This window comes from Falco cherrug, chromosome 6 (assembly GCF_023634085.1).
Source record: "Falco cherrug isolate bFalChe1 chromosome 6, bFalChe1.pri, whole genome shotgun sequence".
Classification (NCBI taxonomy): Eukaryota; Metazoa; Chordata; class Aves; order Falconiformes; family Falconidae; genus Falco; species Falco cherrug.
The window spans coordinates 60,143,787-60,287,965 of record NC_073702.1 but is presented as its reverse complement, the minus strand read 5'-3'; the positions used below and the strand labels follow the sequence as shown (position 1 = coordinate 60,287,965).

Genomic DNA, 144,179 nt, shown 5'->3' with positions numbered 1-144,179 from the left:
TCAAGGATAGCTCTAAGCCAAATAGCAAAATTAGTTATTATTTTTCAGCTTTTCCTTGAAGTCAATGTGAATTTTGATACTTACATTTGGGATAATTGTTATCTGGTCATGTGTGAGGAAAGCTGCAGTACTATCCTGACAATATTAACTGGTGGCTGGAGATGTTTAACTTTTCATTTTACACAAACCTAATAAATCTAACTTATTCAGAAAAAACTGTTTATAAAGCAAACTTTTTAATCCTCATTTCCTCTTCCTATCTTTAATGAGTACAAGGTATCTTATAACAAATCTCTGTGACATCTACAAATTTAGTTCATGAAATTAACTAGTGAATAAACTGACTTTAAAATGTGTAAGCATTGATACTCAGCATCTTTATTAGTATTCCCTTGCAATTCTTAATCCATTTCTACTGAAGTCATGGAAAAAGAATTCCCTGAAGATAATCTAATATCTGTGAACTCCTATAGCTATTAACTGATGAAAAAGTACCCTACCATTCCAGAAACCCTTAACAGAATAAAAAAATGTGTAAAGCTTTCTATCTCAAAAAATATTAACAGAAGATTTCAGTCTGTGTTTGCAGAATGAACTTCTGAAATTCTCTTCCAGTCTTATTTAGCATGCTGTTACAGAATACATTGTAGTTGAGTAAAATTTTTAATGACTTCTACCTAGTCACTGTGAGCACATAGTTCTACATAGACTCAAGGCAACAGCACAGCACTATCTTGATTGAAAAACCCCTGTATCATATGGTATGAAAGCTGATCACTAGCATCACTAGAGTCTGGGTTTACATGATTGAAGCAGACCTAATATATCAAGAGTTTCTATTCAGAAACTGACAATCACAACTTATGCACTTGGCAAGTTCTTATTACCAAGCATGGGTTTTGTTCATGACCTCACTTCACTGTCACACCTGGAGTTTAAGTTAACTTGCTGCACTATGCTGCAGTATTCACCCCTGGCAAGGATTTCTGAAATGCAGCCTAAGCTCTAGTGGAAGACAGACTTCCCTTGTGGCCTTATCACATTTGCTGTCCTCATAATGTAACATGATAAGGAGCCTCATGTACAGACCAAGAAGAAAGTTAGGAGGTCTGTAATTGTCAAGAGGTCTGTAAGTTCCTCCTCAGCCTTCTGCTGCCTTGGGTCACTGCAGACCAGAGGACAACTATAAGAGGAGCTGAAGCAAGACCAGGAACACTGACCAGGCTTAAACAACCAAGATACTGACACCAAATGTCCAAGTTCCTTCCACTAAGCATGGAATACAGCTGCTTTTTTGTATGAGTATGGATTGATGAATGCTGTGCAGCATCACAGGTTGCTCAACAGATGTAGTTGTTTCTTTGCATGTCAGGCCAGCTGGGTTAAATATGGCAAGTGGAAACATCTAGAAAAGGAAATGAATGTGGGAAGAGTAAGCTGTTTAAATGCTAGAAATAAACACACAATTGTTGCTTAGATAATCCTCTCTTCTTTTGCATGCTAAGGTTCAGAAATCCAAATGCAGGAACTGAGTAGTAGGGGTGAATTTCCCTATACCTGAAAAAGGTAACCAGTTTGTATATGACCAAGCAAAATGCAAGTTTGAGTTAAAGGTTATACTAACATGTGGATATTCTAGGGAAAACCATGAGTTACCATCCTTACCCGAGATAATAAAACAGTTTAAAAATCTTAAAATTATTTCTATCTTGCTTTAGTTTTTCTTCTTACTGAATTAGATTTCAATAGGTACAATTTGCATATCTTAATATGGTAACAGTTTTGGTGGAAACTCAGAGCATCTTAATGATGCTTGAGAATATTTTTACCTTTGGGTGAGTAGGATTTAGTTTTATGTTCTTCCCAATCAACCTACAAAAACCAAGATCACTTTAATACTTTCATGACTTCCGTCAGAGAAAGAATCTCTTTGATGTGTAAACTTACTTTAGAGGTAATTTCCAAATATATGTCTAAGTGGTTGAAATCTTTCTTAAATATATAATTGGCCACTGAGAGATTCTCTTTAACTCCCCTGACTTCTTGCCCTTCTTACATCTACAGTATGCAGAGCAGACATCTTTGTTTTAGTATTTAAGGTACATCCTGTTAGGAAACAAAAAATTTTAGAAATTCTTCTATTCAGTAAAACAAACAAAAAAAAAAGTGAATGCATTCAACTTACAGAATCTGTTAGAAAAGTTATACAGTAGTACATCCTTTTATGTAAGCATGTAACAGCTGGAATATGTAATTCTGGGTATTTATAGTATTGCAACATTTTTCCAAATGTGTTTAACTTGTTGACCTGCTCACTGGGTAGCCAAGTGAAATGGTAGTAGAAAATGACAGTTACATTTAACCATTCTTGCATCTTTAATCCATTACCAGTAGAACAGAGTAATCAAGACTCTGGTTTTATATGTCACAGCTGAAAAGAAACACTGCTTCTGAGTGCATTTAACCGTAAAGAACTGTGTCTGAAGCATACAATAAACTTCCTGGCATGCTCATTCTGTTTGTGTTACATGTTCATTAATCTTATTGCTTTTGTATTGTCAGTTCTGAGTGTTCCTTAAATTGTCATTGAGAATGTGAACTCAATGAAATGTATGAGAAAGACAATATGGAAACGTACCTAACAGATAAAACAAATAATACAATGTATTTGGATATGTACAAAGTAAATATTAGTAAGCATGGCATTTGTAAATTCTATGTTAATATTTAAAATTATTTTAAAATAATTTAGAATAATTTCTATGATTCAATGATTAAAAATTATATTTAACGTGTAGAAGACTACACTTCCAACCTATGAGCAAGCCACTCCAAGCAGAGTTAGTGTGCTGAGACTTGTGACTACAGTGCTATTTTAAGGAACATTTCTGGAACACATACGTAGTCTGACTTTTCGAACAGCCATAATATAAAGTGATTAACTGGACTTGGTGCACATGTTACTTTACAGGGCATCTCTACATAAGAAAAATGGGGCTTCACTAGTGTAGTGGGTTAGACAATCAGAAATCATCTTAGTGGAGATACAGCCTATTAGCTAAGCAGATGAATATATTCCATAGCTATTTTGATTTGTTCTTATTCAGTTCTCAGTATTGACAAACTGGTTGAAGTATCCTGGAGCACATGGCACCTTTGGTTGCTTTTATGAATGTAGCTTGAATCTACAGACTCCTCTTAAGTAGGATAATTAGTTGCAGAAGAAAGACAGCTTTACGTAGAGCTGTATCCTCAAAACATTGAAGAGACTTTCTTGTCTCAAGAAGGACCAAGTGGCACAGCTGATATTACAGGGCAGTGTTTCTCCCTCTCTCTTGCTCTCTTTTCAGCACTCCCTAACTGTCACAAGAGGGTTTGGATAAAGCTGCTGGAATCTTTGCTCTTGTTAAACATTTCTCTTAATGTAAACTTAATCTTGTTCAGACTGGAAGCGTATGTTTGCTTTTTGAAGATGTGGAAAATAAATCACTTTTGAAAGTGAGTACTACAATTCTGATGTCTGTCAAATGAGCCATGTTCCATTGTCTGAAAGCTGCTATCACATATTCATGAAGGTCAAGAGTTGCATCTCTACCTTCATCAAATAGATTGTAATGTTCAACAAGTGCTAAAGTTAAGTAAAGTTCAGAAGTGTGAGTGACAAGCACATGGAACAGATGTAAAGCACAGAGGATTTGGAGGAACTGCACATTTTATGTGACCTTTTGAATCTGTGTGCAGAAGCATACAACTTCATTAATAACTAGGGAAGGGCTGTATAGAACAAAACAATGCCAGTAGGTCCTTGGCCCAATCTGAAGCCCTTCGGCAGGAACATCTATTATTTTGTTTTCCTTTTTAAAGTGTTTTACTAGTCAAGAACTGAACAGCCATATAAAAATAAAAATGTTTACATGCCTTTCAGTAATTTTAATAAACTACCAAATCTTTTGTATCTTGTAGATACAAATATCTTGTAGAAAACTCTGTATTGCTATTATCATAGATAAAGCTTTCAGTGAAGCTGAGTCTTTGTAAAATTTATTTTAAGAAATGCAAACTTTTGCCACTTTACCTTAATATTTGGAGTAGATTGAATCAGTGTTTTTAAAATCATTTATCAGGAAATCATAACATGTATTGAATTTTAAAGACTGGAATTATCTGAATCTAAACCACTGAATATTAAAACCTTTACTCTCCAAAGTATAATGTGCTTGAACTTAAGCAAGAACAGCATCTGGTGCAAAACTGTATTGTTCCTAGAATGCTTTCTTACTGGCTTCAAGTCTCTGCTTTTTTTCTAAACTTCAGTGCTTCCTGTAAACAATGAAGGGTAAGTTAGACTTTCAGAAAGTGCAACTGAATACAGCTGATATTTTTATAGATATAGAAAAAGTTTCAAACACGGACCCTGAAGGTAAGTCTTAAACCCATTTTTTTAGATATCCGAAGTTAGAACTTCAAACATAAGTAATAATGAGATTCATGGTGTGCAACATCAGACGAAAGGGTCCTGGTCCATTCATTCATGTATGACAGGTCACTGACTGACAGAAATTCACTCAGCTCAGTAGCCAGCATTTGATGGGCATGTCTGATCAAGAGGCATAAATTATTGATGTGAAGATGTTAAGAAATCAACATTTACTACTTCTTTGGTTAGCTTGTTTCAAGCGCTATCCATCTTGTGATTAAAAATATGCTTGCTTCTTAATTGTAATCCTTTGGTCTGTTCTTCCAGACTATAACAACACTGAATGCTCAGAGCACAGAGAAAGTAAAGGAAACCATTCTCAAAGTCTTCACTAGAAAAGAAAGAGTAGGATATTTAGATGGAGATAGGAAATCTTGAGATCTAGGTCTGCATGATGTAGCATATCTTTACAGTAGAACAGGGCATCAAAACTTGACCCTGAATTCTGAAAGTGAAACTAACTATGTGCAAGTATGTAATCATGTTGTTTTCTGCAGGAGTTTAGACATGGTCTTATGCAATGTTTGGAAGATACCACATTAGATATCCTTTTTCTTTTCACATAGATACACCTTTTTTTGTGTGGACTAAGAAATATCTTGCTTCTGCTTCTAACAGAATATTGCATGTCCTAATGTTTTAACCAGTTAATAAAGTGGGCCAGATTCTCAGTAAAATCAAGGCAACCTTAACAAAATCATTGGAACTGTCTGATCTCCCGAAGAGTTAACTGTTCTATTTGATAATCTGACTGAATTTAGCCTGCTTGGTTGTTTCTTTTTCTTCTTTTCAGACTTCCATTTTTATTAGATTATTAGATTATGGCTTCTGTCTATCTTGTCTTCTAACTGATGCAGAATGGCCTGGGGGGAGGGGGGAGAGGGGGTTGAAACAGGAACCCACAACACTGTTTGAAAATATTTTTTTGTTCAGATTGATTTTCCAGAATGAATTACTGTCCTTTACTTCTCATGATAATAATGTTTACATGGGAGAGGGGACAACTGATTTAAGTGTATCTGTATGAAATAATGCTATTTGAAAGGGAGGCACAAGTGCTCAACAAGTAAAGAAAAAAGAAATGTAGTTAATGCGTGTTGGAGCCAGGCTTCATTAAAATTTCTGAGCAGAAAAGGTCTTTTACTTTCATTGATGCTGTGGAAGTTAGATAGGAGAGGACTGAACTGTAACATGAAACAGCAGAGGAAAAAATCTTTACTAGAGTGAATCAATATTTGAAAGTGTGCAGCTGGTGTTACCATTTTTTTCCATGTGTTCTGCTATTGTCAGAAAATTCTTCCTTAATATTTTAGAAATTTGACAAATGATCTATTTGTAATCCACTGGAGATGGGAGAGAACCCTTGACAAGAAATTTAAAGCATTTTGTTTTATTTGATGAACAGTCAAATATGAAGTATTACAAGGTGGTTTATTTGTAGACCTAATACATATGCCATTACATACATAATTTTGTTGATACAAGAATCATGATTCAGGAAAACATAATGTTGCTTGTTTTCTATGACATATATTTCCTGTTCTAGATTTTCTACCTCCTGCACACAAACACTGACATATTTGTGTATACTAAATATATAGCCTGGAACAAGTTTCATTTGGGGCTGTGTGACTTTATTGACAACATTTTTGCTTTATTTATGTTAGATTTATAAAAAATTGTATATAACAATTGACAATGAGCTAATACTTCAAAGAAATTTAATTAGTAATGTAACTAGGGAAATACAAGGAGTTAAAAATTTCAAAATAATATTTATTTATAGTAGCGCTGGAAAGGTCCTTTGTTATATTGCCTTATTGCTTAGGCTAGCAAACGGTACACTGGAATTTTGTTGTGAAATAACAAGCTAGATGATTAATCCAGAATCAATTCTTCATAACTATTTCCCCCCACACACACACTAATATGAAGTTGAATATGTATGCCTCCAGGACATGGTCCTAAAGGATGCTTTTAATGCAGTGAATCAGGCAACCTTCCAAGAATATCCTATTCCCATTTTTAAGAGTCTGAGCATGCAGCCATTTTGGAGAAGTATCTGCAAATGGTCTTCATGTAGAGCTTCTCTTGTTTCCTAGAAAACTATGATCAAGAAAAGATCACAGAAGTTGTATAAGTCATTATTATACCTGATACAGTAAAGAACAAAGTAAAATAAAAGTAAATATAAGTAAAAGATAATAGTAAGTAATAATGTTTTAGCCTCTGTTAGAACTGAGTTTATTATTTGGTATTTACATTTTGTTATATGTGAATGTGTATATGCATCTGTATATCTCCATTTGTTTTACACTCAGTGTTTGAATCGAGGATGAGTTGTAGGCAGGATTCTTACAGTCTACTCCCCTATACAGAACCTTAACCTGCCCAGGTACTCAGGGCAGTCTGCAGTTCTGCTCCTATTTGTTTCCCAGCTGAGATGTATATCCTAGAAGTCCTTGTGGTGCCATGCTACTTAAGGTTTTCCAAAGGGACTAGGCAGGCATAGAAGGGTTAATCATTATGCTAATGCTGATAAGGCATTTAAATTTCTGAAGCCAACTTTGAAAAGGAAATTTGCCTCACCAATCTGAAAATCCAGGTGCTTGTTTCCACCAAGATGAATGGAGTGGTCTTTGAAACAAGACTGGAGAGAATGGTGTGATCTTGTGTCCAGATTAACATGTGAAGCACACTGTTATCAAGACTTCCTTTTTCACCAAAAATGAAAATTGTTGCTAAGCTCTCGGTGGGTAAAGGAGATAGGGTAGCTGTTTTGTAAAGTTGAGCACAGATGTAGTTCTGGCAAAGAGCAAGATTCTATCTCAAAATTTCTGCTTGTGTTTTTAAGAGTCCCTCTCAGAAATGAACAGATATTTGCCACCTATGAAGTATATGCAAATGAGAGAAGGGATTTACACCTGGACCTCAAAAAGTAAGCTATTCCCTGCCTAACTGTAGTTCCTAGGCTTGTATTACAGACGGCAGTGTTCTGCAAATAAGCAACTAAACCCTGACTGGCAAGTAAGACCACGTAAATCCTAACGGGTGCAACTGCAAAGCAAACCAGGTATTGAGTAGGGCAGTGGGTATCCCTTAGTAACAGCACCTCTGCCCAGCTTGTTTTGTGTGATTCTAGGCTAATAATTTTACCTCTCTGTCATTGCATCAGAATGAGAGTAATATGTGACTGACTTGCTTTCTTAATTATTTCTCCAAGCAACAATATTATCTGGAGTGTACACAGAGTTCTGGAAATGTAAAATCCTGTATGAAACCACAGATGGCATTTGATTCCTAATCTAGAGAGACAGCTGTGTTTCTTAGTATGCTATTTTGCTAATTGTTATCAACACCTCGACAACACAAGTAATAGAAAATGTTTAGATAATACCAAAGGGACTATGATAAGGAAGAAGGCAAAAATGACTGCTATATTAGCAGTCAGAAAAGACTTGACAATTTACTGCAAATACTATAAAAGGTTAATCTACAAATTACAAAAAATAAGGTAATATTGATCAGGTGCACTACATTTTTTAATTTGTCCTAATTTAGTGACACATTTTTGAGTCGAAGATGTTAGACAACTACACCTCCAGCTTTCATTCTTAAGAAACGGAACATTCTTCTCATGCATTCAAGCCGAAAAATTGCCCTTTGTATAGCATAGGTTAAGCTGATTCATGGTTTTGAAGGTTCCATAAATCTTAAAAGCCAAGGTGCTGATGAGTTAGTGTGCTTACATAATTGTTTTAAAGTGACTGCCTATTGCTAGCTGTAGTTCTTCCATTACACTGGGAATTAAAGATTAAGGAAGCCTCTTTAAAGAATGCCTACTGATGTCTTTTAGCACAGAGATTACTAATTTGCCATTCTTGAAATATTAAAAAGTACAGTGATTATTCATCTTCTCAGGCTCTGCAGTGAAATTAACTCTTATGAGAAAAGAAAGGGATTTGGGGACATTTCTAGGAGAGGTGTAAAAGCATTAAGTGGGTCATAAAGCAACAACCATGGCAGCTTTACAAGACTTACTGGGCACTGTAAACAACAACGGAAATAATCCGTTATTTTCACATGTAGCATTAGGAGTTATTAATAATGAAATGATACCTTAACTCTCCAAAGATGCATCAGTGAAAGAGAACAACTGGAAAAGAGGCCTGAGACATCTTGCTAGCTGAAGATCTAACAGCAAGCTTTTTCTAAGGTTATCTGGTTTTTTGCAGGCTGAGTATTTTCAGGCAAAGGAGCAATGTGTGCTCTCGCACTAGTTACTAGTTTCCCTGGGCAGCTACAACTTCTTGCTGAGAAATTACAGAGGACCCTTGTCAGCTTTTTGTCTAGATGTCTTTTCCCCAGCTCTGGTCTTTGCCAGAGTCTTAAAGCTGAGAAGGTCTCTATTTTCAAGTTCTGCTGTTCTCATATACCATTTTAGGACAAAGTTTAATGTTTTGTATTACTCTTCGGAGTAAGACAAGTAAAAACTTAATCTGCAGTTGTGATTATTATAGTTTCCAAAGCTTAAATCAAAGGCAGCAAATAAGGTGCATTTAGAACCATTTCAGAAATTTTAAAATTTTACTCCTGCATTTCCCATCCTTGAACCTTTACTGACAACATGATTTTGTCTTTCAGCTGCCTTCACCAAACAAGCTAGTCAAGCATACAGGAAGCTGTCATGTTACTCAGATAACTGATTCCTTAGATCAGGGCAGTTAAACTGCAGGAATTTTTCCTTTTTTTTTTTTTTTATGCTGGAATTTCTTGTTTTTCCTCTGAAACAGCTTAGTTTCTAACAAATTAAGCAGAATTCTAATGCTCTTTTTTGTCTCTACTTTGTTTCTGTCAATTTTCACCATCTGTCGAACAGTTTCATCAGAAGGTGTTCTAAGAAATTTCTGTTTCTTTTTAAGCTTTCCTGAGCCAGTTGCAAATGAATTAAGTGGTGTAATTTCTTCTTCTTATCCCAATTCCTGATTATTTTGACAGTTTTTACAGAACCTATATTGTTCTCCAAATACCTTTGAAGAAAATCATAGAATAATTTTATAGTTAGACATACCAGGAAAGTTTCTCTAAAAGGAGAGGCAATAGGGTTTATGGACATCTTGCCTGTCTTTTTCTCTCAGAAGGCTTTTCTTTTTTTATTTAGCCCTAAGATGTGATTTAAGTTGGAAAGCTGAAATGCTTTAAACCAGCTGCCTCATTTAAATGCTATAGCCTAGAAATTCTGACAACATCCAAAAGACAGCTTTTTGAGGATGAAAGATAGCACATCATATTTTGTTGGCCCAGTAAAAGGTATTGCATTATCTACCTTGTCAGTAGATCTTGACATTCATAGTGCTTGGCCCTTACCCTGGGACACATAAAACCCTCTTGATAAATTACTTATGAAAAGGCTGAGTAGACAACAGGCACAATGACAGTAGTGTATCTCTCTTCCCTATCATTCAAACATGAGAGACAGTGTGCTTAGTTTTTCCAGTATGGGATGTTTGAGAACTATTCAATTAATATAATCTGGTAGTAGACACTTTTGTGGCTTTGCAGAACTACAGCAATATTGTAAAATAGCATTCATCATTTTCTAAGTTTAGCCTCCTGCAATGAACCCCCTCCTCTTCCCACTGAGAATACCGACTGAGGTAATAGCTTTTATATCTGTTAAGGAGTTAGCCCTTAAAGTGCATATCTCATCACCTTTTTTATGTGCATATTGGCTTCCCACAAAATGTCAAGACAAAGTCAGGGATGCAGCATCACCCAGACTGTTTTCAAAGCCATTCCTTGATGTCTGGAGTTTCAAGATGGAAACCTTGTCCTAAAAGTTTGCTCAAGTAAAACAGAGGTTTCTACAGGAAGAGTAGAGCTTGGCCATGAGGAAGACAGAGGTCCCTGGCTGCTGGATCAATGCAGGGCAGGAACATTCTGAACTGGTCATGGGCAGGGCTTAACGTTCAGCACCATTCACTAAGGAAAACCAAAACCAGGCCCTACTAAAATAAAACATCATAAAGCCATTCCTCTAGAAAGTGGATGAAAGAATGGACACTGTTTATGCAGCTAATGGTTTATTCATTCAGGGACTGTGAAAAATGCTTGGATACATCAATGAACTGTATTTCTAGAGGTCCATGGAGGAGATGTAGTTTTGATCTAGCTTAAGCATCTATTCAGATTCAAACTGATACATGAAACTACTCCATCCTCATCCCTGAAGATTTATAACCTAACCAACAAAGCCTGAGGGTATAGAATGATATGAAAGAAAATTCATTACTTGCTGAAAAACAATGCATTTCAATAGGTTACAGAGAATAGAATTCCTAGGGGGGGAAAAACTACCTTCTTAAATCTCTCAGCATTTTAAGGATAAGATAGGATGACAAACATGCTTTTCAGAAGTCACTAATATTCTAAGTGAAATATCTATGACCTCTTTTGTGGTTTGGTTTTGGTGGTTTGGTTTGGTTTTTTTCTGAAGAGGCTTTTGTTCATATTTTGCCCTCTGCATATTTTAATTAAAGTTAAAATGGTGTAGAACAACTTTAAAACTACTCTTGTGTCCACAGAGATTGCCTGAATAGGATTGTTGTAGGCTTTCTTGGGTTGGAAATGCAAAAAAAAAATTATTATTCTAGCACCCGAATGTTCATCTAAATGACGCAATTCAGTCTATAAAGTAAGACAAGAGCTGTGTAAATGACTCATATGTACTGAAGTTCTGGACTATTGAGTTTTAGGAAGAAGTTTTTATAAGGGATCTTGGGGTTGAACGAAATGGGAGTTAATGAAAAGTGGTACTCTGAAAACATGGCAGTGAATTCATATAACAATGATGTGAAATAGTCTGAGTCGTACACAAACCTTGATCACCTTTCAAAGAATCTCTGATCTAGTTCAGCTTCATAGGTTGGTAAGTGATGCTTCTTAAAAAGGGTACCTGTAAACTATGAGGAAAACCATTTGAGTACAAAAGAAAGGGTGTATTTAGATTTTGACTTTCCTTTTATTTTCTCTTTCTGGTCTTTCAGGCCTTGCACAATAATTGTGCAAGGATGCAGAATGAATCAGAACATAGTCTTTTATATTGGATTTGAATTAAGGTAGTATGTTTTGTACTAGAGCCTTGGACTTACCTCTTACAGTGGAAGATAACTTCAGGAGTACTGCACAGAAAGTCCAAGCCTGTGATGAGTAAAAATTATAAATTCTGCTTGCCTCTTATTTCTTCAGTGCAACTAGCTGACCCTCTTCTGATTGCTGTCTATTGATTCTCCACCTCTTGCAAATGGAGGGGAGGGTCTCAGCTGATCTTTAAGAGAGAAGTAAAATATTAACAATTACTCTTCTTTCCTTGGTGCAAGAAAAGTTCTAGTAAGAATTCCTACATGTTGTTTAATAGAGATCAAAACGTTAGGGAGGAATGTTTCTTGCAGAAAGCTTTTTCCGAAGAAAAGTCCTTAGCTGTACTATAAACTACTTCTTTCTGGTAAGATGCTAAGAAATATTTATTAACCAAAAAAAAAAAAAAGGCTGTTGTCTTGTTGTCTGCAACGTCAGATAAAAAGAATGGTTCATTTTTTTTTGCTCAGAGCTTTCTAATACCTCATTTTTCTCTAGAAACAATACCTTTGCAGTTATCTGAAAGGCCTTTACATTAATTTAGACTCGTAACTCTCTTACAAAACAGAAAAGTATTAGCCTTCTGTCATGGATAGGACAAATGGGATACAATGTGTTTTAGGTAACTTCTATCAGGTCATCATGGAGTCACTGAGAAGATGCCATGATGCAAGATTTCTGAATGTATTCTTTTCTCTTCATCTATTGTTCCTATTCTCACATAGAGACCATATTGCCCCCAGGAGCATGGAGACAGATAAATCAGTAGGAAGCTTTGTTTTCTAAGTGGCAAGTAAAATTTTGGAAGATATGTATTAAAATGGGGATTTTGTGTCGCTGTGAAGGATGTAAGGAGGAAGATGATATTTCTGCTCTTTAGAGCAACCAAACAAAATATTTGGCACAGCAGGAATCTTATGACTAATTAAAATCTGTGATCATTCATGTAAGACAGCTTTCTTTTCAAGAAAGAAAATTTGCCAAGGCCAACAGCATCCTAGCTTGTGTCTGAAGAACTGTGGCCAGCAGGACTAAGGAATGATTGTCCCCTTATACTTGGCACCGGTGAGGCTGCACCTTGAATACTGTGTTCAGTTTCGGGCCCCTCACTGCAAGATGGATGCAGAGGTGCTGGAGCTTTTCCAGAGAAGGGCAAAGAAGCTGGGGAAGGGTCTGGAGCACAAGTGTTATGAGGAGCAGCTGAGGGAACTGGGGTTGTTTAGCCCGCAAGAGACTCGGAAGAACTTACTGCTCTCTATAACTACCTGGAAGGAGGCTGTAAGCAGGTGGGGGTCTGTCTCTTCTCCCAGATAACAAGTGACAGGACACTAGGGAAGGTTTAGTTTGTGTATTAGAAAACATTTCTTCACAGAAAGGGTGGTCAAGCATTGGAACAGGCTGCCCAGGGAGGTGGTGGAATCACCATCCCTGGGTGGTTTAAAAAATGCATAGGTGTGGTGCTTAGTGGCATGGTTTAGTGATAGACTTGGCAGTCCTGGGTTAATAGTTGGGCTTGATGATCTCAAAGGTCTTTTCCAGCCTAAACGATTCTGTGATTCTATGAAAATAACAAAAGAATAGAAGAGTAAAAGACCAAACTTAGCAGCGTAGTCTGACCTTTCTGATACATGAGTAGGAACAAGAATAAGATATGCATAAAATGAGTGCTCTTCTCATGGAGAATTCCTGTTCGTGTTTGGGTTAAAAAAAGGGTTGCAGTGTGGGCACTTATTTCAAATTTATGCTATTACATTTAACAGTTACATGTTGAAGCTTTTTTCTTGCAAGTTCATGTATCTATAAATAAATTAAAAAACAAACAAACAAACAAACAGGTTACACCTGCAAAATGCACCTGGGGATGAGAATGAGTGATGGCAGATTATCATTTCACTGCAAACTAGTGGTTCCCTCCTGTGCTAGAACAGGTATGATCCATGGATGCAAGAGCAAGAATCTATCAATGAATATAGTGAGATGTCCACAACTAAGCACACTGAAAACTTGGAAAGGGTTTAATAAAAAAATCAGGCAGTTTTAGTTCTTGAAGAAATTAAAAAAAAAAAAAAAAAAAAAAAAAGGAAGAAAAGGAAAAAAAACCAGCAATAACAAAAAAACCACTGGAGAATCCACCTTAGTGAGAGATCTAAGAAACCCAGTCAACTTTGTGCTTAGTTTAAAGTAACTTAAAATGTGAATTGATTACAGTACAGAAGTGCCTAGCTATTGGGATGTCTGAAAGTGAGGATCTTATTAAAGTAGCAGAAAAATGCAAACCACTAAAGACTGGGTTCAACCAGATATGTTTCCATAACAAGGAACATAACTGCTATTTTCACTTTCCTTAAAGATGGCAATTAAATATGGCCATCAAGCAGCATGACAATCCTTTAATATTTTAACCTTTTGTCAGGATTTAGATATAGATCAAATGGAAATTATTGGTTGGGTGAGGTGTGTCCTATGTTATGGAGGATGTCAGTACTTGATCATAAATTATTTGTTTGGCCTGAAGACTTTTAACTTTTCTGTAAAAGCCGGGGGGGGGGGCGGGGGGGGGGGAGGGTATTAGTGATTAAATTCATATTTCCAAGGGAAACAGTTTTCCCCTTTAATCCTCAGTTTACCTACAGCTATGTTTGTTTACAGCATTTATATTTTCCTTTTTGGAATGCTCCCAACTGAACACTTACATCCTAATTCCCTCAAAATTACCTGGCTACCTCATCAGCACTGAAGGTAGAAGTGTATTCTGTGTATCACTAGATGGATCTAGGATGGAACGGGGATCAAGTTGCATGGCTCTTTGACTATGCAGAAGTTAGGTTTTTGGGGCAGACATGAAGAAAGGCCCCCACAGAGCAGTAACAAGACAAACAGCTGCCTGAATCTCCAGAACCAGTGTATTTTCCCTGACCAAATGTTTGCAGCCAGATATGTGGTGTCACATCTACAACTTTGATCTTGGGTAGCAGTAAGCAGATCTTTTCTTACTGTGCATATTAACTTTTTTAGCCAAACGTGGAAGAAAATATATCATAGTCCAGCTCTTTAATATCACTATGGAACAGAATAAGAACATTGTGGATGTTGGGACTGTGTAATCACTGTGCAGAACAATCCAAGCAATTATAGCACAGGAGCTGCTGTCCTTTTATTCTACATTTCATCCATACAGATGCACACACACAGATACAGATACGGATCTGTTTGTCAGTGACTAAACAGGACAAGACCGTATGCTTTGATTGATGTATTTATTATTCAACTTTGACAATAAAAATGGAGACCAGGTAACTGCAGACAGAAAGGTTTCTGTGGGTTTGCGTCATACCCAGTATCTAGGGGTTTGTCTTATCAAGGACATTGCCACTTTTCTATATGCAGCCAGTATGCGTCTGTCCATCAGTGGAGTCAATGGGGGCCTGGCAGTTCACAGATTAAGTGACAGCCAAAAGACGTGGTCTCTGTTATCATTTAATTTAGTTCCTTCCTGATTGATGAGATTTGGACAGTTTTGTTTTCATTCCAAGATGAAAATCTTTTAATGGCACTTCAAATAGAAGAAATCTACTCACTTTGTTTCTGACAGAAAACCCAGCAGGGAAGAGTAATTTTTGAAGTGGTAAGAGCAAAACAAACTGTGCCATTTTAACTCACCCTAGTAAGATTAATTTCTTGCAGATCAACGCATTATATATCCAGAGGCAGAGTATTGTTTCCGAAGGAAACCAGAATCAATGAGTAAGTCAGCTTCACTTCTTTACAATGGTAGCAACATTTGGGTTTATAGTGCCCTCATTAGCTAAATCAGAAATGCCACTTAAGTCTAAAGTTATAACAACTATCCTTTAAAAACAGGAGGAAATCACTTGCTGTTATAATGAAATATCATTTGCCGCATGGGCTGTGATTTCTAGGTGTGGCCTGAAACAATCTCCATAGAGGTTAAAATCTCCTGTATTTACTGAGTGTAAAGGAATTAGAGGCCAAATGCACTACATCTTTTCATCTGAATTCAATTTGTGATTCTAGAATGGAGACTAAGCTTTTACTAAGAAAGCTTGCAGTGAGGCTGAGAACAGACGAGATAAACTCTTTGCTCTTTTTGCTACTCATTTCTAGGACTGAAATATGAAGCCTGAACTTTTGCAAAGGTTCAGAACTGCACTTTAGGACTTCTTGAATAGCCTATTCTTCTTAATGGGCTTTAAAAAATCCTGTTCTGAGTATTTTTCAAATTGTAGCCTATTTCAGCTTTTATCTAGCACTTCTCCCTTTACTTCACATTAACTCTCATTGTGATAGCCAAAGACTGTCTGCATTATATATCTGTGTTTCAGGGGAAAGCAGATGGAATTTTGGTTTTGCTTTGTTTTTCACCTAAAGCTTCATATCTCTCATTAGAATACCAAGGCACTTGCTTCTGTATGTTCACTCTGCTTACTGCTAAAAAAAGCATTCAAGTTTAACCCTCATTGCAGTCCTAGGAGCAGATTCTGATATGGGTTAATTTTTGTAGTTAGAAATTTTCATAAAGCACTGATTACTTTATGTCAACAGAGCATTTTCTCTGCTCAGATTTAATGTTCCATCCATCTTGCTGAGAGTTTTGTCATCCCTTCTTGAAGGAAAAATGTAGTAACAGGAATGAGACAATATCCTCCATAACTGTAAATCATTGTAGGATTGATTTTAGAGGGAGGAGGAGATGTGGAGACAAAGATATAATGGTTTATAAGAGCTGAGATATCTGGCCATGGTAGGCAGACGATATAGGAATACATTACAGGGCATTACCGTATATTCTTTCTTTCAGAAAAAAACTTTTTCTCATGAAGATGGCATTTACATGAGTTGGTAATGTGCCCAGCCTGCATGTACTGCAATGGGTGAGGAAACTGAGGAGGAACTGCACTTAGCCCTACCTGCCACCTCTATCCTGCTTACAAATTTAGCGCTGTGAGGACAGTGAGAGTTCAGTGCACTAGAAAATGTCAGTCAGCTCAATTAAAGTCAGGAAAAGGTGATTTCTCATCAAAGTGTGCTAGCCTGAACAGAAAGGCATCAGTATTCATTGTGAGCTAACAGGTTAAAAAGATAGAGTATAACCACCAATGCCAGGAGGCAGCATAGGCAAATCATTCCTTGTCTGCTGCTGTAGAAGAGAAATTACATTGTCCCAAAAGGCTATATTGAAATAGAACTTGGTATCTGTGCTTTGTGCTTTTTGAAAAGTTGTGATAGTTGGAGACTGCTGAACCAAAAGTTTCTTTTTGTTTCTTTTTTTTTTTTTTTTAATATCTATCTGAGGAAGTGGGAGAAGTTTTAGTACCGCAATATTTGCTAACAGGAGTTGTTGAAGGTGTCAGCATACTGTAATGCCTAGAGCAGGAAGCAACAACTTAAACAGCCACAGGGAAGGCTTTTAAATGGGCTCCAGGATTCCCAATAGACTGCTTTGATGATTGTTCTTGATTTTACTGCAGTTAAAGAAAGAAGAGAATGAAAGGAAATATATCCCCAGTGAAGGTCTTTCTGAGTTGACTTTATAAATGTCTCACTCTCCAGTCTCTGCTGAATGAACAGTGAGGGGATCAACACTGTCAGCTGTGATGCATGCAGAAATCAATACTAAAATGTGAAAGAGAAACAGTTTTCTATAGTTTAGTTGAGAATCATGAAAAGCACAAAATTATGTGAGGCGTGTAGAAATCTGCTTAGTTTCTTGGAACGAGAAGCATAGACTGGGAGCCTATTTCATTAGGTTCATTTCTACCTCTGACTAGCTTTTAAGAGTACAACAACATAGTATTCAAAACCCACAGTCACCTCATAATGCTGTGCTACTATGGAATGTCACTTTTACATAGGCAATGTAAACTGAGCCAAGTATTGCTCACAGGCAAAAGTCAGGAAAGGTCTCAGCTATGTAATTTGGATCCTGAAATGGTGATTCATAAAGATTTTTAAATGTCTGGGAGTCTTTCTAGGTTTGCATAGAATCCGGTCTTATAATGAGATAAATAAACATGGAGTGGTAATTTAGCTTCAATTTTATTAGAAAAATAAATCAGAAATTACTTTAAAATAATGTAAAAAGTCATGGTTTCTTACTCTTTCTAAGATGCTAAAAATGTATAGATTTTCACTTTAAACTTGTTAATATTGAGGAGTAGGGGGATTTTTAAAATCTTTGAGATTGCATCCATGTATTGTAAAGGTTTCCACATGCACTGATGATGTTCAGAATCATAACTTTTATGTACACAAATGTAATCTTTCTATCTATTTGGTAAAGACCAGTTTGATTCTGCATGAGGATAAGGAGGGTTGATCTAATGAGAGTCAGTAATATTCACAGCAAATAACTGACAACTTGTAAATGAAAGCTCCCTGAAGAGTGGTATCAGTTCTTACAGGGACCAGGAAAACAATATGAACAGTTCCTCATTTTCCTCATCTGCTTTTTTAGCTGTTTGTGTTAGTTTTGCAATACTAAATCAATTCATTAGTAGTGACAGTCTGTAAGAAGAGTTTCATTGCCTATCAGTCATGCACTAAAAAAAAATATTGTTCAAGACCATGGTAAAATGGACATATTCTATTTTACTCCTATCTCAAAGGCTGAGCTTCTGATGATGACTGTTACTTTGTTAAAGGGGATTGTTTCAGATATTTCTGAGAACACAGAGGATCATCCTATGTACCTCGCAGAGACTAAGGCACCAAGTCACTATTACTTGAAGAATGATCAATTCTTGTAAACAACAAAAATGAAATGTCAGTTTTCCCTGACATACAGCACATCCAACATTGATTTATTGCTCATGAAGTCCCTCTTGTTTCTCCCTGCTGCTATTAGATTCCCAGGCATCCTCACAGAAAAGTGAACCATTTTACTCCAGACCATGGTGTGCAGTAAAGTCAGGTAGGATGACATTAAAAAGCCTGGGATGAACTAACCATCTGGGACCTTCAAAAATCCAACCCTTGGCAGAACTGACCTTGGTCTGGGTACAGGTATGGCATGCTAATATTTGATTCAGAGCATAGGACTGAATTAGAGATAATCATCGCAGGCAACATTGTAAGGCAGAGAGAACAAACAACATTTAAATAAAGTGAAAGAAATTCATGCTAAATAAGGAAAGACTGAATGACTAGCTCTTCCTTTTATTATTTGGTAATGAAAAATTTGAGTTTGTTACTGACCTATTGCTAAAGCCAGTACCATTAAAGTGGAACTGGAATGTTAATAACCTAAGTATTTCTTTCTGATGATTTAGGCTTAATGCACCTTTAATTAAATTCGTTGAAACAAGTGCTTTGCTTTTCTTGGAAAGGTGAAAAAATGTTGATAATGATCCATTGCTAATTTAGGGATTGCATTTTTGTAACAATCAATGCAATTAGTGAAGGTTGCTTGTGAAGGTTGCTTGGGTAGTCTGAAGCTTTGAAATGTTTTCTGTAATCTTTTTACATGTGTAACTCTTAGCAGGCTACTAAAATACGATGGTGATAACAGTAAGATAGTTATCCTTTTTTGTTAATTTTCTAAGTGCTTTCCCTACCGCAAGTTCTGCCAGGAGTATTTAAAGGGGGCGGGGGAAGGGGAAGAGTTGACAAAGGGAAACCAAAAGCATCTTTATTCTTTCCACTTTATAGCTCAGCATGTGAATGATGTGCCACTAAATCTTGCCTTTTACATACATATAAAGGTGGAAAAATAAAAAGTGAATTATCAGTGCTGTTGAAGTTGATGGGAAAACTACCGTGACTTTCTCAGAGGCCAGTGTGAACCCAGAATGAACTCTAAATGAAAGTTCAGTTCTGGCAGTAGATGCTGAAAGCACGGCTGGCTGCCTGATATACCTCAGCATCTCACTAGCACCTATTCACTTGCCTGTAACTTGCAATCATGCTTAGATAACAACGGTCTAGGGTAATGAGCTTAGGTAGGATCTGCTCCAGAGGTGGTATATGCCCTTTATTTGCTACTTCCATGAGGAAGCAGAATAAAAGAGGGAGGAATTGAAATTTTCTTTTGAATTTCTTTTTTCTAAGGGGGAAGAAGGTGTATAGTGCTTAATGGGTGATGGTAGACTCCTTATGAGATCTAACAGAAGAGTCTGTTTCTATTCAAGAATATAATTGGGAAGTTCTTCTATTGCTCTGGTATCTGTGGGAGAAAAGAAAAAAAATGCTATGAATATTGCTAACACAAAGGACTTATAATTGAAGTCCCCCCCATGCTGGCATGTAGTGCAGTTTGCTGCTACTCAGTGTTACATACCTGACACGATGCACCAGCAGGGAATGAATCCTCCTGAATCATAATCACTGGACTATGGCAATGGATGGCGGCAAGAGAGGAAGTCTGGAGAAAAGGAAGACTTTCCCCTGGTAGAAGGATAACATTAGAGATCATTTAGTAAATCTTGCACACACAAATCCATAGGCCCCAATGAGATTCACCCCTGAGTGCTAAGGGAGCTGGCAGATGTCAATGCTAAGGCACTCTCCATCATCTTTCAAAAGTCATGGAAAACGGAAGAGGTGTTTGAGGACTGGAGGGAAGCCAATGTCACTCCAGTCTTCAAAAGGACAAGAAGCAGGACCCAGGAAACTACAGGCCAGTCAGTCTCACCTTCATCCCCAGAAAAGGTGATGAAACAGTTCATCCTGGAGGTCATCTCTAAGTATGTAGAGGAAAAGGTTTCTGGGAATAGACAACATGGATTCACCAAGGGGAAATCATGTTTGACCAACCTGATAGCCTGATGGAATGACTGGCTGGATAGATGAGGGGGGAGTGGTGGATGTTGTCTACCTTAACCTCAGCAAGGCTTTTGATACTGTCTCCTATAACATCCTCATAGCTAATGTGGGTTAGATGAGGGGAGAGTGAGATGGGTTGAGAACTGGCTGAATGGCAGAGCTCAGGGGGCTGTGATCAATGATGCAGAGTCCAGCTGGAGTCCTGTAGCTAGTGGTGTTCCCAGGGGTCAGCACTGGTTCCAGTCCTGCTTTTTTTATTCATCCATGACCTGGATGAAGGGACAGGGTGTACTCTCAGCAAGGTTGCTGATAACACAAAACTGGGAGGAGTGGCTGACACCCCAGAAGGCTGCGCTGCCATTCAGTGAGACCTGGACAGGCTGGAGAGCTGGGCAGAGAGGAACCTCATGAAGTTCAACAAATGCAAGTGTAGGGTCCTGCACCTGGGGAAGAATAACCCCACACACCAGTACAGGCTGGGGCTGACCTACTGGAAGGAAGCTCTGTGGAGAAGGACCTGGGAGTCCTAGTGGACAGCAAGTTACCCTTGAGCCAGCAGTGTGCCCGCATGGCCAAGAAGGACAATGGGATCCTGGGGTGCATTAAGAGGACCATGGCCAGCAGGCCAAGGGGGATTTTTCTCCCCCTCTCCTCTGCCCTGGTGAGGCCACATCTGGAGTACTGTGTCCAGTCCTAGGCTCCCCAGTTCAAGAGAGAGTCTACCCTCAAATAAGAGGGTCCAGCAGAGGTCTATGAAGATGGTGAGAGGACTTCCCTATGAGGAAAGGCTGAGAGAGCTAGGCCTGTTTAGCCTGGGGAAGCCTGGAAGGGGATCTTATCAATGTCTACAAATATCTTAAGGGTAAGTGTCAAGAAGATGGTGTTGGGCTCTTTTCAGTAGTGCCCAGCGACAGGACAAGGGGCATTGGGCACAAACTGCAGCACAGGAAGCTCCACCTGAATAGGACAAAAACCTCCTTTACTCTGAGGGTGGCAAAGCCCTGGCACAGGCTGCCCAGAGAGGTGGTGGATTTTCCCTCTTTGGAGACATTCAAAACCCACCTGGACGTGATCCTGTGCAACCTGCTGCAGGTTAACCTGCTTTAGCAGGGGGTTGGACTAGATGATCTCCAGAGGTGCCTTCCAACCCTGACTATTCTGTAACTCTTAGATTCTGTAATGACGTCCCTGGGTCTGTGTTTCTAGACTGCATTAAAGTCTGTTGTGGTGTACCCAGTACTGCTTGACTTAAGACAGAAGAGTTTTTACCTCTAAGATACCTTTGAAACAGAAGAATTGGTATCCAATGAGATACCATTTGTAAGATACTTCTGTTTTTTTCCAGACAAGTGTGGTGGGTTGGCTTTGACTGGAAATAGGTGCTCCCTAAAGATGCTTTATCACTCCCCCTCCTCAACTGGACAGTGAAGAGAAAATATAACGAAAGGCTTATGGGTCAAAATCAGGACAGGGGGAGATCACCAATTACCATCATAGGCAAAACAGATTCAACTTGGGTAAACTAGTTTCATTTATTACCAAGTAAATCAGAGTAGGTTAATAAGAAATAAAACCAAATCTTAAAAACCTTCCCCCCACCCCTCCCTTTTTCCCAGGTTTAGTTTGCTTCTAATTTTCTGTACCTCCTCCCCTCAAGCAGCATACTGGGGAGGGGAATGAAGGTTGCCATCAGTTCATTGCATGTTATCTCTGCTGCTCCTTCTTCCACAGAGGGAGGACTCCTCACACTCTTCTGCTCCAGCGTGAGTTCCCTCCCATGGGATACAGTCCTCCACAAGCTTCTCCAACATGAGTTCTTCTTATGGGCTACAGTTCTTCATGAACTGCTCCAGATTGGATCCCTTCCACAGCATGCAGTCCTTCAGGCACAGACTGCTCCATTGTGGGTCCCCTGTGGGGTCACAAGTCCTGCCAGCAAACCTGCTCCGGTGTGGGTTTCCCACAGGATCCACAGCCTCCTTGGGGCATCCACCTGTCTTGGCATGGGGTCCTCCACAGGCTGCAGGTGGGTACCTGCTCCACTGTTAACCTTCATGGGCTGCGGGGGGACAGCCTGCCTCACCATGGGCTTCACCATGGGCTGCAGGGGAGTCTCTGCTCTGGCTTCTAGAGCACCTCCTCCTTTTCCTTTTTCACTGACCTTGGTGTCTGCAGAGTTGTTGCTCTCACATATTCTTACTCATCTCTCTGGCTGTAGTTGTGCAGGTGTTTTTTCCCGTCTTTATATACATTATCCCAGCAGTGCTACCACCACTGCTGATGAGCACCTTGACCAGTGGTGGGTCTGTCTTGGAGATGGCTGGTGTTGGCTCCATCGGACACAGGGAAAGCTTCTAGCAGCTCCTCACAGAAGCAACACCTTTAGCACACTCATACCTCCCCACCCCACCCCCAACCCCTCAACTCACCACCCTTCCAAGCTACCAAAACCTTGCCATGCAAAACCAATACAACCACATATTAGTGCCAACCAACCTCAGTGACAGGGTGGACCCACCTCTGAAATACCTGCTTGGATAAGATTAAACTTTGTTGCTTGCTGGGTGTTTTGTGAAACAGAAATATCAATGGCACATCTGCTATTAAGGTACTTTTTGGTCGGGGAAATCAAATGTTTCTGAATATCGTTAACAGCTCATGGGCTGGTAAAGTTTTTAGCTTTGGGAATATACATTCTTCCATGACAATATAAATGATAGTAAATACATGCTTAGTACTGATAGATGTTACAGTGAACTATTAATTTGTTTTTAAAAATGCATAAAGGAAAGCAACATCCAGAATGTGTGAAGAAACCATGTTAGTTCCCATTTACAGCCATGCATGGTGAGGAGAGGGCTTGGGCTGGAGGCAAAAGCACACTTAAATGTGTACTACTGATGTAACAACAAACATTGCTATCCAAAAAATCCCGAGCCTAGTTTTACTTGTTCAAACAGCGTAGTACACATATATGGATGGGTGTTTCAGGAAGAGAAGAATGTTATAACCCAAAAAGAACCAAATTCAAACACATACTAATAAAGTTGACATAGATATTTATAATGAGTAGTCAAGGAAATATTATGTATATAGATTCTTTTAATGAATCACTGCTATACAGAATGAATTTTCAGCTGCCCTGTAACAAGTGTATGTACCAGTCATCAATAATGTGTGTTGAAGTTGTCAGAAACCACCTCAGAAGAAACATAATTTAGAATCATTAAGGATGTCAAATAACCCTGGGGTGATAACAAAAGCCTTGAAAGTATAGGCACAGAACCACAAAGAGGCCCTCAGACTATAAACACAGATGACTACTTATTGATCAGCCTGGATGCAACCTGGAGAGAAACTGGTTTTAGATCATAACTTATTGTTTGGCTTACCTGTGCTGATTGAAGGCACTAGTGAGGCCAAGGTCTGTATCCTGAAGTGTTGAAAACAAGAATCTCCAGCTGGAAGAAACTGTATATTGTGGAAAATGGTGAGGCAAAACAGCACATTTCTGTTAAATCTTTTGCCAAGCACTGTATGCAATGTTCAGGTAGTTTAATCGTGAATAGAATTGTCTATCAGCCTGTGAATATTGTCTATGACTCATTATATAGGTGAAGGTCTCTTTAGCTTGTTTTTGCAAGTCTGCAAGACAAATCGGTGGGTTCACTGTTACCATACTTCAGAAATGAACATGCAGAAATGATCAGTCTGATATACTCTACTGTACTAATACACACACAAGTATCATCACCAAAGAAAAATCTGTCTGGGTATTTTTTTAAGGTTTGGTTGATTACATTTTGATCAATTAACTAGGTTATATGCTTTTGAGGACTGGGTATTAAATCTGAGTGCAACTGAACTTTGAGAAGGGCTTCAGGGTGCAAAATTTCAGTCTGTATGCACTGTCATAAGCATTCTTTTTTTCTACATTTGGAAATAATACCCTCTTAATATAGCCACTATGGCAAATCCTGACAGTTCAGCTGATCAAATATTACAATTTGGTTTTATCCTGTCAAGTTGGATAGAAAAGATGAGATTTTCCACAGCTGAATTCTTAAATTGTTGTAAGCTGAACATGGCTATAGCTTGCCCATTGATGGTGCCACAAAAATGGTGGAAGTTGCATCACACCATTCATCAGTATCCTGGGAAAGAAACCATTTGAAGAGATGGGAACGAGGTAGATGACGTCCATTTTTAAAAAACAGTTACATCATTTACTCCAGTGTTACAAAAATGGGGAACATATGAGAAATCATTGTTCATTTTCCTGGATGGAAGAAAAGCAAAGAAGCTGTAACAATTAAAGACAAACTTAGTATTTGATTTCCTCCTAACTTACAGGGAAACGGTGATTAGCAATATTGGGAAAAAACCACATTATAGTGGGTTGACCTTGGCCAGCTGCCAGACACTCCGCCAGCTGCTTTTTCACTTCCCCTCCTCAACAGGGCAGGGGGAGAAAACGCAATGAAAAAGCTCATGAGTGGAGATAAAGGCAGGGAGAACACTCACCAATTACTGCCATGGGCAAAGCAGACTTGACTTGAGGAAAATTATTTTAATTTATTGCCAGTTAAAAACAGAGTAGGATGGTGAGAAACTAAAACACAACTAAAACACATTTCCCTCTGCCCCCCTTCTTCCCCAGCTCAACTTCACACCTTCATTACTGGCTCCTCTGTCTCCTCACACCATGAGTGATGAGTTTTAACTCACTTCTCACTGCTGGGCAGTGTTTTGCCCTTCCTTACACCCTTCCAGAGACGCCACCATCTTGTCTGAGGGACTCAGCCATGCCCGGCGGGGCCGTTGGAGCTGGCTGGAACTGGCTGTGCCCAGCACAGGGTGGCCCCAGCCGCCCCTCACAGAGGCTGCCCTGCAGGCCCCAGTCAGTATCTATGCACCTGCCACAGGTACACACACAAAGGGGATGTTGGAAGGAACAAAAAAAAATGAAAACAAGGACTTTTAGCACATGCTGTAGAAGAGGGGAGGAAAAAGCAGGCAGAAAGGGGCTGGAAGGGGCAGCCAAAATGTTCTCATGGCTTTGTTCTTGGTGTGGTTTCCATGGCAGGCTGCTGGAGTGCCTTCCCTGCTGCTTTCCAATTTTTAAAATACTAGCTTTGAATGCAAAATGCTGAGTTCAGTTTTGGAAAAGGTTCAGAAAGACATTTTATAAAAAAAAAAAAAAAGGACTTTCATGTTTCAAATGATCTGCTGGAAGCTCAGCAGGGTTGAAACCACACTGGAAGCGGCATATGCCGTCATGGTGACCTTTGCGAACGGGGCCTCACAGAGCCTGCAGCCCTGCGCGCTCCCGCCTGGCTCCAGCGGGTTAGGCAGAAAAAGAATGAGTAAAAATGCTACTCAAATAAGTGCTTATCTAAGCGCTAATATAATTTTAAGTGGGTCATTAGTTATAAAGCTTACGTCAGAGAACTCCGGCCTGTAATGTATTAATAATCTCTACCACTTTAAAGTACAGGTATTCATGAACCTGCTGCTCCCCTGGCATTACGGGCAAATTGCACTTGAGGGAAATTGAAGCGATACAAACAAGGATCAGTGTCGTGCACAAGCAGTATGGAAAAAGAGGTAAAGTTGGAAAAGCAATCACAGCAAACGCAGGAAGAGTACTATCAGTGGCCTTAGGTAGTGAAAAAACCAGGTCCTTAGAGTTTCTTTAGAAATGTTATACATGTAATGGTAGTAGATGGTATAAATTTCTTTTTTTGACTTCTTTTGTGCATGCAGGCAAGCTGAGATTACACCTAAGAGTTAGGTATTATATGGTACAGATTTGAATTATGGAAGAGCCAGGTGTAAATTTTAGAGTTTTAGTAAATCTAAAAGGGTTGGATTTGGTTTGGAGATCTTCCTGTCTGAAATTTTACAGGCTGAAGTGTCTACAGGGTTAGATCAGAGATCAGGAGTGATTTTTACAATATCAAAGGCAAATTAACAAAAGATTCATAGGTGGCTGGTATTGTGGGAAATGGCATGTATTTTAATATCATCACAATCATAAAATATAAATATCTTTCTCCTATTGACACTAGACCGAGGTGCAGAACAAACTTGAAGTCGTATCAAAAGAGATTGAGAAAAAAATCACTATCACCATTTTTATTTATTCTTGATGGTTTAAGGGCCTTTTTGTTTATTTGTTTTCTTTCATTCCTTCTTTCTCTAATTAACTTTTGGTGTTTACTAGGAAATTTGAGAAACCAAGACAATTTATAATTAATTCCTCTTAAATTCCTTTTTTGCAAACATCTCATCTATATCAGGTTCTAAGACTGGTGTTTTGTTTTCAGTCTCATATACAGCAAGGAAAACGTTCCCTAACACATTGGGGCATGGGATTAATCCTTACTTTTCTGTGGGTGAGGTGGGTTAATTTTTTTCCAAGTCTGAAATCTTTCTTTTTGATGAATAGCTTATGCTGCTTAAGAGCTTTTGTACCTTTCATCTCTAGACCAGGTGGAATGCTGCATTGTTGCATTTCAGAACAGATTTTCTCTGACAGTGTCCCCTATTCACAAAGAAATAAATGGATATTGCAGAATCACAGCAAGGCAGAGTGGGGAGATAGGGTTAGTCACAATTTGAAAATAGAAAGAAATCAGTCTCCTGAATGAATGTTTTCCTACTGTATGTGACTAATTAAAATCCATTACTGCTTTCTGCTTTGGAAAAAGCAGTTGAGATAGATTCTTGGTAGCTTGTGGATCAAGCCTGAAGAAGATCGTATTGAAAAGCATTGAACTATGTGCAGCTAGATACTGAACAGTAATGTAACAAAGATATGTATCAGACTGAGTATGAATGATCAAAAGATCATATTTTAAAGAAAATGAGAAAATTCTTAGGAGATGTACCCATAGTTGGCAGTGGAACATCTATACATTGGTTTTAAAGCCTTAGACCCTTCTAAAAATGTGAAAAAACATCTTTAGAAGGTTCTAAGTACATATGGGACTTTGGATGCATATACAAAGAATTGGATGCGAAGTATTAAGTGCCCCAAACTTTGAAACAAGTATGTTTCTTTAAGCTAGTTTCCAGCATTTGTTATCTGTTGTAGTGCTGTTGGAATACTTTTATCTAAACAAATGCATAGAGCTGGGACTTCCAGTTGATTTTTTTTAATTGCTTTTTGATTAAAACCCCTGGAACTATTTAAGCACTTCAATATAATAAGATGTTTAGAGCTTGCAGTTTCTCAGTGAGATTGGAACAGGCTAGGCTGACATGGAGATGTGCAATTATGTGCTAACTCAAAGCTGATCACTTGCCTGGAAGTTGTATGGACGTAAGATGGGCACATGTGCATTCATGTCTCTAAAAGGCTTCCCAACCTGGACTGGGCTGTGCCTTACTAGCTTACAGCCTGGGCAAATTGTCTGGTGTTACGAGTACTTTCTTCTCTGCTCCTGATAAGGTTACCAGCACTTCCAGAGCAGCCAGGTTCGGAGGGTGGGAAAAGCTTGATCTCAGGTAAGGCAAGCAGGGCTTTTTAAATACCTGCCATGGGTTTATGGAAAATTCTTCACTGCAAGATGTTTCAAAAGAGCTGCCTGAGGCCAATACACTGGCCATTTTAACAAAAAGGTTCTGTTGAGGAATTGTCAGCCGCGTAAACTTTGGACAGCATTACAGACAGCATTACACAGAAAACACCATTCTACAGTAGGGTGAGAGCTCTGTTGCTTTCATATACTTCTTGGGGCTGATTTTTGTTACAAGCAGATGATCCTTTCTTATCCATTGGAACTGCATTTTTAAATTCAGATGGTCTCTGTTGTGCTCTGATTATTTTATGAAGGGCCTTCTTTCCAACTCCATGCTGGCATACTAATTTGATAGTTATTTCTTTTCTAATTTCTTAGTCTCAAACCTAATGTTTACACTCCTTCTAATGGTTTTTTATTATTACATTTACTGTTTTAAATTCTGGTTTCTCTCTGTACCTTAAGTAGCTTGCTGCCAGTGGAGCATCTTTGCCACACCACTGTGCACACAGTGTTCACTGTCTGCATTTGCATAATGAGCTAATCTTTGTTGGCTGGTTACTTTGTGGAAAAAATTGAACATTTAACTGTTAATAATTGCAATCTATCAAACTGCACAGTCACCTCACAAATGAGCACAGTATGTTTGCTGAAAGTACTGCTGAATTTTATAAGCTTTCACTCTCCATACTGACACCTGACTAGAAACTTTACCTAACATTCAGCTCTGTCAGAAGAAAGCCTGGGATCTTACCAGGTCTGTTGCTCTGGAATTAATAAAAGCAAGAGATTTAAAAAAAAAAAAACAAAACAACCACCAAAAAAAAAACAACCCCAAACCCACCTGTTCTTTGTTAAAGGTAATGATGTGTCTTAATATAATGCTAGTTTGAGGTAAACAGAGAAAAGTAGGTACTTTCCCAAGCTACTGTTTTAAATTGACTGCCTTGCCTTATTGTTCACTGAGTTTATACTCCTAAGATTTTCTTTGCAAGTAGAACACATAAACCATTAATATCTTTAGACAGATTAAATAACTCTACAGATAAATATTTAATTTAACCATCACATCTAGCCTAAATTCCTCAATCTACCTTTTTGCAGAAAAAAAATTAGCAAGTCTTAGCATGGTTTTCAGTAGTTACACATGAAACTTTTACAGGTGAATTTACAAATAGCTTAATTAATCTCAGTGGAATTATCACTGGGATTAAATAAAGATGTGTCAACATTGGCCTCTCATGTGGCAGAGTGGCATGTTTTTCAAAAGTGATAAAGTGCATCTAGGTCCCTTAGCCTTTGTGAGCAGCACATTTTTTGTGAGTTTGACTTTTTTATAAACATAAACCACAAGAATGTTACTGTAATTCAAGGAATTCTTCACACCCTGTCCTGAAATGTTTTGAAATTGCAATAGAAACTGCTAGTACAAATATTAAGGGCTAAGAAGGAGGCTCTTTCCTGAAGATCTTGCAGGAGCTAAGGTGGGGATGGACCAAGTATTATTCCTCATGTTGTACAGTTGTTTATCTGCAGCATGGAAAATGTGTGACTTGCATACCATTGCCCATGACAAAGGATGCAGAGTCAGGAACTAAATGTGACTCTATCTTGTGTGTCTTCTGACAAAAGACCTTTGAAGACATATATGTGGGCTTTCCCGTATTGCTCATACTTTTAAGTAAATAACACTCAGAGACTGTATTTAGAGCATCTACTTCAGCACAAGCTTCCAGAAAGATTTCTGTTAGGATCTATGACAACTTTTAAACAGTAGCAGGCTGAGCAATGCCTTGTGCAAGGAACCTGTGGCTGCAGTCAGGGAAACTGGAGAAAGGCTAAATCTGGCTGATCCACAACACACATGGTCAGAACCCAAAACCATCATGAGTTGACTGTATTGTCATTAACCTGGAACTTGCAAGTAATACTTCAAGCATCCCTTTACAGTTACTGGTTTAAGTGCACCCTTCCATTTGAAGATCACAAGCCCTTTAAAATGAATTCCTGAACTTACACTATTGCAGTCATTGTATAATTTTGCTATATTTAAAAAAAAAACAACCTGTAAGTGGTGGGTATACAAGGACCTTAGGGATAGATGCTGGCAACTGTGGTAGATACCAGAGGAAAAGGACAGTTCAATCAGCAAGCTGAGGTAAAAGCTATGTGCCAAAGAAAAATTACTGTGGGTCTCAGCCGGGATTTACCCAAAGGAAAACATTTGCTATGCTGTTGGTGCCAAGCTTGTTTTCTTGGTTAGAATAGGAGAGAACATTTGGCTTTTTCTAGTTTATTGCCCATTCGTATCTTCTGAAAGGCTCATTTGGAAGACCAGGTTCTGACATTTATCTTCTCTGCTCTTTAAAGTCAAGTCAAACTGGCTGCTTATAATCCAGACCATGCTATACCATAGAGTATGATAACATATTTCTTTAAATCTTTCAAGCTTCTTCTTCAGTAGCTGAAATTTATAGTAAGAATACGTTCATGTGGGGGGGAAAACAAACTATTCTTACATTGGAGTTTTGACAGTTTCATCTTCTCTGCTGTAACAAATGACAGTTTAACTGTTTGTGACGCAAGCGGAGGAGAGATTTTTCCATCTGTGCACTATTACTCACATTACAGGTTCAGCTTGCAACCCTGATGGGGCTTCCACTACCCATCCAAGCATCCAGAAAACAACCTGCACAAAATAAGATGTCCTTCTGCCGTTCTAATTGTACAAACCAGCTAGTGGAAGGATCTGGTAAGAATCAGAGTGGTGCAAGCAGTGGGAGTATTTAACATAGGGGCGAGGATTATAGAAGACAGCAGGTTATTAGGTTGTTTTAGCTGCATGTAAGAGAATGTCCTGGGAGTTCTTTATTACACTCTCCAAGGAGTATTCTATTTTAAATAATTCCTTGTTATTTTGGGGGACAGTTCTGAGAGAGGGGGGCTATTTTCATGGGAGACTCTTAAGAGAGTTTCCCTCTCTGAAAAGAATCACTGTGCTTTTGGAAAATATTTTGGAACTCTGGAAGTTCCAGAAAGCATTTGGAAATGCTTTTGGAACTCTGATGTCAAAATTTTGTTGCAGCAAACAATTCCATTATTATTCATAATAGAGAAAGAGCTGGCAGCTTGCAGGTGGAAGATCATACCTTTTTCCTCAGTATAGCATGTTAGTATTGTGTGATGCTGTCAATAGCTGTTTGAAACTGGCCTCACAATGAAAAGCAGCTGGCACTAAGAATAGCCATAGCACTAGTCTGCAGGAGCATTACAGAATAAACCCAGAACAGTGGTTGTTGAGCATTGCATTGAGATTCTCCCACTTCTGCAGTTCAGGATGCTTTGGAAGCTTCAAGCCTACTGTATGTTGAAGGTGAAGTCAAATATTTGGGATGTAAAATTAGTTTCTCTAAGGGAGAAAGCTATTTGGCTCCAAATGATTTGGCTGAAAATTGATTAAATTTACTTTTCATGGGAGTCTGAAAGGGTTGGGGTATCTAGAGGCCATCGTTTCTCCTCACCTCCAAGATCTGTACAAAATTAATTTCCTACAAGTATCTGAATGACTCCAAAGTGATTTAGACAGATGGTCTAACTGGCTTCGTGGGTCTATAATTTCCCTCAGAAGAAATTCCTTGCCAAAACTGTATTTGTTCCAAACCTTGGTTTCATATTTTCTAGCAGGAGGCCTTTCTTTTGTTGATTCAGAGCTGGAGAAAAATAACATTATAACTAAACACCATCTTGAATCAAAATCGGGAATAAGTTCTTTTGGACCTGAAAGCTTTACTTAGAAAGTCCATGACACAAATTGTGACAGTATATGGCATTGTTCACAACAATACTTGCAATTGAAAAAAATACTTGCAATTTGCTTTCTAAGTGAAAATTGTGCTGCAGGAGGTAAGTCTTGATAACTCCAAAAATGTACCTTATCTAACCATCAACCCATGACTCAATTTTTTTTAAAATGTTGCGTCCATTTTAAAAGCAGCTAATTCCCACATAATGGATGAATTTTATTCCATGACAGGCTTTGACTTAGGGTACAGGAAATACCAAGAGCAAATGAAATCCTTTGAGAGACTAAACATTGATTTCTTTCAAATGGTTAATTTCCCTTAGGGTTTTTATTTGTGTTGTGTTTGTTTCTTTAAAAAACTACCACAAAAAAGCCTGCTCTCCCCATTCATCATTCTAAGTGAATTTCATGTGTTCTCCTTGTCTTATTCTATTTCTGAGCAGGAAACAGACCTGATGAAATATTAGTCAAGTGTCAATTCCCAATTTAACCCCATCTAAACTAATTTTTCAAACCATGTTGATACCTCCCTATACCTCACTGCATTTGTATGTTAAGCTTTAAGACTTTTTTTTTTTTCTTTTTTGTTTTTTTGTGATTAAACGGAATCAAACAGCTTTATGCTCTGGAGCTTTGAGGTTTTTTTAATTTGCTGGCAGTTTGGTATCAGAGGAAAGGAACAGGGAATGTGTTTTTTACAAATATTCTGCTGAGTATACAAAACTTTGAACCAGTTCTTGTTAGGTGAAGTAATAAAGCTGGTACGTCATTCCTGATCTGAAATTAAAAGGTACATTCTGAACAAAAGTGAAATCTGAAAGGACATGGTCTGTGTATCTGGAAATAGCATTTTAAATGATCGGAAACCAGGCAGAATACTTTGAAGTAGAAGTCATACCTCTGTCTACTTACATGTGATCAGTTAGTAAACAAAATGCCAGAAGAGGCGTCATGAATACACTCCACTGATTTGCCAGAACAGTACAAACACTGCAGCTCTCCAAATGACTTCCTTACAGGAAATAAATGCTAGTTACTTTTTGTCACATAACTATAATGTAATGATTCAAATATTTTTTTATTTTCTATCTGCTCAAACTAATTAAAATTGTGTCTTCAGTTTTAGTCCTATGTGATATATAGGTATATATTATAATTTGAAAGGGAAAATGTGTGCTGTCATTACCATCTATTCTTAAATTCTTTATATACATTTTTTCCTGTTCTACCTCAGATTTGTCCATCTCTAAGGCCTTGTGCTGTTTTAGGGGGGATTTTTTTGTTACAATTTGCCTAGAAAGCATCAGAGAACTGGGGAAGATCATATCCCATTGATACTAATGAGATTTATTTTTTGTTAGATATATTTTAAGGACAGAAAGGTCAGATATCACAATTAAATCACTGTGTAGCTTGGGCTGTGGAACTTGGAATAGATTGCATGTTTTAGAATGGCATGTGTTCTACGATAGCTTGTATCTCAAAAAATAGATCATGACTAAAAATATCGATCTGATGATTTTTTATCTTAAAAGTAACTTTGTTCTACTGGATAATTATCTTCACTGTGACAACCTCTTCCGTCTGTTTCCATAGCTCCTCATGCCTAGATCTCACACACTCTTGTTGGCAATGTGCTTTTCTTGTTTGTGGGGTGGGGGCTGGGGAAAGACATTTGGCTAAGTTAAGAAGACGTTACCCGAAATCTATGCTCCATATAGACCATCACAGACAGTGAGAGAATAATCTAATACTCTAGCCTAACAGTCTTCTCTTGAATGGACTAATTACACTATGCCTCATAGGTCCTTAACTGTGTGACAATTATTTAGTATGACACTTACTGTAGCTTTTATCACAGCCTTCTAATTTTTGCACGATTCCTGGAAGTGCTGGGAATGGAATAGGATGTTATTTCTTTAATAGTCCCTGATGCTGCAAACAGAGGAAAATAGTATTTTCATTTACAAATTAGGATTTCTTTCTTAGCCACAACTCATAAATGTCTCTGTTGCAAAATGTCATGGTTTAACTCTATCCCTGACGAAACCAAAACACAACAGTCCTTGCCCTGGTGTGGGTAAGTGATGAACCTGCTCATTTCCTTAGGAAATGCAACCTGAAGTAATTGCTTTCAGTGGCTGGTTTTCAGTAACGCTGCCCAATAATGTACCTCTTTTCTCAAATGTTGAGACAGACTGCCAGTTTCCTTCTCTGGAAACCTGCTGCTGTAACTCACTAGTGAGGGACCTGCTGTATCCTGAAACTCCACTGGTGCTGACTCCATTCCTCTTGCCAAATCTCTTGCCATCCTTGAAGCATTATCCCTGTATCAAACAAAAATGCAAATGATCGAACCGAGTACATGTTCACTGGACAAGCAATAGAGGATGATTCCCATGCTGGAGGTGATGAAATGCAAAGAGGCTGGCAACGAAGCATTGTGTCACTACTGTGCATTATATGACACAACAACTTTGCCTATAGTCTCATATTTTCTAACTTCCTTCTGAATGTCAATTCACCAGTGCTGCTGCTTTCATTCTGTATTGTGATCCCTTGTCATTCAAGACACCATGTCAGCCTGTTTACTGGGATCTTTTAATGTTACTCAAACTTAGGTCCCTTTGAAATCTGTGGAATACTGCTACGGATTAGCTAGCAGTTACTTTGAGAAAACACAAAAAAAAAAAGTTTAAAGAAGCTGAGACTGTTTACCTGTTGACCTAGTGATTGTTTGAGCTGGACATCTTAGAACAGTGGAAAACAGAGTTTAAAGTGTAACTATTTAACTTTGATCTAATTTTTCCTACTGGATCTAAAAGTTGGGGGTTTTTAACTTTTTAGTTGCTTCCACTGCCAGGATTTCTCTTGTTGCATGAACACTATATGGTAATGAAGAATCTGTTTCCACTTGCAGAACTGTCATTTTTTACAAAGCAAGTAAGCGCTACTTGTATTTTTTTAGACAGGTACCCAAAGTTTCCAGAAGTAAAATAACTTGGCTAAAGGCAACACGGCAGACATGAACAGGTGACAAATATTTTTGTGTACTACTCATTTTATCCCCAAAGGCTGAGTCATGCTGCATAGGCTGCTGAAGGAGATGGCCTGGAAACTGCGTGTCTTTTAGGGATAACACAGACATTTCTATCCAGCATGGCATCCCAGCTGATGCTTAGGAGGGTGTGACAGCAGAGGCAGCAGTGCTTAGCTTCCTCCAGTAGGAGACTGGGTCAGGACTGCTGACAGCTTATGTGGGCAGTTATGTTGTCCTACAACTGGCTTCTCAGTTTTTCCAAACTGGGGTTTTATATAGTGGTTTGGGTTTGGTTTGGATGCTTTTGCCCCACTTTGACCCATGTTTAATTAAAATCATGTTTAGTTACACATTTTAGGTACAAGCAAGGAAGCACTTCTTACCCTTTAGTGCTTGGGCTGTCACTGGGGATTGGGAAGAATGAGACAGCTGAAAATAAGAGAGATAAAGACTGAGGGAGGTAAATACAATCAAGGTGGAAAGCAGGGAAAAGAAGCTGGAAGAGGCAACCATAAAAATACAAATACATTTAGAAATAGAAAATGTCTACATCTCAGTAGACTTTAGTTCCCTGAAAAAAAATGGGGACCTGTGCGAAGGAAGAAATTTACCTATAAGCCAGCAAAGCCAGATGAGGGAGTTTTCAAACTAGAGATAATATAGCATGTGGGTAGGTCTTCAGGTATCTGTTGCTAAAATGGTCATTTGTTTTCAGAATGGCTTTGATCCAAAGACCCCACTGTTTTCCCTGACTACCATCCCTTTAAGTTCTGTTTCAGTCTACTTGTAGCTTGTCATAAGGCACAATGGAAAATTATATTATTATCAGGTATCAAGATTTAGCATTTGCGTAGCATTTTCATGCAGTAAATGTTTTACAAATATTATTAATTAATCATCTCAGCACCTACATGGACTGTATAAAATTGTAACTGTTTTGCAGATGGGGAAACTGCAGCTGATTGAATTGCTGGAGGCAATGCAAAAAGTGCTTTTGTCAGTAGCAGCAGTTTGCTTTGTGTTTGTACTTACCTTCCCGATTATTGCATGCTGCACCTCTTTGCACTGATTTGATGCAATATTGATGAAAGTTGTTGATATTAAGGGTCAGCTCTGCAGTCCCTCTCTCTTCTTTGTTGGGGGATAAGGAATACAAAGTGGCAGCTATTTAGATGGCAAGAGTCCCTCAAATGTCTGGCACAAGAGCTAATTTTCCTGACAAATATCTGCTGCTGATACAGGAACTGACAACTTCCTAATTGGTAGCCTAATCAGCCACAGTCTCTTTAAAATGTTATAGAATTTCTAGAAACACATATATATTAGTGTTCTAGTGTTATTATCTGGATGTTTGTAATTTGGTTTCTTTGAAATATATGCCAAAAAAATACTTTTTAAAAAAGAGACTGTTATTAAAAAAACAGGTTTTATGGGAGTCTTGAGATTCTTTGGCCGTGTTGTCAGGCAAATACTTGGTTCCATCAGCTGTCATAATTTTTTCCTCATACTTGTCAGCCTCTTTTACTAAGTAGGTGAGCAAACGCAGTTCATGGAAGTCTAAAAATATTTAATTTTTTTTTCTAGACAGAAAAAAAACTAAATACATGAATTTATGAAATGCATAGTCAGGAAAACAGAAATTAGTGGCAAAACCTCCATCAGTGTTCACTCCTAGATTGTACATAATTACAGAAATACAGAAATTTTACTGTGGGTTCTAATGTATTTTATAATTTGAATTTGTGTATGCGCTCACACATTCATTTTATCTAGTGAATTTGTTTTTCAAGAACTTTACGGTAACCTTTAGTCTGTCTCACAGGAATGTGGCAATGATACTGGATAAATCTAAATTCAACATTCGTGGTTTCTGTTGGACTTCTAAAACTTTTATTATATCACAAATTCTAATAAAAAACATTTTGAGATTCCAGACATTCTGTAAAAAAAAAAAAAAAAGTTATTGCAGGTGTTGATAAAACATAATATTTTCCCTGCTTCTTTAACCAAACCAAGAACTACCTAATGCTTAACTTCCACTACCTAACATTATCTAGTAACGCTGCCTACATAACCAGGATGCATTTGGGGAAATTATGCTGCTTAGTTACTAAACTAACTACGGCAGGGACTTGACCAATTGTGCTGGCTACTTACAATTCACAGTATAAAGACTTCTTATAAGAGTACAGATGATAAGTAACTTTTTGCTGGAGAAACTGAATCTTGTTTTAATTGATAAAGATCAATGTCATTGGAAACACCAAGGTACTAAGGGTCTGATATTACAAGATACAAGGCAGTTTACCAACTTTCTATGCAATTTAATTACCAAGACCAAAAATCTCTTTAAAGGTAACTGCAGGAATAGGGTATTTCACTCTAAACTGAACTAGTGCAACTATTACTTTGGCTAAAACAAAACTGAAATCCTAAGAAAGGACAGATCTCCCAATAAAAAGATACACTCAGTATTTGCCTTTTAAAAACTGTGGGCAGTTTAAGGAGGAAGCACAAATTTCAAGGAACTTCATAATTATTGCTTCAAATTTACTCAGGGAAAATAAGTATCTCAGTGTTAGAATAGGTTTATAGTCCAAGACTAAGCCAAAAATAATCTTGTTTTCGAAAAGTTGTTTAGAAAACTTGATACTGATACCAGAGTACTTGATACTTGACACTAGAGAATCTTCTATACTCTCAAAGTAATAAACTAGTATTTGCTGTTTTCTGTGTAGCAGAACTTTTACTTCATCCAGTTGCAAAGCCTATTTAGACGCCATCACTGAGCATGCCAGTAGTGAGTGACACAGGATCTTAACACCTTAAATGAAAGTTAAGGCAGTTTTGTGGTAAGACTTCATAAATCCAAGTGCTGGATCAAGGCTTGGCTAGATAACAGCATGGTTGTGTTGTCTGAGTTTTTGAAAGTGTTTTTTTCAAAGAACATGGTTTGAAAATATGCATTAATAAAGGGCATGAGTAGGGAACAGAATGTCTGGAGATGAACCCTTCTAAGTAAAATCTGCACTAAAGCTATTACTTCCTTTCTTCCATTGTCAATTTTCACCTAAGAGTTGCTTACTGACTTCTGAAAACGGTCTGCTTCCCACCTCCTAAGACAGCAAGATGAAATGACAGTCACTGCCTGAGCTAGTAAGACAGCTCACAACACATGAGTAGGATTCCTTGGTGAGTTTCTTCATAGCACCCAAACAGACCTATGCGTCAGTTTTAGAACCTATCCAGAGGTCTCTGAGGCCTTTTAATGTAAATACTTTATCATGCACCATAAAATTCTTAATAATCTATAAATGACATCTGCGAAATAATTACAAAAAGACAAACCCAGTTTTCAGACCAAAGTCAGAGATCACCAGTCAAAAATACCTGTATGGATGAATATTAGAAAACAGTACTGTTACTCTGAGGGGAAGGCTGTGGGCCAGCAGGCAACAAATGCCAGTTCTGCACAGAAGAAAAAGCAGGCAAGTGTGTTTTACTTCATGGATGAATGCTACTGCTCTGAAATGCTCCCAAAAGTTTTGCTTCAAGCCAGTCTCTAAGCCCTGTAGGCTGAGCTAATCCCACTGTCTGAACTCTTTCAACCTTCCCAATACTCAGTGAACTTGGGCATCCCATGAGACAGCTTCAAACCACAGAGATCTATGGTGAGGTAGTGTATAAGAAACACTGTAATGTGTCTTGTAGCAGAGAACATAAAAACAGGGATAGAATAGAGATTGTGAGAAATGGAAATTAGTGCATCTACTGAGAAAATACCTTTAAGCAAAGATGAAAAGCCCTGAATAGAAGAGGCCAACAAAATACAGAAATGAGGGGAGAAAAAAAATCTTGCAAAATGAAAAGAACAAGCAATCTACAAATACGGGGGTGGGGGTGTGTTGTGTGAGTGGTAAGAGTGAGGGAGGCTGGAGAAGCAGCTTTGCTGGTGATGGGTAGAATGCACCAGACAAACCACACTTCTCCTTTTTCGTTTCAAAACATCTGTTACAAATTTGAGAATAAATTTTAATAACTTTCTAATTTTAGATTTTATTTCCATTTTATTTCTGCAGTTAGCCTGAAATGTCTAAGTAGACATCTTAAATATCTGAATGTCTACTTTTCATCTAGCCTCACGCAGGCATTGTAAAGATTACTTTTCAGCTGGATTCTTTTTTTTTTTTTTTTTTTTTTCCCAATTTTGATGCAGATCTGATTGTATGAAAAATATTAACTGGCCACAGGACAATATGTTGTATTCATCCATTTACATACTTCGATTACTTGCAAATATTGAAGGAGACCTCCTACTTGACAATAACTATTATTTTATTAGCCATAATTTTGATCAAATACAAAGGCATTTATTAATTCTTGACAAACCAACTCTATTATTCATTTTAGGAATATGCCATCTAAACGACATTTATTGACCCAACATCATGCCTAGTGCTTTGAAATTTGGATTTAAAAAAACAACTATTAATTGGTGCACAAATATGTATTTATTTCTTAACAGAGAACAGTGATATAATAGAATATGGAAAAGAAAGCTGCTAGAATGTTTCCTCTGCTGTCCACTGACTGTTACCTAAAATCTATCCTTAAAGCAAATGGGATGCAGCACTCCTCAATAAAACCATGTTTCTTCTGAAATTAGGAATTTTAATCAACAACGTTGAAATTTTAGCTACACTGCACTGGTGTTAGAAAATATTTAGCAGCTTTCATTCTTGCTTTTCATTGATGATAAAAAGCAAGCACAGATGAAGCTGCTTCTTAGTTTCCTGCCTGAATGAAACCAGAATCTTTAAAAGCAATGATTTTCCAGAAATACAAAGAGCAGACGAAGAATGTATGTTACAAATGCATGTTTTATGACATGAAATTATTTACTTTATTAAAAAAAAAAAAGGGGGGACAGGAATATCATTCTTTTCATTGCATGTATTGGAAAACCCCATTTTCTGAACCTTATCCACAAACTCAGAACAGCTGTGTATAGGGAATTTGTTTTTGATTTGTTGACTTTTCATGCACATTTTCTAAGAAAAATCACTTTGTCAGACCCTATCAAAATACAAAAGTTTTAGGACTGTGCTACAAGGAGATGACAATAATGCAACGAATTGCAAACAGGTTCAAGGCTTTATGAGGAAGACACTTCGGTACCCTACCAGTGAGTTCTGAAGCTGCCTTCTGTTAACTGAAAATGTGGCTGCACATACAGTCTGTCTGGAAAAATGTGGTATTTTAGGTCATGAAAATTAGATTAAGACCTTTTCCAAAAACTGGATTCTGATTTACAATATGTACAGCCTGACTTATCTTAGGTGAGTTTAATTTACCAATCAATCAGCATCCTTTTAAAGGATCTATCCACAACTGGAAATTAAAGTGCTTGTTTGCTTCATCTATGGATTCTGCACTCTGATGTTCCTCATGTCTTTCAGCAACATAGGTCTGTAGATTGCCTCCAAGCTTTCCATGTATTCTAAGTAATCACTCACTCGAAATCCATGGAGTGCTTCTTCCTGCAGAAATACACACAGAAAACATTTATTAGGTAGGAAAAAAAAGATGCACAACTGCAATTTAATGAACTCCAAGCTTCTAAAGATAGCTCATTTTGTTTTGCTTGTCACAGCCTGGGTGTTTAGAACACACACATTTTATTATCTTTCATTTAGAAATAAAGAATTGGTAATATCTGCTTCCAGACAGTTCTTTCTAATTACAGTCTTCGTAACAAATAGTTCTTTTCAGGTGGACATTGTTCATCTCATTTTTGGAGAACATGCCATATGAAGATTTTTAAGGAAAACAAAGTAAGCTATAAGAAGGCAAAGCCAGGTACTAAAATACTCCTCAAAAAAAAGACTTCTACACCAGCACATGACATGCTAGATGTTTATTAATATGGCTTTTATATCCAACTAGATTCTCAATAAAACCAGGAGAGTAACAGTAGATACTTATTTTTAAAATCAGCAATAAAGAAAGGTCTTTATGAAGTGATTAAATAAAAACATAATAAACACTTCTGCATGACCACAATTAATTCTTACTAATTCCAAAACACAGAAGTAAAAGAAGGTGCCCTCAGGAAAAAGAAATGAACAGGCCATGTTCCTTCTCATGGCTACCATATTAGAGGGAACGGGAGGATGCATGGCAGAGAGCAGGATCCTGAAGAACAGTGTAGATAAAATGGGTGAATTTGTTGCTGCTTTGAACTGGAACAACTTGCATGCGCACCATCTACTAAGCCGTATTACCACTGTTGGCAGCGTGTGCTGCAAAAAGCTCTCTGGAGCCAGACAGTCCTTGTGGACATATGTTGTATCTGCTGGTGTACTGACTGTGCACCTTGGCTAAGCAAAATTCTCCTGAGATCATCTATTCAGGCTTGGAAGGCACTTTGGCACCTGAACAGGAATTTAAGATGGTCTTTATATTTCTTCTTCCCTACTCACAAGTGAAAGCAAAGGCACGATTTTACCTTCCAAGTCGCTCTTCATGCACTGCGAGAAAGTTAACTACAGCACAACAGAAAACTGACTCCAATAAAGAACTGCAGTAGGTATTTAACTCTTTATTTTAAGCAGTCAAATCCTATATTGATTAAATATGCACATGTATTAAAGCATTGGTCAGCAACTTAGTTGTCAGTAATATGGCCTATACTCACAGAAAATAAAGTGAGGAGTAGCTAAATTACTCATAAGAGACTGACATACTGGCCTGCATGTGCTATTACCAGTCACAAACCCTGTAGCCTCAGTTTCTCTATTTTATCCAAATGAAACCGACGAAACCAAGATAGTCAAGATGATGAGGTGGCAGTTTACAGTATTCTTACTTCACATATGGAAATAGTAAAGCTATGCATCTTTATCCTTTGATGAAGAGATTAATAAAATACCAAGCAATAAATTTAAAGTTTAGTTAATGCTGAAACTTCAAGACACCTTGAAGGGATCATGTTAGTAACCCACCTCAACCAACAGAAACAATCAGAAAAAGGAAAAAAAATTTCATGGGTAACTTGTTTCTTCTACTTCCCTCTTGGCACAGAGGAAAGGCTAATTATAGAGTAATAGAAGATGATCTTTTTCACAGGTGGTCACCTGGTTTTTATCACTAGAAGGACGTAATGAAAGGCTGAACGTTTTACATATTTTAAGTGCTAGGCATAATGTCATCTGAATTGATAGCAAAGTTTTCTCCAATTTCTTCTTCAGCATGCAAATGAAAGTATATTTATATTTTAAGAAGAAAATATTTGCTTTAAATTTAATAGCTAGCTGGAACTATTTATTAGATAATACCAACAAAGGTGTATTGCTGTCAAATCATCTTTTCATTACAGATATAAAGCATGGTAGAAACTTGAAAACAGAAAGTACTATCGGTTCTTGGAAGGAAAATAGGCAGGCGGGACTTGTTTGTACAGCAAATGACCACTGCTAGTATGAAGCTCAAGATGTGACGTTGCATTAAAAAAGAAATATAAAATGAATATTCAAAGTTGTAGGTGTGTTGGGTTTTTTCTTAATTGGATTATGTTCTCAGACTAGTTTACACTTCCACTTTTAAGATCATTGCTCCACTACAGTAATCCAAATCTGTGAATATTGTGCTGAGAAATAGGCTAAAAATTGAAATTGAATGTGATTATTTCAATGAAAGGGCAGCTGACTTATGCCTTTGCAAGTATTAAATACAAGTAACCTCACAAGAAGCCCATAATATATCTGAAATCAAATTAATAGAATGACAGAATCTTTTTTTCTTTAGATTAATTAAGATTTATCAAAAGCAAGAGTACAGTTTAAATATGCTATTAACTCCTCCTTTTCCTGCAGTAGTCACTCAATGAATTGTAAATACTCTGGCAGTGCATTAACACACACAATTTCTCATTAATTTAACAGTACCGTGTCAAATCTTTGGCCTGTTTATACTGTAGGTGACAACATACAAATTTTCTCTTCTAAAATTTACATAAACTATCCCAATAATGCCATCAGGATTAAGTTGTTTTTAAGCCGCATTGACCAAGACCAGGTCAAACAAAACAATTCACCCATTAGAGAGTGTACCAAACATTTTCAAGGAAAACAACTGAGCTGACATATTCTTATTTAAGAATATGTAAGTTGGATGCAAACTAGTCTAGAAAACTATTGTTGTTAGGACAGACTAAGATGAAGATTAAAAAAAAAAGTCTTGCAAAAGACTTTTGACTGGAGAAAAAAAAAGAGCAGATAAAAAAGCAAGAATGTCTCTGGGAACAAGGGTCAAATATTTTATCTATTCATAACTGCATTTATAGCTAAGCAGTACTCTGCAAAAAGAATCTGATAACCAAATGTAATTTATAATATGGCAAAGAATATCCAGTTTTGAGGCTGGTTGTATAGCAATTGGCATCTGTTCAAATTCACAGCTCACTGAGCTTTGTGGCACATCCCTTCAAGCTTTAGTAGGAGACCACCGCATAAACCCACCTTTCTGGAGAACGTTTAGTTTAATGACATTGAGGCCATGTAGAGAGAACTGAATCAAATGCCCTCATGACTTCATGTGGCTATTTACTTGCTTACAAATGGAACTGATCGGGACAAAATGCAGGACAACTATACCCCACTTTCCTGCCAGAAGTAAAGTGTTATTTCACTCACTTAAAAAAAAAAAAATAAAAGGTCAATGTTAGTAACAGTTTCAGAGTCAGTAACACATATTTTCAGTATAGACAGTTTTGCTTCCCTTCAGCAATTGAAAAATTAAGAAAGAAATCCTTACTTTAAGAAAAACCTGGAGATCTTGGGCTTCAGTGTGCTTCAGGATGTCTTGCTGTAGGTGTCTGAACACAGAAACACACATATATACTTGATAATCGGGACCAAGGAAAATACATACAGCAATGTAGTGACAGATCTCACTCCAGTCCATGTAATTCCAGAAACACTGAGTTATCCATTGCAGACAAATCTAGATGAGAATGAAATTAATATATAATTAAATTGCTGCAGACATTCAGTCATAACTGATCAGATTTATCTCTTTTCTATACTACAGACCCTTTGTCCTGTAACATTACACTATTTATGAAAATAAAAGGGATAAAGTACAAAAGCCAAGAAACATAATTTTTTATATCACAGCCTATGAACACACTTCCAGAGGGTTCTGCTAACGTAACACCCTGCATCTGTATATCTTGCTTATCTGAGTATATTCCAGCAACTCCTGAGTTTGAAACATAAAGTCTAGTGAAAGCAAAGGTGATTTTTTACAAGGTTTTTTTTATGTGGCCTGAAGTGTAATGAGGGTGAAGGTGTGTTTAATGTGGATTTTCCTTTAAATTGAAGTAGTTCTTTGCCTTATAAATGAATGTTAGGCCCATCCCTAGGACATGTTTATTTAATGAAGTGGGTATGGAACACACTTAGCGAATCCTTTTTCCAGCTCTAAATCACAACGTATTAAGATGTGTACAGCACATTTCATTTAGTTCTAGGCCACAAATCTTCTGCTAATCAGTCCTCAAAGTGTTTAAAAATATGCAGCAGCAGAAGCACCAAGATTCTAATTAGATGACAGCAGCCATACTCTGGCATTAAATCTGTTTTCATGTATTTATTGATGCACACAAGCACTTAAATACATCAGAGTTGTTTTCACAGTTCAGAGCTTGTTTGTTTTTAATCCTGCAGCAGAACTGCAAAATCACATAGAAAATACAGTGGCACCCACCAGTGGCATTTCAGTAAGATGGTAAATAAATAAAAAAAAAATAATTCCCAAAGAAAAAACCTTGTCAGCAGCTTAGAACAATTAGTCTACTATTAATTGAGTACAAACAATTTAAAAAAGCACACAATGTTTTTAAAAAATTAAGTTTAAAAAACTTACATAAGAATAGTTGAAGGAGTGACTTTCCCCGTGTGTTTTTCCAGCCCAAAATAGGAAACTTATCATAAGCACCTCATTCCTATGCTGAGATAAAGTCCCTCATCTGCCAATCTTTTCTCCTCAAAGGCCAAATACCAAGCTGACTATTTTAAGCAGTATCTGTACCATACTGGCATCTGCCCCCATTAAGAAGCGTCTTAAGCTGCAAATCTTTTGGCAACAGGGAATTTTGAAGGCACAAGATGAAACACATTTTTCTTGCCTTGGAACAGCAATAAACTTTCTTATTGTGGTGACAGATCCTTGCATTGGCAATCTAACTCATTATTGCATGAAGCTGTTTACATTTCATCATGACTGTAGTCTACAAGTAATGCTCTATACGTAGCATTCCAGGTTACCAAAGAATTGTAGTAAGTAGGTATAAATGGAAGCTAACATCATGGATAAATATTCTTCTTTAGTAACATCTCTTTAATATAGAATAATAGTGTGTTACCCAATTGTAATAGTTATGGTAGCTCAAACAAAATTAATTTTGCTCTAATACCACCTGAACTGCTTCCTATTATATGCCTATCCTAAACTACTCATTTCCCTCCTATGGAAAGTTTAGAAAATCATTCCAGGAAATAAGATATTCTATTTATTTTAATGATAAATCTGATGGTTTAGATGATGTAGTAGGTTTTTATCAAGTTTTTTGCCCAGATATGTAATGGAAGCTCATCAGCTGCAGTACACTGTCATTATTCTACCAAAGTCAGTTCCTTTCTGTTTTCAGGCATTCTAAGTCATTACGTATTCAGTATAGCTCTTACCCCCAGATCCATAGCCACCACTCAAGTGCAGTATAGAAAAACCACAGTAGTTCCCGAACATCCTTGATTTTGTGGATTTGAGTCAAAAAGTTGATGATACTTTGATATGCTTTCATTACTTACCTGGGACGGAGTGAAACCAGACATGTGGAACGCTGAAAAGACAAGTGGCAATTCGGCTTTCAGCAACATTTCAATGTGGTGAGCACTGCAAAAATAGACTGGATGGATGCCAGATTCCACTGTGGTAATAGGCAGGTGCATCTGATTAACAACAACAACATCATCAACAAAATTGAGGAAAAAAGATTACAGACTACAAAAAGGTGTTATTTTAAAATACCTTGCTGAGAACAATACATAAAAATACATAAGTTCACTTGTAAGTCATCCCAGCTATTTTAAGAGACAGGAAATAGAACAAACAAAAAAGCTGGCACTACCATCAGGAAAAATATGTAGTTAAACTAAAGAAAATTAAAAGTTAGAAACTGTTATTAAATATATCCTGACTATTCCTTTGCATTAGCAATCTAGCTCTTTGTTGCATGCAAGCTCTAATTGCCAAAGCAGAGATGGAGAAACTGATGTTATGTTTTAAACAAAAGAACAGAAAGAAAAAAAAGACTACTTTCTGTTGGATTTTTTTTTCTCTCCCATTTACTGGCAGATACAGTGGAACTTCTATGGTGTTTGAAGTTGTTTTCTGTGTGCATGTTCTTTTGCAGTATGTGTGGCTGGTATGAGTGAAATTCTATTTTGTGCAGCAAAAGAAACAGAGGTTTTATCAGTATGGAAAGCTCTGAACACCAGTGCATGGTTTCTAGGTAGTGGAATCCTTGGCTTAGTGCTAGGTCAAGGTACATCCTTTGGAATCTTCCTCCTTCCTGAGGTAGGCAGCATCACAATCTAATGGCTGGATAATCCCTCATTCATGTTTTGACATTTTATTTTAGTTTACATTAAGGTAGTTATACAATAGGTTAATACTGAATTTTCTCGTTGTGTTTTCAAGATATATTATGAAAAATAATTCTTTTAAGTACTGAGAATGAACATTAGCACTGCAGCAACCTGCCTGCAGTGCTGGCTAGTTATTGTATGCAAGACGACACTGAAGTTCTGAGCACTGACAGTGTTCAGCACCACTATACTCATACAATGGAGCAAAATTTCATAGTGCTGGAACAACCTCAGGGTGAGACACTGCTGTGAGCGGACAAATACAGTCACTTCTGGTGACAAGACAGACTAATTCATATTAATACAGAAGCCTGCATGCAGAAGAGGTACAGAATCTAACCCGTGCTTCTTATTCCCCAGTTTTCTCATAAAGACTACAGTTATTTCATAGTTTATGTTCAAAACGTTCAAGACAATGTGACAATGTATAAAGTCAAACTGGAAGGTTTAAATAGTTAGAATAACCTCTAATGAAAGATGGAAATGATGTTTGCTACACTACAAACTTGATCCAAAATACTAATAATTTTAAGTTGTCAAGCATTCAGTATTTGGGCAGTAATAATTTTTAAAATTTACTAAATATATTCTAGTGTATTTAGTACATTTTAAACCTGATAAGTTTTACTAAAAAATAATCAAAAGGATGGACTTGCACACTGTAATAATAAAAAGAAGGTCATTCAACATTCAACAGTATTGCAGCCTTCAACACAGAATTTAATGCCATGAATAAAGTTTATTTTACTGCGAGCTTTAAAATTCAATAACACTGCCTTTACTATCAGTCCACCTGTTATTTCACTACTTTCAAATAGCCATTTACACAAATGTCAAATCTATATTTTTTCCAGGAGACTTTTTTGGTGTCACATATTCAGTTAGAGGGCTGTAATAAAAACTTAATGCACTAAAAAAATCCACCCAAAACTGAGAGAATTAACAAAGTCTTCTTTAGAAACTTCTAGAGTTGCTTTTCAGAAAGAAACAGCTTTTCAGTTCTTACAGATACATGCAGTCTTGGCAGCCAGAGAAATGCTGAAACAAGAAGATGTGAAAATTGCTGAAGAAACTTCAGTGTCTTTTCCCCATCCCCTGACATTATGAGGAACACAGAAGATGCAAACCAGTCGTATCCAGCATAGCGCTCCTGCAAGCAGCCTGTGGAGAAGGTTAAGGAACTCAGGCAGAGATCTCTGCTTCACCGTCCTGCAGGAACTCCAGCCCTCCTCCTCCCCAGGCCCTCGCACACAGAGGCAAAAGCTGGTTTGTTGGAGGTGGGACAAGGGGAATGCAGCTGCACAGAATGCAGCTTTTTGAGGCACTGCTGCCTCTCAAACTGAATTAAGAGAAACGATTTAAGCTACATTTTTTCCAGTCCATAAGTAGTCAAGCCCAATCAACAAAAGCAAACAAAACCCAAGTAAATGCAATAAACCCTGCACCAAAACAAATGTGCTTATAGTACAAGAAAGGAAAACAGTGGAGGAAGAGAACAGGAGTTGTGAAGATTATGGGGGGGGAAAAAAACAAAGTAAAAGAAAAGCTTTAAAGCAGAGATTAAACATATTCTGACTAATATAGCTGAAGTGTATTTTAATAGTGATACGTTAAGTCCAATACCTGAAGAATATAGCAAAGCTTGTTGGAAAGGGGTATCTGTTTTTTTTAAAAATAAGTTCCACAGTAGATCTAAAAGAGTCAGAAGTCAAAACATTCCTATTGATCAGATTACAGCCACACATTACATGGGCTATATCATTAACTGTTTGTATTGTTGGAGTATCACAAATACTCATTAATGCTCAAAAGTGCATTGCCGCAGACTCTATTACACACAGATAGATGCGAACCTACTCTAAAATGGTTTATTACAAAATTAATGAAACACAATATAAACAAAGTATGGGAACAAAAGGGTGAAGATTTTCTTGACTACATTGGGTGTACAGTTTAACTTAATAAAAAAGTGCTGTCTTATTTTTTGTTTTTATTTCAGTACATATTACGCATCTACACCACCATCAAAAGCCCGCAGCAAGAGGTCAAATTCCACTGCCATTTTTAGGCAATATAATTTATGCCATCAAGAAAGGATACAAAGTGAGGATATCACAGTCCTTTGCTGCTGTTTCAGAAATTTCTCACAATTCATTAACACGAAGTACAGCCCATTTTCAGCATGTTCTTTTAGCAAGTTTAGGTATTTTCCATATCTAGCACAAAAAAATTAAATCCAAAACTATGGTTAAATATTTTGGGTTTAATTCTTAAAAAGCAAGAACTCACTTTTAACAGGCCTGTGAAAGTTAAGTTGTCATGGTGTTGTTCATCACAAACACTATATTGTAGATATACACATAAACGGTTTACTAAACGCTGTTATGCTTTAACCTAGGAAGGATACTCACCAAACATCTGCTACTCAGTATTACAATTCCTCATCTAAATTCCTTTTACTTCAGTGTTAGAGACTGTGGTGGGAAGGAGCAAGTACTCTAACACACATGACTCATTTTCTTCACATACATTACTCAATTCCATCTAAGTATATTGTATGTGTAATTATTAACATTAGAGTTCAAATATTAATGCTGAAGATAACAATCTGTGGAAGTACAGGCATTAGCTTTTTCTTCATCACGGCTCCGCAAATTATAAGCCAAATAAACTGTTTAAATGGCAGATAACTAAGCTTAGCTAAACAGAACCATTTAGAGAAGTAATATGAGGAAAAAAGACACATAACTCAGGATAATGTAACTTTATGGTAAACATTACTAACAAGTTACAATTAGCCTTTACAACAATAAAGGATAATAATTAAATTATCTTTACAGATTATATAGGTTATGCACTAATGCCTTTTACATTTTCAAAGTTAGAACTCATTTTCTTAAAGATGATTTTTAGATTTAAACAGTATAAAGCACTGAGCTGATGGATTAAGTATCATTAAAGTCATCCCATGAAAATCAAACAAATCGCAGAAATACACTAGGGAAATACTTTAATACCAGGTACCTGACTGTCATTTCAACACCAAGCTGCTGCACAGATGAAAGGCTTGCTTTCTTCACAGCAGCATCCACGGCTAAAACAAAACAAAAAATGTAATAAGGTATTACGATAAAAAATATTTTACCTGAATACTAATGTAAAGCTTCTTTCATGTATGAATACCAATTCTGAACAACTGTTTCTTATTTGAAATGAGTTTAGTAGTGTTGGCAAAGGATGTATCAAGAACCTGCATTCTTCATATACTTTTTTTTTTATTAAAATCACCTTTATAAGGAAATCTTCACTGTTAGTATGGTTATCGTTATCTTTACAGCACGATGTAAACAAACAACATCTTTTTCAGTCTCATTTCTTAGTAGAGCTTTATCCTTTCTGGACAAGGAATCAGACGAAGAAGCATTTTCTCATCTACTTTCTTCCATTCCAGTGGTCTTAAAAGTCTCCAAGCTAGAAAACCAACTTTATTAACAAAATTTCTATTTTGATACGAATCACAGAAAACTGTATAACTGATGGATTTTTAAAAATCCTGTGTTTCTATGCATTGTTCTTTAAAACAGTAATATACATTTTATTTTCTGCATTTGTTTAAATTAGAAATCCGTTAGACAAAATAATAAATTATGTATTAAAGCAATCTCTGTTGTAATATTTCCTCAAAATTTTAAATTCTAAATACAATTAAAAATAGGCATTGTTTCTCTCATGTACATATACCATCTAAGATAACTATACCTCAACAAAAAACTACAGTCCAATAACGAGTTACAAAGCTGAGGGCTTAAACCTTTAATATGCTTCTTTCAGACTGATACTTAAAAACAAAAAAGAAATTAAACAAATAAATAATTTTAAAAAACCCAAACCCTAACAACTGACTTATTTTGGTAAAAATGTAAAGAACATGGTAACAGAAATTAAAATACATTAATGTGATAAATGCAGAAATCTAAGCAGATCACACAGCAACTTGCTATGCATTTTTTCTATATCCACCTCAGACAGAGAAATCAAACTGAAAGATTCCCTGGCTACCAATCAAGTAAACCCTCTACATTCCTGGTAAACAAACTAGGCTGTTAAAGTTAAAAAAAAAAAAAAAAAAAAAAGCAGCAATCTGCTCAGGTTGACATGAGGTTGGCTGAAATTTTCAAGAAGAAAACAATACAGTGAAATTACACTTGACAATGAAGCAATACAATTCAGCAGAGGAAATATGGTAAGACAAAACCCACACTGTATTATAACTTTAATAGAGGACAATGATCTAAGTGTAGTGTCCTGAGAAATTAACTCTGTACTTTTGACAAATACATTTATACGTAAGAAAAATCAACTGGTCTTTCAGCAAAATGAATTTATTCAATAATCTGATGAGACTCAAGTAGCAAACCCACATCAGAGAGGTTTTTCTTACCCAAAAAACAGAAGTTCAAATATCTTTTGCATAGCACAGCCGCAACACAGTATTTGGAAGAATACATATAAAATCACAGGGCATTTGAGATGAACCAACCATGGAGATGAACGAAACAGTTCATATATTTTTACGGCTCCTGTTCCAAGTTACCTGTTTACTCAGGCTGCAATTACCACACTAGAGCCAACTACTTTTCAGGTTCCTGTGTGCAACTGTGAAGGCAAGAGGCGTATGTATGTCCTAGAAACCACGGGGAACTGGAATGTGTTGGTTATGACTAAAGGCTAATTCAGTCCTAACATGACCGTATTCAATGGCAGGAGAGAGGCAAGCAGTATAACACCCTCTAAGCCAGAAAGAAGCCCTGTCTCCGTTTTGAGGTGGATTCTCCTGCGGGCAGCAACGCAGGAGCTGGTATCCCAGTCCAGCAAGGGTATAATGAGGAACAGCTGTATCACAACCCACAATCTGAGCCCAGTTTCCATTCTGTAACTGTTCACAGCAAGTACTGTATGCTTATTTCCCATTAATGTTACAAGAATGCAATTGCATTGATTTTCATTGCCTTTTCTTCTCTGTTGTAGTGATTTCTTAGTCACTGAAAAGAGTTTTCTCCCTATCAGCTTTCCTTTTGATATATTGCCCAGCATTGTGAACAAAGATAAAATTAACATAGAGTTTGGAACTAAAAATAATTATATATTACATAGCACCTCATCAAGGCAAAAATTCTTGCTTTTGTACACCACTGTGTTTGATATAATCATAGCTCCATACACTAGGCAGTCAAGTTGCTGTCAATCCACAAGTCACAATGGGAACATGAAAACTGTCACTCTTTTTTCCTGGGTCAAAAGTTTTGATTTTCCATTTCATTTAGCAATTAGGAGACTGGGAAGACTATGCTTTAGAAAACTATAAAGTCATTTAGAATACACAAAGGACCACTTCCCACTGATTAAAAACTGGACCTGGAAACTTTAAATGGTTCATTAAGCTTAGAAAATTGTTATTAACAATAAGGGGAATATTGAAACACTGCATATTGCAATCCATGGATAAAAATTTGACTAGTAAGATTACAGGAGTATGTTGTGGCTGCACTGTTGTAATGATACTCATACCCCTGATTTAATACACTGAATGTAATTTTCTGTAGAACTCATTTGACAGATACTTATCAATACACCTGATATAACCGCCTTGAAATACAATGGGTTTCATAACAAAGGCATTGACAGACCAATTCTCTAAAGAATGAAACAAAGGACAGAACACCTCTCTGAATTGTGAATTGTGAATTACATAACACATGGTACAGCACTGTGGCTAATGGAATGAACAACAGGCTTTGGCAGCTTCCTTTTTATTTATCTAATTTAAAAAAAATACAGTGTTGAACAGGCATTTTACATGCCTTTCTTTAAAAATGTAAACCATTGTAAAATAGAAATTAAGTCACTTGAAGGATATTAGAATTCTCCAGGAGTTGATTTACAATTTAAAAGAAAAAATATTCTAATAGAAAGTTGAGTTTATCTCTCATTCCAAAATGCATTTAAAACGCCACAGCAGTAACTATGGACCATTTTTAAGTGTAAATGATTTTTTTTTTTTTGCCATTTTTAGTCATGCAACTGGTCTTTATATTAGCAACCTACTGCACACACTTCAGATATGCTAATCATAAGAAATATTGGTATCCCTGCTCTAAAGTCTGCTTTTAAATCTACTATCTAACATATTCTTGTTCATTCAAAAGAGAAACTGCTTCCTTTGAAACACCAAAGACCGCAAACTATTAATTGTCAGTGATAACTTTAAACAAAGAACAGAACATTACATGTGAAAAATTGTAGAGCATTATCTTTTTCTATAACAAAGAAATATTTTGTTTTATGACTTGGCTATCTTCCTTTTGTTTCCAACCTTTCTACCTCTACATCAATTCCAGTGTTCCACAGAGAACCAAACCAAGAGAATTAGGACCTCTGCTGCTTGAGTGGGGGGAGCAGTGAGGGTAGGGGGCAAGGCAAAAAAAGGTGGAGGGGGCTCAGTGAGCAACTTGTCCCACCTGGTTCCGTCAGCCTACATCTGGGACTCCTAGCTAAGGCATGCTTCACTGCCCTTGCCTATCTAGTCCTCATCTTTAAAGAGAAGAGATCCTGTGCATCCTGCATAGTTCCAGATGCAAATCAGGTGGATCCTGAGGACAGGCAGGGACCTTATTTATTTATTTATTTATTTATTGCAGAACAAAACCTAGTGATGGAAAGGAATGTGAAGGTTTTCATCTTGTGTCAACAGGAACAAATGGGCTGATTGTCTTCTATGGTTTTATCTTTCAAGTCTTCCTGCAAAACTCTGAGCAAAGGGTAAATGTCAAAAGGGATTAGGGAGAATGGGAAGAACAGCGTGAAGGGAAGATGGGGAGAATTCTTCAATCAATCTCAGTGTCTCCTTGCTTAGAGGTCATGACTGATCATTTGTACTAACTCTGATCATGCCCATTTCAAGCACTTAGTAGGCAGTACGTCTCCAAATGTTTTGTAGCATTCACAAAAACGAATAACCCATAAGGCATGTTTTGCAGACATTTACATATTATTATTAAACTCAATCTATAGCTACAAACACTTCAGAGTAAGTTAACTGGCACACACAGACTTCAATCAACTTTACAACTCACATAAAAGATGACTTTTTTATTAATTTTCCCTCTTACCATGAAGAAACTTTTATGTGTTTAAGTCAGAAAATGGGCTACATTGTATTCATACTGAAATGACATGCTGCCAAGCTGAAACAGCTTTACAGTGTATTTCATACAACTTAAATGGTCTTTAGGTAATAATTTTATTTCCCTGTTTAACTACCATTACCCCAAAGAAACTACTGGCTTCCCTTTTGTGTTAAGTGAAGAAAATTACTAAAGCTGTCCCTCACATTATTAATTTAGCTTTTTCACTTCCTGCTGCCCAGGCAAAACTTTTTTTAGCTATATAACCTCTACAAAATGTTAATGAATGTTAAATTTTAACTCTGGTGATAGTAAGAAAGACTAGGTTTACTTGTATGGATTGAAAATACTTTTGATTCAAAGTAACCACATAAGTAACACTGTAAACAGTTGAAAATTCCATAATGGCCAGAGCCGTCTGCATAATTTCTGCAGACGTTTTGAAATGAAGCATGTAATTATGTTCGCTATCAGATCTCTAGTCTTTGGCTTTCCCCATACAAACTGAAATTGTGGAACTTCATGCATTGGACATCACAAATACTCAAGCTATTTTTGGCAGCAACATTATTAAGAATGAACAACATTTGCAGTCCAATTACATGCAAATTGGCAAAAGGCAAAAAGCTTTTTGCTAACAGCATCTTTAAAGCGGGCACCCGTATTTCAAGAAGTCCATTCATCAAATGATGCAGAAAGAAGAGAAGACTGCCCTTCCTTCTCCTTCCCTTTCAGTCCAGTTTGCGGTTATAGTCCTGTATTTCCCCTTTGCTACTCCTTCTGATCAGCTCTACACTGATAGCTTCCCATTGGTGTTTTTAAAATTTCTCAGTTCATTACCCAATCCACCTGACCCTTAGAAGATTAAGAACTCATTAAATGGTAGAAAGTTCCTATGAGATTTTGTTCAGCTGGAGAACTAAGCCTCATCCAGAGAAAGAACACACCACGACATTTGAGTTTTATGGCCAAAACCTGAGATCCCTGCAGATCTATCCATTTGGCAGCACATGGCAGAGCTGTTTCAGAGACAGAGTCTAGTGGAAATAGAGAACTGAACTGCAAGGTCATCTGCACAACCAGAGCTACCAGAAAAAAACAGTTGATCCTGAAAGGTCGTAGCATTCCCAAGTTTGGGTAGTCTGCAGCACATTGCAGAGATTAGTTAAGAAGTTTAGACACCAACCTATTAGATGACTCTGCAAGTGGAATTCTTTGAGAAATGGGTTTGTTGGAATCTTGAGAAAATTAATACATTTCTACAAAGCATTTATGTTGCAATTAACTGGAATTCGCTAACAGGAAGAGCAAGCGACTATTCTAGAAACTCCATAACCCTAATGCATAATGCCTATTTTACTACCATACCAAATTTCAGTTTCTTGCCATGCTGTTGATGTTACAGCTAGACATCAATGATTTGGTTTTCAATGTTTTGGGGTTTTTTTAAGAAGAAAGAAAAATAAAAGCAAACTAGAAAGTATTAATTCCAGGAAAGAGGATAGAGTTCATTAACATTTAATGTACACATTGTACATTATTTTACTCATCTGAATCCAAATCACAGCTGTATCATTGCTGCCAGCAGAAAGTAAACTTCAAGTAAAATTTGTGTCACTGTTTATAATTAAACACTGTAACTGCATAGTGGTTTATCAGATATTTTCCTTCTCTCTTATCTTGAAAATGATAAAAACTCAAACTAATTTGATTTTTCCATATTTGCAAATTTTATAATGGACTGAAATCCTGAGGGATTCCACAGCAGATGGATGACAGTGTTATTCTAATTACAACCACCTACAGGTTTAGAAAGCTGTCATTTTTTAAGATAATCGATTTCTCATTTCAAGAAACATGATAAACATTGAATATCTATGCACTGTACTGAATCCACTTTCATGAAAATTGTGGCTTCCCTTCATTAAAATTAAACAACTATTAGAAATTGTTTTTCAGTTTCTCAGACCCAAATTTATTCAACAGAATGGTGGACACACACAAATGCCAAGTGCACATTTGGCTTGCTTAGATGTGCAGCTAGAAAGATGCATCTGGAATATAGTTTACCTTGTAACAAGTCATTAGCTTTACCTAATTCAGAAAAATGTCTCTACTGTTAGAGCAGTTTTAGGATTTAGCTTAAATAGTGTTTACACATACATACATGGAAAAGACACCGTGAAATAACATGGCATTCAATAATTAATTGTTCTCCTTGGAGAAATTCCAACCCTTCATACGCATTAGCATAAAACCCTGGTAAATGTACACAAATCTGATCAATCATTATTCAGCCAGTGAGAAACCTAAATTTAAGTAAATAAGGTTTGATAAAGATTCAACCATGTTGTGTTTGTCCCTTCTGTAACAAACACAGGAAGCATAATACTGACTTGGGTTCTCAAAGTACCTTCCCTGTCTCCACAGGAAGACCACACTGTACGTTTTATTATGCATAAAAGAACATGAAGTGAGTGTAAGTTTAGCCACATCACACACCTAATTCTTACAACCAAACCCTTTTACTATTCCAGAGTGGAGTATGATCATATATTCAATTTTAGAGCCAGATTTTTCTTTCACTTTCATGTTAATCAGTATGAATTTATTGGTCTAAACTAGTTTCCCTGGACAACACTCACTGCTACACTTGTCTGAAAAATGTACCGACATTTTAGTAGCTATCTTCCTGAAAAACTTAGAAGAAATCCTTGATGAAACATACACTGTTTGCCTGAGCAACACTCCTTCCTGAACTGGAGAACTCAGCACAAAAAAAGTCTGTGATAATGGTGTTGCTGATATGGAAAGAAACCATTAAGGCAACAACAGCCCTTTGTCTACATTTTACATCAGTTTCTTACCACCAGACCACTGACTGTCCTTGAGAAGGCTTCTCATTCTCCCATTTCTAAGCTCCTCTTCATTAAAGCACATGGAACGCCATCAGACAACCCTTTACATTTTGGAGCTTTTATTTGAGAACTGAACGGGCAAACTTATCCAGAATTAATGTTCAATAGTGTCTGTATAAGACTAAATGAAAAAAAATATTCAGAAGATAAAAATGGATAGAAAATCTGTCAGGCTCAAGAAAATCAAGACTTGAGGCTTTTACTATGTTATCTTTGTTTTGTTTCTGTGCCTATTCTTTGGGACTTCCTGTTCTAAAAATAACTAATTTAAAGAGTGCAATTGCACAGGATTTTCAAACCTGGTGTTTCTAGAAAGTTTAATTTTAGATAAATAATGTAGTCTCGTTGCCACTGGCACCTAATCAATGGTTCATGGTGAAATCAATGAAGTAGAAGATCCAGGATAAACCTCCCTGCATGTGTTTTAAATCCTAGCTTTGAACAAGAAGTTGAAAAGAGTGGATTGAAACTAAGGTACTCAACATCTAAGTGAACAGAGTATGGACTACTGCTTCCCTTCATTAGAGTTCTTCCACAACAGATGGAAGTACTTAGCTGTACGAGTAAGAAACAGCAGGATGCTGTCTTCGCTGGGCAAGGCATCCACTTGGAGGTTGCACAGTTAGATGTCTGCTCCTTCTCTAGTTAGCTTTTGCCTTATTCAAACAATGTGCATCTTCCTGTTTTTCGAACAGGGAACGCTAAGATAACCTTCAAAAGTTAGGTCTCTGGGCTATACTGTTGTCCAAAGAAATGTGAGATAGGCATTCCCCAAGACAGAAAACTACACCTGGGCCTTCCATATCGTTGGAGATTGTGTGATACTTTGAACTGCAACCTAAAAAGAGATGTGCAGAAAGGAGCAAGAGGGGCAGTCTAGGTGTCAAATAAATCATTTACCTCATGAACACATTATGTGGACTTTTAAAGTAACAATCAAAATCATAACTTGAACTGGTAAGTGTCAGAAATATGTATATAGCAAGTCTTATGACTCCATGAAAAGATTTTTATTGCTTATTATGCCTCCTGAGAAGTTGAAAAGTAAATGACAAACTAATGCAGGACAACAAAAAATCCTTTATGGATCTTTCAAGGAAAAATAAAATAGTGACAAGAAGAACTGTCACTTCAGCAACTCTCTTCATTAAGCAAAGACAGACATTCTCAAATAAAATTAAAAGTATTTCATTAGCAAGCTCTCAGAAGGTAAAGGCCACTACATAAAAGAATAAGATCTTCTAAATTACTAAAGGGGTTTTATTTTGAAACTTCAAAGTCGAATCTGAAGTCTCCAAGGACACTATATTTGCATCCTATGTATGTGAGGATAAAATATCAGTATAAATAACAGGCTCTCCCCAAAGCAGACTTGGTTCTCCAGAGTCAGTGGCAGAGTAAGTACTCAAAATGACTGAACTACAACCTAAGAGAAATGTCCTGGACAGATAGAAAAGAATGAAAGTGCATTTTCCAGCAGGTATTAACAACGCTTCTAAATCTTCTAATTTTGCTAGTCCTTCAAAACATTAAAATGTATTGCTTTATACTCAGAATAAATTAACTTTATCGTTCATCCTTTATTTTTGGCTGTAAAGATAACACCTGCAAAAAACTAATACTCAAGATTACTCTGCCAACAATAGCAGTTCTTTAATAAATTGCATATACCTTTGAGTAATTATATATTATGGGGCTTTCGAAAGGTAAGCCAGATTGCTTATACCATCTTAAACATTTATGCCACCAGCTTTGCAAATGATGCTATAATAATGTCAACAAATACTTTGAATCATTCCCTCACCTGTCCTGCATCTCCATCTTTCCATTACACATACAGAAATGTGAAAGCCCATTGCAAATTATCATCTGTACTGTTTACTTAAGCACATCATCTTTTGCTTCCAAAGTGAGGAAATATCCCACCAGTTAAGTGATGACTTCCTGAGCTGTTAAAGAACATTTTAAACAACTCTCAAAATGCTATAGATACATTTAGAAGGAAAATAATTTAAATATGAAGAGCTGCATGGCAATAAATGATTAGGAAACTGACCTTCATGGTTGCCTGTGCTGAAATAACAATCCAATTGGCTTTCAGAAAGATGTGACACGAACTTTTCAATTAATTCAGCCAAAACTGCAAAAAGTAAAAGCCCATTAAAACATTAGAGGCAACAAACAAAACGTGGAACTACATTACCTAACAAAATGACAATATGTGAGAAAGTAAAGGTATTTGAATACCTGCATGTTTATTCATGATTTTCTGGGGGAACAATTCAAAGCATGCATTGTGCTTCTGCATTCCTAACACCATTCCTACCTTAAATTAATTTTTAATAGTTTTACTGAAAACATATTCAGTGTAAACGGAAAGAGAATCACATATTGTCTTAATGTTCTCCAAAGATTACTGCAGAATTTGTTACATGGTTTCAACATGAAATGAAAATCAACTACAATTAAACTACAGTATCTTAGCACGTTTGTCTGTGTATGTAAACAGGAAAGAATGTAAAAACAAACAAACAAAAATGCAGCAACCTATATACAACAAGAAACACACGCCAGCCCAAAATGATGCTAACAAAAGTAAATGAAGGGTGGTTACAAATAAAAATTATGTACCACCATGTATGCCATCACAAGATAGAAATTATTCACTTGGAATTAAGCAACAGGAACAGGTACTTTGGGAAATTCTGTATTTTACAATGACTATAATGTTCTTACTCAATTCTTGACATGGAACTTTGAGTGTGCAGACACTGCATAGGTAAGTCAGATGCTGACATCTGGTCACTGTGCAGGTAATCATATCTCTCAGCTTATCAGGATGTTAGTCAGGAAGTCAGTGAGAAATCTCCATGACAAATCATTAGCAAAACCCATTCCTGATTCCTAAATTCTGCAGATTTCAGGATACTGCAACTGAGCAGATCCCACCTTAGAGGTTTAAAGAAAGGATGCAAGGAAGCTGTTACATATACTGCATAGAGGAAGCCTATATTGAGATAAGCCATATTAAGAATTCACAGTAGGAACAATTAACATTTTTAAGAAGCAATGCTGCTATCCCAAAACAGCTGCTGTTGTCATGATAAACAGGATTTAAAGAATTGTAGTATAACTTTTTCACAATAATGCAAAGTAAGGAACTGTATTTAGAGTAATGACTGCTGTTACCCATGAGATTTCTTGTTTTAAGACTGCATGTTACCATTTCCTTGGTAGCACCACAGTTTAATAGCACTGAAGCTTTAGCCCTGGTCCTCCATTCCTGCACATGATTCCATGCACCCACAGGTAGGTTTGCTGGTTTTAGACTGAATGATTCCTCTAACCATTTTCATGGCTAGCTGCACAAACAAGTAAGGCATAACAATCTGTGGTGGAGATGGCAATGGAGGAACCTTTGAACTGGTTTGAACTTTCGTGGAGAAAACTCTTAAACTAGCCTCGCTGACAGGAAAACTAACACAGCACACTGCAGTGCAAGCTCTTCATGCGTGAGGAGGAAGACAGAACCTCCACCCACAGTCCGATGCTTGTTAGTCAGAAAAATAATAAAGAAAAAGATATCATAAAGACAATTAACTCCTTCCAACCGTTAAGTTAATATTTATTAAGTTAATACTGACATTAAATCATGATTATTTTTTTCTTATTAGTTGTCTAAAATATTTACAGAAATTTATTTATATTGAATGCGTCTAGGAAAAGTTTTCAAAAGTTTGAGTTTTGGTATTACTATGTGTTCAGGTTTCAGCTGGGATGGAGTTAATTTTCTTCTCAGTAGCTGGTGCAGTGCTGTGAGTTGGATTTGCGGTGAGAACAATGCTGCCAGCACTGATGGCTTTGGTTGGTGCTGGGTGATGTTTATACTGAGTCAAGGACTTTTCAGTTTCTCAGGCCCTGCCAGCAAGAGGGCTGGAGGGGGACGGGAAACTGGGAGGGGACACAGCCAGGACAGCTGACCTGAACCACCTAAGGAGGTATTCCATACCACGGGATGTCGTGCTGAGTATATAAGCTGGGGGAAGAACAAGTAAGGGGGGGATATCTGGTATTATGGCATTTGTCTTCCCGAGTAACCATTACACACAGTGGAGCCCTGCTCTCCTGGGGATGGCTGAACACCTGCCTGACCATGGGAAGTGCTGAATGAATTCCTTGGTTTGCTTTGCTTTGTGCATGGCTTTTGCTTTACCTATTAAATTGTTCTTATCTCAATCTTCAAGTTTTACATTCCTTTCCGATTCTCCTCCCAACCCCTCTGGGCAAGTGGCATTGAGCGAGCAGCTGCGTGGTGCAGCCAGGGTTAAACCATGACACTGTGTTGATGGGTGAGGCAAAGGGGAAAAAAGTTTCACTACAACAGCTAAACTTGGATTTATAGTTAGAGTAGCCAACTTCAGCAATCACAAAATTAATTTTGCATTGCAAAGGACTACTAAATCAAAGAAAACATTACATGTGTAATTTATATTCTTATGAATTTTTATGGAGAGAAGAAACGGCTAATTAAACATAATATAGCTATTTTTAAACCTAGTTAATAAACCACACGGGACTAGCAAAAGGCAGTTTCATAGAAGAGTAACAGTTTATTCATTTTGTGAGAATAAAGAAAATAAATAATCTCACTAATCTTCACTAATATGCTTAGTGGAATTTGGTCAACAAACAATATCACAACTATTTGTGTAAAATGAGCAAATATGTCTATACCTGGATCAGTAGATAGCAAAACCAAGAAATTAAAATTTGTAACTAGCTAGATGTTTACTGTATGACTATTAGTACTGTCACTCCATTGTAGAATCGTAGAATCATTTAGGTTGGAAAAGACCTTTGAGATCATCAAGCCCAACCATTAACCCAGGACTGCCATCACTACAAGTCCATCTAACATCTAACTAACCCAAGACCATCACTACACCATGCCACTAAGCACCACATCTATGCATTTTTTAAACACCTCCACAGACAGTGATTCCACCACTTCCCTGGGCAGCCTGTTCCAATGCTTCACCACACTTCCAGTTAAAAATATTTTTCCTGATATCTAGTCTAAACCTCCCCTAGCATAAACTAAGTCCATTTCTTCTTGTCCTGTCACTTGTTATCTGAGAGAAGACCTACCCCCACCTGCCTACCACCTCCTTCCAGATAGTTGTAGAGAGTTATAAGGTCTCCTTGAATCTCCTCCAGGCTAAACAACCCCAGCTCCCTCAGCCACTCCTCATAACACTTGTGCTCCAGACCCCTCACCAGCTTCATTGCCCTTCTCTGGAAAAGCTCCAGCACCTCTGCATCCATCTTGCAGTGAGGGGCCCGAAACTGAACACAGTATCCGAGGAGCAGCCTCACCGGTGCCAAGTACAGCGGGACGATCACTGCTCTACTCCTGCTGGACACACTCTTTCTCATACAAGCCAGGATGCTGTTGGCCTTCTTGGCCACCTGGGCACACTGCTGGCTCATACTCAGTCAGTCGACCAACACCCCCAGGTCCTTTTCTTCTGGGCAGCTTTCCAGCCACTCTGCCCCAGGCCTGTAGTGTTACATGGGGTTGTTGTGACCCAGGTGCAGGGCCCAGCACTTCTCCATGTTGAACCTCATAAAATTGGCCTCAGCCCATCAGTCCAGCCTGCCCAGATCCCCCCGCAGAGCCTTCCTGCCATGAAGCAGATCAACACTTCCCCCCAGCTTGAGCAAGTGCAAGCTTACTGAGGGTGCACTCAATCCCCTTGTCCAGATCACTGATAAAGACATTAAAAAGAACTGGCCCCGTATGCCATACTATAATAAGAAACAGCAACTAAAAAGACTAAAATAGCACATAATTCAGAAAATTTAAAACCAAATCAGAACATTGTACACCTCTTCCCTTTTTGTTGGAAGGCATCCACATGCTTGACTTAGCAGTCAAATATTACAGTTCAGTGCTTGAGTTAACAGAAGTGACAGCTCAAGTGCTAAGCAGTTTTTTGAAACCAAAGCATTAACTTTACTTCCACCATTTGAAAGTATTCATCTAAGTGCCTTTGATCTTTGAAAAGCTTTTAATCAAGTCTTAAGAGAGGAAGAAACATGCGTAAGAATTTATCAAAAAAAATGTGGTTAATACATAAATAGAGGGTTTTCACAGCATGCTATCCCTTTCAAAAGAATGTCCAGGTGAAATGACAAGTAGTTACTTTAATTTTTGTCTTTCAATACTAAATCATTTAGCTGCCTTTGGACACTCCCTGAAAATCTTTATAAGGGAACTGGCTCAGTGATTTTTCCTTTAACTGGAAAAGTAGACAAAAGCAATTTAGGAAAGTTCATTGTATAGTATAGTCAGTATTGTTGTAAAAGCCCACATTCTCCTGCAGAGGTTATGTTCAGAGGTAGACCAACTCAGTGAAAATGTTGATTTTCTTAAATTATGGTAGCTTGGCTGTATTAACATTGAAGTTTTTAAGAGACTGGCAATTACCTCATGCAAATTTAATCCACACATCCAAAATAAAGGGGATTTTAATGTAGGAGTGTGTAATCATATACAAAATAAATGAAAGGGCTTTAAAATTCCCTAAATGATTGCAGTATGCTCATAAAACAGCTGAATTCCTGCAGGATTATTTTTTTCCCCTTGAAGAACTAATGTACAAAAGGAAGGTATTGAAAATGGCTTCTGAACTGCATAAGAACACTAATTAAAAAAATTCATGTGATTAAAACTGTTTGAATAGGTAACCACCATGAGAGGTTATCTAATTTCTACTCTGAAAGGTTTAAGCCAGAAAGGTCAAAAACTGTGAAAACCATCAGATTTTTCTAGGTCCTCTAATGTCAGTATTATTGGATCATATTCTACACCAACTCACAGATGCTTCAGAGGAGTTTAAAAGAAAAAAACACTTTCTTAAGAGTTAAAAGTAGTCCTGCTTGACTTGTGTTAATGGTTAAAAATTCAAGAGTGAAAACCTTGGACAGCTGACTTATTTGTAAGAGTACTGTCAGAAATTTTCAACTCCATTGACCATACTTCAGTTCAATAAATCTATGAAAAACATAGCTGGCAATTCCATTCTTAATGGCAACAATAAGGAGGAAATTTTTGAATTCCTAAGATAATAGGAGAGACTTTCAATTACTGCATATTGTAATGGCAAAGGAACAACCTGTGTTTTCTTTGAAAAGAAGAAAACAAGAAAATAAAGATTCTAACAGTGCTTCCATTAGAGATGAAGGTTGCATATCTTACAACAAGATACTTATATCTTCTTTACTAATGGAAAAAACAGCCTTTCAAATCCTAATCAAATGTTATAATCATCACACACACGCATGCACGTTCACGTGCATTTACGCTGCTTACAGGATATTCCTATGAAGTTGCTCCAAACTGGTCTGGGGACAGAAGAAAGAAGTTTTGATCTGCAATTGTTCTTCCTGCGTAACGTGTAAAAACCCACTGTTCCACCCTAATTCTGAAACAAGCTTCCTGGAAAAATCAAGGACATAAAAAGGTAAACATCTTTTTTTGTATTATTCTAAAAACCTCTTCTGTGAACGCAGTATTTTTACATTGGTCATACTAAAGAATGAGAGCAGACCACAGACCACAGACAAAGATCTGAGTGATCTTTGAGGTAGAAAATTTAGTCCATATTTTAGAAGAGTAAATGGAGCTTAGAGAATCTATATTCTTCTTAAAGAGAAGAATAGGCGCCTCTGAGAGTCAAGTCAGAATGGCGATCTAATGCAGTTACCCCATTTGTCTTTTTGAAACTACAGCCTAGATAATCCTCTGTCACAAGCTGTATATCTTGATATAAGCTACATTTACAATGCCTGATTAGGCTATTCTGATAAACTGCCAAAGTTTAGCATTTTGTTATCCCGAATAAAAAAAACCACAACCACACACAACAGTCATACCTACTGAAAATACTCCTCTTTTTGGTTCTTCATTGCATGGGGCAAGTTCTGCAGTTACTTTCAACATTTTGCAGCAATTGCTAAAGTATGCAGCACAAAAACACCAGAAACAAGACACTGCCTCTTGAGTATTCATTGTCAGCAGGTTTGGACAGAGCTACCTCAGACGATGCAGAGCTCACAAAGAATTAATGGATTCCAGAACACTATGTTGATCATAACGACTCTGCTTTCATCAACCATTTCACTTGTAAAAACTGAAGAAAAATCCTGTGTTTGCCAGTAAGTTCTCATATGCAATTTCAAGAGCTGCTATGCTTTTCATATCTTTGAAGTCATCAATAGCTGCTGACACTAAAAGAATAACGGCCTAAAGATTAGAATTATCTATATGCCTCCCACATGTATTTTTTGTGTTTGTTTTTTAAGTGAGAACCATTTGGAGGTAAATTAATAGGCCCTAAAGAATACTGGTGATCTAAGTCCAGATTTCTGATGGAGATGTGCCATGGAAACGGGATAACTCCAGGTAGCAAGTAATTTTAGCTGAGTTTACTACCCCTATCCATATCCACATATGGATATAAAGCTCAAGGAGAATGATTAGAATTTGAGGACTGAGTATCTGTCATTATGAAGGGAAGAATGTTAGCATATTATATGATCTCTGCAACACCCTTAATTTCTCTTACTTAGGGTTTAAAGTCTCCTAAGAGGGAAGATTAAGGATGTTGAATCTGCCCAGACAGGAAAGAGGTCAGCTGCTGATATAACATTGACGTCAGCTGCTGATACAACATTAACTGGGAACACATAAAAAAGAAGTTGCTGAGGTTGAAAACAACAGAAATGCCTTCTGCCATACCTGAAGGACAGGAAGAGTGAGACAACTGAAAAAGGCATGGATAAAATAGTCAAGTAGAGACATGGTTCAAAAAAACCAAAAACCACCTCCCAATCACATGAACAATTTGAACATGCAATATACTAAGCCTAGATTCACACGGACTAATTTTCTAGTCAAATCCAAGCTATTTCTCACAGGAGTTGATTTGTCTCTTTCTCTTCCTGCCAAAGCTCAGATGCCAATACACAGAAAGCTCCTACCTAGATGTACTGAAGATGCTTCAGGGAGGACACAAGTATTGCAAAGAGTAGTTCGAAAGGGGCCAAGACTTAACCTGACCAAGGGCTTTATCCATAGTTCTCTAGCTGACCTAAGTGACCCAAAGATATATGCAAAGCCACTCAACAACAAGTAGCTGTAACTCTAGCATCGACAAAGAACCCCTTTGTCTTAGCTTATTGCACTTAGAACAACAGAATTTAGAAGGTGGCTGTCTACAGGATGTTCTCCTTTCAGATGGCCAGTCCTACCACACTAAAAGACATACAATCCTGAGAAGTTTTGCATCTTCTGTTAGCAGTTCAATAAAGGCATTTAAAACTGGATCTTGATGTTTGACCACAGAAAGTACTTAAAAACTATAGTCAGAGGTCATGCTTTAGCAGAGAAAATGCCAATCTAGGGATGAAGAAGGACATTCTCAAAAGCAATGTGATACGACAGCGTTTAGCACAAAAACATTGACCAAGTCAATGTCATGGTAATCAACACCAGAGGAGTGAATTCAAGATATTGATACTATACAGTTTGCTCAAGGATTTTCTGATGGAGTTCAAGCAGGTTCTACAGATTCAGCATCTGGTAATCCTGACACTAAATCACAAAATATTTTAAAAATCAATACACACTACACTATACAGTCATTGGATCCAGTTCATCTTTGCTGATTTTGTTCTGGTTCAACTGCTGTCAATGTTAATCTCCCTTACAAAGGGCACAGTACAGGAAGTGTATGTATGCATCTTTGTTCTCTAATCCTTGGAGTTTGCTCCATCTGTAACTACAGAGAAAGTTTTGATTTCTTGGAATCTGGACGGAAGCTTCTTAGTGCTCTAAAATCGGGGAGGGCTTCACATGCTACAAAAGATACATAGCAGCACAGCTGGCCCTCATAAAATAGTTTCAGTGAACATGATGTTGCCTCAAACCACACAGCAGATATTTTGCTGCTTCTGAAATATCTTGAAGCAGATATGCACCATTTGAACAGCTTTGCATCCACCTTAAATTACCAAGTACTTACACTGAGTTTATCATATTACTATCCTTTTGCAGGATGATTTTATTTATTTGGTATTTCATTATGATATTCTGTGTCTATCTTCATATTTGCTTTTTTGTATGGTTTGTGAAATCACTTGCATAAGTTCCTGTGAGGCTTAACATTTCCACAGACACATTCTTGCTGATTTTTACTACCAGTTCCATCTCAGCTGGAAACAGTTATCCAGAACCAAGCATAATTTTTTGCTTTGGGTTAACAAATCTTAATGACTCTCTTTAATTCCTCATTATAGCTTCTGGTACCTCCACAGTTGCAGAAAACAACCCTAATGTGTTTTGAGACTGTGTAAGGATAGCTACAAAGCACAAAAGGAAATACTTTTTCTTTGGAAGCCACCTACTTTAAATGTATGTTCTGTTTTTTTGTAAAAGTGTGTTTTTTCAACAAACAATTCCTTTTAGATGCAGGAAGACAGACTAACAATTTTCAATGAAAAATTCATATAATCCAAGAAGAGATCAGTCTAGAAAATACTAAATTATTTGTGCTTCACAACATATAACATCAAAAAATCTTTCACTGATCTACTAGATCAGTCATACAAGAGAAGTAAACACACAATTTTGCTAGAAAAATCTAGGGTTTTCTTAATGGCTACTCTTCAACTTATTTTTCTTATACTGGCAGAAGCTCATATAAAATACATTCAGTTATTTCTGAATGGTTATGAATCTCTGTTTACCTGTTTCACAAAGCTGCCTGAATATATGCATTTGTGGACATGTACAATATAGTGTATAAGTGGATATATGCCCTCTATACCAATATATATGTATTCTGTCTACACACATGTTCTTCCAAACAGAAGGGGAAAGCTCTGACTAATTTACAATCAGCTAAGATTATACACTCAAGGTTGTTTCAAAAAATAATAAGAACAGAAAGCTCAGAATTTAGAAACATTCAATAATTACTGACTTTAACTACGTTATACAAATGTCAAATTTCTTATTAACTATTTTAATACTAAATTAGTTCCTGTATAAATGACTCCATTAAGGCTTCTGAAACCATTTTATACTTTTGTGTTGCTATGTAATTTATCATAGAATTCAGGTCTCATGTAAACCATAAATGCTGGGTTACTTTGATCCCATAGTTCATCTGCCTTCACTGCCAGTTGTGTTTATTCCTTACCTGAAGAATTTAAAGGGAAACCTTTGGCACCTGTGAACAAAAAGTCAGACTACAACTGACCATCTGACCATAACCAGAATTCTTACAGAAATGGAAGCCAACAGTTTCTGAAAACACCTAACTTCTTTATTGCTACATAAGTTTATATATTACAAGTGAGTTACCACATCTGATTTCTGATGATTTATGTCACATGGGTGATCACTTGCTTTTGTTTTGGCAATGCTCCTGCATGAGCATGCTCTTCACTAGGATGAAGAAAAATCTTGAGTGTGTTCTTTGATGTTTAGAATGGCTTAATTCTGTAAAGTTTTACTGAATTTGGCCATTAATACAATTTCTCAACCCTACAATTTCTCAACCCATCTTAAAGTCATTCACTGATCTCTGGGAAATGTGTTTTCTCTCAGGCTCTCTTTTCCATTTTCTCAGCATCTCAACAATGGACCCTTTAGAGAACTGAAACACTTATATTTGAGCCCTGTTTCTGCATCAAATTTCAGAGCCAACACAGAGAGATGACAGACATAAGAGAGAAAAATAGGACATCAGGCATAAATCTTTTTTTCTCAGGAAAATCCCATTGAAATAGTTTTCATATTCAACACAAAATTATTGACTAATTGTATAGATAATGTAATCCTCAATGAAACTTTAAAGAACAGTTGCTTGCCAGTGGCCTTCTGTTTTGCTTGCTCTGTCAAACTCAGTACGTCCTACTCACCCGTTCCACTGATGATATCTGGTCTGGCTTTCATAACTTTGCAGAACTCTTGCCTACAAATTTCTGTCCCTCCAGTTTGCTTCTCTGGACTTTTCAAGAGTGATAGAAGCTTGTCAAGATCTTTATCTAGAAGAAATTAAAAATAAGTGTTATTCTGTAATTATAATCCTGGCTCTTTTTTTATTATTTTTCTTTCTGTTTTTTTTAAACTTACTATATAAATCATAAGAAGCTATTAGTAACAGTGTATCATAGAAACAAGTAGATGCATTCAGAAAGAACCTAGAAAGCATTTCAATGAAAAACAGGAAAGTCAGATGCAGCTGAAAGCCCTGTCATTGCATAGTAATTTTGGCAGACTTCATACCTTAGAAAGAAAAGACTAAATAAATATCCCTTATCTTATGACAATTAAACTGGAGAAGCAGTCCTAAAGCTGATGGCATTCTGCTTTATACAGAACAGAAATATTCATTCTATTTACTGCTGGGTTTTGAACATTTAAGACATTACTGAGTTACATTTTATAACTCCCCTAAAGGTATTACTCCTGTGTCCTGAAGTGATATAAACTGGAAAGACATTTTAAAGAAAGTAGTTTTGTATTTCCATGTAATTTCACCACTTTGACAATCTAAAATAGAAAACAGGCAAAGATCTTCCACCAAATATCATTGGTTTAACAATAAAACTGTGAAGTGGCAGTACTGATTTGTGCAAAATTAAATGGAGCATGATAAGACAGCAACGTAACAGTGTTCGATAGAAAATCTCTGCTTCCTTCTGCAAGTAGGTTTCCTTCAGATGCTTCTACTTTGGACAGATATTATGGCATGTATGTGTATACTTTCAGGTTGCTAGACATACCTATTGAATAAATGTTGTTAAAATATATTGGGCTGCCCATACTAAAAGAATTCTTGTAATAGCTTTGCTGCTGATCTCCAGCATTTCCTAACTTCAGCTGAAGGACTTAAAATTGGACCAAAAGGTTACTAAAGTATACTTTTGCACCCCCCCAACATTTTCCAGCCCAGGGCCACAGGCTCCTTGTTGGTGCTGTCAGAGGCTGCAACAATATAATTCAGACATTTTCTAACTTCTGAACACTTGACTTTTTACCTGAGCACTATTAAAACAGTCTTTTGGTATAATTGTTATGTATGAGGCAAAAATGTATCAGATAACGTTTTTCATGATATGTTCAGCTTGCTTATAAAACAAATCTGTGGAACAGTTTACAAAAAAATCCTTATGAAAGGTTTCTTTTAAATGCAAAGAAAGTATTCCAAAGATTGCTCCTTACTGTTACTCTTACCTTCTTATTAAAGACACATTCTCTCTTTACAATAGGGAGACAAGACTTCAAAATTAAAATTGCCATTGATGCTATGACAAAAGGACAATAAATATGTTCTCTTCTCTTTTGGCTAAAAGTGATTTTCCCCCACCCTCTATTTTCTACTAACTTAAAGGAAATTACACATAATTTACCAATTTTCTAGAATAAAATATTACAGGCTGAGGCAGTAAATTTCCCAGCTAGCTGGATCTCACAGAGGCTGGAAAACGTTACCATGAACCATAGTAACAAATGTAGAATGATCATGTGTAATCATACACAAAAATGTTAAGTTGGCTTTCAACAATATGATGTCTGTACTTAAAGCCTTAAGAATTTTTTACTTAAACACCTTCTGCAACCAAAATGTCTGTCTTCAAATTCACACTGAACAATGAATATCAGCAAGCTATCATGACATATGATGACAGAGCACACTGAATAATATATGCAGGGTAGCAATTAAAATAATGCATACATATGCTTTGGCAGATCACAGAGAAAATAATTTCTTCCTATATGCAACATTTGTTTAAAATATGCTAATATATTGGGAAGGGCTGACTATTCAAATTCTGTTTTTCTGAAGGCAGAGCAAATTTCAAGTTCAAATGCCAAGTCATTTCATAAAGTAATTATATGCAAGATAAAACAGATCAAACTCAGTTTTCTAACAGAGAATACTGACTCCTACAAACTGGAAACAATCAATTGGACTGCCTCTCCTCAAGCAACTTGGTTGCTAGAGTACTTGATGCTAGTATGAAATGTTTTCTCATCAACTTGGGGGGAAACATAAAGGCATTATCTGTGATAAGGTAAAAACATATGCATTCACTCCAGCTGTGCGCAATCCCTTTGCTATGAGACCATGCAGTTCCCATCATTGCAAAAGGATCATAGTCTACACTGCTACTAACTATCCACTAATGTGATAAAGGTTCTTTACACCTTGCAAGCTCTTCTTTGTTCTGTTTCTACATTTTGGACACTATAGAAATGAATTCTGTCACAAAAGTTGACTTGATTAAAGATTCAACAACTGTTTTAGTCAGTTTATTTATGGCTATTTAGAATATTTGCTGTTACTTTTACTTCTTCATAGTATTTTTTTTTTCATCAAAACTTAATTGTTTCCACAAACAAAATATTATTTTCAAATTGTCTTATTCCTTTAAGATGATTAGAATCTTTTCAACAGAATTACAATATTGCATATAATTTATTGTAAGCTGATCTAAAGACCTTAATGATTTATAATCAGTAAATTGTCTCCCTGACATTGTAATTTATTATACAAGACACAGTATTTCCAAAGAAGCTTATTATAGTAACTTATTTATCATTAATAATTATTTCAAATTATTTAACCTGAAATCCTTTGTTACCCTCAATATCTTTCCAAATAACAAGCACTGATGCTTAGAACAGTTCATGTGAGTATGAAAATTTAATGTGAAGGATTTACTCTTAAAGTATTATTAGTAAGATTTCTAGTTCTTTCGCTGCCCTTTTCTACTATTTATATAACAGATGAAGACTGGGGAAAATCTTAGAACTGCAGAGCAACACTCCTCTACAAGTTAAGTGGTTATTTTACTTCCTAAAGGATTGTATTAATTCAGTTTGGCAGACAAGGATCAGAGACTACAAGCTGAGATTTAATCAGTCAATTTACCAAACAGGGCCCAGGGTGAAACTGATTCCCCTGAAGGAAACAAAACTACTAAAAAAAAAATTCCCCCAATAATTTCAAGAACAAAGGATTTCAAGATCATGGCCCACCCATCTATGCTGTGTCCTTTGGGCTTCTTGATTTGACCCCTACTTTCTTTGCAGTTTGTCTCTAACATTCTTCCTCTCCTACAGGTTTTACAAAATTAAATCTTCATTTTATGATTGTTGAAATGCACACAATGCTAGTGTGTAGCAGCGTCAACGCATCCATAATTGCACTGTTTAAATGTGTAACCTTTCACAATGTTACCTTATAACAATAGGATAAGGAAATAAAGATTGTAGTATTACAGTCTTTTCTGAAACTTTGCTAAAGACCATGGACTTTTCTGCCTAAGGTTCCCCTGGGAAGGTAGTATTTAATAAAAAAGGAACTTAAGCAACTTCAAATACATATCAACTAGAACTAATGCAGATACATGTTTTGCCATCAAAACAGGGACAGGCAAGCAATCTGCTGAGAATAAGAACTTGTTTTTATTTAACCAGTGGATTTTTTCCCATCCAGTCAAGGAAGATACAAGACAGCTCAGAGAATGCACAGGAATGTTCAAACTCAGAAAAACAGAAACAAGCTTACAATCCATGCAACAAGATACTAAAGCATAACCATGCACTTAATACATCTATCATATACTGTAACTGCTATACTGTGGCAACTTCAGCATCTTATTTTCTTCCAGCTAAACTATTTGCTTTTCTTAACAGCTTGTCATTAAACATGGATATCACTTCTACCAGCAGGTCATCACAGTACAAAAGTGAACCTTGGGGTTTTTTTGAATGAATACTGCTTCCAAAAAACTCACGATACCAAATAAATGCCAGCTCACTTTCACAAGTTAGCAGGCAACTGTAACTTGCCCAACAGTATTACCACGTAGCTGGAACTACAACTACAACACAGTCCTGGGCTATGCATACTGCTTGTTACTGAGGGTGGGCTTTCACACTGTTGCTAGAGGTTTTCTAACTACATGCCAATGCCAAAACAGAGAAGTCCTGCTCTTCTCTTTTCTTGTATGTCACTAAACAGGTTCACTAGTTATCCTACACTAATTACTTGCCTTTTTTTTTCCTGAAAGAAATACAAGAAGGTACTTCTAGAGGTACTCCACCCAAGGACTCACCACCTTCAGCTAACAAAGATCATCTTCTGCCTTATATAAATGTAACTCACAGACTTTTCTCATAATCACATTTTTAATCTCTCTTGTGAAACAGCAATTCTGTCACTGCCTATCACTACCATACTGTCATGCTGAAGGATACAGTTCAGATATTCCCCATCTTCTACTCATGCTCTTGATTTCTTATTTTCCAAGCACTGGAAATAGCAATTTTTTAATTTCTTTCTTTTCAATTTTGATCTATTTATTCTGATACTGTCTTTCAAAATAACTTCACATCCTGAAAGCTTCAGTCTGGCAAATCAGATATTCACAGTTCAGCGGAAGAATCCTTTTTTGTTGTTTGTTTTTTTAAAATGAAAACTGAAATAGAACACTTCAAATGTTGGGGTTTTTTTTCCTTTTTTTCCAAACAGCAAACACAAAATGTATTGCTTAACTATGGAACTAGATGTTCTGTTCATTTTTCAGTGGTACAGTCTTCAGCTACCTTTAATATCAAAAACACCATTACAAATTAATGTATCTCAGTAGTTCATCAAACACATTTGCAAACCTTTGAAATTTCATTTTTGGAAATTCACTGTTAGTCGTAAAGTTTTACTCAACCTTTCCTAGCTGGTTCCCATCCATGAAAGTGGCAACTACAATCTCTATTCCATTATCCCGCTGATTAATGATGAGCAACAGAATTGCTCTGAACATGAAAACAGAGAGGTTCTGTGGGATACAATAAAATATGCTTTTCCAATCCAAGAGCTATACTACCTGCCTCCTTGAAGATATATTTAAAACTTTACAGTGATTTGGTTGTTGTCTTACGAAAATTGTCTTGAGAAGCCTGGAACAGTATTACTAAAGTTTAGATGCAGAAAACTCCCTTCTTTTATAACTACATGGCCTTTCCTCTTGTCAGAGAAAGAAATCACCATTTATTTTTTCTAGATTTTTATAAACAGACTATTTTGTATTCTACAGTTAATGTGGAATTTTTATCACTTCTGAAAATCTGTATCTGCTAAGGAAATTCACAAGTAATTTCTCGTAAGTGCATCTCAAGGATACAGTAAACATGAACAAACACAAAGAATGATTTATTTACTATAAACCATTCAGATTCTTTTGCATTGTCTATGCAAATTAAAACCTTAAAATAGTTTCTCTGTATGAATTAAACTTCTGTGCCTAGACAGTTCTTCAAAGGATTCTTCGGTCCACCCACATTCCAAATTGATGTTCAATGTAGAAACCAACTATCCTAAACGCTGTCTATTTCACACATCGTCAAGCTTTGTAAACACAGGGATCTGAATCACAAAAACAGTGTAGAAAAAATTTGTAGCTTAGCCATACTGTCTTGCTTCAGTTACTAGAAATATGATATAAATGTCTCATGAGTCACCCACCTGAGACGAGCCAAAAGGTTAATCTTGAAGTTTGCATAAGAATTAGATTACTAAACAGAGCTTTGCAGATTGACAGTTTCACAAAGCCAGACAAGCAAAACCAAACCAACTTATTTAGCTACAAATTCAGCCGACAATAAACAACCCTTAAGCATTTATGGGATTATAATCTGAGGGATGGGGTGGGGCAGGGAGGAAGGAAAAATTTAATAAATCTAGAGATGCTTGTTTGACATCTACACTGCTTGCAGGCTTTTGATGTACCTTGTCTGTATTCAGCTTTCCTTGAAACTTCTGCAAGATAGCACTTTGGCAATGGGAAGGATGAAAACATTGGCCAAGGATATGGATCACTGCCCTAAAAACAGAACCAGAAAGAAATTAATTTAGGAGAAGAATTAATAGCATTTGCTCAATCACACAAGGTAAAGTTCCCTGAATTATTGACTATGCACCAAAATTATGCTTAATACTACAATTTGCAATGAGCTATTCCATAAATAAAAGAAAAAGAAAAAAAAAAGTTGAAGGGATACAAAATTCAAAAAGCATTTGAGCCAGAATTTTGTCTGGTATCTACCACTGACAGTTTTGATTTTACAGTTCTTCTTTTCAACCAAAAAGGAAATAGCAATTTTTATAAAAATAAAATAAAAAAACCATAAAACTGTATTTCCAATTGTATACACTGATCTAGCTGTCTTTGCAGTGCTGACAGCAATTTGCATTTCATCTTTATAAGACTGACAGCCTGTGAGAAGCAGAACATTTAAAGCAGCTGCTCAAGAAACACTATATTAGACACCGCAGATGAAAACCCAAGCATGGAAAAAATATCAAATAAAAGGAAGATATAACACATGGAAAAATAATAAAGAAAACACAGAAATAAAAAAGGGAAAAAAACCACAAAGTGCATTCACTTTTATACTAGGAAAAGTAACATTCAAATGGAGCAATACAAACATTTCATCTGAATGAGCGATGTCCTTGGCACATGCCCAATCCCCAGAAAGTGGGAACAACGTATTTCTTCAGTGTATCGCTTTTAAAAAATTTTAGCCCTTTATAAAGCTAAAGGTGGACTGGTATTTTTTAATGTTAAATAATTTTCCGCATGCTGAATTATCAGCAAAAATGTTCAATTGATGAAGGCAGGAGTTATGGAAAGAGAAACTGTTAAACTTTAGATTCTAACCTTATCTAGTTCTCTCAAAGGCAAAATCCTTTCCTGTGGTCCTCCAATCACATTTATCCTTACAAGAACATGGTTTCTCTCCACTGATAGACCATCAATTATAAAATCTCTGGGGGAAAAAAAAACATGTAAAACCGCAAAAACAAAAAATCAGAACCACTTTGATTTACCAGCTGTTCAATTCAAAAAACATTAATGAGCAAGAAGATCTTGAGAGACATACTGGAGTTAAAACACGACCTGGAAAACACATAGGCATAAAGAAATAAACAGAAACATTAAGTATTTTGAGATGTTGGCAAGCATTAGCCTAGCTCTGTACCTCCCTACCTACTGCTGAATGGAAACATCTGAGCAGTTATTGGTCACAAAAGAGTAGAAAACTGCACAAGCTTTTTTTATGCCCACATGCTCAGTAATTAGGGCAGAGACAGTTTATGGACCATCAAAATTTGTGCCTTATTTGGCCTACTAGCAAATTTTGGCTGTCAAAAACAGTTATTCTTAACTTAACACACAGCTAACCTGCTGTCTGAAGGCACTGTGTAGCCCAAGGTACAACATTTTTTAAAAGGACTAAAAATCAGGTTTTATACACCAAGTTTCTTCCAACCTTTTCCTTAGTAAGGGAATAGTAGGTCTCATCCTGAAATGGTAAATAACAATCACCTATATCTGCTGAGACTTCACCCGTACTGGTTGATTTAAACTCAGTACTGGTCCCATACAGCAAACAGTAAAAGGAAAGTTCTTAAAACTCAGCATGCCAAGGGAAAGGACAAAATATCTGTGACTAAATGACTGTCCACTTCTGTCCCAAAAATACACTTTTCCTTTTGAAAAGATACATTGTACAATTTTATATAGAAGTTAGCAATGGAAAGTCACAGAAGCGGGAGTCTCGACTATGGTATAAATAAATATTAAAAAAAAAAAAAAAAACAAAGTACTGATGATGCCTTTAATTCATAAGCATTAAAACAATACCCTAATTTTATATTATGTACATAACATAAAAGAATAATGTAAAATTAAAAGCCGCATTTACATCTACAAATTTTGCACTCTTTTTTAAAAAAAAAAAAACAAAACTTAATTTTAATTCAAATAAAAATGAGGAAAATATTTGCTGCTTTATTTCTTACACTTTTGAGGTGGACATGGGAGAATGAACAAAACTGTTGTATCTTTTCATAACTTAAGATTGATGACAAACCTGCGCATAAACAAACTTAAGCACATTAGAAGCCAACTTCAGTGAGAGCAGATGTATTGTTTAAAGCCACTAAGGTATTCATGCATTTGTTGTCAGGAAAAAAGTCTGATAGTTAAAATAACATTTACATCAGTCACTTCTTACCCTGGTCCTTCTGAAGTTTCTGTGACATTTTCCTCCTGAGCAGTTAGTAAAACTTGTGACACTTTATACTGAGATTCCAAGAGTAATAGGGTATTGAGCTCACAGCACAGCACATTTAACAGCCTGCAGGATACATTGAAATGATAGCACATCACTCAGGAATCCAGTAATGCACAGTAAGGCAAAGGTGAACGTGTTTATGAGATGTCAAAAAAAAAAAAAAAAAAAGAAAAAAAGAAAAAAAGGCAACCCAAAAACCTTGAAGTATCTGGAAATACCCAGACAGAACTGGGTCAGGAACACTCTTTTATATCCCTTTTAGCCACTCAAGTGGCACAGCCTTGAGCAAACAGGGAATAGTTCCCAGCAGATTTTCATGTGCACTGAACAACCAGAGAAAATATTCACTGGTCAGCTCAGTCTGCTTTTGAGCTTATATCACACAATAACAAAAGTGACACAGACTTAATCAGACATTCCATGTGAAATGTGAATAAATTATACAATAATAGGCTGGTAAGGCAACTCAGAATCAGGTTGGCTGAAGAATGGAAAGGGAAGGAGATAAAAATACATCTTTCCTTTAGAAAACAGCCTTTTAAACACTTTTGTATAATCAAATTTAACACAGTTCAAAAGCAATAGATTTACCTTGTAATAAAAACAACAAATCTTCCATGTTTTCCCTTTATTTCAGAAAAACACAAAACAACGGTAAATTAAATTAATAATCACAAGAGAACATAACAGCACATTATATACAATTTTCTTTCATAACTTCAGGGCAAATTAACAGTGAAAGTACTCCAATATATTTCACGTAAATTTGATGTAGGGCAATCCAAATCATATTACTTCCTTTTTTCTTTCCTTTTTTTTTTTTTTAATCTATTCATTCTAACACAGCAACAATTTCATTTAAGGCTTCCTGTTCATGGAAAATAATATGACTAAACATTCTTGTTGTTATTTTTCTTTTCTGTTTTATCACAGTAATAAAACACAATATAAATAAACTCTGATCAGCATTATATTTTGCATTCACATAAGACTTGATATCAGCTAAAGAATACGTATTGTCTGAAATTTGTAGTCCGTTAGTCAATGCCTATTTTCTTCCATGGAATTCCCAATATGCTTCTACTGACAATAGCAAAAGTTCACAAGCTATTCTCTGCATAATTTAACACCTGCAAATTCACACAATTATGGCCAAGGATTAAATGGTCAAGATGATAATATGTCTTTTTTTTTTTTTCTTGTTGCTTTTTTAATATAACTTGTTCTGTTCGGTTTCAGTCCTCTTCAAGTTTTATTTAATTTTACATTAACTATATCCTGACAGTGATTTGTTCTCAGTACTTTTCTAAATCACAGAAGAAATGCCAGTTCGAGTACAATTTTTTTTCTTATTGTATAGAAGAAAAATCCACAAAAAGAGCACTGAAACCATTATGAAGATGGACCATTTCTTCTGTTAAGTATGATGACTTTAAATGGCACAGAACCAGTTTCCAGCAGTTAAAAACCACTTGGGGGAAGACTGATGGCTGAGAACACTTATAACATCTCCACTGGCAGAGCAAAAAAAAAAATAAACCATAAGCAAATAAAATTAGGTAGAGGGATTCTGATAGGATAAATGACACAATTTATGAGATCTAAGAGGAGCAGCCTCTGCTGTGGCATTCAAATGAAATTTTCATTTACATGGAAAAATCCATGTAAAAATGCCATCACTGAAGTACAGATATTTGGTTAAAGGTAATATTCCATTGCTTTACCTTCCAAAGTCATAAATGTAGAGACTAAAGTTTGAAACTAAAAAAAAAAAAGTGTCACATTTTCTAGCACGTATATTTGCAAACATGCTTGAATATAGCAGTGAAGGTTTTCTTTTTTATTTGTTTTTAATGGCATCTGGAATATAAGAATTGGATTAGACCACCCAGCTCAATATCCTGTCTATAAGGAGCGCATACTTATGAAAAGGTATAAAACCTTGACAGATACAATAAAATCGAAGCATATCTTTCTGAGATACATTAAGTATGATTAAGGGCTTGGGCCATCTGACATGGGGAAAGAGGCTGAGAGAGCTGGAACTGCTCAGCCTGGGGAAGGCTCTGGGGAGATCTTGTCAATGTGTATAATTACCTGACAGGAGAGTTTGGAGATGGAGCCAGATTCCTCTCAGTGATACCCAGCGAAAGAACAAGAGGCAAAGGGCATGAATTGAAACACAGGAAATTCCATTTTAACATACTGTGACAGTGGTGAAACAGTGGAACAAGTTGCCCAGAGATACGGCAGGATCACCACCTTTGGAGATACCCTAAACGAGACTTGACACAGCCCTTAGTAATGCTCTCAAATCGAACCCACTTTGAGCAGAGCAGCTGGACTACACAATCTTCAATCTCCCTTTCAATCCTGATTCTATTGATATGGAGAAATAGTGTGAAATGGGGATAATGGACATCGATTGTGATTGTATGTGTCTGCTTAAGGAATGTGGGTATGGTGACTAGTCATGGGTGCGGTGACAACTACAGTTTTGAGGAGACGCCTGCCCCTCTTCCTCTAACAAAGGGGAGACGCCTGCCCTTCTTTCTCTAACAAAGGGGCTATCTAAAAGAGAATGAGAAAAGATGAGAGACATTCAAATGCTATCTAGAGGGAGGGAGTGCTAAGTCTCCTTGCTGGAAAAGATTGGGTGGTCACAATCACCTGAAGAAGATCGGGTGGTCACAAGGACATGAATCACCTGAAGAAGATCGGATGGTCACAAGAACATGAATCACCTACAAACCTGCAAGACCACCACATTCCAGGAAATGGACTGATAAGCTAATTAACATACGAAGCGGGGGGTTTAGGTAACGAATATGTATAGGCGTTAATTGAATATTCATTTGTTCATTGTATAAATGTGAGATGGTTCCTCACTTCGGGTATGCACGCTTGTGGAGGAGCGATCCCCCGTGCATCTGCGCGCAATAAACATGCCTACTTTATAACTTTCGAGTTATAGAGTCCAATTCCGCACGTCACTATAATTCTGTGAAAACTACTAATACGATTTACCATATTCCCAGGAACAAACTGCAACACAGATAAAACAAAAGGTTATCTGAAGGCAGTCTTTTATAAAACAGTAGTTTTAAAGAAATTCAGAAAAATCAAAATACGTATCATATTTGTGAAAATATGGTAGCAGTAAGTAGCTTGGTTTCTGAATTCTGCATTCCCTGTCCTATGTCACTCCTGTCTTTCTTAGAGGGTGCTCTCTGGATTCTCCCCCTTCAATTACAATTACACAACTAGTACTTTATTGTAAAAATCTCTAGTCTGAAAGAAGGCATGGTAACTAGTACTTGTGTACCGATGTAAACCAACTATCTCTTTGGTTTTGGTAGGTGGAATCATAATGACTTCTTTAATTATGGCAGAATAGAAGGTCCTTCATGGGAATAAACCAGCTAGTAAAAAAATTCTAGCTGAAAAAAACCCCAAACAAACCCAACACCTTGTTATTTTTTATGTTGCCTTTCTAATTTTTTTAATTGAAAATAATGTAATTAAACCACCTATTAATTTCTCTGAGTTGCTACCCATTATGATGATAGCTTAGTATCATATTTCTTAATATTTTTTATATTAGTGTCTTTTAAGACTACAAAATAAGACTACAAAATAATATGATGTTCCCTGTACTCCCATTTTCTAAGTTGCCTTTTTTTTTTTTTTTCTTTCCCAGCTTCAAATCACAGCTCTTTCAAACACCACTTTCGTTATGGTAAACCCAGGTCTAGCCTTCTGCAGTTCCCACTACACTCCCATAGACTATTCTTCCTTACTTTCATAACATGTTCTTTCCGAAGCCAATCTGACACTCTGCCTGTACCTCAGGGATGCCTGCAAATGCTCAGCTGGCAGTGAAAGCTGAAATAGTCTGTGATGGGCTGGCATCAGCCATCAACTGAGCACCCACCCAGTAGCTTGCTCACTCCCCACCTCCCACAAGCAGACCAACACCCAGCCAGCCTCCGAGCAATTGCCACCTGAAAGACCCCCCACCCTCCACAGTTTTTATTGCCGAGTGCAATGTTAGATGTTACGTGGCATGGAAGATCGCTCTGGTCAATTCAGGTCAGTTGTCCCAGCCGAGTTCATTCCCAAGCTCTTGCACACCCCGAGGCTACTTGCTGCAGAGGAAAAAAACAGAGCCCTGCTGCTGAGCAGTGCTCACGGTGTCAGCCAAAACACCGGTGTGTTATCAATACTGGTTTAGTCACAAATCCAAAACACAGCACTATGTGGGCTTGTACGAAGAAAATCAACACCATCCCAACCAGTACACATTCCCAGCAAAAAAAGATAAAATTTCATGCTAGAAGCAGAAGTCCATCCACCATAGGGAAAAAAGAAACCGCCACATCTAAAGTAAACTATACTGCAATCTCCATAATATACGTGTGCAGGCAGTGTGCAATGGCTAACCAAACCTGAAATGCGTTCCAGTGATGTGACCCCAAAATGGAGGGTTATACTAGTCTTTAGTAAAAGGTTTTCTTTTGGCTTACAGTTACTGCCTTCTATAGATACAGGCCAGTGCAATACAGTGTGACATCTGTAAAGAGCTCAGCTATGGGACAATGTAAGGTCTTTGTTTTTCTCCCAGGAATCAATACTAAAAACATAAGTGGAAAAAATCCAAGAAGTGGAACCACTTTGCAGTAGCAGGACATCCTTCTTGCTAAATGAATATGGATACCAACAGAGAAACCCAGAGCAAAATTTTCATTAAATAATTCCAGTGTTATCATCATCATGGAGAACAGACTCAAAACATTTAATGTCAGAGCCTACACTACCAATTTGAATTATTCTTTATTATGCTTTGAGTATGACCTGAGTTCCAATGAGAACACTGATCCAAACAGCAAGTGGCAATTACTATCAAGCATGCCTGACCAGTAGACAAATGCAAACGGCTAGCAAAAAAAACCAAACCCAAAACAACCACGAAGCCAAAAGCTACCTAGTCAGTATTACAGAACAAAGGGCACTTGGAAGCTTCAGCCACCAAAAGCTTTGCATGCTGCCTTTGCAGGCTGAACAAAGCGCATAAGTAATGAGCAGAGAGAACGTGCCTTTGCATGTGGTCTTCTAAAGCGTCAACGCTTTTAATTGTCCCACTGAAGGCAATGCTCATAGTGGTTCTGAAAAATATAAGATCTTGTGGATACAGAATATTTTTCAATACCCTGCGTTACAGCTCCAGTGCCTGAGACACTGGAAGCCACTGCCTCAGGGCAGTGATGTTTCTCCCAGTAAGAAAACTCGGGGACTGATGTACTCTGTATAGTATTTTCCACATGAAAAGATTTTCAGAAGAGTACCTACAGTACTTTATCTACCCAATGTACTTACAAATCACATGTAACGTGATTGCTAATGGCAAGAGTTTCCCTAGCTAAACAAAAATGCTTTTCATAAGCATCGCCTGCCAGCCTAGAAGACTCAAAAGTGAGACAGATTTTAAACTGCAGGAAGTGAAGCGTTTTAATTTCCCTTAGTGAAGTGAAGAAAAATAACCACCAACAAATAAGTGATATAATCCTACCACAAAATCTGCTATTCCTGTTTTATTAATTATAAATTGTCTTACATTAATAAACTTAGCAGAATTCTATTAACATACAAGTTAACAAAAAACTGAATTAACTCTGTAACTACACAATGCGGAAGCATGCCAGCATAATCCTGTTACAAATCCCCACCACTATTAATACAGACTCTGTCCTCTTTTACCTTTGGATTGATAAACAGGGGTCAAAGATTCACAGGACATGTGCCCTCTCCAGTGATCACTACTGCAGAAGTCTTTTCCCTCACACACATCCAGCATGCACACTTGGAAGGAAGAGATTCATTTCCAGAGAACTGTGTATCACTTACTAAAAAGATAACACAATTAATAACCCAATTTCTATTATTAACTCAATCAATTCTCCTTATTTAATTGGAAAAAGTTTGGTAGAAAATAATTGGAGGACTATATAGCCTTTCATGCCTCCAAAATAAGATAATTCAAATCTGCCAGAGTCAGAGGAAGAAGGAAATACTGTTAGGCTTAATTCCTCCCTCTCTCACCATACTCCTCCCTTCCTTCGAGAGGAGGAACTCTATCAACATGGCTTTCTTCCATTCACGAAGAGACAAAAGGATGCTGAATGCCACAGGATGTGGCATGAGAAAGGTTTCTTCAGTACATCGAGCCAACAGTACCATAAATGCTGTTGCAAGAGTGAATGTACCAGCCAGTCACTCAAATGTTAGCAATCAACAAGATTCATCAGTGACATTAGACAGTGTTCATGGGTTATGCCAGTATATTTAGAATAAAGATGTGTGAAAAGCAAGAGATACAGCCTTGTTTCTGGCTCTGCAAGTGAAGTAGAAAGAAAACATGAAACTAGCAAAAAAGTGACATGTTTTCTAAAGGGGAAACTGGATTTGTTTAAAGTATTTTTTAAATAAAAGGTCTTGCTCCAATGTATAATGAATGAGACTTTAAAGAATTATATAAGAATATTTTCAAAAAGCTGCTATTCATAATGCTTTTTAATAAAGAAAGAGAGAGGATAAATCTAAACATCATGTTGACCTGAGGAAAATGAATGCTCAGCATTTGTATCTTCTACCTTTAGAAAACAAGGCAATTAATGCTCCTCCCATTGTGTTGCAATTATTAGAAATCACACATTCTCTTAATTAACAATACATATAATGTAAGTACAATTAAGGGAACAAATTACTTCATGTGCTGAAGCTACCTCATTATTAAAATGCAATTATATATAAGAGGGTGTGTTTACAATGCAGATGAAAACATAACGGAAAAGAATGCAGGGTGTTTATTATCTGTATTTCCTCAACCCACAAAGCTACCTCTTGCCTATTACAAGCTTGTTCATCTCCCAGCTCCTGTAGCATTTAATTAATTCACTTGAATTTCACTGGAGTGTACTTGATGAAATTTTGACAAATACATACTGCTTTCAGGCAAATTTCAAAACGCCAATTGCTTTTCATGTCAGTAAGCCACTGAAATTCTCTTTCCTAAAACTTTCTCTTAATAGTTTTGTTGGCCAACAGAAATAAATACAATGCAATTTTTATCATCTTCTGCACCATTCAGCAAGCTAGAAGATCAGTATTATAAGAAAAATATATTCACCATGATATTTTATATGACCAAAAAAAAGTGACTTAACAATGTGTATTGGGTCTGGCTGAGCCCCACGGCAGCCCTCACAGTGCTGTACTTTTTATTGGCAGCTGGAAAGGTGGTGATAACACACCAGGGTCTTGGCTCCTGCTGAGCAGAGCTCACAGCATCACGGCTGTCTGTAAACCCTTCCCCATCCCAGGAGGCTGGGAGTGGGCAAGATCTTGGGAGGAGACACAGCCAGGACAGCTGACTCGAAGTGACCAGTGGGATATTCTATACTATATGACGTCTGCTCTGATATGCAAGCTAAGAGAAAGGAGGAGGAAGGGGGGGACAGTCGATTTACGACATTTGTCTTTGGAAGCAACTGCTATGCGTACTGAAGCCCTGCCTCCCGGGAAGTAGATGAATACTGCCTGCTGATGGGAAGTAGAGAATAACATCTTTTCCTTCACTTCCGCACACAGTACTTTTGCTGTTGCCTCATTAAACTGCCTTTATCTTGACTCACAATTTTTTTTTTCCATCTTATTTTCTCCCCACCTGTTCTGCTGAAGAGGCGAGTGACAGAGCATCTTGGTGGGCACAGGGCACCCAGTCCAGGTCAAGCCACCCAGCCCAGGTCAAGCCACCACACAATGTCAGAATTTTTATTATACAAATCTGAAAATAACTAGCCAATATTCTTTTTCTATCTGCAGAAAGCTCCACACAATCCTGGGGCTGATATTGATGAGCATGTAACTCATTAATATTTACTATCTTCTATAATTCCACAGAAACATAAATGCATTTAGATGATTCACACAAGCACTGTAACAAATACTTCTTTTCAGTCTTACCTTACAGAGGCCTAAAATAAATCTATTTTTCATTGCAGTTCAAATTATGATTCTACAAAATAGGTTGTCTTCAGATATCTCTAATGCTAAGCAAGCACGTTGTGTCTTTAAAATTAAACAGTCCCAATTTGCATATCTGAAGGAAAAGGATTTATTCTCAGAGTTATTCAGGCATTTTCCTGCAGAAAGCCAAACTCTTGAACAGAGTGCTGTCTTTGTTGCTTGATGACCACTAGCATGAGGCATTTAAGTGAACAAGTGCCATATTATTAGAGAGCGATTAAAAAAAAATAATAATTCCAGGACCAGTGTATGTTACAAAAGTACTCTGTTAAATGAGGGGAATTTTTGCAAAGCTGCCTGTAGTCCAACTCTGATCCCCTCCCACTGTCCACAGTCTACTCTTCCCAGTAATGCTGTTTCTCCTAATTGTTATGCATGCCAACACTGACAAAGTCTCTTTAATTAATTTTGGAGTATTGATACTTTTTAGGGATGGGAGTTTGGTTATCAAAAGTACAAAACTGGTACTTTGCCACACTAATTGACCTAACAACACAGTGCCACTAACATTCACAGAAAACTCAGTTTCTGAACACAGGGAATGTAACATGTAAATGCCTGAATAATGTTTTAGGCAGAGGCTTTGAAAATATATATTGCTCATCTATTTTCTTGCAGGCTGTAAAAGCTCAACTTGTAGATGTATTCACTGTACTGAAATACTAGATGAGCTGCCTTGATACCATATAATTCATCAATCTGAAAGAAAAAGTATGTTACTCCTGTTTACTTAATTTCTTTTGTAATGTAAGTTACAGAGACTCAAAGAGCTTAACTCCAACTTCTTGCCTAGAGTTTTCCTTTAATAATTAATAATATTTTTTAAAAATAGTTTAAAAGGATCTTCAAGTGAATAAATCTTGTCCTAGAATTGTGCAATAGCTGCAATTAAAGAAATACCAGATCAGTGTTTGTGAAACTACTGAAGAATCCTAGGCCAAGATACCTCAAGGTTAAGAATGATAAAAATATATACTCACATTAGGCTATAGAGTGTGTGGAACCGAGTATTTTACCTTGATCACACAGGACCCAATCTATATGAATGCACTCTAGGGAGCATTCTTTATAGACAGATACTGGCTATGCAAAACCCTATCTAGCTTCCCTACATTCTCCCTTCAATTTCTACTGCGAGCACATCACTTCTCAGAGCAGGCAAGCTTGGAAAGGAAAGCTCTTCAAAATAATAACCCAGAATTCATACTTATTCAAAATGAAAACAATCACCCACCAGAAAATTCAATATTTACATTATAAACATAAATAGATACACCTATGTGTTTTGGATTAAACAGACTGTGGAAATACCTATATATTTTAAGTTTTATATGTAGTTACACAGCTAGTAACCAAAATAATTTTAAGTCACTGAAGCACGGTATTCACATGAAGAAAACTGCAGCTCTAAATTGCAGAAGTTGTTTAAGGTTCAAGTATGTAGATTTGTAACTCATTTGAACAATAAAAGCGAGTTACAGGACCTCCAAGTATAACCTGCAAATTGAACAGAACTGAAGTTCAGCGCTCAGCTCTGGGTGGGCCACGTGTACAAGTAACGAAGTATATCGCTGTGTAGATCCATGAACGATTACAAGAATGCAGGTATGGCTGTACTATTGGTACTAAGCCTAGAAGAAACAAACATTTCTAGACAAACGTTTCACCAAAATCATTCAGTTACAAAACCATTCAGTTTTTCAATGTCACCGTTATCACAAACATTTAAATATTTTATTTCTACATAGCGGCAAAGAAAAATGTAGATCTTTTGCCCTTTCTAACTAACTTTCTAAAATTTCAGACCTGTTAAGCATCTGAGAGCATTTGATCTAACTGCTGCTAAATTTCATCAAGGAGCAAACCAACCACACAAGGCAAGAACACAGATATTTGCAGTCAGCAGCATTTACAGAAAAGCTCATGGAACTTGGTTTCAAAACGTATTTTAAATTAACTGTACACTGCATATTCAGGTAACATAGCCTATCTTACAATATTAAACAATACAATAAGCATGATAAATTCCACAGCCATCCAGAATTCTGGTATCATTTTAATAGGGAACTTTGAAAACTATGTAATAATAAAAATTCTCTTTGTTCAGGGAGTTGACTTAGTCATATTAAAAGGGTCATGTGTCAATTCTCTATTATTTACAAAAAACATTTGTACAGCAAGCCCAACATGCTTTTGAAAAGCCATTTAATCAGTAAGTCGAGTCTTACATTATCTGTGGTATGCACAGGTCCATATTAAAAATCCTAACATTGTATCTTTCCTTGTTTTACAGGAAAGGAAAAGAAAGGCAAGGAGGAAGGGAACAGGGCTTCTGAACAAAAAAAAAAAAAAGAAAAAAAAAAAAAGAAAAAAGGCTTAATCTGTTAAAAATGAAGGTACCTATGAGGTCCTAGATATCACTGAGATTCCAAAGTCCATGCAGAACATGAAGCCTCTATTGGAAATCATATTTAAATGTTTTTAAAAAAATCTTTCCTTTACTTGATTGCTACTAAATTATGGCAATATCTACCACTTTTATGAGTAAGTTTGTACAATGAAAATACTACTTTCCTGTAATCTGGCAGTTTGACTGGATTTTTGCTTGTTTTTTGACTTTGTCAGTGTCCAGCAGAAAATGTCAGTACCACAGTGGACTCTAAAGCTCATCTTACCTGTGTAACAATATAGCTTCTTTTACATGATTACAGATGAGCTTGTTACATTGCTCATATGCAGGCTTATGTATAGTTCTGTTGCTCCACAGGTTATAGGCCTTGTTAAAAACGTTGTAAGCATTCAACAGAACTTCAACATACGATCCATGAATTTGTGTACCAGTCTGTCTTAGAGCATGGACGTCAACCGCTTATGCAATCATATTGTATAACTCAGTTTTGTCTATACCTTACACAGATTCCTAATACCGTTGTAGGAGTAATCTGCTCTTTTACTTTATACACATAAAACACAATCTAAAAGCAAACTATTATTCTAAACTGTAAAACATCTCACTTTCCCTTATCCTGAATTAAGTCAATGGGAGTTTTGTTAAGCTTTTTAAGGAAGTCAGTATAATCCTACATGAAGAGTAGTATCTTTAAAATTTCATCTTAGGACTGCTAATTCCTAGCTAACCAGTGATTTCCTCCAAAGCAGCATTTATAACTTTTAATTTATACAACAAATTCATGTATCTCCCAACTCCGAAGTCTGCCATGTTCACCCTTATCAGGAAATTATACTGTATGTTATGGTTATTCATACATAGTATGAAATAATTTTACTGTGATATCAAAGTCCAAATACAGCTGCAGGAAGCTAATGTTGCAATACTTAATCAATTGAGCTAGATCTTGCTCAAGCAAGGTTATCAAAGTTTTCCATATTATTGTAAAGTACAATCCAGTAGATCTTTTATTTCAATTGCACAAAATATGTTAGTAATAAAAATGTGAATTCAAGGATTTACATATCCAACTTTGGAAAACAGAAAAAAATGCAGGAACTAATTACTATGTAAAAATATTATAAAGCACTTCATATTACAAAACATGAGGTTGATAGTGTGAGCATATATGAAGTGTTCCTTCAGGTTCTAGAAATATTTGGGATCAAATGGTACTCTCATTCTCAAAGTAAGTTTTGTTGAAATTGGTGATACTTAAAACAACACTTTAAAAAGTAATTTTAAGTACAGGGAGACTAAATAAATGAACTCTGGTATAAACATGCTAAAAAAATACTTTATTTTAGTATTTTGATACGATTTTTGTTTTATGCACTACAATGGATATGTCACATGTTCATTGCAATCAACTGAACAAAATAACAACATGCAATTTCTATTACTGCTTATTGTATTATCCATATATCCATTTACAGGTAATAACATTAGTTTCACTGCTATTCTCATTGTGTAGGTCATTTTTCATTTAATCATCTTATGTTAAAAAAAGGGGGGGATTACACCTTCATGCACAATAAAAACCAAACAATGTTATCTCATCAGAAGCAACACATCCAAGCATGTTATATCCTATTTAGTTAATGTGACCAGAGAATAAAAAACTGAGCATCTTACCTCAGACCAAAGATATGTGATTGTTCATAATTGAATAAGGAATGAATTTTAGCTTCTGAATTCAAAATTACAAGCCTGTCAATGATATCCTGCCAAAGGAAGACAAATGTAAAAATCTCATGTATTATTTTATTTTTAATGCATATAATAGTTTCAAAGGGATGTTTACTACAAAATGAAACCTATTATTAAAAGACACATTGAAATTTTTTCTGTAAGGATAAGTGCTTTCCACCATAAAAGTTAATGGCAAAAAAAAAAAAACATACAGAAGGTTAGGGGGGAAAAAAATCCAGTTAAAAAAACCTAAACGTACAAAATGATCCTGGCATACCAAGTATCCTAGTTCTTATTTAGCAATAAACCACACAAAAATGTTACACTGTTTTGTGTGTTTGAAATAAGTAGACATCTATTTTAATGAAAAGAACAGCAAATCTTTTTGTATAATGCCCTTTCTCACAACAGTTAGTATACATGCTTCAAAACATGGCCATTTATTCTCAGCATAGCAAGGCTTGGCTTGGATGTTGAGGCTTACATCTTTCATCCTACAGCAGCTCATGTAATAGACAATGACCTGCGGCTGCTTCAACTTATTCCAGAAATCCAGCCTAGTTATATTCCCCTCTGGTTCACTGTGTACCCAAACTGCTTCAGAAGAAAAAATTTCATTAGAAGACTAAGAGATGCATAAAAACATTCACTGATGTTATCATCTCAGAGACTGCTTGCTGTGCTATGGTCAGAAGAAACAAACTACAAAATCCTTATGGGCTTCATTTAGTCTGGATTAAATCCAAACTTTTATTTTCTCCAAATTTAAGTATAGTTTTAGAGACAGTAGGGGGAGTTATTATTCAACTGGTTAGATCAATAAGTCATTTTAATGTGATATGAGAAAAAAGTTAGGATCCATACTTTCACAAAATCAGCCAAAGCTATGATCTTCAACAGAGAAAAGTAAACACCACTTCCCAGTAGTAGAAAAAATAGAATTTTTCAAAGTAAAGTGTTTTCATAAAAGGTATTCTTATTAAAAATACAGTGAAAACACATTTTCCCTATTGGATTTTAGTGGGTGGTAGGGGAGACAGCTGTGAAGAATGCACTTTTTCCACATAGTATGTTCACAAAAAAATTCTCAATAAAACCACTCAACTCAGACCTCAAGACTGTTCATAAAATAGGTAGTGCAAGCAATTGATTTGTTTGGGGTTGAAGCCATTTAGATATTTGCACATACAGAGTTAAATGCCAAAGGGCATTTCTCTGACAACAGCCTCTTTCTCTCACCTGTACATCAGAGCTTGGAGCCTGCAAAAGAGTAGAAAGAGCAAGCACAGAGACAGGACTATTGAGAAAGCAGACCAAGTCTGATTTGGGATATTAGGAAGGAAGATAATGAGCAAGGTCTGATCAGAAAAATGTGGAGATACATCTGCAATGCTCAGATACATTGTGTGAGCAGAGTGAAATATTACAGGTAGGATGTCATCTACTTTGAATAGCTAAGAAACACCATCCAAATATAAGAGTCTCCATAATCACTGAAAAAAAAAACCTCCCAAACATTTGCCTTAACATGTCTTTCAAAGCTACAGTTCTGGAGGGTACTTTCCAAGCTAGAGTCCCGAGGTAGGTAGAAGGACCCTGATTTATCTGCTCCGTTTTCTAAAATATTTTTATAATCTAAACAGAATTTTAAAAAATCTTGCATGTATTAAGAAAAAATTTCCTAAGGGCACAAAATAAAAACCTGACTAGTCAACCATTAAAAGTAGTAAAAAGTCTGACTGATAATCTGTTCAGTCAATGTCACAACTAGTTAGCCAAAAATACTAAGGAGGAAAAAAATGTTCAAATCCTGCATATTAAGAAATAAAGGGCATACAAACATGATTAAGTTCTGTGCACTATCAAATATAGTTCAGCATAAATATTACAAGTCTGATCCTGTGGCAATGTGACATGATTCAGAAATGTAGAAAAAACAAAGCATACAAAGCAATTAGGTCTTCTAGTTGCAGTGAAATTGCTTTTACTTTGCTTTCTAACCATACTTACATTTGGCCAAAACTTTTACCTTTAGCTTTCTGCAGTCACTGCCCAAAAACAAGGTTATAACCAATCCGTATGTCTGCTTAATCCCAGGCGTTTTCTGACTACTCAAACTTAGTCATCATATGTTAAACTGACATTAAACAAACTGACCAATTCCCTTCTTTTAACTACATAACCTTGGATGTCTCACTTAGGCTTACAAACCCCCCTGTTGCACAGTAGTTAAGAGAGACAAATCCCATCCAAAACATCTGTAACTCCTCAGGGAACTTTGAACAACTGTATCAGTATTGCTATTTCTGGAAACGTAGAGAAATCCATCAGAAGACTGAAGTGCCTCAAAAGCCAAATAACATAGGCTTTCAAAAGTCACAAAAATCATTACTTAATATCTACCCTAATCTGAAAGCTCTCAAATATGTATCACCTTCAACATACATTTATCTCCCCTGCTCCCAGTGCCTCAGAAAACTTGACTGAACAGAACTATCCACCAGTGGACATACCAACTTTGACCGAATTGGAAAAAATGGAATTTATCACCCCACTTCCTCCTGAAATCATCAAAACAGTATTACAAAAAAGAACTACAAAATATCCCTTCCAAACGTAACATACATTATTATGATATACTCTGTCTAAACAACTGAACTGTCACCAATACAGAGTTTGCGCTAAATAAAAACTTTAATACAACAGGAATTCAATAGATAACTCAATAGATTAAAAAACCTCATTTTAACTGCCACCTAAGGTCACAGATGAAATTTGCCTGTGCTTTGTAGATGAGAAAAAAACCTTATGGATTGCAGTTGGATGAACTAGCACAAACCAATACTAAATACAGAAATAGAGATACTGATTTTCTTAGAATTGAAATATGCCTAAATGAGTAGCTTCACAAATAGTGATTTTTTCTGTGTGTGAATCATGTATGTTATTAAGAAAGCTTGACTGTTTTTTCTGGTTTTGTTTTTTTTTTTTAATTTTTGCTTAAATCCACAGACAGTGGGATAAAGCAGTATTATATGAAATGCAAGTATAGATATTCCAGCAATTTCCTGTATGTAACTGCATGCACATACAGAGGTGTTTATGTATACCACTTTTTTTTCTATGGAAAAACACAGTTCTAACACAAGCCAGGAATGATGATCTTAATATTAGGCATCAAATTTTATATTATCTTTAGGATTTAAAAATTAAAATTTAGGTTAACATGAAGTGATATGTGCATATACTGCCCTCATGCTGTATGTAATACAAAATGCAGAAAAATTCAAAATCCTTTAGGAAAAAGAAAAACTTACTCTGTTATTGCAGTAAAATTTTCTCAGAAAAAGTTTTTCACAGATGTATTTATTTTTCCTTCAGAATAAATGTGTACTTACAATAATATCTGCAGGTACTTCGCGGAGTGAATACTTTGGTTTATTTGGTATATCTCGTTCACTCAGGAGCTCAAAAACTGCAGGGTAAGTGAGCATGTTTATCAGAGACAGAAAAGACTAGAGAAAAAAAAAAGTGGGGGAAGGGGGGGGCAAAAGGGAACCAGGGAACGTTGATCAGTTAAGTATAACCAAGTAAACATAAACAATTATTTGCCATTTACTTTAAGTTTGTTCTTATCCTTCTTTGTAGGCTGAACTTGACATATGTATATCTGCCCAGGATAAGACTGCAAACCCTGACAGGTGTCTGTATAATCTAAAAGGGCAGTAGTGTCTATGAAATATATATTATCTATAAAATTGTATAAAATTTTTTGAAAATTACAATATTTTCTTTAGCACGTAATTCTAAAATACAAAGACACTGCATACTCTACAACATGTCAATCTCCATGATCTTACTACAGTAATCAGACATATGAACTGATGGCCAGTATTTTAAGATTTTCAGTTGTGACCATGATTGTTATTTATTATTTTGTATTGATTTTAATGGATCCTTGGCACTGCAACCTGCCATGCAGCACCAGAATCCTTTCAATCAGTCATCGTTTGACTAGTGTACTATATTAATTTTGCCTACATGGCAAAAAAAACAGGTATAGTTGCAATAAAAGCTTACAGAAAGGTAGGTATCATCCTACCTGAAATACAGCACTGGTTTTGCTATGCCAGTACAGAAGATTAAGTAATTTCTCACCTTCTGACAGCTTTGGTCAATAGGGTCAACTGGAGTAGATTTGGGTTGAGTTATCCTCAAATCATCTTTTCCACACTCCAAAAGAGCCCATAATTCAGTTACAAGTGCCTTTATAAAGCCTAAAACAAATTTTTCTTCTAATCATGAGAATGGCAAGAATATCAGAAAAATATTTTCATATTTAAAACGTTTTACATAACAATTCTAACTCATATTTTCAAAATTCTCTAAATTGTCAACTATAATTTCACAAGACACACTGCCTGAGGGTTACTCTGCTATTCTCAGTCCTTTAGTCAAATTGCCTTTCTCCAGTGGTCTGCTTATATCTAATCTAAAATATACAGCAAGAGTTTGCAAAGACTGTTATACTAGAGTGGGATGATATTTATATATCGTCCATGTAAATGAGCTGCTGACCTCCTCGAACGAGTTAACTGCTACAGATCAAGGCTTAGCTAGTATTGGCTCTGTGGTTCTAAAAATACACATTTATTATAACTCATTAATAAATGAAAACATACCACAGTGAAAAGTTAAGGACTGCAAAAATCTTTTTAAGAGAAGCATTATTAGCTGAATTTAACATGTTAAATTAAAGTAGAGGAGGAAGGACAGCCATCTAACTCTGAAACCTCCAAATGTATGTTACAAGCCTGCTACAAACTTCATCTACATTAAACAACCTCTACGCAGGTTTGAAAATCAATGCTGACTATTTTTGGCCTATCATTTGTTTTTAACACCAAGGGACGTAAGAAACAACTTGGCTGAGAACCTTAACCAAGAGATGGGTTGCTCCTCAAGTAGATCTGCTCCCTGCTTTCTGAAAGATCCCAGAGGCCTAAATAATGAGCAACTAACAATCAGTTTCCTTGACCAGCAGAACTGGCCTGCCTTTCTGGCAGTTTTTCAGTCAAGTCATTTTAATTTCACAGCAGCCAATTCTAGATACTCGGAGAGAATATCTGCAACTTTTGTACCTCATTGATTTCCTTAGCAACTTAAGAAGTAGCTTTACTTTATTGCTAAGATTCTAGTTTTAACATGACTACCTAGACCACTGCATGGTATGACAACAGTTGAGTTATTTAAGAGTGAATCTGAAGGACCTTTGTCATATGGGTTGACATACAAGAATTGCCAATTCAGACAATGTCAGTTCCATTTCACTGTTGTATAGGAGCACCAACGACATTCAGGCCTTTGCAGTTTCTCACTCTCTGAGCAGTCAGTAACCATGGAAAAGTACATACAACTTACAGCAATCAACAGTTATTAGTTCTGATCTGTAGGTCAATAAAAATCACTTGCAAATTTTTAGCAACTTCTTTTTTAACAGATATAAATGTCTTCATGCACATACAGGAAAATTCTGGAAATATAAACCAATGAAGTAAAAAATTTGCATAATTCAATTTAAAAAAAAAAAAACAAAAAAAAAACCAACATCTAAACTCTGCATCAAGTGAATGACTTAAAAGTTGGGGGGAAAAAAATTCTATCAAGAAAAAAATCAACAGACATTTAAGCAGTCTTTGCTAATTCTGTGTGATTATTCCACTCCGCTGATCCTTTCCAGAATATAAGTGTAACTATTCATAATAGCATCATTCTTCAATTTACCTGAATTCTGTAGAGCTACTGCACCTGTTGGTGTTGTTGCCATTTGTGTAACAATCACTCTATTATCAAACTCTTCATATTCATTAGTCTGTTAGTAACAAATATAAAAGCACAGTGTTAGTTATTCAGAGGGCATAAAACCCTCAAATGATCTCTTAAATATTGATCTTTCCTACACTTATTTACAGAATTTAATCCAATGTATGGTTAAGATTTGAACAGTTCATCCTCTACAGACTTAGCAGGGTTAGATTCCAAACCAAACATCTTTATTGAGTATCTTATCAAAATTTAAATGCAAAATACTATGGTTGAGACATGATACATCAGGAAAGAATAAAAATGTATTATAATGTTTTTTGCACACATTCAGTAGGATGACTACAACATCATGTTTTTTCTCCCAAAATGCATATTATCCAAGTTTTTATTACATTTTGAGTGCCTAGCATATCTAGATTTCAACACTACCTACCAACATAGTATAGAAAAATTGGCACTTAGGTGAAAACAAGAAAAAAAATTTTTCCTAGCATTTCAAACTTTACAGTAAAAAGTCAGAAAAACTAAATATATGCTTGACATTCTGAAGATAAGCAACATCCAACAAACTTAAATCAGTGTGGCACCAATCTCAAAGATAAGATACATTTTAAATTCATTTTTGCAAAAATTAAGTGACAAAACTGTTTCTGGACTTATTTTCTTTCTTCTTTATTTTCTTATAATCATTAAAAGAAAGAAAAACTGTACAGACTCTGTAATGCTTACCTGGAGTTTTTTTGATAAACTGCTGAATATAAAGTTCACACAGTCATTTATGGCACCTGTACTATGAAGCAGAAACAGTCCTTTGGGTGTGGCAGAAAAATTCAGCAAGGCATCTAACAAAGTCTCTTCCCATAACAAACTGCAAGAGTAGCAATAAAATAATTTAAAAAGTTATGTAAAAAAGCATGTGAAAAAAGAAAAACTAAACTTCTAACTTTGAAAACCAACACCCCTTCATTCACTAGACTCTGTGCTTATTCTAAATGTTTACACTATGATAGTTTAAAAAAAGTGTTTGGAAAAGTTGTAATATGTATTAGACTCTATTTTGTACAAATATTCACACTCATCCTGGCAAAACTAAGGTTAGGTAGGATCACAGAACAGAAAGACAATGTAACAGGGAACCCAAAAGACTATGCCAACCTTAAACATACTTATGACTTACTAACACAAGCCAATTCTTAAGGTATTAACAGGGCAGCTGCAAACTGGCAAAGCAGACACAGACTTTCCCACCAATGTAAAAACACTATAAGGAACTAATAAAAACTCATGTTTAAGGAGATAAAGGCTCCTGCCAGAAATTAGTAGAGTTAAGAAAACAACGTGCAATATATACAGAATAGCTTCACATACTAACTACAGTAAATGGAAAATATTTTCTACAGACACGGCAAGAACAGCAATTGCAAGTATGAAGTATGATGATACCCTCCTGCCCTGCAAAATATTCTATGCCCAAAAAATAAAAAGGAAGCAATTACACTACCTTTGAATGGGTACCATCCCTGCAGGTATCACGAGACTCGTGGTTCTGCTTCTCCAAAAGCATTTGCTTACTAGATTCTCATCTCTAGTTCTCATTTCCCATTTTTTACTCGTATCACCAGCAAGCAGCATACAGCTTTTCTCGTAGCAGTCAACCACTACCCAAAATTTTAATCACTTCTGCAGAATCCCTGCCAAGTCATGTTCAGAAGCAAAAAAATTCACCCAGAAATGTATCAGCATGTCTTGTTCCAGAGTTAGCGAACAATCTAGATGCCAGGAGGAAACTGCAGTTTATGTGAACCTCAACAAGTTCAACAAGGCCAAGTGCAAGGAACTTGTGCAAGGACAAGCACAAGCACAGGCTGGGCATAAAATGGGTTGAGAGCAGCCCTGAGAAGAAAGACTTGGGGGTGTTGGTAGGTGAGAAGCTCAGCATGGCCCAGCGATGTGCGCCTACAGCCCAGAAAGCCAACTGTATCCTGGGCTGCATCAAAAGAATGATGACCAGCAGGTCAAGGGAGGTGATTCTCCCCTTCTACTCTGCTCTCATGAGACACCACCTGGAGCGCTGCATTCAGCTCTGGCACCCCTAATATAAAAGAGGACATGGACCTGTGGAAGTGAATCCAGAGGAGGACCATAGAGATGATCAGAGGGCTGCAGCACCTCTCCTGTTAAGACAGGCTGACAGAGTTGGGGTTGTTCATCCTGGAGAAGAGAAAGCTCTGGGGAGACCTTATAGCAGCCTTCCAGTACTTAAAAATCCTACAAGAAAGCTGGAGGGGGAGTTTTTAAAAGGGACAAGGGGGAATGGCTTTAAACTGAAAGAGGGAAGATTTAGATTAGGTATTAGGATTAAATTCTTCACTGTGAGGGTGGCGAGATACTAGAACTGGTTGCCCAGAGAACTTTTGGGTGCCCCATCCCTGGAGTGTTCCAGGCCAGGCTGGATGGGGCTTCGAGCAACCTGGTCTGGTGGAAAGTGTCCCTGCCCATGGCAGGGGGGTTGGAACTAGATGATCTTTAAGGTCCCTTCCAGCCCAAACCTTTCTATGAACCCACAAATCTATGTCGATGGTAGTTATTAGTAGCAGCCACCTCAGTCAGAGCTCTGCATCCCTAGATTTCTTTTTGCCACTAGACTGGAATTCATATAACCAGTTCACATGCCGCCACCACCACAGACTGGAGTAATAACTGTTGAGTTATCTCTGCAAATTTTACATGAAATCTACTTAATTAACTAGGTTCTGCACTAACACGAACATCACCCTGAATTTTCAGGCTCACAAGTATTTGTATATTTCCCATCTTAATGCATACAAACTTCTATAAAGGGACATTAAGTTTTAGTATAAAAGGAAGGATGCCTTTCATTTAATATGTATCAGACTTTCAGCCAGAATGCTGCCAATCTTCCTGCATATTTTGAAGGTTTAGATACCATCCAGCTGAACATCTTAAATTAGCACTATGTCAAAGCCATAAGATAAACTCTAACAGCTATTTTGTTTTATGCTTTCTAATTCACATCTTCCTCAAACTAATTCCTGTAGACAGAGTCAACTATAGATCAAGTTTCACATAATTAGACACAAGTCTGTAAGCCACAGAAGTTCTAAGAGGTCAAGAACAATTTTGTAACTCTACAAACACCTACACTAGGACAACATCATTCCCTCTACCTACCACTATGCTTTTGGAAAAAAGACACAGGGTTATAAGATGCCTCAGTTGTCAATAAACTAGCAGTATGTCTTCATACTTATGCATGTGCATAAATTAAGCATCAACTTACACGTTTTTTGACTCTAGACTTATCGATGAAGTCAGGTCTGCACCAGTTACAGGAGTAGGTACTCTTTCTGAAAGTAAACTCATCTGAAATAAAAAATAAATAAATACCTCCTTACCGTTTATTTACACCATTTTTAAACTCCAGATCTTGCTTGTTCTCTTGTTATATATCAAAAAACCCACGATGATCAGGCTGTAGTCTAGACTTTGGTATAGAATAAATTATTCCACTACATCTTTTATTCCAGAAAAGCTTATTTTTTATTTCTTCCTTGGGTATAAACCATTTTAAAGTTAGTACATTTTTAAAAAAATCATTAGAATTCTTAAAACAAAAAATTCTTTTCTTTATACTTTTTAACTGGAGACTGTCAAAGCAAAGATCATCATTAAAATAAATAAATGTTAAAAAATAAGAAGGCAACTCTTTACTCCACTTCTGTCACAGGTAATGGAAATAACAGCCTCTGGAGTCAACAACTCAATACAAAATGTATTATGTAATATTGCAAATTTTATTGTATTTATTGACAAATTATATAAATTTATCTAAATTAGTATGCATACAATTGGAGCTACAGGCATATATAAAAATATATACATACCTACATATATTTGATGAGTTTCTAATTTAAATTTTAAATCAGACATTTTAAAATAATTGGTGTGAGAAGCACTGTATATTGCAGATGAATGATTTAAGCTGTTTTATGTTTCTAGGGATAAAAAGCAAATTGCATCATTCAAGTGAAAGTGAGCAGTCATGAATTTATGCTCTTAGAAACACAACCTAATAAATCCATAAAAGATTCCTCTATCAAATTAGTCAGTTTCAGTGGATCTGTTAAGTTCCCCTTTTATTATCATTTGTGTAAATTTTGTCCCAGAATTCCAGCAGAATCTGTCAAGAAAAAAGTTGTTTCTTCATCAGCCTTAAAACTCCAGGAGACATGCAAAAAAGGAGTAAACAAATTACCAGTCTATCCATTAAAAAATTGTCACTACTGCTTGGAGAGTCTGAATTCCACCATTTTTGCTACACTATAAATGGCAGAATATTTTATAAACTGTCGATGTCTTAAAATTGAACAGTGACAGGAAATAATTTAAAAACTAATCAAGACAGTAGAGTTGAAAATGTGTTTTTCCTGTACTAACTCGTTGATTCCTGAAGTCCTGAATAGGTAGATTCCACTTCAGTCTCAATTTGACCTCCAAAGCAATGTGAAGAAATGGCGTTTTGTCAGTTAAATGTTTCATTATTTTTTTTAAATTCAACACATTCATCCTACTTATCCTGTATGCATCAAAACAATTTGTCTAAATGATGTACCATACCACAGTAAAGGATTTTAATGTGCAAAGAATTCTCTTGCGCATGTGTAAATGCTGTGGTGCTTTAGAGCAAATAACTGGATATGTCCCCTCAAAGCACACAACAGTCTGCTTGTGATAAATATTAGAATAACAGGTTAGCTCAAGACCGCCCAGTTACACAACAAAAATGCACAGAAATACAGTTATGTAAATCACAGCATGATTCAAGTGAACTAAACTCCTTAATTCAATAAAATCCTAAAATTCTCAATGCAAAGAAAAATGTAAGTTTCAAAAGCAACATTCTTTGATGAGATTTTAGTGTGACATCATTAGGATAAGTAATAATATATTTTATTTTCAGTCAAAATGTATTATTTCATGACCATATTCATATATGAAAGCAGAGAGAAATATCCACTAGCTGCTGATTTAAGTCTCTCATGTTCTATCCTTCTGATATTTTCTGCCTCAGTTTACATTGTGACTGTTTTTGAAATTTCTAATCATAATAAAAGCATACACCATTTGACAGGAAGAATAGCTGTTCCATTCTCTTTCCCTTGCATGCAATCTCTTTCCCACTTCCTTGACTCAAAAAAAAGAAAAAAAAAATCTTTTAGCCATTTTTTTTCTTCCATCTTGGTCTGCTCCTTTTCTAAGAAAATATTTTACAATCACTGGAGAAGGAAAAAAAAAATGAGAACGTTCCATTTTTCAGTATAAAGTGAAACAACACAGGTAAATTTTGGTTTTCCATTAGGAGTTCCAATAACTATAGTTTAAATACGCATTCAGTTTAGCTGGAAGCCAAAGCTGAAGCTTTGCATGCTACCCTTACCTAAATGCTGCCAATGTTATTTTAATGGTTCAAATGTTTGACTTTTACTTCAGTGTAAACTTTTTGAAAAATGGTCTTGCAGCACCTATTGTCATTTTTCCATCTTAACTAATTTTTTATAATAGATAAGAATTTTCACACTGCATATGATTAGCAGAACAATGAAAACAGAAAAGTTTAATGAATAAAGCGGTGATCCATATACCTTGTTCAGTAAATTTATAACAGAAAATAGAATAGACAGAATTATTGGACCCAAGCTCTTTCAAGCAGAAAAAATATTAGACTAGCAGTCAAAGTGAAGCTCGAGTGCACATCCTACATTTCATACGATATCCAAGTACATCGGTAAGACAACCACTCCTGCCTGGCACTTCTCATTATGGTCTCTTGAGAATATTTCAGTGGCATCTAACTATTTAAGTCAAGTATTTGGAACCTCCTTTTGTCCTCCCTATCTCCCATCAAAATAAATTAGTTTAACCTAAAAATTACTGAGACCATAGCTTAGGAGTTTATCTTTTCAAAATATCCCAAACCAAGAGTGAAGAGAAGATCTGTGGTGGACACTGGCTATCATGACATCAAGTGACACCTAGCATCAAGGGCAATGAATGATAAATCTCATTGGTGCAACTTGAGAACTCCTGGTTTAATCTTAAGGCACAGAAGTCTCAAACTAAGCTTCTGCTGGGTTCACATAGAGAAGGAAAACTTGAAAAGTAGAGCTTCATTCTAACAATTCCAAGCATTATCTCACTACTTATCTATAATATAAGCAACTTGAAGCAAAGACCAACTATTACATAAGCTGAATCTCTTACAGTTAGATTTTTTTTTCAGTCTCCCTAATCCAAAACACGATTTACCTTTTTCCAGGCCTCTGCTATAGACTCATGCAAGCCATAAGGAAGTAATATCTGCAGACCTTCACAAGTTCTATACATCTGACGACACACGAAAATGAAAGCTCCTTTAACAGCTGGCAAAAGCTCGGCTCCAGATAAAAGAGAAATATCATCACGGAGAAGCTTCTTTGTAAATGGAACAATTACATGAACAGCTGTAGGACTAGAAATAAAAGAACACTTTTAAAATGTTGGGGTTTAGTCATAAATAAGCCTCAAAACAAATCCTATGACTAAACTTATTTACATTTTTCTAGAGGAAAAGAAATTATGGAAAGAAACAATGACCCACTATGGCAGGGGCCAATTATGTAACAATTTGTTAACATCTGTCAGAAGAAAAGAAATACACAGCAAGTGATTTTATTTTGCCTACAGGTCTACATAAGCAAAAATGCATCTATTGTCTTCCATCCAGCCCACATAGCCATGAACTACACAGACTGTTTTATAGGAGTCCAGCTGGGAAGTATAACAAGAAAATCATTTTGGTTTCTGCTTGACCAGTGTTAAGGATATGTTAAGGCAAAATTTGTCCTTGTTCTTCCTTTTTCCTACCTGAGATCTCCTTCTGAAGTCTTCTAGGTTTGCAATGCAAAGCACAACTCCCTCCAAAATACTATCTTTTACTTCCAACCCCCCTTAAAAACATACGCAGCTTCTGAGAATCCTCCACTTGGAAGACACATATTCCAAACATTTTCATGACCTGCAGCTTAGATATTTTTAAAGGCTAGCTTCAATTTTACTGCCCTATTTCAAGTTTTAGCATCACCTAACAATATACTACCCACAGGATCACAGAGATCCTAAGTTAGGTACAGTGTTACAAATGCCAGCTACTGATAGAAGATCTGTCTCTACTAGATGTATTGAAAAGTGAATGGTACATTAAATCTATTATTTCAATAACTTAAGTTGATTTGTAATATTTAGTCTAAAAAAAAAACAACAAAAAAAAAACCACCAATAAACCAAACAAAAAACTGAGAAGAGAGGCCTTTGGCCTGAACAGTAGCACAATGACTACAATGGAACCACATTCAGAGAAAGGAAAGCTCTCGCATGAATAAGTAAAAGAACAGAAATCTTCCCTAATAAAATTATTTCTTTGAAATGTCATTTCACCTGGTATACACCTCTCTAATACATTCTCTGAAACACTTACTAGTTTGCTTGATAATCAGATGTTGTACTCCAAACATAAACAAAACATATGACATTATAGATAAATGAAAAACAAGAAAATTAGTCTCATAAGACTAAAGTAACTCATTAAAGTACTCACTAATGCCATTTGTTAATGCACTCTTACCTATCATCTTTGGCAGTTTTTTCATTTTCTCCATAAAGAAGAAGAGAAAGACCATCTTCTACAGCAGCAATCCTTGCCAAAATATCAGCTACATCAATTAAAGTGGTTTCAAGACAATTTATATACATCTATTTGGAAGAGAAAAATAAAAAGGTTTAAATTCAAGGATTTCGTGAAAGCTGTTTATTGATGTCTGGCTTATGTATGCAGAACCTGAAGATCTCCTTTCCAATGATTGCTTAACGGCTTAAAGTAAGTAAACAGCCTATGTTCAAACACCATCACACAGACATCTTCATCACAAACGACAATAACTGTCATTTTTAATGATATGGTAGAATCCAATTACTGCACAGAAGTAGAGAACAGACTTTTGTAAACTCCTTTTTCTCTTTTTCCACCATGAATGCCAGCCAGAGGTATAAGAACAATGCCCAAATCAAGGTGCAAAATTTGCTAAGTCCCTCGTTGCTGCATGTGCGTTGGCAACTTTGCCCAGAAATGCAATTCCAGTTCCCAAGATTTTCTGTATCCACCTCACTTCTAGGCTGCAGTAGACCCAAACAGCCATTTGCTTTGGAATCATGAGGAAAGTCTTCCCCACTGGAGCAAAGCAAAAGTCCTCTACCAATTTCTTATTTACATCAGAGCACTGTATAGCCACAACTCGGCTGTAATCAAGCAGAGTTGAACATCTAATTCAGCGATTCAGACTGTTCAGTATGGTATCATGACTAATGAATGCGAAATTAATGTTAAATTGGCCATTTCTTATTAATAAGTGAAGTTAATATTCCAATGGTAGACAAGCAGAACATGGGTGCTTCATAAAGAACCTGTGAGGAAGCAGCAAGGGCAGGATGGACTGCAAGGGATGAGAAGCCAGGAGCTGAGCATGATAACAAGGTGGGCAGAGGCAATGGCTTGCCATCGGATGGGCAGGCAGTCCCACCATACCCAAGCAAGGTGAGCAGACAAGGTCCAGTGATAGTAACCAGTTTACCCAACAGTCTAGATCCCCTCCATTTTGTGCAATACAAAAAGTTTGCACCTTTGTTAGAACAAATACAACAAATTCCAGATTCACAAAACATAAGGAACCCACTACAGCTACCGTGCATTAAATATTTCTGAACATGGTATTTTTTTAAATAGACAGTTACTAAGTCACAGGAGGGCTAACAATTTGGTAAGAGTTCAGCCACATACAAGAGACAGCTGAGCACAGCAGAAACAAAAAGAAGAAAGGGAAAAACTGTTGAAAGTTGAGGTAATTTCTTTTTAACTACTAATTTATAATAAAGAGAGACAGCTGTATATGCTTTAGAATACCACATGACCACAGAGACTGCCTGGGGGATTACACAGGCCTCCATCACAGAAAATCAATGAAGTATTGCCTTAGTACTGCTTTTAAATTTGACTATCAGTGTTCAAAGCATATGCAGGTTCGGTCATTTTTTGTACTTGAAAAACTTGGCACTGAATTTTTGCAAGGTATAGTAAAAACAAGACAATTTAAAGTGTTAATCTTGCAAAAGCATCCATAGATAGCCTTGTAATAAAATGTCTAAGTAATGCTACTGTATTCAGTACAGACACCCACAGAAGAACTAAATTATTGATATGACCAAGTTTTTGCAGACTATTGTTTTAAGCTTTACAGAAATAAATACTTTAAAATATTTACTTTGAAACTGATTTTTTTATATCTTTGAATACCATTTTTGTATAGGTAAACATATTTTCAGGAATGAATAGAGTCTTTTCTGAAGAATAAACAAATTGCGCTGAACAAATAATCAGAAGGATATTGACTAAATTCAGTTTTAAGAACCTAGATGAGGTATTTAAGTTAGGGACCCAGACATCTTTGCAAGCATGAGTCTCGGGAATTAAATTTGGAATTTCTCAGCCATTAAATACTCTCAAAATCTCTTTATGTAAGACAGCTCAGGCTCCTCCATGGGCATTTCAGACTCATAGCCTCTCTGTCTTGAGACTTACAGTCACCTAGATCAATTAAATCATCTTGGCCAAAACAAAGTAAGACAGGCTGAAATTATAACTAGACTTTTAACAACCTCATTAACGTTGCCCAAGATTTTTACCATTTTGATAGAAATGTTAAAAAAAAACCACAACAAAAGAAAACAACCCACACTCTTCCTTTTACCAATTGAGAAAATAATAATTTTTCACAAAGAATTACCTATTTTACCTATACTAACTATTGAGAACACTTAACTTCATGTTGCCAGTTGAATTTAAAAATTTAAAAAGGAATAAAAGTAGGTTGCCTTTTAAATAGAAGGTAGAGCAAATAAACGTCCAAGAAATATCCAAAAGACATCAGAAGGAAAAAAAAAAAGCTATGTGCTTCTCTCAAGTGATTTTTGCTACCATTCACAAGATTTCAAGAAAACCAAGTCTGTCAATCAATCATAACCTACAGTACTTAAGGCATACTATGACAGCTAATGTAGAACATACTACAGAAGTTGCTATTTGTCTAAATAAATCTACATAGAAAACACAGAAAAATGATAACATTCTATAGATTTCAGAATTATTTGGAAGATTACTACAAACCTGTGTGCCACTCAGTAAACTTTGAACAGGATGAAGTAGGGCATCTATCACTGCATCCATATATAAACATTCAGCAGCACATCCTGTTTGATCACAAAAAGCTTGCAGAATCTCCATAACAAGACTTGCTGGAGAATAATTGTCTGGTGAACACAAGAAGTATTTATTAGTATTTTAACTTAAACAAACACATCTTTATGTTTTATTAGATGTTTCTGAATTATAATTTTGCTAAGCATTGATTTAACACAATTACAGGGAAGAAGGAAAGGTAAGGAAGGGAAGAAAAAAAGCTGCACAAATAACAGACTCAAATCAAAAACTGCAAAAGAAGTTACAACATGCCTCATAACAATGATATGTATTAGCATCTATTAAACACAAACATTTACCTGTATGTGCTGCCAAAGCTGTCTTTGGGTAACTTGGGGAGTAATAAATAAGCTGAGTAAACAATACCAACAGATCGGTTATGGATACACGATCTATTAAAAAAAAAATAAAAAGAGGAAAGTACTCTGCAAATTAATATGCAACTTTCATTTTACAAATGAAATGGATCTTGCAAACATATCTAAACAGTGCTTTGCTTTACTGAGAAAAACAACATGTGTACACCTGATAAAATAAAGGACACGTGCATCCATGGGACTCTACCGAGGTATTTCATGATCAACTAATAAGCCTTGACCTTGCTCCCAACAACAAACTTATAGCTAAATGCAGATTGGAAGCTATTGCTCCAAGTTGAATGTAATTATGTTAATAAATCAGACAATTTGTAAGGGAAAAGTTGCTATCTGTGAAGCCAAGGACACTATTACGAAGACAGATGGTGAGACTGTTACTTTTCTAAGGGAGAGAAAAAAGCAACCATCACCAACGGACCACTGCTTGAATGGTGTTACACAGATAATCCATAATTGAGAAAAGCACTCCATTACTAGATGTTTCTTCCTCAAAACTGCTCTACAGTGGATCTACTAAGTCTTGATTCTGAAACTAGAGGGACAAAATACCTTCAAAAGACAAGTCTCAGAATTAGTGGTCAGTAATGTTTTCAATTCTACACTGAATTCATAGAGATATTAATGTAACAGAACACTAAAATTTCTCTCACATACTTGCATTTGCCAACTCTGCACAGTGTATCACCATATGCACATCTCCCTGGATATCAAAGGGCTTTTCCATTCCACATCTTTTGTCCTTACCAACATTTCTGTTCACATGTACCAACTTTTTCCTCTAGCATTGTTTTTACCTTAATTATATGAATAGGCTAAGCTCAGAGCAATTGTTTTCAATTTGCAATTAGCTTGCAATACTGATTTTGTTTCACACCTGAAAAACAGTTTTGGTCCCTGGACATGTCTTTCTTCCAACCAATTATATCAATACGTTTGACAGAAGATATTACTCATACCTAGAAAGACTGAATTACTTACACACTGACCCAACTATCCTTCAACATGAAATTCATGTATTAAACATAAAGACAAAAATGATCTATTCAACCACATCCATCAAAGATTAAAAAACTATGTTGCTGCTCAGAATTGCCTATACTATCTTTTAAGAAAGGTTTCCAGGCACAAAATTATATTCTGTTCAGCAATGTCCACAACATTGCAGTGGAGACATATATTAAGTATGGATAAAGAGTTTCTCAACAGGTTCCATTTTCCTCAGCCCTCCCCTTACCTTTTTTATTATTCAGCTGTACTGGAAAGAGATTTCGGCCTTGCTTATAGATCAACAATCTTCCTAAAAGGCACAGTGAATGAACAAAATAGACGTACTGCAATTCTGGTCCAGTGTAAGAAAAGTTCTGCTTATCACCTTTAACAATAAAACCAAACAAATATAATTTGACTTTCAGTTTACTTTACAGTACCTAGCTACTACCTGCAACATACATGTATCATTTTAGATATAAAGACAGACAGCCCAAGTAACTAACGACTGCAATCAGTGTTCTCTCAGAAGACAGACACAATATTTTGGGAAGAAAAAGAACAGATAGAATGTCTTCCTCTTGAGGTAGCATGCAAAGACCTACAGAATGTGGATGTATGGGTACATAATCCAAGACATGCAAATATACTCACTACGATGCTGCTGCGAGAAGTCATCGACTCCCGAATTTTTATTAACTGATGCCTTGCAAAATTGAAAATAATCAACACATTGCTGAACAGCTGCACTAATCTGGGGGAAAAAAGCAGAAAATAATAAAATACCTGGCATTTTACAATAAAGTCATCCTCTCTTGAATCCAAGTACTGTCCTTTAACACAAGAACCTGAGTATCCACTTCACTGCAATTACCTCATGTTTCATTGCTTTGGATGGGTTACCCAACAGGAGGCAAAATTTTACAGAGCTATTAAAATACATCACTATTATTATTACATTATCACACTACCAGCTCCATAAGCATTAAGACAATCTATGAAAAAAAGAGTACAGAGAACATGCAAGTATTTAGACACATTAATGGCAATGATTGCCATATTGTCATTACTATGGAAGACTTTCATTTTCCACACATGATACAGTTTAGTAAATATATTCAAGACAAAGTTTAAGTTTGGTTGTTGGGTGCTGTCAGTGCTATTCCTGTTCTTTGCAGAAGTGTATCATTATCATAGCATTATCTTCTAATCAACGTATAGAAAAGTTTAAAAATTATCAACATAGATTTAGAAAGGAATCGCAAGTATTGTTCATATGAACAAAGAACGACCTTTAGCTTTATTACAGTTTGGAGCTGGTAAGATTTATTCACAAGTGTAAGTAAAATATACAGACATACATAATAAAAAAATAATCTGATGTTTACTCTATGCTTATAAATTAGACTATGCTGCTCATAGACTTCCTATTATAAACTTTTTGTTCCATGGAACGTGCTTTATTCTATGCACACAGATAAATGAGACAAACATCTCTTAATAGCTGTCTGTATCTTTGTCTCCCATCTTGAGGTTTTATCTTAAGGTTTTACATTGTATTTCACTTGTATAACAAGATTTTACAAAATAGTCAGTCCTGTGTATATGAATGGATCACACATCTATATTGGTCTTACTGAAATCAATGAAACTTCCACCCCAGTGAAGAGATCTGCCCATACAGAATATGTGATAGGATTAACACCTACGTTACTAAAGATGTTTTCCCAGTTTGATTTATCTTGCTGACACTATGAATCCTTAATGCTTCATATCACAACTTAAAGAACACAGTGGTGGCTTTTTCATCTCTTTCCATCAAAAATCTAAATTCAGCATAGAGTTTCTGGTGTTTTTCATACACTATTTGCTATTTTTATACATTGTCAGAAATAATGCTAAATATGAATACAACATAAGGAAACAATAAATAATAATCCTAATTAAACACCTGCTGTAAAACTTCCAAATTTCCCGTTACTCAGATCTATCTGGTCACATACCTTTGTATTTAACAATGACTTATCTAAGCAAAGAGAAACTAAAAAGTTAAAAAGCAAAAGGCTCATCTAGCTAAACAACATGGAACAGCTCTGACAAAAGGAAAAAAGGGAAAAAATGTTCAAATTACAATGTGCAAAGCAAGAACAATCTCCAAGTAAATTTGCCTTTGGAAATACTTACCAAAGATTTATATTTCTTTTCCAAAAGCCTAAGTACCACTGTTCTGCTGTAATATGCATGCTAAAATGAAAAAGAAGACCTAATGTCAACTTCAAACATATAAGTTTTATTTTTTAATTAAAAAGCAGGAATTATCTCCAATTATGTTCTGTTATTAGGAATCTTGTGCACAGTACATATTCAATGTATCAAACCTCAGCTTGTGTAAAAAGGTATTATACTTAACTGAGCCTTCTGTTTGCAGTACACTTAACATAAGAAAAAAAAGTAATTAGAAAAATGTTAGCAGAACATGCAGTAAAACAGAAAAACAATAACTACGCTGAAATGTTAAGACTAAGTGTTTTGACATAGCCATGTAATCCTAAATTAGAGGTGTCTACATGGTAGGCTGCAAAAACCTCTAATGTCCACTGGAGGTTAGCAAGTTGTGTGTAGCGTATCATATATATAACTGTACTTTCATGCTTATCACTTCTTCCAGAATATGTGCATCTTTTAATGGCTATCAGTCAATTATGACAAAAGGACTGAAGTCACAAAGTGCAGTATGTTCTCAGAAATTCTATGAAAACTAGTAACTGAATAGAAATGGAGGGAGAGAGTAGTTTTAAAGGGTAAAGGGCATAAATGCCTAAAAAAACCCCCAAACTTCCTTAATTACAGTGCTCATTATAGGTTGTTATCAGGACACAACAGGTCTGTGATAATAACACTCATAAATAAAAGTTTTTAAAACATGAAAAAGTTATGGGGTTTTGGGTTGTTTTGGTTTTTTTTTTACTTACCGTCCACTTTTTAAACCATATTGCTTTGATATCTAGCAGAGCTAAGAAGTAGATTGGACTCAAAAAATCTGGAGAGGCAGGATGATTAGGTTCATCTTTTACTGACAAAAGTGACAAGGTACTCTCCACTACTTCTTCCATGTACCTTGTGACACAAATACAAAAAAACAAACAGAAAACAAATTAACTTAAATTATTCCACCAGTAACATTCAGGAACAAATTTATTGTAAAACCTTAAACCTTGTTTAGGTAAATCATAAATATGAACAACATTACCTTTAATTTCATCTTCTAAGCATATTAATTCTTTGTATTACCATGAATAAAACTGATACTAACATCCATGTGTATTGTCCCAAATTATTACATGTTTTGTAAGTCCTAAATATTACACGTTACTTTGTAAAACATCCAAACTATATTTGTTAAAAAGCACTTAGGATACTTCAAAAGATAAGCAAGCAGCTTAACATGACTCATGACTATTCCTATGCAACCTCCTTATTCAACTTTTCCCACACACTATTTTTATTTCACCCCTTATCACTGACCAGTCATCTTTGCATCGTGCATCAACTCTCTGCTAAAATTATATGTATCTAATTACATGCCAAAAATCATTAAATTAAGAAACAGTGACAGGTTTTTGAAGGTGACATACTTTTCTGGATGACGAATCCAGGAGGATGGAGCTTCCTTTTGGTACTCATTTAAAAGGCGGACCTGAAAAAATAATTACTAAAATTAAAAAAATAAATAATGCATAAAATTTCAGTAATGGTAAAAAACGTACACAATGTTCATTTATACCTTTTTAAGTAAATAATTTATATCTTTGTTAGATACATCCAGACCAGCTGAAATACGAAGAGAGTATTCTCCAGAAAGGAAGTACAACTCTAAGTGTCTTGCTAAAACAGAAGAAAAGAAAAAAAAAAATCACCAGCATGAAAATAGTGACAAAACAGGCTATTATACAGCTTAATTATAAAAGTTAATCTATTTTCAGGATGTACATAATTCATCAAGTCTTAAATGTAATCAAATGCACATACCTAAACTTGTATAGACATCTTTTGTCATATTAAATGGAGAAGAAGAAAAGGCTTTTGCATAGAACCTAAGAATTTTCTCCTAAGAGAGAAAAAGCAAGCAAATTATTAAATAGTCACGTTACTGTGTATTATTATTGCACAATGATCAATATGTAGTGGCATTATTCTTAGTATTATATATTTATAGGTGTTGAGCATATTCTATAAAAATGTACAGTTTGGGAGCGCAGAAACCTACAGTCCAAGGAAATTTTACTCAAATACTTTAACTGACAGTACCAATGCAAACCATCACTGAAATACAAAGAAGTAGATCAGGGAATATTACTGTACTTTTCCATTAACGTTAATGGTTTTATGTTACTAAACATACCCGTGACTTTAACTAGCACTGGTTTAAAAGAAACCGTAGCTCTTCTAAGCTGAAAGAGAAATAAATGACAGCAGGTGGGGCAACTCTCCTATTTATTTGGTAATCACTTTAAAATTCAAAGAAAAAGAAAACAAGGCTTAACTGGGATAATAAATAACCTAAAAGAAGTTTAAGCAGCTGCCTCATCAGTGCCTGTGTAATACTACTATGTAACATTTTCTCATCGACATGGAGCATATATATGACTTAAATAGGAAATATTAACATGACATGTTTTACAGAATAATTTTGTCTTTTTTTTTTTTTTTTTTACATCTGTTTGCTAGAAGACATTCAAACATCTTTATTCCCATTAAAAGATATGCTCCAGTCTCTAAAAACCCTACTGAAATCCTGTTGTAATCCTTTAAATCAAGACCTACTGGAATCATATAGTTCTTTTACTTCAAGAAGAGTTTGTGTGATACATACACTCATAATAAAATGTCTTGGGAATCTGCTGAATTACTCATAGTAGGTAAGTAACTCCTTACTCCTCTTCAGTACTCTTTACTATGGCTACACATCTGATAACTAAACACAGAATATTAGCTTACACTGAATGTTGCATCAGGATCTGACAGAGACATCGTCAGATGCTTACGCAGATTTGGCCAACTCTCAAAGTTCAGTACATCAGAGGGAGGGGCAAAGCACAGTGTCTGCAATGCTTCTTGGCGAACCTGAAGTAGTCAGAAAGATAAACATCACAAACCCATTCACAGCAACCTCTCAAATATGTAATTTAAAATATAATTTGGAGGCAGGAAGGCACAGCATCTGGCTGTAGCACAGATAAGGAATTTCAGAATATTTCTCTTTACTATACTTTTATGGTAGTTTAGACAAAACACTACACCACTGAGGAAAAAAAGAAAACCAAACATATATTTAAAGAAGCAACAAAACCATTTTATATGCGTTTTCAATACTAGATAGAAGACTTATATTCTATTTTCTGCTTGTAATCAAATACTTTGTTATCAGGGAATATAAGAAACTATGGCCAAGTGATACAAACATGCCTAGCAGCTCTCTAAAATGTCAGTAAAGTGGAAACAGAGTTATTAGACACTGTATTTTACTGCTGAATTTTCATCAGCATTATAATCTAAATAATCTCAAATAACTTTTTTTGTTCTATTGGTAGACAACTGATTTCTAGTAATAGATTTCATATTCCTGAAAGAAACTCTAGGAAATTTTAACAATATTTAATAGCATCAGACTTTTTACCTGGTTTTCTAATAGAACTTGAACACAATATTTATACCAGTTCCTACCTACCATGCCTTTTTCAACTGCCAGACAATCCCAAATAAATCTAAGACAACACTCTCAAAATGATGTTTCTCCAAGCTTCAAAAATATCAGCAGCTGATGCTGATTGGTGGTTAGAGACCCAAATTAGTACTGCCACTGATAGAAAAAAAACTAACTTGGACTTTATACATTCCACCTGGCAGCAGCTTACTGGCAAATCAACAGGCAATTCTCTCTTCTGATAGGGATAACACAAAGGACAACACCGAAGTTACCGAGAAGGGTAAGAGACACATATACAGGAAAATAAGTGTCAATAACTTTATTTCTCACAGAACAACTTTTTCTAAATTAAAAATACACATCTGTAGCATACAGAGTCCTAACAAAACAAAAAAGATACTTCCTGCAACACTAATTTTTGAACCAGATAGTTATGAATGATGAAATACTGCACTGCAGAGCAGCAGCTGCACTGAAGCCAAGATATATCAACCAACAAAGACACTTCAGTACATGTGAACTCTGATGTATATACAGTCTGTTTTCCAATATGCCATAAATATTCATTTGTATTAACCTTTTTTTTCTGTTTTTAAACTTACTTCCTTAGGCTGAATAGGGTCAAGCCTTTCTACAAGCAGCTGTAATTGTTCTTGACTCATGAACGTGTAACTCTGTAACACACATTATAGAATGATCATTAGTATATTTTATTAAACTGAATAGCAGACAATTAAAATCATCAGTCTTTCTGATATCTAATTTTCTTTTAATAATTAGGACTTCAACATTTATACTGATTTAATATTAAAGTCAACATTCTAAATGTTTTCTGCTGTTTGCCCCAAGTTAAATTTATAGCAACAAAATTGGCACTACATATTGTGCTCTGCTGTACTTGAGTTTCCTGTATCTTCATAGAATTCCTTATAATAATTCATTCAGTAGGTACTATGGCATGGTGCAGTAGTCTAGAAATGAACTGCACATTACTTGGCTCCTGAAGTAAAATCACAAAATGTTAGATGATGTATTGTTTTTACCATTATTTAATCTTTTTCTTTGCAGTACTGGAATAGGTACTTTAGAGCATATGGGCATCACATTAATCTCATCTAGCATACGCTGTCTAAAGGTTAGATAGCTAGTATAAGCTTAGTACTTCAAAGTGAAAGAAAGGTAATTAATTTGGTTTAAGATATATCAGATGGAAAGGATGAACTTTTTCTAGGGCTGTTCTCAATCTCCACTGACAGAAACTTAACAATTTTGCAGTGCCACACTTATTTCGTAACATAGAGAGAAAACACACTGTACTTGGTTGAATGAGGAGTCACTGTCAGAACAGTTGTCTGTGTAATAGCCACTCTGACGTTCTTTCTTTGGTTTACTATCCAGCTCCTTATTACGCATCCGATCTTCTTCAAACTTGTTAATCAAAGATTCTATCACAACCATCATGACATTCTTCAAGGCATGCATCATTTCTCTGTATCTTCAAAGCAAAGATGATTTTAATATTAAAAAGCATAAAAAATCACTAATTAAAAAAAATCACTGAATTGTGAATAACTGAATATTGCATAATGCTACTTCGACCCAAACTCACAGAATTTACACATATGAATGAAAAACAAATGCAAATCCAAAATGAGCAACAAAACATGTATGTACCTTAAATGTTTCAGATAACTATAGTTTAAAATTACAGTAAAATTCCTTTTTGCCCTTCTGAAACTATTCAATAAAATACCACTAACATAATCCTGTTTTGGGAGGTCCTTAAGAACAAAGTGAATCCTCCAAAAGGGAGAATCTGTCCCTGAGAAAACAGCCTAGTTCTCATCCTTGTTACTGTTTGTTTCTTCAAGTGGAACATCTAGTTTTTCTTCTGCTATAAACCTTGAGCAGAACCGAGAGAAAAGAACACATCATCCTGACTCAAGATCTTGAGTACAGGTCATGTACAAAAAATAATTTTCTTTCAACAAAACCAGGGTTTTTCTAAGTTACATATATTGAATAATAATATCCAGAAGGAAGCAATTCAAAATATAAGCTGCTTCAGAAAAACACCCTATTGTAAAATGTTGATATTTTATTTCAAACTATTTCTACTTTAAGACCACTATTACTTATTTTACAGTCACCAAAGATATAAATTACCATATTGTGCTTTAATATCCTCCTACCTCTCAAATGAAAAATATAATATACAGTCATATTTAGTTCATTGGAGCTTCTTCTACCAACTTTAACAAGCACAAGAACCCTAGGGTCCTAATCCTCGAAACAAGAAGACACAAACTGCATAATTTGAAAACAGTCATCCTAACATCTATTTCCTGCGTGGAAATACAAGCCAAGTGTAGTTGATTTCTAACATAAATGACTGTACTATGAAAATACAGAATGGAACATTAAGGAGTTAAATTGCTTAATACGTTTTTCTCCATAAGTACCTTTAAACATACTACCTACCACAGAAAATGAGTAACTGTTATGAACAAAACTGGAACCTTGAATGATCCCGAAATGTTATCAAGACCATCACAGTGAGACCCAATAATGCTCGATCAGAGTTCAGAATGCTTGCAGACGGGTGACAAAAAATGACCCTATGAAAGCATGGTTCATAAAACATATTTCTGTGTACTTCTAGAAAAGAAACCATCTGAAAATAAATAGAAAATAAAATCTTCCAGAACAGAAACACATGTCATTTTTTAATTCCTTTCTTACTGATGACACATACTAAACAATAAGCATCAAAGTAAATACTAGTTCCACCAAAAAAACACATGAAGTTAAAATTGTGCAGTAAGAATGAGTGAAAAAAAACAGTTCAGCTAAAGTAATGTATAAAATAATTTTAGTGGCTAAAATACATGACAGTCAAAAATTGTCTTTTTTGGGTTTGTCCTCTGCAACACATAAAAATGACCACTGATGCTAAAATAGTTGGGAGTTAGTTGATTTTTATTTGCCTACATTCACCATTGCTCACTTTAATTTCATTGTTTTCACACTGTAATGTTTCAGCCTTAGTAAAGCCCTCAAAGCCCTCATCATTGGCTCTCTATAACAAAAACAGAGAGGCAAGGACCTCATTCACTATGACAACGAAAGTATATTGTTTGCTTTAATTAAAGAAAAAATATTTTTAGAACTGCTTTAAGCATTATGATATAGTTGGATTTTGTACAGGAATTCCAAAAAACAATGTGATGCACAGATTAAACTTCTGAAGTTTTACCTATTTTCTGGAAGTAACAGCTGTATATACGAAAATCATTTTCGTAAGTACTAGTGACCACTGCTTTAAAGAATCATGGCGATTATCTGCCCATGCAAATCTGAAATCCAAAGCATGAAAATTCAGTAACAGAGCTACCAGCCTCTATTCCACGGACAAGTTATTTTAATGTCCATAGGAAGGTGAATAAAGTTAGTAGGGAAGACATGACTAAGAAAAGAATTTAACTGGTACTCACAGAGGTTTTTCTATTGAAGGCTGCTTTACTAAATACGGTGTTCAAAGCCAATTAATCTGGACCATAGACCCTGTAATATGCTGACATGTGCATACCTACTGATTTCTGGCCATCTGACAGTCTGAGTCAAAAAATCTTAGACAATTATACACAGCTGGTCCACATACCAATTCCACATTATACAGATAGCCCTGCAGAAGTATCTTTGCATGTACAATAAAATACAAAGCAAGATAACTCAAACTTTAATTTTTAAACTAGTCAAGTTTAAAAGCAGATCTGACTAAACACACTACTCTCACAGGACACCTGGTTAGACAGCAAGGAAGAAATCCTTAAAAAAACCAAAAATACACATGTATTCTCATTTATTTTTTTTAAAAAAACCCACCTTGTCATGCACTCTCCATTTATATCTACAGAAATCATCAAACCTTAATACCTGATAAAACAAATTGTTCCTTTAGGCCAGCTTCCATATTACAACTGAATTTAATTTGCAGCAGTAAAACAGTATGAAGTAGTGATTCTTCTCTCAAATCTTACACCTACTGAACTCCAGTCCTAGATACCTCAAAAAATTCATAGACTTGCTACCGATCTTTTTATGCAATACTTCATAATCTTAATTCCAGAGTGAGAAGAAATACGACAAAAGCATTGTAGGGTGGGAATACCTGAATTGCTTAGCACTGATTTTTTGGAAACAAAGAATCACTTTTGTTACCAGTTGGTTCAGAATTTGTTCAAAACAAGTTCTGGAAAGGAGAAAGGAAGACATAAGAAGAAAAAAAAATGTGAATTACATGTATATACTCACTCTTTTGATTCACGGGTCTTCTTAGTAACATGTTGGACAAGCGTGTCATAGCCAGATACTTCACCCTGATTTTGAGCAGAAGTACATTTTTCTGTTTCTTCTTCAATCACAGATCCCACTGTATTATTTATATATTGTCTAAGGTATTTCACAAACTCATAGCTGCAACAAAATACACAAAATTAACAGATTCCTTGAGCTCACCGTCAAACATACTCAACATTATATTAGCATTCATTATCTTCTATCCCAGAAGACCCCGTTACTTTAAGGTAAGGGTTTATGACTTGCAGAGAAATAAACTTCAATGGTGTAAAACACCACAGTAAAGTCTGATTTTTTCCAATATGGTCATTAACAGCACGTTCCAGGAAGAAACAATACCAAATAGTTTCTAATTTCCTTTTCTGCTTCTTCTAAATGTAAAAATCTACTCAGACAAAAGGTTAAGGTTTTGTAGACAAAAATAATAGAATATCAAGAAGTCTCGAATTCCAAAAGAAACATTACTTGGAACATCCTGAACATAGCACTGTCTTATGGTATATCCATCTGGTATTATTATTTATGCAGTATACATACAAAATGAGAACAAACCGAAAACACAATTCATAAATTCTACCGTATGAGCACATCTAAGGTTTAAGAAAGTCAGTGTGTCATGATAGCGTGCAGAAGCCCTCAGTCAAACTAACAAACTAACGGTCTGTAATTACATGTACATATTAAAAACTAGGAAATTGGCACTTTGCACTCATTATTAGATACTCACAGAAACTCGTTTAAACAAAAGAATAATCAAAGGAGGATTTCAAGTGAAAGACTCTCAGTGGGTCCTCAAACACTGTGTTAGCTACAGGAACTGCTAAAAAGTAGTGCTCAGAATATATTTTTTTTAGTTAGTTTTCTGATTTGTATAAAGGACAAGGCAAACAGAAACACACAAAAAAGTAATCATACATAAACAGTAGATGCACATCATTATATTTTCATTATATCAAATGTAGATGTGCAACTTTCTGTTCATTTGGATAATACAGAGTGAGAAAAATTCAAATGAAAGTCAGTTCACCATGTAGGTACTGAGTCCAAAGCTATAAAATGCAAATGTAAGTAAAAGCAACTGTTACAAAAAGTTACAACTTTTGCCTTTCTCAGATACTATAAACTAAAAGAAAATAAAATCATATTACGTTCATGGTACGTTAAAAAAATAAGCACAGAAATTGCATCTTGTGTCATGATTTTTTATGTACGTACATGGATTGCCTACCTCAAGTTCCATCAACTATAAGGGCGCGGGGGGGGGGGGGGGCGCACCCTCCTTTTTTTTTTTAACCCCTTCATTTCCCACTTTAATTCCTACATCACTTTTGTTCTCAATGAAAGTAACAAAGAAATACATTTCAAGAAAGGTGCAAACAAGTTTATTTGCATTTTCATTTGTCTTTAAGGCTAGCTTTTTACTTCTGCCATAATAAAATGGCACATGACTCCACTGAATGAAAGCTTTCATAAAACTTTCTCCCATTTGTTTTCCAACAGTAACATTTCCAGGGTATACATTTTTGCAGTGGCTGCTTCGCTCTGAAATACACAGCAATCACATCATTATTCATGCCACTAAGTTTATGTCTGCTTCATGTCCTTGCCTTGATCTTCTGTATCATTTTGCCACCTTAAAAATGTTCTGCAACACAGAAGTATTTCAGCAATGATAGAACTACTTCCTCATATGTAGAATCAAGTCAGACTGAACTGGACGGGCTTACAAACGAAACACCAGGAAAAAAAAAAAAAAAAAAGAAAAACAGGGTTAAAAAAACTCTAGGACTTAAAGAAAAAAATACAACAGAAAACATGCTAATTATCTAGTTTACAATACTGTTCTCTACCACTGCACATAATTTTTTAACTTGATTCCATTTTCCTTTTTATTAGCTTTCTGAGGATCCTGTGTTTCTGTCTTTTGTACATCAAGGTGGGAACAAACCACAAAGCAGCATCTCAAAATCTGATAAAAATTCTGAGGCAAAATAACCATAAGTTAACAGTGCCGATCAAAACACTGAGCTAAACAAGTGCACTGTGATGCCAAAACGGCACAGAGTAACTGCTCAGAGACGAATTTTGTCTTTAAGCAGCAAAGGTATTTCTTTCGTGCAACGCTGGGGAGCTAGCCGATTTGCACCGGACAAACTAGCTCCAAAGTTTTCAGTGAAAAGTTAGATATTTTATACAGTTTTCATGAGAGGTTACACAACATCTTTACATACATACTCATTTGATTTTGACACCTAATCATTCCATCCACAATAGGGGGGATCTGTCTAGGTGGAGTAGATCTTTCGATTTTCTTTGTTCCTGACTTGATGGTCTCCTTATCTCCTTCAGGTGCCCACCTTATCTTTTCTAATTATTCAGAGTACATTCCTTTCTCAACACAAACAGAGCATCACCCAGAGCTTTGTACCAAACTCATCCTGACTAATCTTTTTATTTTAAGACCTTGTTCTGTTTCAGTTGGACAACCCAAAAGCACACACTACTAATAAAGGAGCTTGTAGTCTGGATGGATGAGGTAAGGCTCAAGGAAAAAGCTTCTTAATTTTCTCACTAAAAAATTGCCATATGACTGCTCTGAGCTTCCATGGAAACCAGCCTATATCGCTGTGGGTCATGAACAAGACTACAATACCTCCAGAAATATTCCAGGACCAGAGTAATGCTCACATTCAATCACTTTATTTTCCATTAAATGTAAGTTAAAACTTTTTCTCATTAAAAGAAAGTACCTTTAGGACCACCGATTCTTTAACATACCGGAAAGAGTAATGGATGCCATGGTTTCACTGTTTTAAAGAGGAAAGCTATGTGTGCATTGTTTCCACAGCTGTAGACTTTACTCCCTTACCCTGGGTATTCTCCTAGTAAGCCCTCAGAAGAAATATCTTACAGAAGTAATTTCAAGGTTTTGGTTGTTCGGGCTTTATTTACTGTATGTATCTTTCTTTAATATATCTTTCTTTAAATAAAAATTGTTTTATTTCAAAATTACATGCAATTTTCAACTTTGATATGTTTATAACCATCGTTTTTACTCTCATGCTTGTCACCCAGTAACCTGGTACTCAAAATTCGCAAGATGCCAACAAAAATGTTATCCGACACAATTTGTAATACAAATTAAAATTAAGCTAAAATACATTTTAAAGCATTTAGCACCTTCAGAAGATACAAAAGCACAAAAGTTTTTAAATTATAGTGAAATTTTAGATAAACCCTAGTTCTATTTCACTTATTTACTTTTACCTAACTTCTACCACTCACAAAGCAATGCTAAAAACTAGACAAATTTAAAAGAGTGTAGATAGTCCTGCTTCTGAAAAAACTGGCAGGGAACCAGCTTTCTCAGAAAGAGTCAGGTCACAAACCCGGTCCTTATTAAAATGTCTTCAAGGTCATTTCAGCATGATATTCTGTTGATTTACCATAAACACATACTAAAAATCTCCCATGGAGTAAAAAAATAAGCAAGTTAGAATACCATGGAAAGGCAAGAGGAGTGTAGGCTCCAGAAATCTACATTGCATGTAAGCAATGCTGCACTGTCAAGTCTAGTTTAACAGAAACATGATGGGGATACATTTCTGCTTTATTCAAAACATAAATTAAATAACTACCTCATAAGACATACAAGGGTTCAGTAACATAAGCCAAACAGAACAATCAAATACAGAAGCCAGCTAGCCTTCTTAAAATTTACCTTATTTTGGAAAACAAAATTAGATTGTCTAGCAGGTGTAAAAACACTGCCTGACAGCCTTCAGTGAGGATTCCTTCTAGCTTCTGTTCATGTGTGCATTTAGTACGTTACATGTACATATTCATGAGAGTTGGCCAAGTTAGGTAGTTTTCTAAGTCACTCTCTCACAAACAGCTCATCAATTACCATTACAGTAAAAATACAATCACCAAAAGTGGAAAAAAGAAAAAAAAAAACAACTCAGAAAAATGGCAAAATTAATTTTATTCTCTAAATTAGCAGGTTTTGAGAATTGATCAGTGACAGGAATATCTATCTATATATAAAAATACATACACATTCACATAGAAATATAACTTGTAAATATTTCCCAGGAACAATATAGTTCAGCACATTTCACCTCCTTCAAAAGATTAAAAAAAAAGCAAAAATATTTTTACTTGTGAAAATTTTCATCTGTTTCCTCCAAATGCAAGAGAATCTCTTCTGCACATTCTACTGATGGGGCTCCAGTGATTTTTTCCTTCACACTCCGCAGCAGCTGCCTAAGCATAGACTGTAACAGAGCTTCATCTTCACTTGTAAAGTGCGACATCTGTATAAAGCAAATATAAGAAGAAAAAGCTCTCATAGTGTTGGGTTTTTTCCTCCCCTCAAGATGCTAAAATCATAAATCCCTTAAATTGTCACTTTTTTCCTGTTACCAACAACATGAGATTTTCTATCAAAAGACACAATCACAGACAAGAAATATTTGACAGAGCTTATCTTCAGATGAGCTGGAAACAAAATAATCATATCAGTTTTAATAAACCTCATGTTAGCTTAGTACAATATTCCTAAACAAGATACTGCATTAAGAAAAGCCTGAATATTCCTGTTCATAGTTGCTTGAGGACTTTCCCATCAAACAGGCACAAGACTACACCGTAGTTTGTTTTTTTTTTAAAAAAGGGGGCTTCTACAGATGTAATGACTGCATCTTGATGAGAACCCTCTACAAGTCTCTCAGCTGCTTCTCATCCACTACTACTACTCAGTTCTGATTTTTGGATCCCTCTGCTCAAAGCTCTTGCCATGCCCATGATCAAGGCTGCTGGCAGCTTTTGCAAGGGGTGGTGGAATTATCAGCACTATTTTAATTTCCCTGCAGCAATCAACTGCAGTGACATGACAGTCCAGTCAATCTAACCCTACAGCTACTGGGAGAAACTGGGAGGAGCAGCAGCAGCAGCGAGAAACTGGAAACAGTCCAGAAGACAGCATCTTATCAGTTTAATCTTGAAGGGTTGCAAAAAAAGCCTAAAAGCTCCCTTTCTATCTTAATTAATTAATTAATCTAAATTTATGGCTTAAACTTCTTTATATTCCAATCCCCAGTAGCAGGTCTAACATATATTTCTAGTTTATTTGAGGAAGAATGATTTAGAGACCTTTGAGGGGTTTTTATCAAAAAGGAAAACAAAAAAAAGTCAATCAAAGACTCTCCACGCATCTGTGAATAAACAATATGCACACTTGGAAGAGACAATACAATAAATCACTTCTTTGTACTTAAACACCATTAACTAATAAAACACAAATAAAAATCAAAGCCATATAGCACCAGCTGGAGGAGTTACTCTTTATGAAAGGTAACGTTTCCGAGTTAGCAGTTCTCTGTGGTAAGTAGCACAGTTGCTGAACATTTCACTTTCACTAAACATAATTCAACATTAACTCCATCATCTTACCAGAAATAGTGTTACAATTTAAAAAAAAAAAATCTTGTAATAATCTTAACTCCCTGATTTGCAGTCCTCTTTCTTATAGTCTCAAGGTATTTCCTCAAAGTCAATGTATTTTTTAAGTCTATGTAAACCACTCTCGTAAGTCTTATATTTTGATCTTATTGTATAGCACCCTAATCCCCTGCAAAAAAAACTTCATTATTTTGGTATAACTAGGCATTTTTAAAAGTACAACTAATCTGGTACTGGTTGGCAATCCCTGCAAAGCCCCACTCAAACTATCCATAAAGACAGATCCCTAGAATATTGCAGTTTCACCTCCAATTTGCTTTCAAAAGTCGTATTTGACTAACGTAAACACTAACAGATACTCATCTTAAAATTACTTTGTAAATGTTTGTGGTTCGTTGTGTTTGGGTTTGCTGGGGTTCTGTTTGTGTTAGTTCCCCCCCAGCAGCCGCACCTCCCATTCAGTTTCCGGGCAAGGTTTAAACCGTCGGTTTCTCCCCAAGAAGCCTGAGCACAAGCCCAGTTTGCGGAGCCTTTCCAATTTCTAATTCTGTTTCCCGGCACCGTCCCGCAACCGCAAATCCTGCCGCAAAACCCAGGGGACGATTCAGACGCGGCCTGTTGAGGCCAGCATTCATCCTTACAAAAGCCTTTGCTTGAGGCAAGGCTTGTAACAGAAAACCTGGCAATTTTAGCAACAAACCAACGACAGCAGTTCACAGAAATAGGAGTAGTGCGAGAATTCCTACCCCCTCCCGATTTTTATCGTCATTCCACTGCGTATCAGTTCTCGGCTGTTACCAGGTTGCTAGTGCCAACTCGTGTATGACAGCGGCTTGTCTTTTAACAAGCGTCAGGAGAGGAGGGTTCACCCTGCCCGGGTCCCGCTCGCACGCCACGGCTGAACGCACCGCGGGGCTCTGCCAGGGCACCGCTCCGGCACCGCCGCAGCCGCCCGCGCCGCTCTCCCCCCGCAGCCTCAAGGCGCCCCCCTTCCCTGGCCCGGCCCGACCCCGGCGCCCCGCACTCCCAGTTCCGCCCAGCGCCAGGCTCCGGGGGCCCGGGCCGGCCCCGCGGGTTGTGGCGAGGGGCGGCGCGGCCCGGGGCCCTCTCCAGCTCTGCGCCCCCGCCCCGAGGCCCCCGGGCCGGCGGGAATCACCTTGTAGGCGGCGGCTGCCCTCCCCGCCGCGGCGGCCGCGCGTCTCCCCGGGCGGCGGCCCTTAGCAACCGGCGGCGCCCGCTGCCGAGTCTCGCGGGGCCCTTAGCAACATCGCGAGAGGGGCCGGGCCGCCTCAGCCCGCCGGCCGCTCCCCGTGCGCGGCGGGGGAGCTGCTGCCGCTGTCCCCGCACGCCCCCTCGGCCCTCGCTGGCTCGGCGCCCCGACCCGCCGCCGGCGCTCGCCTTCTCGCAGGCTTCCCCGGCCAGCGGCGGCCGGCGGGGCGGGCGGCCGGCCACAGCCCCGCAGGCTCTCTTCGTAACGGGTCCGAGCATGTAACGGCCTCCGTTGCCGCGCCGAGGCTGTTTGGCTCCCGCGAGCGTTCTCTGCAGCGCGGCATGGTGGTCTCTGTGTTGTCGGCCAAATTCCTTAAAATGAAGGTGCGGAGGAACAGCACTGAGCTGGGAAATGATGGGTCCGCACTTGCCCCTCGTTCTCGCCTCCGTGGTGAAGCGCCCAGGCCACGGCAAGGGAGAACCCATGGCCTGGATAACAGACAGGGTTATCGATAAGCTGCCCCCTGCCACCCAGCAACACTCATTAACCATTCAGCTGCAGTTAACTCGGCTCTCCTTGTGTTCAGGCTGGTGTGTCGGGGCTCCCCTCCGTCAAGCCCATGGTGGCCGCCAGCCATCTGTGTGGCAAAAGTTTTCCGCTAAAATCAAAGGAATAAACTTATGACGATATTCCCAGTTTACATCAGCAGGGGAGCAGATTGTCTCGATAAATGAAAATATGAGTGGCAAGGTATTTTCCAGTGCTCTTTAACTCTCCAGAGGAAGTATTACTGAAAGAGTAGATAGTAGTATTTTCTATTCAAAGAAATGCATAACACAAAACAGCTAAAGCATTTGTATTTAAAATCATTTTCCATTAGCTCCATTAGCTTATTTGCAAGCCAGAAATGAGTTATAATAAACCCTCATAATGATGTTTGACAGTGCTTGCATGTAAGTTGACTCATTGTACATTTTTACCCTCTACTCCTACTTTTTTCTAATGATTTTGATAATGTCAGTAACGCTGCTCTTCCATGATGACATGTTCCTGTAAGTGGATCTGTAGCCCCTTCGCTCTATCTAAGTGTGGGGATCCTCCACTCTCTCACAGTAGAACTACTAGCACGTTGGGGCCAAGCATGTAAAATGCAATATTTCTATTGAAAAGTGATGATTCGGGAATTGAAACACAAACCTGTCTTACTGCTAGTTCCTCAGAAACAAGATTTTGATCAGTTGCAGTGGAGTGTCTGTGGTACCTTTAACACTGTTCTCTTCAGCACTTTGAAGCAGCCAGTGCCCTCAGGTGCCCACAAAACAAAAACTGAAACAATTGTCTGCTGACTGTTGCTTGCAGAGATTCTTCAGTAAACTCACCAGAGTTCTGTTGGCTCAGCCACACACTCTCCAAGTCTTCTAAGTGCGCTGTGTGGAATGGACTACAAGTGACAGCAGCTTATTCCTCATCTGTGCCAGGATCTTCTTTCACAGGCAACAGTCTGGTTTGCTTCTTTTCTGTCCCTATACCAACTGAGAAGTGCTGTGCTGTGGTACAACGCTTCTAATTCCTCTGTCATTTCACAAGCACTGACTCAAGTGACAGCACCTCAATTTCATGGCTGGTATGGAATAAAGAAACTCAATATATGTAACAGTCAGCATTCGGAGTCCTTACTGAGAAAGCCTCCATTTTAGCATACCTTTCCTATCTTATTAAACACATTAGAAGACAAATTGCAGTTGTAGTGGCATCACAGAAAGATGTTCTCATGGTACCTGTGGTATTTCTGAGATCCATTCCTTTCTACTCTCTTCCACCTGTATTTCATTCAGCTACTTCTGCCACATGTTTTACAGCAATTGGAACCTGGAGCCCTTTCTCCTGAGCCGAGCTGGCAGATCTCAAGTGTCATTGGGCATGATCATTAGGATGCATCCAAGCAGATACCTTCTGAGGGTAATACTCCAGAGTGAGCAACAGTAATCTGAAGTGCATTATGTTTACATGGATGGATATCAGTCACATGAAAGAGGCTGTAATCACTGTGAAACTGCTTATGTGGATCTCACACCGGTGATATTCCACTGTCTCTTAGACCAAGGCATCCTTCTCATTGGCAAAAATATTCCAGAAGTTCTCTCCTGGTTGTACAAATGAAAACCCCTGGCTCCTAACCCTACCTCAGGAAGACATGAGTTACAAACAAGTCTTCATCACAGTGCTGACCTCCAAAATTTTAGAAACTTAGAGAAAAGAGTAAATGCACCAGTTCTTAGAGCATATAAGGTAAGAAAAGTTTAAAGCTGTGAAACATAGGGATGTGAGTCATTTAAGTATTACAGAGAAGTTTAATTTCCATACCTGCTGATTAATAAGACTCTCCTCATACCTTGAACATATCCCAGAATTTGAATTACCAGGTTTTTTTCCAAATATCTGGAAATTTAAAATTATCCTGCAGTGTCCCAACACAGCCATCCAGAAAGGACGAAACTGTGGAGGAATCTTCTTTGCAGCTAATGGTAGTAGTAGGAACAGATGGTCTTAGTGCTAATGTCATTACACTAGGGACATAATTTCTCTCCTTTCCTTACTTTCTGCTCTGTTCTGCCCTGCCATCTTCTCTTTTCCTTCAATTGTAACTGTCCACAAGACCATCCTCTTATGGATGGCACACAAAAGTCTGGAGAGATTCTGATTTTATGTAGTTGATGCACAGCCATTAGTGTCTCCAAGAACATTTAACTAAGACTTTCAGCAACAGTAGGTAGGACCTTTGTTTTAGCGAACTGAAGGAACTGGTTTTTAGTATCTGGTAGAATAACTTACCATAACCAGTATGTATTGAAATCCGGCTTCATGCTTTTCCTTGACTGACACGGTTTTCAAAGGAGTATATACCAAAGAAGAACTAAAGGGGAAGGCAAACTAACTTGACCAAAACCAACTTTCTATACTCCATTCTAGAGCTAAATCAAGAATAGGAGGAGCAAGGATACCCCCAGTTTAGAGTTTCCCAAACTAGGACTAAGACAGATGTCAGGAAATGAGAAGTCAGTGTGAAATCTGGCTCTGGACGTAATGCAAGAAGCTTACTCCACCTTTCTGAGTATGCTGACATTACTTAAGTAGTTCTTGAGCCCCCAGATAAACCCTTTTATGAACACTGCGGCATTTGTTGCCCTCTCACGTCTCTATTCATGGGAATCTCCCAAATTTGGAGGAACTTTGAGCATGTTTTGAAACTTCATTAGATCGTAATCTAATCATAAATATCAAAAAGGAAACTGCTTAAAATATTACTGCTGATGAGAAAGTCTTTTTAAATAATCTCCAAAGGAAATTTTCTATTTCAGAGACCATCTGTCCTTTCCTCTCTGTGCACTCTGGGGAAATACTAACCTATTACTAGATATTTCCGTTAAACAATAAGGAAACGGTGGGTGAATGGGCATGAGGGCTGCAGGCTGGATCACTTCATACTGTCAGCTGCGCTGGGAAGGCTTGTTTTAAAGCACAGCCATACAGAATTTACACTGCCTCTATTGCAAAAAAAAAAATTAAAGTATCATGATTTTAGTCTAATGTTACATCAGATGAGTTTGTACCTTACTACAGAGAGCTCATCCAATATGAGACACACGTAAGCTCTTCCAGTAATAAAAATTAAATTGAGTCAGTTTACTTATTTGATAAATTTCAGTTATGCTGACATTTCAAAAAGACTGAAGGTCTTACATTGCTATGCCTGATTTTTTTTTTTGATTTTTTTTTTTGTCTGAGAAAAAGAAGTGGAAAACTGGCACGAAATCAATAGGACTCTTGCATAACATTGTATAGCACCAACTCAGAACTATCCTGCCCAATAACAATCAGGAATGTTATTGATTAAAAATTCAACTTAGTGAATATATAGACACTGATTTTTCCATCTGTATTCTATGACACAGTTGTCAATAGATACTCTTCATGTGGTTGTAAAAGTAACTACTGGAACTGAGGTTCAGTGCAGGCAATGAAATCTATATTGCAATGCTAAGTAACTGCCTCTGTGAATCAAAGACAAAATAAGCTTCAACGACAATATAAATATCCAAATGCCAATAAAATGATTTTCTGATCCACAAATCTTTCTTGGTGAAACTTCAAGGAGCTAAGGACATATGTGTTACTGGCTTTGATTGGCTTTAGGCAAATCTCTCAAGATTGGACTTACATCTTTGTTGGAAATTGAGGATAATAAAATTATCTTTATGTGCCATTATGAAAATTAATGTTGCAGAAGTACAATATGATAACAAAGTGACATCATAAATCTCTGATTTATTTGCCATTTCTTTTCTAATTAATATTTTGGTCTTTTTTTATCATGTATTTCCTGAAGGTGGCAGCAATATTCAGGAGTTGCATGGATGCCTGACTTTTGAACCTGTTGAACTGTAAAACAGCATTTCTTGAAATGTAAATGCATCTGTATCTATGGCTATTTATAATATACTACAATCAAACTTTTATGGCATAGATACTGTAGTTGTGGTCATATGATGAGCAATATCACCACAGAATATGAAGAAAATATGTTGACCTAGGGTGACAGGATTGCTTATTCTTTTGTCTGATAAGAATTCAGAAGCTAAAGGAATATTCCTACAGTACTATACATTTTTAATTTTTTTTATTTATTTATTTATTGCTTGCAGTTAAAGTTATCTATTTCATTGGCTTCAGTGAAGTCCGGATCACATATATTTTCTGAAGTGAACTGTTAGCTTATTTGTGGGCACTACATTAGCACTTCAAAACATTATACAAATATTATCTGTGATCACTGAAGGAAGATTAGAGCCTATCTATAAGGTTCCTTTCAGTTCCATTCCTTCACTTGATCTTAATCATTTATAATCACTGCTACAGTCACTCAGGCCAACTGTATCTCACACCAGCATCACAGGGTTTTAGTTCAAAAAGAATCTTTAACACTTCTCCTTTTGCCTTAGACTCAATACACTTTGCATTATCATGAAATGGTTTTGCTGCTGAGGCAAGGCAATTACATCCACATTAGAAACAGGAGACAATTTGGAGAACTCACTTCCATCACATTGCCAGCAATTGCCTGGTCAGGGACTTGCAGATCCCAGCCACAGCTTGAACGGAGCATCATGGAAGCTAGCAAAGACATTGCAGCAGTGCTGTCCTCCCGTTGGTCTTTCAATCCAGAACTGCATGTTAGGTAACCCTCATGCCTGCAAGTCTTTTGTGAGCTCCAGGGCTGCTCTCACAGTGCATCCAGGACAGGGGCCCAGGTCCTGGTGCTGCTGTTCCAGGAAGGCCACTTTTGAGGAAGGGAATTGCATAGCTGATGATGCCCCTGCTGCTTCCCTGTGAGTCTTCACGGGTTCAAATGGACCTCCCAAATTCACAGCTGAATGTCTCATCCTGAAATAAAAGTAAGAAAGAAACTGCATTTGTTTTAAATGTAATCTCCCCACCTAAATATGCATGAAATGCAAAAGCTACAATTTTGAACAGTTTGTTACACTGTTACACTGACCCCTAAGGAGTCTGCTGAGCAAACCTAGCGGCCTTTTCTGTTGTATGTGAATATTCCTGTGCCTTAGAATTGTCTGACTTTCTTCTTGTCCTCCCCAGTTACTGTTTCTTCTGCCTTACAAACCAGTACTTTGATATCCTGAAGTTGAATATTTTTATGATTGCTTGATTTTACGTTCATCTTTTGTACAGTATTGCTAGAAGTAACTTCCTTCAGATTTCCTTCCAAGATCAGCATTAATTCCTGCACTTGTTATCCTGACATTTCAGAATTCTGAGCTGCTGATGTGGTATTCTGTTGCAGACACAGACTGTTATTCCTTTTTGGATTTCTATTTGTCTTAGATTTCCCTAAAATGTATCATTGCTGTCACTTTATTATACCATACTACACTATAAAGCCTGCATAAGTGGTTTTCTGCTGAGCCACCACACCTTCTCATTCCTGTTTCCCATCTGTCTTCTGAAAATTGTATCCATCCAGATAAACTTCAGCTCTCCTTAGTCAATGGCTTGTTCTTCTATAGTTCTGAATCCCAGTATCAAACACAAAACAATTTCTTTCCTGTACCAGCACACCAAGTGCGTTCTGTAATCTTAATATTTGCAGGGAGTCAAATACTTTACATGTTTGCTATGTAAGCTGTTGGTTTATATTCTTTTGTTCATATAATTGTTTTTAAGAGTTTCTTCTAGAAGAACAGATTAATCTAGCCAGATGTGGTAAACAGAAGACTTTGTTCTCTTCATACTTGGAATGCTGTAAAATGCTTGAAAAGTAAGAAAATCATGCTCTTTGCTGCTCATTTGAAGCTATACTCTTTTGTAAGAGTTGCCCAGGAGGGCAGAATATGGCCTGTACTTTGCCATGCTTTATTCCTCTGTGTACTTCGAGCAACGTGACCTGTGTGCTTTGTTTTTCAAATAGGTTTGTCCTAGCAAACTGTGACCTCCTCAAACATCAACATGATGTTTTAAAGAAATAGTAAAAGCATTGCTTGGTAACAACACTGTTTATTTACATTCCAGAAAGCATTTTTTTAACTTTTTATTTCACTTAGATAATGTCTGGGATCCTAACATAATTTTACATCTGAGAAAAGTTTTTGGACCCTCTCTGAACAAATACCATGTCTGAAATAAAGAAAGATGGATGAAGAAAAACAGCAGTTCTGAATGTCTTCACACAAAACAAAGGGTCTTTTAATGAAAATCGATTTTAAGATTGCTGTGTAACAGAATCTTTTGTGCAATGGAATCTCACTGGTAACACACAAACATCCCGTGGAATAATGAATTTCATTTCTTTGGAGAAGTAAAAGAATATTTGTTATAGTTTTGTATTATTAAAGTCAATATGCCACCCTTATCTCTGGTGTAATTCCAGTGAATTTTAGTGTTAAGGATGAATTTGATTCAGTAAGTCTGCAAATACATTTCTCTGACATGAATAATAATCTCTAAGTAACAAACAGAATACTTAATATTTTCATTTATATTTATTTTAGTGCTCTCATGGCATGAGTAAAATTCCAATAGAGACATGGGTTTATCAGCCAAACTCATTTCAGTGAGGAATAAGACAAATACTTCTGTATCTTGATACACCTCTGCAGTAACTGTTACAAAATTTGTAATGCATATTTTATTCCAGACTAAATCATTGTCCCGAAAGATACTGGTAAGTAAATAAAATATCAGCCATATATTACTTTATTTTAGTATTTTGAGAAAAAAAGTGATTTTCATGAAAACCATATGGCTTGCAGCAAAATGAAGAAATCTATTCACAGAGCAGGCATAACAGACATTATTAGGGCTCTCTGCCAGTACTTTGGGATGCAGAAGTGTAAAGCTACATTCAGTTAGACAGGACTTGCCTCCCGCTGATCAGGACATTGAATGTTACAGCCTGTTTGGCATGAAATGTCAAATTTTTTAAATCTTTATCTGTAAACTCGGAAGAAAATTGAACAGCCTGTAAAAAACATATCCCTCCTCTTCTTCAGTTCAGAAGACTCATATCTTCAATTCCTTTTCAAGGGAGCCACCTCCTCGATCCAGGCAATCGTACTTAGGCATACGTGTTTGGGGCAACTACCAGAAAAAAACATTCACCGAGCCCCTGTTCTCCTGAGTCAGAAGTTTATTAAAATCCACAAGGAGGGACTCGGGTCCCATGGTTCAGGAGGTGCCATTTTTCCAGACTTGTGAATGGTCTTGTTTACTGCACCAGACCTGCAGTGTACAGGTCAGTGCTGCTGAGGGTGGAAAGACCTGGGATTCTGGGGTGGAAGAAGTCAGCTAGTGATGGGGCTCGGAACTCCATAACCTGGCTTTACGGTCAAAGAAAATGCGAGCATGTCCTGTTTTGATAAGGCTGAGTGTAATCTTCAGTACTTTCATATAATGAATATCTCATCTATAAAATGGGTTTTGTGAACTTGTAATGACTTGATTGAAGACTGATTATTCTGCTTGGAATCCTTGGAGTGCTCCCACAGCAATGCAAAGTATGCTAATAATGGGATAATTACTATTTTAAAGTCTGTTTCCCTTTTGGCATGCTCTTCCTGCTTAACTCAGGTTCCTGGGCTTGCACTGGAAAATAATGTGATAGCTGAAGGGAAGATTCCCTGTGGATGTAGACTCTAAGCTGGTGTATGTTGATTAACTTGATTTATGCCGATGGATCTATCTTAAAATTACACCAGTGGAGGATTCAACACCAGTTTTAAGGAGGATATACTCAGCTGAGTAGTTCTTCGCAAAGTTCTCAAAAAACTTTAAAAAAACATTCCTGCTTAGTTTTCAGCATAATTTTGCTAGCTACTCCGATGCTTTATGGTGTTTATAGCACTAAATAACTGTAATGCCATTGTGTTTCATACTCTATTTTACTGTGTATGCACCGTATGGTATTGATGTGTATTATATTGCATATAACTCAATACAATAAACATAGCATTACAAAACAGAGTTGCTGCATTTTTTTTTATTACAGGTAGGTTACCTACTGTGATAAAAATAATGTAAAAATATAGGGAAATTATTATTCCGTTTCTTCCTACTTTTTATTCACGACATAACCCATAGTAAATTAGATGCAATTTTCATGAAATTTTATACAAACATAGATCTTGGTATAAAACAGTAAATAAGCTCTGCTAGAATTTTATGGGTTTTACACCTGATTTTTAAGATTAGTTTATGTTTGTAATGCTTTGCTTCAGAGGTTACTTGAAGATCAGTCCTGAGGGTTATTGCACATTCTCAGTAGTTTCTGAATGCAGTGCCTGCCAAGAGTCTCACTTTGCAGAACTGAACCATTTATTCTTTCTCTTATTTACCCATATGTAGAATATTTTGCATTTTAAACAGGAGACTCCAGTTCCTATCCATCAGAAACTGAAATACTTAGCTAAGCTTACTGAGATGAGCTGTCTTCTGTGGATGACTGTACTTCCAGAAATACACTGCATGGCTCTCATTTGGTGGACTTGATTCCAGAATGGGTCCTGATAGCCAAAAGGAACCACTGAAATAGCATTTTTTAGGCAGTGCATGGGAATGTTCAGTGGCCCTCAGCAAATTCTTACTCTACTCTCCCCAGACATACTAAACAAGGAAGATGCAGGTAGAAAATACAAACTGAGGACTGTCCCTCAAATCCTGCTCTGGAGCTTAGGTTCCTTATTCAGGGCTGCAGGTCCATGCCTCTCTCTTGGTATCAGGAGTCCACGTTCTCTCTGAGGGTAAGAGCCCATCAAGACTGTTTGAATAAACTAGGCAAAGCTCCTGGTGCCTTTTCAGAGTGTGCCCCTAGCTCGCTCTGAGAAGAGATTAGCAGTAGTAGACCTGCATAATTAGGCATCCTCCAGCCTGAGGGACCCCAGGCTCTCAGCAAGGTCCCTGGCAGCAGTCTACAATGTGAGTGCCACAGGGAGGGGAGGGAAGTTTCCCAAAGCAATGCTAAATTCCTGTAGCTGAAAAGTGGATGCAGAGATGGAGCTTGACTGTTGCATTGTGGTTAAGTACTGATGTGGGACTGGCAGTACTTTTCCTTTTATTACTCGTAAGTCCAGTAACTGTTTAATATAAAATGCATAATCAGTCCTGACAGTAGTGACAGTCCCATCATCTCACTCCTACCCAAGTGTCCTAGTGACTCTGCAGAGCCAAGCTCTTCCTTATCAACTTTCCTTCCCTCTTTGGCAGATCCTGACTGCCTTTGCAAATCCTCAGCAGGAAAACAGGAAAGTCCTGCTCAGCCTGCTCCTCACCAAGTATAAAATTCTCCTATTTTGTTCAGGTTTGTGTTCAATTCCCAATTTCTAGGGCTGAGCTAGGTAGTATCAGTGAGCACTGTGATATAGGAGGGGAGAAGGTGTGCAGGCATCTGGGATTTTCAGAGCCAAACAGGAGACTGCATCCTAATTTTCAGTTTGGGGTATAAAGTTTACCAAGTCCTGTTTATACCAGAGTTCCTTCTGAATCTGGTCCTAAATGGCTTCCATTTTTCACATGTGCCTCTTTCTCTACACAGTTCTCTCTATATCTATGACAGTTCTTATACCAATTTCTGATACCTAGGATAACAAAAGGGCAGAATATGGAAGATGTGTCATATCTATATAAGCATAATGCTCTTTTTCAAATTCTCACTTAATTTCTATAAATTAAAGGCTTTTTATCAGACATATTATAGCAAATTACAACCTATATAGGGTACAGAAGGGAGTGAAAGGCAATCTGGATCAAATGTGCAAGGAACTGGTTATATATGCTGTATTTTAAAAGTTTAATCTGAAAGCGAGGCAACACATAGGAAAATTTCAGCCAGCCTTCACATCTGTCTGTCAAAGATGATTTGGGTGTTATTTAGTAAGTTAGTAGAGCCTATCATCTCCCAATACCACACTATTACTTGTATCAGAGCACCAAAGCCTTGGCTTATAATACATTATGCAGATTAATTTGTCCTGCATAATTTCTCCAATTCCAGTAACACTGGCTTTGTTTTAACACTCATGATTTTACAGCAACACAAGACCAATGGAGCTACTTCACTTGAATCCTTTCTCTTCAGTTTTATGCTAGTGTAACTCAACCATCAGAAAGAAATCACATCTATCTGCCCTAGTGTTAGTGACCCACTCGTGCTTGGTACTATAAAAGCATGTGGTGCAGATCCTATGGAAGGAGGGCCAGGGCTAGGCTCAGGCTTCCTGCAATCATTACTATTCAGCCTGCTGCAACTGTGACCCCCCTGGAATTTTAAACAGACACTGCAGTGGCTCATTGGGAACAAGTGAAGCTGTTCAAGTGCTGATTATTCCAGCAGAGCCTGAGCAAGTTAATTAATAATTAGGTGTGAAATTAATGTACACCTTCTGTTTTCCCTAGTACTTTTCCCATGTCGCTAATTTGCTTCTGCACCACCAAGGGACAAAGTAGATTTAAAGAACAGATGGGGGAATGAGCTAAAAGTCTCTTCAGGTAAACCTTGTTACATTTGCTAGCTTTTTTTAGTGTCATATAGAGCTTTGTCTTAACATTTTAAAATGTCTGATTCCTTAAATCCTGAATATTTTTAGTGCCTGTTTAAAGAACGCTTAATTTTCTGATGAGAAAGAAAAAATATTGCTTTTTCTTTGTTATATTGTACTATATAAATATATAGCATATTATTTCATTATGGTTTATCCTGTATGCTTGCATTTCAAACACATTGTTGAGGGTGTTTATATAGGATGTAATAGGTGAAATGGTGTGAGTTGATGTTAGGGCTGCAGTATTGCATATAGCATAGCTGTTGGAGGGATTTTTTCTTTCTTTATGTTCAGTAGATTTTTATTCAGAGGGAGAGTTTTGTGAATCTTTACAATGAGAAATACATAAACAAAGCTGAATGACTCGGCCTCTGTATGAGCACTTAGTTGTAGGCTGCACCAAAATGCAGCATGAATATTACAGATACTTCACTGAAACTATAGCTTTGATTGTCACCTGCAATATAGGGTGTGGGAAAATCTCTTAGAAATCTGAGATTTGGAAATGAGATGAAGTCTGAACCTCTGTTCCTCTTAAAAGATGAGGTTAGGAACTTTTTTCTCTAACTGGCTATCTCTGGGCTCTTTACTATGCCTAATCTTTCTCTTGGTGCTCTTTCTGTCAACTCAGACTGTGACTTTTGTTTTCTGTGGTCTTACTTTTTTTACCACTCCAGGCTACTGGACAGGGATGAAGATGTCTGTAGTGCAAGGGAAATTATATAAATGTGGAAGTTTCCATGAAAGTAGGTAGAAGTCTCTTAAGAAGTTTAAGGAGTGTCCAGTACTGTGGGAGCAACACATGGCACACAAGAAGGTGAAAGGCTTTTTCCCTTTTTGTAGAACGGAAGAGAATAGGAAATCCTTCTTTCCTAAGCAGAAGGATGTCTGCAGTCCCCATCCCAGTCTTACCTCTTCCTGACCTGGTAGGGAAGCTTAGCAGATCTTTACAAGGTTGCTTTGTTGCTTGTTTTGAATTTGATGCTATTCAGATATCTCGCTTCTGTTCCAGCCAAGAGTACCATTTCTATCAAGAGATGAAATGACTTGACACACTAGCGATCTTTTAATTAGCTCATTTATAATGCAAATAATTTCCCAAACTGTCCTTATTGCATATGCTAAGTAAATAATCTGAACAAAATTGAGCTAACCCATCTTGTTCAGATTCACCATCTTGCCAGCATGTTAGCAGAGAGACTTTTGTGATCCTCAAGCCTGTTTATTTTAATGATGTACCAAAAGGTAGCACTTTCCTTTCTTTGGATGCTATTTACCACCAAAAGATCTAGGAATAATATGAAAGGTAAATAGTTAGGCTACTTATAAACTGAGGGAGGCATATATGCCAGCATTTAGGTTTACAAATCGTAGTTTTTGCATATAAATCCAAGGAACAGTTTATGTAAAGACTTTTAAAAAGCTGATTCATCAAAAAAACAGTTACAAAAATACATTAGGATTAAATAGAATCTAAATGTTATGGCTGGACCTAAGTGGCTTGATTATATACTTTTACATGTCTGGCACTGTGTTTCCACAGTCCTAATAAACTGAATTTCTATTTCTTCCAAAACGTGTTTCTACTGCTTATCCCATTTGAATAAATATTTTTGCTTCAACTGGCTGGCAGGGGAAGGGAGGCAAAACCCTTCCACTGAAGTCACTGCTGGTGACAGCCATGAGCAGCACCTGTCACACAGAACATGGCACATGCGCGGGTGAGGGACTGTCCCTGCAGCAGTAGCTACAAAGTTGATCTGTGACTGGCGAGACTCACCACCTCCCAGGAAGACACATTTTAAACCAGTCTCTGTACAGTCTTAGGTTAAAACATTGTTAGTGCAAGCTTATTATTATTATGGATGTCACCAGTTTTCTGATGTGGATGTTCTGTTTCCACCTCTTCTCCTAATCCCTTCCTAAGACTGCCCACTCTGCTTCATCCATGCAGGTGGAATCTCCTGGGTAAAACAGGACCATTTATTCCATGCCCGTGTTTAATCGTATTTCTGGTTAAAGTGAAGGATCCATAATAAGAAACATTTTTTTTCCTGAGCAAAAACCTTCTTTTCAGTGTTAACTTATCAATATATATAGATATAGCTATTCATCATTATAGCAATATTTCCTGATTTAATCAAATTAACAAAATTGGCCTTCATTAATAAGTCGGGTCACTTTTTGCTTTTCACTTTGATTTATTTGCTTTGTTAGGAACGTCCCTCCGTTTAGCTGTGTCTCTCATCTAATGTAATAGGTAGATAGATACTTTTGGGAAAAAGATATTTAACTTAAAACTCTGTATCCCGCTGGGGAGGAAGAATAAATTTTATTGAACTAACTGGAAGTGCTTGTAGTGTGTGGTTTCTCTGTGCCTCCAACAGTACAACACGTGTGAGGGACTGTCACATGTCATGCTATTTTTTCAGTGGCAGAATCAGTTGCAGGCTTGTATCTCCACCTCTGTGAAAGCACAAGCCCCATGACAGGGAACAACATTAAAATCCCTAAAACTGAATTGGAGGACAGAATGTGTGACATGCTCCAAATTTTCATTTTCACCACGTGAAGTCGGTCGCATCTGTTGGGGGCAAACAAAGTGGCTAGTCTGAGGTGGGTCCCTTCTGGGTGGCTGGTTGTGTGCTGCTGAGTGTGTGTCACTGGAGACAGTGGCGGAGGGAGGGAGGGGACTGTCCTGCTTTGGACTGCCCACCAGGTGCACACCACTTGCTGCCACACCATTTCTCACTCTCCATGTTCTGGTTCAGTACGACATCTGATTATATCAGATTCAGGAATACATCTCTCTGACACCTAGTGGTTATTGCTTTTGGTGCTTGGATGAGAAACAACCAAATGTCGTTGTCTCTTGAAAAAGATCAAACACAAGAACATATCTTTCTTTCCCCTCACTTATTATGTCATATACATTTCACAATATTTCCAGTCTCTTTCTCACAATATTTACAGTAGTTCAGAGAAGCTTTGGGTTCCTAACAGCCTTGAAGTTCACAGTATTACAGCATATGCTACTACAGTAGCAAAATATAGGAGAGTGCATTTTATGCCTGTCGTTTGCATTATTATTTTTGTTCCACTCTTAATCGGCCTACTGACTTCCTCTTGCCACCAAAAAAAAGCCTTTCCTCTTTGTCTTCTCTGCTTTTTTGATTTCTGGTTTGCTTGAATTTGTAATGGAAATAGAAAAGTGGGAGAGATTCATAAGATACTTGGAGGATCTTAAATCCCTGTAGCTCTTATCAGAACTCTGTGGAAGGGCTGCCACCTGCGTTCTTCATTTCCTTCCACTGTGCCAGGCTTTCCTTCCTGCCTCCTCCTCGGCCCAGCCTCCTGCAATCCCTCTTCCCTTCCCTAGCAGTTTGGAGCAGCGCCCCAGCGTGCATCATTACTTTAGGCATGCCTCAGGGGAGAAAGCCCCTAAGTTGCTATTCTTTACAAGGTCTCCCTGGCCACTGCCCTTACTATTTTTTTTTTCCCTTTTGTTAGACAGAAATGTCAGGACCTTCTCCTCTGAGCTTTCCTGAACTTTGGGTGCTAGCCATAAGTTCATTTCGCTATGAGAGAACATCTGAGTCTAAGCCAGTGGCCAGACTCCTGATGATTTTGGAGAGGTTTGGATAATGGCCATACGACCGTAGGACGGGTTCTGTTAGTCAGAATTTCTTTCTGTACCATCTCTGTCCAGCAAGTCAGAGAAATGCCATGGCTCGCCCTAATTCCCCAGAACACTTGTTTGCTGTTATGGTCAGTGGTAACTACAGCAACAGTGAGGAGCTCTTTCTTGACTCATGTCTTGAGCTATTTAAAATGTAATTAACTTTTCAGAGATGGTAATATTCAGAATTTTCCATTTTTTTGAAATCCACCACTTTTTTTTTTCTTTTTTTTTTAATGCCTCATGTACCAAATATTCCCAGGCCAGGCAACTTCCTTTATTTGTGATCAGGAAAACCAGAAAATGCTCATTCTCACTTTTTACTGATATTTAGCCAAATTTTCCCAGCATGACTTTATCCATATCATATTGAGGTTCACATTTTAAAAATAATATCAATAACTGGTTACATTACCCCTCAGTCAACCGTTTGCTTAATTTGATGTAATTAGCACTTTTGTAGCTTATAATTGGTCCCAGCCTTCTGACCATTTCGGTTACCCTTCACTGGATCTCTTCTTCATTTAGTAATATTTTTCAGCATACTGAAATTAATTTTAAAACTCTCGACCTATTAGCCATGTTGTCCTGTCCAAATTTCAACATTTGACTGGTGATTTGGTGTAACAAGGTAAGCATCTTACACTAATGTTTTTAATGAACTATTGAAGAAATTACTTTGCAAAACTTGGAGCTCCTAAATTTCTTCTTGGCATATATCTCCTAACTGTGCACACCCAAGTATTCATGAGTTCTTGGCTTAACTCTCACAAGATCTTTCCTCTGTAAATGTTTTTTGCCAGTCACTTCTGACCTTGAGATGCAATTTTGCAATGTTTCCAGCTTTTGAAACTATATCAGAATATCCTCTGGGGTCTTTTACTTCTTCCTAATAACTAGAATCTCATGGTTTTAAATCCTTGTGTGTCATGTGCTGGATCTATGCTTTAAACTATGTGTCAAATTAAGATAGTACAAAATCTGTGCAAGTTGATCCACAAATTATGTTTTGTTGGTTGATATTTATAATCCTTTTCTCTTGTTTTATTATAATTTCTCAACTGTGGAAATTTTCTTTCTCTGTATCTCTGACAACTTACACGTTCAAAATAATTTAGTTTCAAAAACATATCAGTATGATCCTTCATCAAGGAGAAAAGGGGTGGCTGCAGCAATGATAATTTTGCTGGTTTAGACAGCCAGAAGTCACACAGTCTAAGAATGGTAATATGTAGCAGATAAGCCATTTGTTCAGCATTGACTGAATTGGAGCCAGCACAGAAGACACAAGCAACTTCACTTACTAAATTTGTTGGAGAATAAGGAGCCTACTTAGCAGTCTCCCTTTATTTCAGTGAGGTGGTTTTTTTGTTTGTTTAACCTGCTTATCAAGATCCGTGTTGGATATCTTTTCAGTAGTAGCCTGGATATGGCTCTGAGAACCAACATTTGGAGAAAAGATCCCTACTAAATGTAAGGCTTTAAAGCTGGAAAGATAAAATTACCAACTTTCTTGGAGTCTAAATGTTCTGACACTATGTGGATAGTGGCCTGCAGCAGTTTATATAAGGGAGAAAAGGAGACACCACTGAAATACGCAAGAGAGATGATAAAAATTGTTTCAAGTCTAAGAAAATCAGGAGGTAGTCAAAAGCTAAACAACCTGAATGATCAGACTGGGTTGTTTAGCCATAGACAGAAGGTAAAGGGATATGCAGGATTTTTTTTTCCTGTGTCTTGTTTAAAACCATCTTCTTAAAAAATTATTAACAGATTACATGGGGGTGGGGGGAGGAATGGAAGGATGGAGATGTGAACTGAATGGAAAATAAAGTTATTTTCTGGAGTTAAATATTTTCTGCTGAGACATTTGCTGATAATACTTGGTGCTCAAGAGGTTGTTGATATTTGTAGAAGTCACTATTGATTTTAAATGAAATGCTATAAACCAGCTTCTTTTGCACTTTTGTCCATTTTGTTTTAAAAATTGTTGAACAAATGCACCTTTGGAGACCACACCATTGAATTTGATTCAATAAGATTATTCTAGGCATTGACTTTTACCTGTTGGCTCATAATCTATGCTTTATCAAATTCTAGTTGTAATTTAAGCCAAATAAAGCCTGTTCTTTAATGAATACAACGGTGAATATTGCTGAACCACATCCTTATTTGTGTTGGCTAATGGCACAGTTGCAGATAGACTTCAGAAATGTATTTAAGAGTTGCTCCCCTTTTACTGTATTGAAACTCAGCTAAATCTTCCTAACTACAAGGTATTAGGATGCTGTCTGCCCTTATTATTAGGGGACTTGGGGAAATAGGGATGCTATATCCTGGCTTTTCAACACTTTCCATTATTAACATTCTTACAGCTTTTTCTATAAGACTTTAGTGGTTTTTTTCCCCATAGTATTTACAGGAGGATTTTGAGGAGTGCTTAACAGTTAATGAAATATTTCTTCTTTCTCTTGTTAAATCCTGGTGAGCTTCTGCTGAGATTGTAAGTGCCTGATATTGCAGTTTTCCTTCTTTCACACATGCACCACAAGAACAAACTATGATAGCAAGCTGAAATATTCACAAACCATGAAGCTCTGTGGCTGGGCTGATTCAGAAGTCAAAGCAGAAAACAGTTTTTCTTTCTAATACAATCCATGTATGATGCCAAAATACACTGTTAAAACAGTGGAATGAGATCTATCTCCAAATCTGCTGCAGGATCCCCCCAAAATCCTTGTATTTCCCTGCAGTATGATATAGAGAGAGAGAGAGAGACAAAGGGAGAAGGAAATCTGAGTTCTTGTTGACTATCTCCCAGGCCCGGGGGCAAACCAGATAATTGCAGTCCCCATTGCATCAGAGGAAACTATATGGGTATGGAGAAAGGAAGGAAGGAAGTTATGGCAAAATCAGTTTGGGCAGTGACACATAACCTAGAAACATCTCAAAACCTAGCAGCTAGGTATGTCTATCTGTTACGTAGCCTTCCCTTTCACTATTGCTAGGAGCCTCAGCCATTCACGAGGGCTATGTTGCCTCAGATGCTGTCTAAACACAGAATAGGAAGACAGTCCCAGTCACATTTTACAATCACAGCCTAAAAAGAACAGGAACAAACAAGAAGCCATATGCTGTAAGAAATCTGTATTTTCTGAGTTGGCATTTGGAAATTTCAAGCAAATTTTTCCTGCAAAACTAGCTTTCAGACAACTCAGTAGGCACTCTTGCGTACTAGGATTGGGCATATACCCCAACACAGGTTTAATACACAAAGCAGTGTTAAAGGTAATACTTCCTAACTTTTTCACATTTAACATTTCAAACTATAACTCAAGTTTCTTTAACATAGACAGTTAAACATATGCAAATAAATGTATGTTTACAATTCTAATAATATATGAAATGAAAGTAGTTGTTTTGATAATGAATTCAAATGAATGAATTATGGTCACCACTTGTCTTCTGGAAAAAAAAATCTTCCCTCAGCTACATTCACAGATTTAAGCAGCTTCAGTGGGGTCTTTTAGCTCAAGCCTTAAATTCCATTGTTAAGCAATGGACAAAAGTTCTTATGAAAAAAGTGGAATTTAATTAATGGGATTCCTGAAGACACCAACTTAAAATGAAGTTGAGTGATTAACCAAATGTTGTATCCGCTCTGAAGATTTGAAATATTAAAATTTAAAATAGTAGCATAGAAGGAAATGCAGTACATTTTCTTTTAAGTGGAAGTCAGAAAAATTTCTACCAATAGAGTAGTCTCCAGAACACTAATTCCTGGGAAAACAATGGAGCAAGTCCTTTTGAAAGACATTTCTAGGCATGTGAAGGAGAAGGAAGTGATTGGCAACAGTCATCATAGATTTTCCAGGGAATAATCATACCTGACCAGCCTGATTGACTTCTGTGTTAAAATGCTAATTTTGTGGACCAGGGAGAGCAGTGGATGTCATTTACCTGGACTTTAGCAAGGCTTCCAACAGTGTCTCCTACAATGTGCTTGTAACTAAACTGGGACATCACAGTGTGGACGGGTGGACAGCTAGTCATTTAAAAAGAAGTTGGATGGTTGGGTTCAAAGGACAGTGATTAATGGGTTGTGTGGAGTGCCACAGGGTTCTGCCTTGGGACCTGTTCTGTTTAATGTCACCAGAGCAGCCCAGTCTGACCTCAGTGCTCAGCGTGCTGCAGTGGGGCTGGACCAGGGACCTGCCAGGCATTTTTATGATACAGCTTTATACAGCTGTCAATGTCTGCATTCTGGAAAGGATATGTTTAGAAATGATTTTGCTTTTGAAAACCTATTATGTAAGTAACTTTAAAACTACTTACAGGAGGAACCGGGCATCACTGAGAGATATTAAGGCTGAACAATATGTTACTTACAGCTGAAAATTTAATCTGGTGTCAACTCTAAACAGTTCTGAGTAATACAGTTTTTATTTTAAATTTAAGAAAACATAAAATCAAATTAAAGTAGGAGTAGGTCTACTTACTAATAAAAAAACCATGCTAATTGGCAACTCTGCTTACTAAAAATTGAATTTATTTGCCAGAAAGAGCGCTGAGTCAGAAAGAGTCATTGTGAAACCAGCTGAACACAAAAAGCCAAATTCAACACTCAAATGTATTCACACAGCTATCACTGACTGGGAACAGGATTGGCTCAGAACATGGAAATGAGTAAGCCTTTGCCAAGTGAAGGAAAACTGAGCCAAATTTCAGAAACCACATCACAGGAACATTTCCCCACTGTGCCTGTGGTTGTGGTCTGGTGGTCTGCTGAAGTGAGGGAGAAGAGGGAAGCATGAAATCAGCCAGACAGATGTGTCTGCAGGCACTGAGCAGCCAGAGTTGCAGCACAGCGGCAAGGTGCCTCACTGACTGTAACTCTTAAAAAGCCGAAACAGCACTGAAAACAAAGTTTATTAATTCTTTTACAGACATTTAAAGAAAGATGACTGGGTGTGCTTTGTAAAAGCAATACCCTGCTTGCTGAACCATAGGTGTACTCCTCCTGAACAGGCATTTTGCTTCACTGCGTTGTTCTTTCCTCTCTGCATGTGTGACAACAGATAACTTGTGTTAAGGGAAGGATCACTCTATAGACTGTTTTCACTGTGTTACTGAAGGATGCTTTAAATGGCTTCATTAACAGTAAGGAAAAAGAAACTAATTTTACATGAAAATATAACTTACTGTGCGGTGGTTTAACAGTGATTTCATATATTTTGAAGATAGGGTTGGTGGTATTAATGTCCCCATATGAACTGAATCTGGCTGTACAAAGTAGGGTGGCACAGGAATGAAAACCAGCAAAGCCTAAATTTGCCTAGGCCTTCAGGATAAAACAGTAAATCTAAACTAGTTATTTAGCTAATGAATATTTGCTTAAGACTTTGGAGGACACTGAAGGAGAATCCTGAGAGAAATTCTTATTCTTAAAAATGACTAAATGATTACTAGACAAGATGGAGTTAATTTCATTCATATTCCTACAGTTTTTTTTCTAGGCTGCAACATCTATTTCTGTTACTTTCAGTGGGACCAGATAGTAACAAAAGCTTCTACTCTCAGTGCTCCTGAGCAGACCTGCAGATAGCACTTAGCAAGTCTAATGGGCCTGGGGAGATGATGCTGCAGTGATAGGTGAGATGCATTTCAGTATAGCCCACAGCCCTGAGAACAGCGGCTTCCTTTCCTTGCTGATTTTCTTTTCTGTAGGGAAAACTCCAAAGTGTCAGCAATGTGAGTCTTATCTTAAGCTGCTAAACTTTATTATTTACCCAAAGGATAAAGAAGGTTATTCACAGAAATGAAGCCATTCACAATCTAAATCCTGTCGGTGTTCTTTAGATGCAAGGTGCCTGCAATGGAAAGCTGGTCCCAAGAACCCAGGACAGGATCCCTGCCTACCCAGCAGGTCTGGAGGGTTTCTCCCTTGGTAATGATGAACTCTGCCTAACGATGTGCATAGTACAGCAAATATTATACAGTTATCTATACTGATGCCAATGCCTGTGGCCACTGATGTGGGTGCAAACAGCTGTCATTAGACCACGCTGACT

General features: G+C 36.8%; 1 protein-coding gene across 2 annotated transcripts; it reads right to left on the bottom strand.

The window, feature by feature from the left end:
- Positions 1-39,080: 39,080 nt before the first annotated feature.
- TBC1D32 (TBC1 domain family member 32) lies at positions 39,081-123,357 on the bottom strand. 2 transcript variants are annotated; one of them, XM_055714543.1, is made up of 34 exons: positions 123,268-123,357; positions 120,810-120,964; positions 116,604-116,765; positions 113,607-113,784; positions 112,892-112,963; positions 111,581-111,706; positions 110,612-110,690; positions 110,367-110,467; positions 110,218-110,279; positions 109,555-109,699; positions 108,767-108,826; positions 107,237-107,336; positions 106,830-106,967; positions 105,518-105,610; positions 105,126-105,268; positions 102,534-102,661; positions 101,180-101,381; positions 98,154-98,236; positions 95,582-95,720; positions 94,811-94,898; positions 93,185-93,303; positions 92,425-92,541; positions 88,970-89,058; positions 76,741-76,863; positions 75,381-75,489; positions 74,447-74,540; positions 68,568-68,693; positions 58,633-58,716; positions 49,499-49,568; positions 48,575-48,690; positions 47,481-47,635; positions 45,635-45,775; positions 43,578-43,766; positions 39,081-40,303 (listed from the first exon to the last, which is right to left on the bottom strand). In XM_055714543.1, the coding sequence occupies exons 2-34, from the start codon at positions 120,962-120,964 to the stop codon at positions 40,184-40,186; spliced, it is 3,906 nt and encodes a 1,301-aa protein (XP_055570518.1). In that variant the 5' UTR covers positions 123,268-123,357; the 3' UTR covers positions 39,081-40,183. The 2 variants fall into 2 exon arrangements, with proteins under 2 accessions (XP_055570518.1, XP_005433974.2); XM_005433917.3 differs by lacking the exon at positions 123,268-123,357 and adding an exon at positions 122,858-123,091.
- Positions 123,358-144,179: the final 20,822 nt, after the last annotated feature.

Bases quoted from the DNA above. Each gene is read 5' to 3' on its own strand.
- TBC1D32 (XM_055714543.1), bottom strand. From the start codon at position 120,964: ATGTCGCACTTTACAAGTGAAGATGAAGCTCTGTTACAGTCTATGCTT. The intron at 110,280-110,366 runs GTATAAATGAAC...TTATTTTTTCAG, and splicing joins TAAATTATTTACTTAAAAAG to GTCCGCCTTTTAAATGAGTA. The intron at 106,968-107,236 runs GTGAGTATATTT...TTATTGTTAAAG, and splicing joins CTTCTCGCAGCAGCATCGTA to GTGATAAGCAGAACTTTTCT.